The sequence below is a fragment of the Ochotona curzoniae genome, unplaced genomic scaffold, assembly GCF_017591425.1.
Source record: "Ochotona curzoniae isolate NIBS_2020 unplaced genomic scaffold, NIBS_Ocur_1.0 contig_66, whole genome shotgun sequence".
Classification (NCBI taxonomy): domain Eukaryota; kingdom Metazoa; phylum Chordata; class Mammalia; order Lagomorpha; family Ochotonidae; genus Ochotona; species Ochotona curzoniae.
This window is the reverse complement of record NW_024466512.1, coordinates 6,648,060-6,792,238: the sequence shown is the minus strand read 5'-3', so window position 1 is coordinate 6,792,238 and position 144,179 is coordinate 6,648,060. Positions and strand designations below refer to the sequence as shown.

At 48.0% G+C, this 144,179-nt stretch overlaps 1 protein-coding gene and 1 long non-coding RNA gene across 5 annotated transcripts; both read right to left on the bottom strand.

The window, feature by feature from the left end:
- Positions 1-27,692: 27,692 nt before the first annotated feature.
- ATE1 (arginyltransferase 1) lies at positions 27,693-143,110 on the bottom strand. Of its 4 annotated transcripts, none has more exons than XM_040991997.1 (12): positions 142,811-143,110; positions 140,644-140,707; positions 140,037-140,099; positions 136,383-136,486; positions 131,946-132,191; positions 127,356-127,564; positions 125,092-125,220; positions 106,582-106,614; positions 90,884-91,065; positions 88,964-89,063; positions 52,938-53,058; positions 27,693-29,041 (listed from the first exon to the last, which is right to left on the bottom strand). In XM_040991997.1, exons 1-12 carry the CDS (start codon positions 142,893-142,895, stop codon positions 28,863-28,865), a joined length of 1,515 nt encoding a protein of 504 aa, XP_040847931.1. In that variant the 5' UTR covers positions 142,896-143,110; the 3' UTR covers positions 27,693-28,862. The 4 variants fall into 4 exon arrangements, with proteins under 4 accessions (XP_040847931.1, XP_040847930.1, XP_040847928.1 ...); XM_040991996.1 differs by lacking the exon at positions 125,092-125,220 and adding an exon at positions 124,189-124,317 and having other exon boundaries at positions 27,694-29,041; XM_040991994.1 differs by lacking the exon at positions 142,811-143,110 and adding an exon at positions 142,299-142,592 and having other exon boundaries at positions 27,694-29,041.
- LOC121164094 lies at positions 75,601-76,879 on the bottom strand. The gene is made up of 2 exons (XR_005885012.1): positions 76,727-76,879; positions 75,601-76,372 (listed from the first exon to the last, which is right to left on the bottom strand). It is a non-coding gene; the product is annotated as an uncharacterized LOC121164094 (long non-coding RNA).
- Positions 143,111-144,179: the final 1,069 nt, after the last annotated feature.

Below are 144,179 nucleotides of genomic sequence, written 5' to 3'. Positions count from 1 at the left end.
GAGGTGGGGTGAGGCTGGCTGAGTGTCACCTAGGCAGGTAGAAAATGAGAATGAAAAGATAAGTCTGTTTTTCTGTCTCCATCCCCCAGATTGTGAAACCGTGCATATAAGAGCTCTTTGGAAAATTCATAGAAAAAAACGTGTATTGTGAAAATACTGCACGGCTCTCAATTGTTTGGCACCAAAATAAACTGACCCTTGCATTCTTTCCCAGAGACTTTCTGAAGCAGCCTCATCCCACCTGGTTGTGTTCCTGGGCCCTGAGCCACCAGGATCCTAAGAATCCTCGTGCTTACCTGGTCCTATTTAGCATAGTTTCTGTGAGTGAGTGTACGCCCCATGCAACATGCTGGCAATGCACAGCGTGGGGGAATGTGGCGTGGATGGAGACGGGTGTGGATGCCCTCGGCTCAGGGCCGTGTTGCAGATTTTTCTTGGGAGGGAGAGATAGTGGCATGTGTCCTACAGTGTCTTTCCAAGGCCTTCCTAAGCTGTCTGCACCTTCAGAGCAGCTTGCCGGGGCTGCCGGAAACTTTACATGCATGCGTCCCAGCTGGCTCCACAGGCAGGGCAGGCTTCTCCTCACGTCTCCGTCCTGGGCTTGCACGCGACTGCTCCTTACAGCTCCTCTCGTTGTCTCTGGAAGGGTCCAGGCCTCCTCTCCCCTAGGACAGCACGGAGCCCAGGCTAAGATTCATCTACTCTGCCAGCTTCTTCCTTCCAACATCAGTACCTCCTTAAGGCTCTGTGCACAAATACAGCCTCAACCTGAGGACAAAGGCTTGAACTTCTGAACTTGGGTAGGGACGCACGGTTGAGCCTTGGACATGGTCCCTAGCCCGAGCTGGCCGTAAGGGGCATGCAGACCAGGAGACAAGACATCTGTCCCAGTATCCCTCTTTCTCCACCAGAACTTGGTGCTCAGAAAAACGCTGCCCTGGTGTCTGCACCCCACCACGGGGCTGTGAGCCCTGGGGCCTGTCTCTAGGATACCCAGTGTCTGCCTGCTCCCAGCCCGTGTAATTCATTCTCTACGCTGACAGCACACCCTGGTGTCAGTTCCCACCCCTCCTCTGGTGCTTGGAGGGCCCAGGGAAGAGGCAGGGCGATGCCGACAGGCGATGATGCACGACCATGGGTTCAGAATTCAGAATGAAGCCATCCCAGACCTCGGCTCCGACTCCTGACCCTGCTGCAGCCCCAGTGGAAGCCTTGGGCCACGCCGCCTAAGAGATGAATACAGCAGCCTGGAGTTTTCCCACAGCGTTTAGCCCCCACCACAGCCTAATCCCAGGGGGATGCTGACGGCTGCCCAGCAGAAGCTGGCAGGGGCCGCCCCCCTCACTGTGCCTGATGCACCAAGCCCAGCTGCCTGTTGCTATGGCAATTTGGTTACGGAAGGCCAGAGTCAGCCACCTCACCCGAGTGCTTTTGAACCAAACCACATGCTTATTAAAAGCAAAGGAGAATGTTTCCATTAAAATATCTGGGCTGATTACATTTGGAAACTTAATAACATGTGTTGACTCAAATAACTCCCATTGAGCCGAACCCCCGGTAGGGCTCCGAGTTCATGGGGAACAAATATCTCTGATGAAGCTTGGCATCTTAACCCTGTTTAACATTTTAATTAAGAAGGGGAAAATTCGGTGTCATTTGCTTTTCTGCGGTCTCCAGGAGCAGCAGGGGACACGCAGGAGAATTCCTCCAGGAGCACAGCTGAGAAAAATGCATTAGCTAATTAGGGGTGCGGCAAAACAGCCATACACCAGATACATCCGCCTGGGGCCGAGTGTGTGTTAGGAACGCGCGCTCTCTCTGTGCCAAGTGCTGTGTTAAGAGTACACCTTGCGCTCGCTCTCTTTCTCTCTCTGTCTGTCTCTCTCTCTCTCTCTCTCTCGTTTGCTGCCTAGATGTGCCCCCGACACACACAGAAAGAAGAAGGTAAGGAAAGAGGAAGACACGAAGTTATCCAGTCCCACGCTAAGGAGAGGTCTGGACTTGAACAACTTCAGAAAACTTGTCCCCAAGTCCTCATTTCATAACCATAGGAATCCAGCAGTTGGTTAGCATTTCCTGTCTCTAGCTCGGTTTTGCCAATGAGCTGGTGACAGGGAGTTAGGAATAGCAGCGGGAAGGGGGCAGGCTCTGGAACCAGGCTCAGCCCAGGCTGCACCCACTGCTGAGTCTATCCCTGGACACCAAAACAGCAGTCCACAGTAAAGAATAGGAGCAGTGGAAAAGCCAACTTTGCCAGAGGACTGGCACAGCACGTTGGTCTACTAACCTGGGTGGTTCCCCAAGTATGCTTCCTTCTGCTTTGCAACCTACCACAGCCGCCCTGTGCCCTCTGCCCATTCCGAGTCCAGCCGCTCTGGGCCCCCAGCGTGCACTGACTGATGACTTCCTGGGATCCCCTCTTGTCCCAGCTGGCCTGCTGTCCCCTGGGAAGTTGGGGGGAGTCAGGGAAAAAGCCACACTGCACCACCTCCTTCCGTCTGTGGACCCCAGAGAGACAGGGAACCACTGAACTATGTGTTAATTGCGTTAAGGCGCTTTCTGTAATGAAATAGTGGCCTTCTCCATAGCAACGGTGATTAGAAGATGTAGAATGGCAGGTCCTCCGGGGGCCCCTCTGTCTGGGCCGTGATTGCCACTTTGCAGAACAATTCAGTCCAGAGAGAAGTTCATTGTGTACACCCTGCCTAAGCTGACTGCTCAGGTCGCACGGCCCGGCCCCGAGCCTCTTTCTCTCCCTCTGAGAACTGTTTTTCAGGCTGAGGTAGGGAGGGGGAAGGGAAGAAGGAGAGGGAGAGGTGGGGGAGGGAAAAGCAAGAGGGGGACGAGTTAATAGGGGCAGAGGGAACACTCCCAAAACCTGTGGCTTGAAGTAAGTTAATTCCGGGAGCCTGGACTTCATTGGGTTCCCTTGAAAACCTTCCCTGGGATGCTGTAGCCCCCTCTTTGTTCTTGAGCATCTTACAGTGTCCTCTCCCACGCACTGTGGGCCTGGCAATTTCCAAAGTCCAAGGGAGGGGACGCCAACATGCCCTGGACCAGGACATGCGTGCAGTGGCGGGAGCACAGGGGCTCAGCTGGCTTCTCCCGTTATGCCCACGTATCCCATCATCTCTTGCGGTCTGGTTTACCCGCAGAGGTGCAGCTGGGCTGGCATCTGCAGACCTGGTTCCCGACCTGGCTAGATGTCATGTGACCTCAAGGAAGTGACGAAATTCCCAACCTTAGCTTCTCTGCTTGTAAGCTGGCAGCAAGAAGATGATTCAGAGAATTAAAGCAAGGAGTTAGGTAGTGCCTTCGATCCAGGCATAAAGGGCTCAGGAATCGTAATTATCAGTTCTTATTTGTGGTCATTCAGAGTTGTGCTCTGTGTCTGGCACACACCTTGCCTTACTCCCCCTCTTCTCTTCTTCCCAACAGCCCTTAGCTGGTCAGACAAGCTTTAGGTGGAAACTCCTCCAGGGAGATCTGAGCCATTTCTCCAGGAACTGTCATGCAAGGCAAAATAATAATAATACTAAATTTAAAAATTACACACCAGAAACCTAGATAATCAAACTCCAAATTCCAGCCCTGTGGACTGGGTATATTCAAGGTGGTGGTCACGGGAGTGACCCAGCTGAGACACTCCTGCATCCTGTGGCTGCCCGTTCAAGAGGTCAAGGCCCCGGGGGACTCCTGGGCGGAGGGTGGCGGTGCTACCTCGGGCCCCAGGAGACTGGTAAGTGTCCCAGAAATGCTTACTGCTGTTTTGATGAACAAAATGGAAAACATAGCAGGCTTAAAGAGGCCCAGAGTTTTTAGATTTTGTTAGGAAATAAAAATGCGATTTACACTGGCACAAAGTATAATTTTTCACACTTTGGAAAGTGTGGGAGGAAACTTGGAGGCGGGCCACAAAGCCCAGGATTCGTAGTGCCAGCACAAAGCCCAGGATTCGTAGTGCCAGCACTTTGTGAGATGCTAGGATCTGCTTCTACGTTAGCAGATCATTCATTTTTAGTTTCATTAGGCTGGTAATTCCTTTTTTTTATTATTAATTTATTATTTTTGACAATCTTGACATAATTAGAGTAAAAAGGTTCAAGCACTACAGGAAGATGGGTAAGACTATCAGTTCCATATTGTTTCATTAATATATCTGATGTAAAAGGAGATTTTAAGGGAGAAGCCCCACTCGGTCTCCCACCCACCCCAGGTCCCAGATGTGGGGCATGCTCCGAGGGTCTTGCTCAAGTGGTTCTGATAATTCAACAGTTCTGAATTGCTGCCACTCTCACCCCTCCAAGCACGATGCAGTTGTTGGAGATTCTACTGATCGACATAGTCCATCATAGCGTCTGCGTTTGCCCAGTATTTTCATTGATCAGGCTGGTAATTCTATGACAAAATTTTCTAAGCTCAGTAGAATTCCAAATTCTAAACAAAGGCAAATATAAACATTACTTTGGGCAAAGAGCCTTTAATTGCACCTTGCACGCTGACCCACTGACTGGGGATTCATGGGAAGACGCATCATCCTCTCCCAGATTTGCTCTGCAGGGAGCTGCTGAGCAACCAGGACAGAGTAGGGAGGCATGTGGTAGCATCCCTGGCTGGGCTGCCTAAGCAGACGGTCCCTCCCAAGCAACCACTCGGTAGACAAGTGCAGCCCAAGACCCAACAGCATCCTCTTTAAGCAGGACTTTCTAGGTCTGCAAGATTTTGATACCCACACCCACCCACCCAGGCCTATGCAATCAAAATCTTTGCTTTGCCAGACCCCAAGTGATGTATCTACATCTGCACACAACCCAGTGGCAGGCTGCCCTTGCCAGGCTCCCTTGCAGCTAGGTGTGATCAGGGTGTCTAAGTTGTGGCCACAGATAGGGAGTAGGAGAGACCTGTGCAAGTTCCAGCTGTTGCTCTTAAAGGGAAGGAGGTTGCTTTTCACCCTCTCTTCCTCCTCCTCTTTTTTGCTGGCTGGATCAGAGCCTGGCACATTGAGTATGTTTAAGTCCATGGGCTCATCTGCACACACACACATGCACATACATACTTGGAGAAGTTGATGAAAATTGAATTAAAGATTTATTTTGGAGCAAACAACTGTTGGAGTCTTCTGTATTTGCATATGTGTGTAGGCATGCGTGCTTGTGTGGGCACCTCGACCATCACATTCAGAGGACAAGGAGGAAGTCCAGTGCCACAGCACCTCGGGAGAGGAGGGCACTGAACCTTTTTCTTCGTTTGCTACACGACCTATCAGATAAGTGGATCAGGAGGAGCACTCTTGGATATCATTTCAACTACCAAATACCAGCATGTCACCATTTTGCAGCCCTTTCCCCAGTCAGTGCATGGGGTCCTGGCACTGAGCTTCGAGTCTACTCACATGACCAAAAAAGAGACAAGACATTACCTGTCACCTGGAGTCTGGCAACAGGGCTGGAGTTCAAGCCTGGCTCAGCCCCTGAAGGCACAGATGCATGCTGAATGGCATCACACTCGTGTCATGGGCAAAGACTGACCAGGGGAGCCTCTGACACCTGCCCAGCCCCTGAGATGGCTCCAAGACAAGGAACGTGTGGGGTAGTTGCTGGCTGTAGGAGGTTTTTCGGGGCAGGGGTTGTGGTGGGACTGGGCAAGATTCCCATCTGAGGCAGAACAGTGCTGACCTCTGAGAGAGGAAGAGGCCTATGGCAGGGACAGGCAGCTCACCCAGCTCTGCTTCCTGACCTTGCCTTCTCAGAGTTGACTCAGCATCGCCTTCATATTGGGGTGTCAGGGCTGTAGTCCTGTGACTTGGCTGCTTTGGGAAGAACATTGAGTTGGCCATGTCCCATTGGCCAGTTGAGACCCAGAATCAGGAAGAACTCTTAGGGTCTGGATGGATCTAGAGCAACCCCATCATTCTACAGGTAGTAGCACTCATGAGTCCAGAACATTCTCTACTGAACCAAACTTCATTCCTGTCCCTCACTTCCTGTTCCACACATGTACGTTTGCTCCCAGAGTTCACCCTCGATGGTCACATTGAGTCACTGTGAGAAATGAATGTCCAAATCAGTGGCTCCTCCTGCTGCCTTCAGCCCCTTGGGCCCCAAGTCGGGCTGACGACACCAGGACACTGGCTCATGATCAGATGACTTGGTTCAAGATTTTGGTAAGATGATGTTTACTGATTACTTGCTCTGGGAAAGGAAGGCTATGACGTTCTTTGAAAAAGAATTCAAACAAGGTTAATTCTTTCACATGATGAAAAACACAAACAGGAAGTAGATACATGCAAGATGAAAGCCGAAGTCTTCACTCCAAAAGCAGCTCCAGGGCCGTTCTTTCAGCACACATTTGCATAATCCTTAAAATTACTTTTATGCAAATTGTGCATGGTCTGCAGTCTGACATTTACTTCATTTTTTTTTTTTTTTTACTTCTTCATATATTTTGGGTAAATTTCTTATTTCAGTATAGGTAGCTTTCTTTTAATGGTTGAATAATATCCAACTAAATATCTACACCATAACTTATTTAGTTAGAGCTTCATTGATTTCCATTTGGGTCCTTGGGATTTTGTGCTTCATAAACACACAGAAGCAAGCAACCTAACTTAGATGTCTTTGTAAAACTTTGGCAGCATATTCACACGGTAGGTTTCTTAGCAATGGAATCATTAGGTCAAAGTGTTTGTGCGTCTCAAATTCTGAAAAATATCGCCAAGAGACTCTCTACCTTTTCATGCTGTGTTAGGCTCCTGCAAGAAAGCTGTCCATGCTTCCCAGAATGTGTGGGAAATTCTGTAGCACTTGCAATACTTCCATGGTGAGCGAAGTGGCTTAGCTTTTCATGTGCTTATTGGTCATTTTAATTGGCTTTTGACGTCCAAAACGCTTCGTGTTGATTTTCTTCCCCTTGCATTTTCATTCCTTCCTGAACGAATCAGACTTCCTGCTCTGACTCAGACCCCTTCCCAAGGAGGAAGCCCCCAGGTATCCGTTTCTAGAGCGTGTGACTTGATCAGTCTCACCGTGTGCACCATGTGGCAGATAACCTGCAAGACAACCAGTCACTGAACTCCCACCCATTTCCGCAGTAATTTCTGACAACTGTTAGCCATGAGGAAAAAACACCTCATTGTCATTCTGCTGATTATCAGGATTTAAAATTTCCAAGTCCAGCAAGAGTTGACAAGTGAACAATTTCCTATCACTTTACACATGCAATTAACACACACCCCTCTGAGGCCCAGCTCCCCTTCCTATAAAATGGATGCTTCCTGATTTTACATTTCCTTTTAGATCCCATAGCTCATGAAGCTGTGTCTACAGACTGGGAGTCCATGGAGAGTTGGTTTCTGAACTTTTAGACCTAAGAAACAGCCAGGCTGCCTGAAAAGGCAACAGTCTGAACTTGAACATCTGCCAACAGGAACCAGAGATTCTAAAAGATTGGGACAGACATGGAAGGACACTTGCAGGCCTGCCCCCTCTGGACCCCACAGCTTCTGCTCTGTGACCATGGCCAAGCCTACCTCATTTTCTGGTTTGCCAAACCCCAAGTGATATCTGCATTGCTGTGCCTGAGCGGCTGCCTCAGATACCAGCCAGGAGCCCCAGGGACTTCAACAAGTCTCCCTGTGGGGTGGAGTTCTGAAAAAACAGAATGACTGTTTTCTGCAAAGATGTTGCTGGTGATAGCGCTGTTATTTTGAGGCTGTTGTTTGTGCGCTGTGAGATCAAGCCACAGAGTAATTATGTTGGGGTCTCTGGGGACTGGAATTTTTCAGCATGGAGCAAAAAGTGCAGGTGCCAATGGACTCCTAAGAACCCTAGAATCCTGAAATCTGCAAGGGGTTAAAGCCCACCAACCAGGATTAACCTCGATTAAGAAGAAATCCATCAGTTACCTTTGGGATATGCTTGGAAGCCAACTCCTTATTTTGAAAATTACTTAACAGAAATAGTTTTTCTGGGTGAACTGTCTTTAGTGACAGAGTTGATGAAGGTTAGGTTATCTTTATTGATAACAAGTGAAGACAGACCAATAAGATTAAAATGTCAAAAAAAAATTAAAATGTCACCAACTTCAACTGTCGATTAAATAATGGATCCAGGTAGTAACCACTAACAACCACTAACATAGAAAAAGAAAGAACTAGAAAATTTTAAATCCATGTTGGAAGAACACACCATCACTTATAAAGGAGTCTTATTAAAAAAAAAAAAAACTTGATCCTGGATTTAATTATGCCTTGAGATCTTTTTTTAATGATTTATTTATCTGAAAAGCAGAATTATGGGAGGTAAGAGGGGCAGAGACACAGAGAGTTGTCCACCGTCTGCTTTGCTTCCCAGGTGCCCACAATGGCCGGGGCTGAGTCAGACCAAAGCCTGGGGTGGGGACTCCTCCATCCAACTCTACATAACCCTGTACAATGATGCACAGGGTCCAGACACTTGGGCCTTCTTCTGCTTTCCCAGGCACGTTAGTGGAGAGCTGGGACAGAAATAGAATAGTTAGGACTCAAATCGGCACCTATGGGATGCCAGGGAAACAGGTGGTAGTTTTACACCTGCTACGCCACAATACTGGCCCAAAGCCTTGAGATTTAAGCAAAAAATTTACAGATAGTGTTGGGGAAAGAGGAACACATTAGACAATAACAAGGGGACAATCAGACTTTCAGAACCATGCCAACACATTTCCATAAGTAATGGAAGAGGGGGGCAGGCGGGGACATAAAGAGTAACACAAATCTGAGGCACAATAATTGATGAAAACGCACGGCTGTAACTGGGATCCAGACTTGAACCGTTTGCAAACAAACTTACCAGACAACTGAGGAAATGTGAGCACTGAACATTCACAAACACGAAAGCATCATTGGTAGTTACAAGGATGGAGGTGTGATGAGGGGTGCTGGTGTCCCGCGGCTGATTCTATGAGCATCAAGGACTCTTCCGAGCTACATACCGTGGTATGTAGTGATAATATGACCTGCTAGCAGCGAAATAACCTAATCCCAACCCCTCAGGAAGGGCACAGGGAGCTGGTGTGATGGTGCTTGAGGCTGTGTGATGGGACCTGGGCTTTAAGCTGCAGATTTACCATTTTTTAGAATAAAGAGTGGCTTTCCTTTTAGAAGACTAGCCAGCAGTGCCAACGGTTCTAGTCTCTGCTTCCTGAAGTGGTGCTGGGCCTCAGATGACCCCGTTGTCACCACTCTACAATGCCCAGACATTAGTCATGGTGGGCAGTTCCAGTCTCAGCTCTCAAGATGCTGATACCCCAACACCGCAAAGAACTACCACCACTTCCTAACACACAAAAGGCTCTTTGACCTAACGGACATAGCTGAAGATACGAGGGTGCCAGGAGAAGGGCATTGCCGTGATGACAACTAGGAAAACCCAGCACCCTCCTTTTTACCTTCAATCTCTGAAAGCTCACATAAGGACTGGTGTTGTGGTACAGTGAGTTAAGCTACTGAACACAATGCCAACATCTCATATGAGAGCAAGTTTGACTCCTGGCTGCTCCACTTCTGATCTAACTCCCTGCCAATGTGCTTAGGAAAGCAACAGAAGATGGCCCAAGGCCTTGGGTCTCTGTACCTGTGTGGGAGTCCAAGATGGAGTTCCAAGCTCCTGTCTTTGGGCTGTGCCTAGACTGGGATTTTATGGGGAGTGAGCCAGTGAACTGAAGATTGTTTTCTTGCCCCTAGCTCTCCCCCTCTCTCTCTGCCTTTCAAATTAACTAATCCTTTCTGACAAAAAAGCCTTGTTTTAGGAGTCTTCGCTTCAGGAGGATCAAAGGTATGTTCCAGAGAAGAACAGCACAGATAATATTTTCACAAAGTTGAATCCAACCTTGAACTTGGATGTGGCCGATAAAACACAGGGGAAACCTGCAGGATTAAGGTCTTTCTTCCACCCTTAGCCTGTGAAATGACCATTTTTTTCTATTTTCTGTTTCTATGATCAGGTTTCTTGTGGATTGTTGGGTCAAGCTTACTGACGGTAGTGATGCAACAGTAATTTTAGCCTACAAACAGACACTGTCCACCTGTCACAGTGTTGGCTTCCTGACCTCCCTCCGGCCTGCTGCAGACACACGCCTTCCGAGTGACTGTCCCCGTGAAGCTGCACAGTAAAGGAAGGGCAACATGGAATCGAATGGACATTTCCTTCTCCCTTTGTGTACATTCAATTATTGCAAGGTCTGGACAGATAATATGAAGTCGTATACAGATTCACTTTATTTTATTTAAAATGTATATTTATTTTCAGTTTTTTTGAAAAGCAGAAAGAAAAAGGAAAAAGGAGAGAGAAAGGGAGGGGAAGGGGAAGGTGGGGGCAGGAGGAAGGGAGAGCTCTTCCAGTCCTTAGTTCACTTTCCAGTTGCTCACAGCAGCCAGGACTGGGCCAGGCCGCAGCCAGGAGCCTGGGACTCAGTAGAGATCGCCCACCTGGATGGCAGGAACTCAGGGGCTTGATATGCCGCCTGCTGTTTGCTAAGGTGCAGAGTGGGAAGCCAGAATCCAAGGTAGAGCCAGCTCCAGCCTTGGCACTCTGACTCCGCAGCAGGTGTCCCGAGAGGCCTGCCCCACCATCTTGTTTTAAAGGCTAAGCAGCAATGGACTCAGACTGGCAAAAGGTTACTTACATCCCCAGTTCCTTCTCATCACCAACACAACTGGTCTACAAGAGGTGGGAAGGGTGGGAACAGTGGTCAAAGATGGAGGGGTTCACACCACCTGTCTTCAGTGGGGGTCCCACACTGGACAAAATGCCTGCAGAAGACACTATTGGGCAATCGGTAAATTATAGCTCCTAGACAGTTCTGCCATGCCAAGCTCTACTTGCTGCTTTTGATTGTTCAGTGGTTTTAATGAGAGGGAATGGCAGAGGACACACAGTGACAATCGATGAGCCTGAGAACAGGACTAGAGGGTCAAGATGCTGCTGATGGGTCCCTGTCCCTCCTGTGGGAGTGCTGGCCTGTGCTCTCGGCTTAGGCCCGTGCCAGCCCCTGGACACAGCAGGCACCAGGAAGTAAAGCAGCCAGTGGGAGTGCTTTGTGTCTGTGCTTCTCAGGTAAATACATCGCAAAAGAAATTCAGCTACACAATGTTTCTTTATACTGTTCTTGCAAGTTGTCCAGACGTTTGGAATTATTTAAATCTTAACAAGTGAACCTGAGCACCAGGCCCTGCTTGCCCAGGAAACCAGTCCTTCCACATGCTGCCGGCACCCCGCGGTGGGTCGGCCCAGGACAGTGCATGTCGCTGTCCCCAGCCATGCAGAGGAGCACACTGGGCAGCCAAAGAAGTGATCCGTGTCAGGGCGGGCGGCGTCCCAGGCTGGAGTTACCAGCACTCGTAGGTCACAGGCCTCAAGACCTGCATTGGCCCATCAGAGTAACAGCCATCAGAATAAAGCGAACACTCTGCACAGTTCCATTTTATTTGCACAAGGCTTAGCAGGAGCCGTCTGGCCTAGGACAATAGGACTCTGAGGGGACGTTTTCCTGGACACTGGCTCTCCTTATTCTTTCTCTCCCTTTGCAGTAGGAGCAACAGGTGACCCGAAAGGGCAGAGGTAGGGTCTAGATTCTGGCAACTGTCACATCCCTTTGAGCTCCAGCAACAAAACGCACCCATGAAATGTGGCTTGTGGAATCTTGGGTCTCAGCCTCCTGAACTTGCTGAGCAAGCTGGGCTGAGCTGTTCGTGGGATGCTTTCAGCTGGGGAAATTCCATGTACAGGGATCTCAGCAGAACGACGCGTTTACTGCCTGCGACAGGAGTCATCCGCCTTAGATGGCAGGTGCGGCTCGTCCTCGGAGGGCATTCCTCGTTCCTTCATAAGTTCCAGTTTCAACATTCTCTTCTCCTGCAGAACACTGAACTTCATCCCCAGGAAGCAGTCCAAAGACAACCAGGCTGCGATAGCCTGATGTTAACTTACTTAAAGTTTTAAAAAATAAAATTTGTCATTGTCATAAAATCCACATAACATAAAATGAATCTCCTAATCTGTTTTTTTTAAAGTCTTTATGTATTTGAAAGACAGAGTTAGAGAGACAAAGAATGAATGAATCTTCCATACTTTGGTCACTGTTCAGTCCCCCAGTGTTCACAATAGTCAGAGCTGGGCCAGGCCAGAGCCAGGAGCTCCATCCAGGTCTCCCACACAGCTGGTGAGAGCCCAGCGCCTGGGACATCGTCTCTTCCCTCCTGCCGAGGTGCGTTAGCAGAAAGCTGGATCAACAACACAGCAGCCAGGACTCGAACCGGGCTCTCTGATCTGGGATGTGTTTACCCCCAACGGCAGCTTAGCCCACTCTGCCACAGTGCCTGTCACCCAATCGTTTTGCAGAGTGAGGCATAGTCACATTGTTCAATGACTACCACCACTGTTGGTAGAGCTGCCTGAAGACTAGAAACTTTCTATCTTCTAAACATCAGCTCTTCTCATCCTCTCCCTCCAGCCCTCTGCTGTCCCCCACTCCCCCCAGCTCCATATCCCATAAGCTAGTGACTGCCTTTTTCTGACTGGCTTATTTCTCACATTATGGTCGCATCAAGGCTCATCCATATCGTAGCAGATGGCTGAATTTCTTTCCCTTTCAGAGCTGAATAATATTCTGCTGGGCACAGATCCACAACCTGGTCACCCATTCTCATGTCCCCGGAGAGCTGGACTGCCACTACATGCTGTTGAGAATGATACCGCCACAGCTGTGGGTACACAGGGTACATTCAAGTCCCTGCTCTCAGTTCGTTGGGCTCCGCAGTGCACCGACAGAGGAAGCCCCCACATCACACTGCAGCTGTGTTCCTCATAGTTCCAGCAGTTGCCATAGTGGCTGCATCATTACATATCCCCACTAATAAGGCACAAGGAAGCTGAATTCTTCTTACCAACACTTGGTATTTTCCAGGGTTTTGATACTAACCAACCTCATGGGTCTGAGATTAAAGACCTAAGCTTAGAGTTTAGCTGTAGAAAAAAGGCTGACACAGTCCTGGAATCAATGAGAAGGTAGGGAAAGCATGATGTGACATGATCCTAGGAAGAAGTGACAAGACACCAGCGAGCCTGGAGAGAAAGCACGGATGCCAGAGGGACGAGCAAGTAGCCCCCTGCACCTGGCAGGCGGAGAGCAAATGGGCAGTCAGACTCAGGTGGTGATGTGAGGTGCACGTTGCTAGGGTTACACTGCACACTGCAGGTGCAAACCACAGGGCATGTTGGGTAATTGTTTAGACACAAAAGAGAACATCCAAGGGCTTCTCCGAGGTGGCAAATGTGGACAATGAGAGAACTGCTATGCCATGCCTGGGATAGGAGGGAAGGAGCAGGTGCTGGTGCAGGGGAACACGGTAGAGTGAAGGTGTGGCAGGAGCAGAGGTGAGGGGGAGGGAAGGCTAGTGGTTGGCTTGGCGAGCATGGATAGCATGGTTCAAGAGGCTCAGTAAGCAGGAGCCATGGCTAGAGAAAAGGGATATGCATTCAGCTGCCCACGCAGGCTCTGGCTGATATTGCCCCTTGAGCAGAGCCAAAACACTCCCCAACCTCACCTGTGACTTGGCTCAAGTGGAGCACAGGCTGGCCATGAGCAGCATGCAGGGCCCTGGCCACGAGCAGCACGCAGGGCCCTGGCCACAAGCAGCACGCAGGGCCCTGGCCATGAGCAGCACGCAGGGCTCTGGCCATGAGCAGCACGCAGGGCTCTGGCCATGAGCAGCACGCAGGGCTCTGGCCACGAGCAGCATGCAGGGCCCTGGCCACGAGCAGCACGCAGGGCCCTGGCCTCGAGCAGCACGCAGGGCCCTGGCCATGAGCAGCACACAGGGCCCTGTCCACAGCTGCTGGGGGGCTCTCGGCTCATCTTCTGCAGGATGAATCCCCTTTTTGCACGCGGCTCCTGCTGCCTGCTGACCGGCCAACTGCACCTTCTTACCGCCCTGTATGTGCCCTGGCTGTGCAGCAATGGAGGTGAAGTCTAAGCTATTTTGATAGTTTATTTTATTTTACATTTATTTATTTGAAATGCAGAGTGGTAGACAGGGCGTGGGTAGAGAAGGAAGGAAGGAGAGACAGATTTTCCATGCATTGGTTCACCGTCCTAAATGACTGCCACAGCCAGGTCTGGGCCAGGACCAAATCAAGAGGCAGAAATTCTATCCACGTCTCCCACCTTGGCAGCAGGGACCCAAACACTTGGGCCATCCTGTGGAATGCTGGCGTAACAAGCAGCACCTTCCCCAAATCTAAGACATTCTGAAGTATACTTTCAAAGGCATACACATTCCGTCTACTGAGCATGAATCAGCTGACCCCCTGCAGGACCCTGCCCGGTGATAAAACCAAAGCGTTTCCATCACTGCATGCAGGAAAAGACCATGATGCTCAAAGATGACTCAAGACTCACCACCAGGTTGTCAGTTACACAACCACCCCGATCTAGCCCACGTGACCAACACCTCCAAAGCAGTGAGGATGGTATTTGTGTGTGCGCAGCGCATGCTGATGTGTTAGGCGCTGATCCTCTAGGCCCACACTCTCATACATTCCCTGCCCGTGATGCATACTGCACGCGGCCCACGTGGCTGCAAACCCAGCACGTGGTTTCCCTCACATGTCTTTCACAGAAGTTAGTGCCACGGAAAGCCTCGGTACGTGTGGTCCCATAACTACTGAGGAAACGGGGTGCTGGCCCCAGATTTGCAAATAATGGCAACATTTCACAAGTGGTCTCGTTCTGCACCAGGTGGGAGCCCTAAGTTGGTCACTTACTGGGCCATCCACCCCCACGAGCTCTCACCTGCTACAGGGAGCTTGATTCGAAGCAAAGCACCTGGAACTTAAACCAGGCACCTTGATCCAGGATGTGCTGTTCCAAGCAGCGACGGAGCTGCTGTGCCAAACGCCCACTGCCCCGTCGATATTCCCTAAGACAAAGCTGGAACGGCCCCGGTTGAGAATGCCTACGTTATAAAGGCCGGACACATGTCACATTTAAGAGCGTTCTTAGTCTTTCGTTCTTCTCTCCTCTCATTTCCTCTTTTCTATTTCTTTTCTTCCTTTGGAAAACTGCTCCAGAATCCTTCAGAGAGTGTTCGAGAGCCCCCTGGCTAGGTGCTGTCAAGCCCAGTGAGAGGGCCAGGCCAGGCCGGAGAGGTCTTTTCTCTCACAGAGCTCACTGGCCACAAACAAGACAAATGGTCTACAGAGAACAGGGCCGCGCCGAGAATTCAAACAACGTCCTAATTGTTGGGTTGAAAGAGAGTGGTCGGTGGCCCATTTCAATAGGGTGGACAGAGGCTTCTCTGAGGAAAAGCCAGCGAAGGCAGGGCCAGGAGGAGGGCGCTGCGGGCGGGATGGACCGGGAAGTCGGAGCCAGGAGCAAGGCATTCTGGGTAGGGTGGACAGCAAAGCTGGAGCCAGCAGGAGGGCGCTGCAGGCGGGATGGACCGGGAAGTCGGAGCCAAGAACAGGGCATTCTGGGTAGGGTGGACAGCAACATGTTTTTTCCTCTTGGTCTAGGAGAGCCCCGTGCTTGTCCAGTCCCACAGCTTTTTGGTGACAACCTAGACGAGAAGCAGGCCTTCCCCTCTCTGCCTTCCCACTGGCTGTGGGTGGCTGTGTGTGCGTGCAGTTCCTTTCAATTGTCAATTTCCTTTGCTTTGTCTTTCATTTTAGCTCCTATAAGGTTCCTTTCCTTTCAATCTTTCCAGATGAACTGTTCTATCACAGTCAGCATTTCCTGTTACAGGCAAAACGCAGCTCACAGGAGTGCGCACCCAGGGACAGATGAACCATCCAGGGCATGGGCACAGGGGCAGGCAGGGGCTGCGGCCCCGCGAAGAGGAGACTCATCTTGGCCTGGGGCACGCCCCGTGGCAGCCACACAGTCAGACCCTCAGCGGGCCTGTCCACCTGTGTCCTGTTCCTCTGCAAATGTTCCAGCGGCCTTTCTGGAAATGAGAGCAGAAGCAAGTGTCTGGAGTGGAGTGGCCATCCAGCTCCTCCCCTCCCTCACAAGCTGGCTGCTGTGCTGCTGTGCTGCTGTGCTGCTGTGCTGCTGTGCTGCTGTGCTGCTGTGCTGCTGTGCTGCTAGTGCACCTGCTTTATCCCCATTCCACTCCACTGCCACGCGCACAGCTCAGAACTGAGGGAGGAGCTGGAGGAGGGCGGAGAGGGTGGGGGACTCCCTTAAGGGCACAAAGCAAGTGAATGGCCCAACCCTGCCCTGTTCGCAGGAGGTTAACAGCATGGCCTGCCTTCTTTTTTTTTTTTTTTTCTTAATGTTCATGTACTGATCTGATAGGGCACAAGGAGGAGACATCTGAGATGGGGTGGAGGAGAAAATCTTCCCACTGCTGCTGACCTTATCACCTGCCTGCAAGAGCCAGGGGAGGGCCACAGCAAAACCAGACAACCATCCGGGTCTCCCACCTGGGGGTCATTATCCCAGGATGTGTATCAATTGGTAGGATGCTGGACCGGAATCAGAGGCAGGACTCAAACTGTGGCACTTTGATATCTAAACTCTAACAGCAGCTTGACACTGCTGCGTCGCAACACGTGCCTCCATACATAGAGCTGCACGGCCTGTCGCAAGGCCGAGGCTTGGGGTCGCACAGGCCCCTGGTGGTCGGCTGCAGGACCTCTTCCTGCTCCCCCACCACGCCTCGAGCACGCCTGTGTGTGAAGGCCCTTCCGTGCCTGCATCTGCCTCCTGGCACCCATACCCAGGAGGCAGCATTCCAGGAGCGAGCGCCGGCTTCTGAAGGGCGCATTGTGGCCCTCGGCGGCTCTCACGTGGCACAAAGAGGGGGCTTGTTCCCAGGGCTTGGAGGGCACACTTGTGGCAGCCACCTGACTGTGGCAAGAACGTGGGAGAATCTGCCAGGATGAGCGCTGCCAGAGGCGCAGGGAGGTTTCCAGGGCTTTTCTCACGGCTGTTGCTGCCACCATCACTCCGTGATGAGCCAGCTCCGTGGGTTCCTGGGCCACTGGCGTCGGCCTCTCCACGGGCCCCTCCGAACCTGGGGAGACATTGTCATTGCACCTGTACCTCCCGCTGAGGGGGGAGAAGTCTGCTTTCCTGTCTGTCAGTCATCTCCCCATTCTGGATGCCCCCTCTGAGCAGGGGCCGGGATTGCCCACCTCCTGCCGAGGCCTCTGGATGACAGTGACTGACCAGCACGGCTGAGGTGAGAGAGCCAGCTCGAAGCCCTCACCAGGCCAGCTGTGCCCCGTTTCTGCCTGGGAGGGTCCTGCTGGCCTCCTGTCCTTCCTGGCAGGGAAGTCCCGGACCCCTCAGGGCTCACCAAGACTTCCGGCTCTGGCTGTTCCCCACGGCCGCGGACAGTTGCACAAGCTGCCAGGACACCCCAGGAGCCTGGGGTTGAGGGGTGAAGGTGGGCAGGGAGTGGGCACAGCACAAGGCAACAGCAAATCCACACCAACAGCCCTGACTGCTGCCAAGAGCACTCACTTAGAAACCCAGACCTGAAAAAGCATCAAGCGATGGGGTTCAGCTAACAGGCCTCCTATCACAAACGGTGGCCCAGTGATGTGCAGCTAAGCATTCAGTCAGAACTTCTAAGTAGAACAGAAAACCAAACCATAAACAAAGCAAAACGCAACCGGCTAGAAGCTTCGTCTGCCCCCTGCTGGCTCCAGGGAAAATTTCACTGTGAGGGCAGAAAGCTGAAGACCAAAGTCTTCCCATTGTCCCCAGAGGTCCCTGAGCAAGGGGAGAACATTCCAGAGGGCGCCCTCCCTGCTGTGGCTCCTGGCCCGTCCGGGTCAGGCCTCCCTGTGTCTGGCAGGTTGAGTTGGAGCCACGGCTTGGGACTCCCGGCTGGGATGTCATGGGGTGCCCACGGTGAGGTTCTGGGAGCTCTGGGTCCCACCGTACCACACGCGACCCTCAGCCACAGTGAGCAGGCGGCTCTGGGGCCTGGGGGAGGGGAGGTGTGCTCCTGGGGGGCCTTGCAGAGTCTTTGGTAAGAACTGAAGAGTACGTTGCTCAGGGTGTGAATATTGTTGGGAACTCCTAACAGCCAATTTCCTTGACCTTTTGGAGACCCCTGGTATGCGTGGATTTCAAAACACCAAAATCAACCCCCGTTAACTCTATTTCGCGTGCACTTGTTTCTCTTATAGAACCGCTCCCCTTGCTCCTTTTTGAGGGGAGCTGCAGATCTGGATCTGAGCATTCACCTCCATCCTCCCGCTGCTCCACTCTCAGGCCTCTGAAACGTCTCCCGTTCCACAAGCATGTGTGTCGGACTTCCTGGTGCTAGCGCTAAAGCTTTCAGCTGACCTGGGAGGCTGTGTGAAAACCCTGTCCTGAGAGGCTCCTCCAGCCCTGGCCACGCTGAGGAAGAGGAGGAAGAAAAGGCAGCCAGTTGGGGGCAGGATGCAAACAGCCTGAGCATTCTCCGCCATCCGCCACTGGGCTGGGCTACCTGCTGAGCGCAGCAATCGGCGGAGGCTGCTGGCCCTTGCTGGCCCTCCAGATAGCTCGTCGTCTGGTTTTGTCTCCACCAAAACAAACAAAAACCGCACGACTGCGCCGAGGCCTCCAACCTGCTTCTTGGCCCGTTACAGAAGGGGCTCCTGAATGGGGGCGCCACTGGAGTGAAGCGCTGTGGGAGTGCCTGTGGATACTGTTTATCCACACTCTGCTGGTGAAGCTGCCAGGAGAGGGGTCTGCCCCTGCAGCTCGGGGGCGACTGGAACCACCAGGGACTCGCCTGCTGCCTGGAAGACACGTTTAGCATTGTGGATTCTGCAGGTCCCCACTATGCATCCTGAACCGCTCCATTGGTTTAGAATTGCACTATAATTTCATCTAATGCGTAACACGACATGGGCTTTAGCCCGTTTCTGGACAGTCTGCAGCACAGCCACTGCCAGCACTAGCTTGGCGACCACATGCCTGAGCCGGCTGTGTGCACAGGGGCAGGAGCTGGGGCCTTGGGGGACAGGCTTGACTCTCTCCTGTGACCTTTCCTTCTGATGGACACCTACTTTGAGTAAGGTAACACGGATGGAGACGGCAGAGCAGCAGGGCTGAGGGCATCCCTGCCACACCAATAGAGCAAACGGCGTGTACATGACATGTGCCAGCAGCCCACCTGCCCCCATCGCCTCTACTTCCCCGGAAGCTGAGGTACCCCCTCAGTCACACACTGAGTCTACATTCCTCTGGGGACTCGAATCCTGTCTGCTTCACTTTTTGAGTCCCAGTCTCCCCCCCCTCAAAATTCCCTATTCTCAACTACCCAAGGTCGGAGACTGTGGTGTCTGTGGGCTGCGGCCAGGTAACTGCAGTTCTGACGCCTGGATTCTGTATCGTCAGGAGCCCCAAGGCCAGTGGGTGGTGCTGAGAGATACTGGCTGGGCTGTGCACCTTCTGATTATTGCAGTACTTCCAGTACATTCTATCATTCTGCCATTCCCCTCTGCCTTCAGGGATGCAAGCCCCCAGGCCCAGGCTCCCTTTGCTTGGCACACAGCCCCAGGGATCCCAGGACTGAGGCGTGAGCCTGCTTCCTCTCAGCTGCCCCATCCAAGCTGCTCCACCCAAGGGGTTGGGTGAGCCACGTGCAATAAGGGGGCCCTGAATTCATAACACCCCAATGACATGCGCGCACACAACAGCTTCAGTGACTTCACACGGGCAGTCAGCAGCCACACAAGTACCAGGAAGTTGGACTGTCCTCCGGACCTTCCCTCTTGACTTGGGTCCTTCATCTCAAGACGTTCCCGGTGCTCACGGGTGACACGATCAGAAATCTTAGAGACATCGGTCACAGCCGCTCGCTGCCGCATGAGCGAAAGACTGAACCGTGCCATCGGCCACATGCGTGTTCAGTTCCTGGCCTTCCTAGGGAAGTGACTAAGGGTGGTGCACACGCATGCGCACGTAGCACCCCTGCCCAGGGAGGCTGGGGGGCAGAGGGCGTCCGTGGGTCCTCCCGGGACCGGAGTGGCAGCCCCACTGCGACTCCACGGAGTTCTGCACCAAGGATACAGATGCACCGTTTGGGTTAGAAGTTGTGCCAGGGAGAAAACTAGCAGGCCAAATCAGCCTGAAATATACATCAAAGGGATTTTAATAATCCTTAGGCAGAGTCAATCAATCTGTTTGCTGGGCTGCCTCACTGCTGAGCTACACATAAACTGTAAAACAGCAGAACAGGGTCCGGCGGCATGGCCTAGTGGCTAACGTCCTCGCTTTGCACACGCTGGGATCCCATATAGGTTCACTGGTTCTAATCCCGGCAGCCCTGTTTCCCATCCAGCTCCCTGCTTGTGGCCTGGGAAAGCAGTTGAGGACGGCCCACAGCCTCCGGACCCTGCACCCGCGTGGGAGACTCGGAAGAAGCTCCTAGCTTTGGATTGGCTCAGCTCTGGCCATTGCAGTCACTTGGGGAGCGAAACAGCAGACAGAAGATGTTCCTCTGTCTCTCCTCTATCTAACTGTCCAATATAAATAAATAAATACATATTTAAAAACTATGGCAATAAACTATGAGTGGGTGTAAATATTTCTGCTTTACTCTTCCAGGAATTCCAGTGGTTCTTCAGGGAAGCGCTGTGTCTGCACGCAGCTTAAGCCCAAATGCTGACCGCACGGCAGATCAGTAAAGAAACAACCACACTCCCATGGAAATGCCTGAGTCACACGCACGCACAACTGTACTGACAGCTGTAAAATGTGAGCAGAGTACATAATGAGCATTACACACCAGGAGGAAACATAAGGTGTCAACAGTTCCATGGGTGCTCACGACTCAGGAGCCTACGGGAATCAGCAGAGGGCACTGCCTGTGGGGGTGGAAAGGGTCCGGTGTGGGAGCTGGTGGCACGCTGAACTGTCTGTCCCCTTCCTGGTCCCTCACCTGCTAACATAACCTTGGTTGCACTTGGAGTCTATGCATGGGGCTAAAGGGGGCTGTGAATTTAGTGTGGCTGGTGTCCATAGTTACAGGATGTGAGGATCACACACACACACACACACACACACACACACACACACACACAGAGCCAGCCCTGCAAGGGATGTGCATCAGAGATGGATGGCCACAAGCACAAGAGCTGGGAGAGGCAGCCATGACTCCTCCGGGGGTCCTTCCAGATGGTTCTGACCCTGGGCTTGCAGGCCTGTGGACTCCAGGACAGGGAGAGGATCCACTCCCGCTGTTCTGAGCTGTCGCAGCAGCTCCCGGAAATGTGGGGACCGAATCCTGATGTTTCCTTTGACACCTAGGGCTCCTGTAGCTTTGTCAGTCTGTGAGACTGGTGGAGTGGATTCTTTGCATCAGAACTGAGGCTGCAACATATTAATAAAAGATCCAAGCGCACAGCCTCTTTCTGGGTTCTCCCATGTTCCCACTGCCCACTTTAAAGAACAGCAAGAGGCTGTTAGCTTCTGAATGGCAGTCTGGTCCTCTCACTGTGTAAGTCATGCTGACTGCCGGCATCCAACTGAACCAGGAGCCTTCAGCTCGGGGCTCACAAACCTACAAGAAAAAAACCTATTGTTTTTCTTGTTTTGTGATCAAAAAGCTCCACTAGTTGAGAGATGTTTCAGACCGGCTGAGTACTGAATTAACAAAGTGTGATGAATGGAGCCTCATGCAGTATGCATGAGCTCTCATTTGACGCTAATCAAATAAAGAAATGAAAGGGAACACCCCGGCACAGGCTGGCGAGCAGTAAGAGCTCAGGCTCGGACCGAGATTCCCCCCAAATCACACAAGTGAGGGAGGAGTACAACACTTCTATCTTGTTTCCTGTAACAGTTCAAACCCGAAACACCAAGACGGTCTCAACAGCCATCTTTACCTTGCATATTTAATGACTGAAGACACACAGTATTTGTCTCAGACTCTATTAATGTGCTGTTGGCACACGAGCCAAGTGCGGAGTATGCCCCAGCCCCAGGAAGCCCACTCACCGTGTCCGCACAGGTGCCGCCCAGAACCCGAGGTGGTACCTCCCTCTTTGCATCACAGTCACTTCTTCAAGTGGCAGACTAGTAGATGTCATGGCCTAACCAAGCCACACACACCACAGCCCTGAAAGGCTGAAGCCCTGAAGCCCTGAAAAGAATATAAACTTAGAAGCAACTATATTCAGGAACTTTAATTCTTAATTTCATTTGACACAGCTCATGGGACAATTTTGTGTTATGAACTACTGACATGAAAATTCTAGCCATTTTGAGCATGAGAGCTGGGCAAGGCTAGAACACCTGTTGGTCTGCATGTGAGCTGGGTTAGGGGGAGAGCCAGGCTGTGCTAACAGAATACCCACTGGTGCATGCATAAGCCAGAGTTGGTGTAGGTTGGCCAGGCTTTGCCGCAGCATCAGCTCGCAAGTGACGGGACGGGGGCAAATCCTGTCAAGCCAGGCTGCAGAACCACCTAGAGAGTATAACATCTGGGACTGGGCCCAGTAGGTAGACTGTGGGCACCTCTCTGATGGGTTGCAACTCCCACTGGTGAGCATGAGAGCCAGGGCTGGGGACAGGCCTGGCTAGGCAGGCGGTGGCACCCGCTGACATGAGTGCTGGCTGGATAGTGGGGTCAGGAGGAAGCTTCAAGGCCTATTGAGGTATACAAGAGCTAAATGGGATGTAGGGCAAGCAAAGGAGCCAGGGCTGGGGGCAGGCCTAGTGGGGGTTATTGCGGGCCACTCCAACTAGGCTGCAGCTCCAGGTGGTGTATCTGAGGGCCAAGTGTGTGGCGCGCAGAGTCAGGCTGGGCTGTAGCACCCAATTGGCTTACGCAACAGATGGGGCTGGAGACAGAACTGACCCAGTAATTGCAACTATCAATGTGTGCATAGGTTGATGTGGGTGATGGACTGAGCCAGACTCCTTACAGGCAGGCACACACAAGTCAGGTCTGGGATCACTTCAAATATGGTTTCTTTGAGGATTTCACCAAACGAACTACTGTTCTCAGAACTCCAACCACGGGGAGACTCGCAGGATCTGTGGCCTGAGGAGCACATGTTTAGCTGGGCCTCCTCATCGGCTTAGACAGAGCAGTGATGGTACATGCAGATGCCCATGGAGGACACGGTAGTCCATTGGAGCCTGTAGACAACGCCTGGTATTATAGCAGAGGAAGCAGGGCAGAACAAACTGATCAGACAGCCCAGCCAAACACTGGCAGCAGATATCTGGGCGAATGGTAAATCGGACTGTCAGCCAATGGACCTTTGAAGGATTTCCTCATCCTGGAATGGTGAGACGGACAGTATCTCAGAACTATTGAAACCACTTAGCAGAACCCTCAGAGCGTGCTCCACACCAGGGACCCTGGAATGACATCAGGAGGCGGCCTCCCGTCCCCAGGCACTGAGGCGGCTCGGGGGGCCAGCTGTGGCTTCTCCCTATCTCCCCCCTCCCCCAGATACAGGAAGAAGAAAAAGAAAACGTGAAAACAATGGTCTTACCCACTTTCCCCTTCACCCTTCCAACCCTAATCTCTTATGTAAACATCCTAAAAAATAAAATTGAAAAAGTAAAATATGTAGCAAATCACAGGGTTTGGTTACCATATACTTCCTGATAAACCCATTTTATTTGATTTTTAAAGATTTAGTTATTTTTATTGGATAGTCAGATATATAGAGAAAGGAGGAGAGACGGAGAGGAAGACCTTCCGTCTGCTCTTTTATTCTCCAGGTGGCTGCAATCGCTGCAGCTGAGCTGATCTGAAGCTAGGAGCCAGGAGCTTCTTCTGGGTTTCCCACAGGCATATAGGGTCCCAAGGCTTTGGGCCGTCCTCGACTGCTTTTCCAGGACACAAGCAGGGAGCTGGATGGGAAGCGGAGTTGCCAGGATCAGAACAGCAGGGCCTGTATGGGATCCCGGCACGTGCAAAGCGAGGACTTTAGCCACCAGACTACTGCGCCTGGCCCAACAAATCCATTTTAAACACTGGCTCCCTAAAGAATCATTGCATCAGCACCTTAGTTTGTTTTCAACCACCTTATGCTTTTAAATAATACATTTCACTGGAAAGTTTAGAGGTATGCAAGCTGTAGAAACAGGTCTCCTGTCAAATATGCATGCATTGGAGACGGAGAGGCACTTTTAGAAGCCACACGTTTTCTGAAACTGAATTCAGGTAAGCAAATTCCTACTGGCCAGTGAAAGACACAGGGAATGGAGAAATGAGGGCCAGAAATGGTACAAGCATCCATGTGTTAGCGTGCTGTGACATCACACGTTGGGCAGGGCGGTGGTCCAGCCAGGGCCCACTCTCTGGTTCACCGGTGGGGCCTCCGAGCTGCAGTTCACAGGTAGAACAAGGCAGCGCCCCCAAACCTCCTCCATAATCCCCAGGGGCCCCATCTTTAACACCATCACTGTGGGGGTGATTTCAGCATATGAGGCTGGACGGGGGAACTCAGACATCCACCTGCAGCACCAGGTGCAGCCAAGCAGGGAAGCAAGAGGGGCGGCCGAAGCTTGCTGTCCTCTTTCCTTAAGTTACACTCAGAGTGGAGTGCCATGCAGGCAGCAGAATGGTTTTAGGTTTTCTCCTCCATTTTCAGGTTCACAGTATATTAAGATATTCACAATATACTAAATTGAGGACAGAACAGGCATGGTATATTTCCATTTTTCTTTAAAGCAAGACACATACATATTGGTAAGAACAGTTTGAAAGCACCAATACCACGATGTGTGGCATCACCAGGAGGTTAGCAGGCGCTGGGTCTCAGAGTATCAAGTTCTCTTTTCTCTGTGGTCTAAATGTTTTCTGATGAGCACTATTTCAAATAAGAAAATTCAGAAATGCTGTGGAAATTACAATATTTAAATCACTGAAAAATCGGATTCCTTTTATCACCTACTGGGAACCTCTTTCTTGTAAAAAGACAAAACACTAGTTGGCATTCTACACACACTGTGGAGTATTATGAACAATTAAGGTCCAGTTTTGCTGTATGTGCATATATGTATTTAAAGATCTAGTTTATGTGGGCCCAGTATGGTAGACTAGCAGCTAAAGTCCTCCCCTTGAATGTGCCGGGATCCCTTATGGGCACCGGTTCTAATCCTGGCAACTCCACTTTCCATCCAACTCCCTGCCTATGACCTGGGAAAGCAGCTGAGGACGACCCAAAGCCTTGGGACCCTGCACCCACGTGGGAGACCTGGAAGAGCTCCTGGCTTCATACAGAAGATCTCTCTCTCCTCCTCTCTGTATATCTGACTTTCCAATTAAAAGAAATATCTACCTGACGTGTCTGAAAGGGGAAAAGAAAAGGCAATGAGAGAAGAGTTAGTGGGGAGAAGGGCGGGGATTTTCCAACCAGCGGCTCACTCCCCAAATGGTACAGCAGCTTGCGGCTGGGGCAGGAAAAACCAGGAGCAAGGATTCCCAGGCGGGTCTCCCACGCTGGTGCCTCCTCAGGTGCCATCAGCAAGGAGATGGGCTGGAAGAGCGGAGCAGCCAGGACCCCAACCAGTGCACACGCTGGTTGCCGGTCACACCACAATGTCAGGTCTACTTATTTTGAAATTTCCCTGTAAACTGAATCATTAAGAAAAATTATATTTCATTTAGCTACTTAAGTTCTACGCTTGAATCCTTAATGTAAAAAAAAAAATCTATTCCTTAGTTTGTCTTGTGAAACACCTAGATTTTTTTTTTTTTTTTTGCCTAAAGTGAGGTTTATCTTACTCAATTCTGAGGGCGCAAAAAAGGCTCTCCACTCAGGGAGGCGAGGGGCCTGCCCTTCAACGGCACACCTCACGCAGCCGGAGTTTTACTGCTGTGTTTTTGAGATGTACTAGTAAGTGAACCGTCTGCAGGAATCTCCATGATGAACTGTTTCTGAAGCAGTAACTGGCAACAGCCATGGCAGACAGAAACACTTTATTTACGCTCAAGCTTTGTCAAACAGGTCGCTCAGAAGCATACACAGGAGCAAAAATAACCCCCACAGCCAAGCCTGAATTGGCAAACATTTTCCCCCAGAAAACAGCACACACTTGAACAACTGTCAACTCAAACACTCCCGATGGTCTGTACTTATTTCCTCCTTTGAGGAGCAACAACAGGTACCCGCTGCTTAATTGCACAGCATCTTACTCCTCGTTTTATTCACAGAAGTAATGCCTACAGAATAAATCATACACCAATCAGAAATCTCAAAAAGTTTGTTTTCATGGCAGATTCTGCTATGTATAACACAACACAACCGACACCCGACAAAAGGCAAAACCCAAACCAGGAAGGCTGTCTGAAGGCAAACATAAACGGCAACTCCTTATTTTAGATAAGTTTAATCAAATGAATAATATACTCATCTGATCGTAGCTTCTATCTCTTACAATATAAAAAAGTGCACAGGTTACATTTAATCAAAAATAATGAAAATCTCACCAAGCAACAACAGTTTAGGTACAGAGCAGCAGGAGGAAGCCAACGCACGCCGCTACCCGAGACACAGGGCTAGGTGCGAGTCCCGGAGCTCAGAAGCCTCTTCCAGCAGGACTGCCAGCGCAGACCTGCCACCTGAGCCATGCTGCAAGGGTCCCCTGCGCCTTAAGATGAAAGCCATTGACCCAAAACCCGTTCTCAGCTGGACTTCTGGTCAACCAACCACATCGGGTCCCTCGATCAACCCACCGTGGGAGTGGGGCTCCGTGACGCTGGGGATCGACACGCTGCACACTCCACAGTGGACGAGTGGTGCCCCGTGGCAGAGCACGGGCCCCAGGGATTTCGGGGGACCATCCGAGGTCGCCACCCTCAGACCCACAGACCACAGGGCTGCGGGGCTACTGGCCTCTGAAGAAGCTCCAAACTACACTCTGCAGGCAGACCCGGGGTGCGGGCAGGTGTCATCTTTCCGGTCCTGCTTGACACGCTGCCCAGGGGAGCACGTAGACCGTGACATCACGCATTGGCTGCCAGCACTGGGGGTCCCCGGACGAGGCTACCCCACTCTAACACCGAGAAAGCCGATTCCAGAACGTTTCCCAGCTGCCGGTGTAGTCCTAATTTACTGCTGAGGAGCAAAACACAACTCCACTTCGGATACAACTGTGCGTGCGTACACAGGCGTGTTCCCTTCCCTGGGTGATGGAGACAGGTCAGCTTTGACTTATTTATAACCTTTAACTATTTGATAGTAACATTTTTACAATGATAAATTATGAAATAAAGCTATTTCCATTTTTGATGGAAAAAGAAAATATGTTCTATTAATTCTGAGGGCAGTTCCAATCAGTCTCCCAAACGGTCTGGAAGACTGTCTGAAGATCAGAAGCTGAAGGCAGCTGTGAGCCCGCACGGCCGGGGAGCACGGCTCCGGTAACACGCCCGGTCAGCCACGGCCCCGGAAGGAGCCACCTCGCGATTCCCAACCCCACGCAACACACAGAAAAAAGCAAGGGGTGTACTCGGATGCTGCATTCGTAGACATATGATTTTCTTTGTTTTTAATTTATTTATTCTTATTGGAAAGTCAGATATACAAAGAGGAGAGACTGAGCTGAGCCAATCTGAGGCAAGGAGTCAGAAGCTCTTCTTGGTCTACCGTGAGGCTCTGGGCCGTCCTGGATTGTTTTCACAAGCCACAGGCACGGAGCTGGTTGGGAAAGTGGAGTGCCAGGACATGAACCAGTGCCCACATGCGATGCTGGCGTGTTCAAGGTGAGGACTTTAGCTGCTAGGCTACTGCAGCGGGCCCAGACATATAGTTTTCAAAATCATTATGATGTTCAAAATCACCCTTCCCTTATCACAGCTGCATGTCATTTTCCACTGTTTCACCAAAATTTGGTACATTTTGGAGAAAAGCTTAAAATGAGTAGTGCAGTTCAAATCGTTAAGTTTGAAAAAGATCAGTCAATGAGAAACAGAAAAATGGACACAAGAGAGACTGCAGAGGGCGTGGCGGCCGAACGGGGGCAGCAGAAGAGTGACCAGCTGAGGAGGAGCCCTTGGCTGGGCACCTCCTGCTGCCAGCAGCACGTGACGGTGAGCCAGGCTGAACAGGCAAGGGCGCCACAACACAGAGCCGGGGGCAAGGAAGCGGCTGGCCACTCGCCATCACCAAGGGAAGCATTGGTTTTGCCTCGTCTCCTGGAACATGGAGGCTGCGTGACCCCCCACTTCCTGACCTGGGAGCCAGTGACCAAGCTGGGTGCCCTGAGCCCCGCTGGGGCTTAGGACAAGGTGGGAACCAACATTTTTCTGTACAAATCCCATTTCTTAGAGTTTAAGAAACAGGAAATAATAGAACACTGGGGAATTCCAGAATCTAGTGTCCAAACTGGGAAGCAGTTGTGGCAGGGACCACTCCAGACAGCCGGGCTCCCGGGACTAACTCCGACCTTCCTGAACGCCTGCTGAACTGTGGTCGGACCCAGCAGCCACTCCACACTGCCCGGGGGGCACCTCCTTCCCCACACTGCCCGGGGGGCACCTCCTTCCCCACACTGCCCGGGGGGCACCTCCTTCCCCACACTGCCCGGGGGGCACCTCCTTCCCCACACTGGAGGTTTCCCAGCATGAACTGCTGCTTGAAAGGCATGGAGGACAGCCTGGCTTAACTTCACGGAAAAGAATCAATAATGATAAGTATGATTACATTACTCAGATTCACATCTTGATTTTACTTTCCAAAATGTCAATGAGAGAAGTTTAGCATTTCTTGCTCTAGAAACAAACTTATAAAATGATAAACCCTGATTATAAGGCTACATCATAACACATTTTAAAAATCCTTATGTTAGCCATGAGATTCTCACAAATTCAATGCCACGGAATCTTCTAGAAAAGCCAAGAGACGGTGCTAATTTCTGAACAACAGCATCCGCTCGGAGCATGCCTGGCCCACCAGGCTCGCGTACTGCAGCACGGCCGCCTCCTCGCTCGGGTCTTTCTGGTGCTTCCGGTAAACCCCGTAAGGCATGACGGTCTTCTTGTAAAACACCTGCAGGCGGTCAGCGTCCTTGCTGCGACCTTCATCCTCTGCAAGGACAAAAAGCCGGCTGAGTTACAATACGCTACGCAACCACGACGCTTCATGCTTAAAGTAAAACAACACTTCATTGGAAATAGAAATTTGTGAATGGAGATGTCCTGGCTGAACACTGCATTCAAGTCAGCTGGAGCTGTGCGGCACTGAGCGACCTGGACCCAGACAGCAACCTTGGTGAGGCATTAAGTCACAGCGCCCCACACTTGGGAGCGCAGGGAACTGCGTGCTCCAAGCGTCTCCCACACCTGGATGCGTCTCTGGTTTGGGCCACACTCCCTGTGCTCCTCAGCCTGGCCCACGTCTCCTTGGCCCCTCTGGGGGTCCATACACTCCCTGAAGCACTAACATAAGCTCTGGCCGACTCAGGTGTGGCGAGGACCTGGGTCTGGGCAACAGGTACTCTGATACTTACCGTATTCCACAGCATCAATACTAAACCCAGTGTAAAGCCTAAACAAACTCAAAAAGACCCTAGCAGATTTAAAACACTGAAAACAAATCATTATTCACTAAAGCAAAAAAAAAAAAAAAAAAAAAACAAAAAACCCCAAACAACTTAAGTTAAAAAAAAAACCAAACAAACAAAAAACACAACAAAACGCAATTGCTTTAGAACCGTGTTGCGCAGCCTCCCTGCTAGTGGCCATCATGGAGGCAGGCGGCAAGAATCCACATCATGGCACCCACAGCGCGCTTGCTGAGAGACCATCTGCTCGTGCAGAGAAGCCCCCAGCAGAGGCCCGGGAACGCGTCCCGAGAGCGAGCTCCGTGTCCCACACCTCTGCATCACCGTTTAACTTCAAGCACTGGAAGCCACAGGCATCCCAGGGCACCGAGACCACGCTGGGTCCCTGGTGACGCGAGCTTGCTGTCCACTCTTCCAGGGACGCTTGCTGGGAGGGGCGTCCTCCCCCCACTGCTGTTGCACCACGAGCCGCTCAGCACAGGTGCTTTCAAAGGAAGGGTCTGGACATCAAAGCCTGGCTTCTACTTTGGGGGATTTAACTCATCTGTTATTCTTAAAGAGACTTCCTAACTTCTCGGCTCTTCAAAAAATGATGAAACAATCTATTTTCCTAACTACATTATTTATTGCTACAGCTTTATTACATGAACATGAAGACAAGTTATGAACTTCAGTTTCTCATAAACGGCAGACACAGCCACACAGTCAGGCCAATCTGTATGCTGAGATTCAAAATTTTCCTACACAAAAAACCTGAAATGCTGAACAATGCATAATAGAGGTCGAGAAATGCCCCCAAAAATCAACTCTGGCAGCTTCAAGAATACAACAGAGCCTGCATTGCATTGACGGAGATGGGGAAGGTGCGGACAGGGAAGGATGCCGTGATGTGGCATGGGAGGCAGGGAACGCGGTTAGGACACACACCGCTCAGGCTGCTTGCCAGCCCGCAGTGGTGGAGGTTCAGAAATTACCCCAGGGATCCACCACGGAGAATCAGACTTTTATGTTTTAAAAAATGATTTATTTATTTAAAAGTCATAGAGAAGGGGCCCCGCACAATGGCCTAGTGGCTAAGTCTTCACCTTGCAATTGCCAGGATCCCATATGAGTGCAGGTTTGTGTCCCGGCTGCTCCACTTCCCATCCAGCTCCCTGCTTGTGGCCTGGGAAAGCAGCAGAGGACAGCCTAAAGCTTTGGAATCCTGTACCCACGAGATAAACCTGGAAGAAGTTCCTGGCTCCTGACTTCGGATCAGCTCAGCTTTGGCCATTGCAGCATGAACCAGCAGATAGAAGATATTTCTCTCTGTATCTGCTCTGTAAATCTGGCTTTCCAATTAAAAAAAAAAAATAGTCATAGGAAGAGAGGGGGAGGGGGAGGGTTCACAGAGGGAGAGACTTGGCGAGAGGAAGACTGGCTCACCCCCGAATGGCTGCAGCGGCCCAGGCTGAGCTGGGCTGCAGGCCAGGCGGAGCTAGGCAGGTGGCCCCCGCGGGTGGCAGGAGGCCAAGCCCTTGAGCCAGCTGCTGCTGCTTTTCCCAGGCCATTCACAGGGAGGCAAGTCAGAAGCGGAGCAGCTGGGACACAGACTGCTACCACGTGGGATGTCAGTGTCACAGGTGCCACATGCCAGCCCTGCAAATCACACATTCTCATCATGCTGAAAGAATTCTGCTTTTAGTATCTAGTATTTTCATCCAGAATATTTTTTTGGCAATAACAGAAACTAAGAAAAAACTAGACTTTGCTTATTTGTAAAAAGCTAGTGAATGTGGGGACTGAACCAAATGATGGCTGGTCTCTCTGAGTGAGCTTTCCCTTCCAAATAGTTTTTAAAAAAAAAAAAAGAATCTAAGGTTTTGTTCTGCACTAATAAATTTAACCCTACTAATTCTATTTTCAAATTATTTATTTATTTATTTTTAAAGATTTACTTATTTTTATTACAAAGTCAGATATTCAGAGAAGAAGAGAGAGAGAGAGGAAGATCTCTGTCCGATGATTCACTCTCCAAGTGAGCGCGATGGTCGGTCTGCGCCAATCCAGAGCTAGGAGCCAGGAACATCCTCCAGGTCTCCCACATGAGTGCAGGGTCCCAAGGCTTTGGGCCATCCTCGACTGCTTTCCCAAGCCACAAGCAAGGAGCTGGATGGAAAGCAGAGCTGCCGGGATTAGAACCAGCACCCATGTGGGATCCCGGTGTGTTCAAGGCAAGGACTTTAACCGCTAGGCCACGGCACTGGGCCCACCAATTCTATTCTTTCTGATGTTACTATAAGTGAAACGGTTTGCTTGGTTTTATTTGCTCACTGCAAATATACATGAATAAAACTGAATTTTATATATTCTTTCACCCAGCAATGCTGTTCAACTTTTATTCTATTTGAATAGCTTTTTAAATTCTCCAGGATTTCCTAGTACAAGAGCACGTCATTTATGCTCAGAATCAGGTTGACCACTTCCATTTTGGCCTGAACTTTTTTTCTTTTTTAATAATGGCTGCAGAAGTGAAATGTTTCTTCTGATTGTAATAAAAAGACTTTCACATGTCTATTCTGTATATTTTTGAGCTCTAATACTCTATCTTAAATATTTATTCTGGCATCAATCTCTCACCTTACCCTAAATGCTGCATTTAAAAATGGATTGCACTTTCCAGGCCTGGTGCGATGGCTCAGTGGCTAAATCCTCGCCTTGCATGTCTCAGGATTCCTTATTGGCGCTGGTTTGTGTCCCAGCTGCTCCACTTAGCACCCAGCTCCCTGCTTGTGCCCTGAGAAACGGTGAAGGACAGCCCAAAGCCTTGGGACTCTGCACTTGTGTGGGAGACCAGGAAGAAGCTCCTGGTTCCTGGTTTCGGATCGGTTCAGCTCAGGCCGTTGCACTCACTAGAGGAGTGAACCAGCAGAAACGGAAGATCTTTCTCTTTGTCTCTCTGTAAATCCGTTTTTCCAATAAAATAAATAAATCTTTAAGAATGCACTTGCTAATGAATGTTAGAAATCAGGCATGTCAAACAGTCTGACAAAGGGGAGTCCGGTTTGCACCTGTGCTGGTGTGGGCCTGAGGTCAGCAGGACCAGGCCACTTTCAGCTCATGTGCCCGGAGTTCAGTTCCTACAAAACAAGTGACCATGTAACTAGATGAACTGAGTAACGGGAGCCACAGTCCTCCATCAGGGAAGAGAGGCATGGACAGGAAAAGCAAAACCAACTCTACCACTGGGTTGGCACCGGAGCGCTGATGCCAGCTTAGATGCACGCAGTGCCTGCCTGCGTACGGACCCGTTATTCCTTACTATTGCCTGCTGAGGAGCCTCGCAAGCAATGAAGCTCTTACAGCAATGACGATGCATACTGCTCACATCTGACTTCCAAGTATCTTTCCCCGCTCGAAGGAACCAGGATTCTTTGCACAAGTGCCTAATGAAAGCGCTGAGTTATGGAGAATGCAGGCTGAGCTCGGAAGCACTGAGAACGACAGGGACGTATGCAACTCACGCAGGAGTCATCTCTAAGAGTCTGGACATCATGGACATTCAGAACACAGAGGAGCGGTTTCACGGCACAGACTAACACAGGCTTCCTTGAGAACACATCATGGAGAAGACACCGTTCCACGACAGCCAACTAGTAAGAACGGAAGGACTGGCAAGGCGGTGCAGCAGGCCGTCAGTACTTGCATGGCCAGCATCCCAGGAGCCCCGATTCATGTCCTTGTTACTCCGTGTCTGACCCAGCTGCCAGGCAAGGCAACAGCACGTGCCCCGAATGCGTGGGCCCTGGGCTCCCTGGGCGGTGACCTGGAGGGAGTTCCAGGTTTCAGGCTTCAGTCTGGTCACTGAGGCTTTTTGGGGAGCAAACCAGCAAATGGAAGATCTTTTGACCTCTCTCCAACTCTATTTTTTAGATAAACAAATGAATCAATAAGAAGAGGAGGAAGAAGAAACAATGTCATCTGGCAGTCATCTGAGCAAGAAAGAACTCAGGAAAGAACCGTGCACAGACATGAGATGCAACAGCCCCACGACCGACAAACAGGGTGTTCACATTAATCCAAGATATATTCCTATATGAATTACTGACATGTAAGAAAGACTTAATGACTTCACAGACGACAGGTCACTGGTGAGATGAACTGACGCTGTGTGCCTCCTGCTGTAACACACACAGCCTTGGGGCAGGGCCTGGTCCTGCCCTGTGTGCCGCTGCCCTCTCACCACCAGAGCGCTTCGGTCTGAGCCGCAGTCCTGCTTCTGCGTCCAATTTCCTGCCTCGGCAGGCTTTAGGAAGCCACAGATGGCGGCCCAAGACGCTGGGTGCCTGCCACCCTTCCGGGAGACAGTGACTGAGCTCCCAGCTCTAGCTTCAGTCTGGTCCAGTCCCAGACCATGTGTGCTGTCTCTTTAAACAAAACAGTAACAACAAACACCACAAGGCAGGCCCATGGTACAGTGGTTATGTTACCCCTTGGACACTGACATCAAGCACGTGGGTCCCTGCTACACACACACACACACACACACACACACACACACACACACACACACACACACACACACACACGAGACCCAGACTGGGTTCCTGGCTCCTGGTTTTGGCCCGGACAAGCCCTCACTATTGTCGGTATATTTTGTGAACTAGTAGAAACGATCTCTTAAAAAGCAAAAGCAAATACGAATCCCAGGCACGATGGCTTACCTGGCTAACACTCTGCTTTTAAGTCCAGCATCCTGTACGGGTGCTGGTTTGTATCCCAGCTGCTCCAGTTCCCTGCCTGTGGCCTGGGAAAGCACAGGAGACTGGACCAAAGCCCTGGGACCCTGCACCCTCCTCTCACTGGTGGGACACTCCCATCACTGCTGAGAGAATGGAAGAGGCTCCAAGCTCCTGGTTCCTGTCTTTGAAATGGTTAGCTCAGGTCATCGAAGCCATTTGGGGAGTGAACCAGCAGAGGGAAGATCTTTCTCTGTAAATCTGTTTTTCCAATAAAAATAAACCTTTAATTTAAAAAGTTAATGAAAGAGTACTCTGAAAAAAATTCATGTGTATGTTTTTCAGAATTGTTAAGTATGTGTTAACTGCTTTCCTAAAGTTACAGAATATCCCCAAATAGCTCAGAAAAAAAAAAAAAGTGAAAAGAGGAAGCAAGGCAAGTATGTTAACAATTGGGAAATCTGGGTAATGGGCATGCATAAATCATGCTAGTTTTGTAATTTATTTTATAAATCTGAAATTATCTCAAAATTAAAAATTTTAAAAGTTACACTAAACTGTGTCCTTCAGCCTCTCACCCTTGTGTGTATTCTGCACTTTCTCCATCGCGGAGTGTGGTCTGCCCACACCACCATCCAGCCTGCGGGGCACCTGGACACCCCGGGCTCTCACTGGGACCTGTTAGAGATCCTACAGCTCCACGGCTTCTGGAAACGCAGCTATCAAGGGAACAACCAGGGAACTCAAAAACAAGGCCATGATAATACTACCCCCTATTCGACATAAGTGAATAAAGAGGTAATGTAATAATTAGTTGTCAGACACATTGAGTCAGCTCCTTGTACGTTGTTTGACATTCAGCTGGTCCGACAGATGATTTTTTTCCTTGTTTTAAATCAATAACTTTAAATTCTACATTATCTGCCAAGTCACAAAAGCTGATATAAGATGATAAGATAATCTTTGGGTAACAAAGTCAAATTCCCACTTACACTGAGAGTTATAGCGCTGAATTACAAACAGCAAGCATCTGCATTTCTGGTCACCCCAGAAAATGCAGAACTGTTTGCATAGCAGCCAAAAGTATCTTCAAGCAGCATATTATCAAGTATTTCCTGGGGCAAAACATCAAATCAGAAATGTAAATATAAACCTCAGTGGCAAGGACAACCTTCCTGTTGACAGCGACACTGTCCGATGGAGCTGGGAGCAGGTGGCATCAGGGCACCGGCTGCACCGGGCAGGGAATTTTGCACATTCGCATCTCTCACGAGGCCTTCTCTAACCTCCCAGATCCTTCCAGAGCCTCCAACCCGGAAAGCGACGCTCTTCTCCATCCTTGGCTCCCACCCTACGGGCCCCTGTAATCAATTTTCCTCTACTAATTTCTCTTCGCGTTTACACAAGCTTAAAACTCTACAACCTGGCACAAACTAACCAATTTCTGTGACCACTCCCCTTTTCAGCCCAGTTACCCTGCTCTACTTTTCTTTGCTGTATTAATAGTATTATTTATTTAAGGGCCATTTCCTTACCTCCCACTCACTCCACAATCTATTTCTATGTGTATTTTGGCCCAGTCACTTTCTCTGTACTCACTGAGGTCAAAGGGTCCCCTTGTTCTTGAATACAATGGAAATGTTTCAGCATTCACCAGCCTTAGGAAAATGTACACTCAGAGGACCACTTCCTGCTCCTTGAAATCCACATTGCTCCTGGCTTTCCTGACGCCAAATCCTGGTTTTCCTCTCCCCTCCAGGGCCACGCGTGTTCCATGAGCTGACTTCTCTGTTTCACCTGGCCGTTTTGTGCTGGGAGCCTCTCGGGGCTGGTTCTGTGTGTCTCCTCTTTCCTACTTTGCTTTCTCCTAGGAAATGTCACCTACAGTCATGGGGTCACACAGCAGCTCTCAGTCTAGCCACCAAGCCTCCGGTCTGGCCCAGGTGTCCCTGCATGAGTCTAAGGGCAGAATGCTATACCGTACATTAGCAGGCAAAGTATGTTACAGAATTTTGGTAATAGCAAAAACAAACCAACAGAAAACCCCGAAAAGCCTTTATCTACCAATATGAACAGTAGACTCATTATCACTGAATTTATCGTGGTATGCAACCATTAAAAATGTCATGCCAGTGTCGTGCCCGCTGGACTTCTTGGTACCGCATCACTGAGCACTGGTGTCCACCAGGTGACTCACTCATTGCACAAGCACCACAACGTGCAGTTACGTTCACCTAGACTTGACAGTCTATCACACACCCAGGCTCTGTGGAATTATACAGATGTTGTATAAGCACATGCTTCTAGTGCCACAACGAGCAAATCAGCAAGATTAAATCAGATGCAAGAAACAGGAAACAGCGCTGATCACATGGTACACAGAAAGCCAGCAGCATCACACAGCAGTTGTACAACCAACTTTTTTTGGTGTGTGTGTGGGTGGGGGGAGATATATTTATTTTTATTGGAAAGGCAGATATACAGAGAAAAGGAGAGGCAAAGAGCAAGATTTTCTATCAGCTGGTTCACTCTCAAGTGGTCACAATTGCCAGAGCAGAGCTTGATCCAAAGCCAGGAGCTTCTTCCGGGTCTCCCACATGGGTACAGGGTCCCAAGGCTCTGGGCCGTCCTCGACTGCTTTCCCAGGCCACAGGCAGGGAGCTGGATGGCAGGTGGAGCAGCTGCAACACAAGCCAGTGCCCATATGGGAGCTGGGCACAACTTCATTTTTACTAAACAGAAGAAGTACACACTTAGATAACGATAAAATACCATGGTAAATACATAAGTGGGTAACTTCTACCATCATGACTGAGATCGACGCTCTGCACCTAACTGTATGTGCTGCACTGCTGCTCCGTGGGGAGCACAGCCAGTCTGCCACTGGGAGCATCGCCACATTCATGTGAGTAATGTGTGTGCTGGAAATCAGGGCCCTTGAGGCCACAGGAACGTCTCAGATACACCATACACCAAGGGGAATCACACAATTTTCTATTCATTGTCTGAATATTCTTATGTGGTATGTGACTGCATTAATAAGTAAAACCAATGAAAATTTATGTTGACAAAAATCTGCAAATTCTTACAGCAGCTTTGTTCCACAGATGACAGCATGTGGAAGCCACCGAGATGTCCTCCTATAGAACAGATTAAGGACACAGCCTATGATGGCTCCTATGCAGGAATGAAAAGTAAAACGACGGATCACACGGAAGAATTTTAACACATAGTGCTAAGTGAAAAGGCCATAAACCATTTGTTTCCAAATCTGTCATTCAGAAAACAGGCAAAGCTAAGTAGACCGTGAACCAATCAGCAGTTGCCAGGGGGTGGAGCCTGGAAGGAGGCTGTCGTGGAACAGGGACATTTACAGGGACTCTACCCCGCATGACTTCTGTCACCACCTGCGAGCCCACACCCACAGAATGCTCTCTAAGAGAAACCATGGACTCCAGGGAGTATCGACGGAGGCGAATGTTACACTGTCAACTGTCACAGCAGTGCCACACCTTACCAACAGGGAACACAGCAGTGCCACACCTTACCAACAGGGAACACAGCAGTGCCACACCTTACCAACAGGAGGAACACAGCAGCCCCCTGTACTCTGCTTCATTTTTCTGTGAACCTAAAACCGCTCAAAAACAAAACAAAACTAAGACCACTGGAAAAGAATGACGACGGCACACCTCCCCGCCAAGGGGGACGCCGGCTGTGGCGTGCACGAACTCTCCCACCTTCTCAGCAGCTTTGCTCTAAGTCAATATTGCTTGAAAATACATTTTAAAGCAATTGATTCTTTATATAATAACAGGAAGTGATTTTCAAGATATCATCATTTTATAGTAAAAAAACAAGCCACTGAATATTCTTTGTGTAGTTTAGCCTATTCCCTAAGTTACGTGTTGACGTAAACAACGCACTGCTGTGCCCCAGGACAGAGGGGCTGCTGTGCGCTGCCTGCTGCGTGCTCTGGCTCACGTCCTGCTCCAGCACAGGGACCTTCAGCAGGAGCCAAGCCCCCGGGGATGGCAGTGCGGCCGAGCCTGGACCTGCCTCAATGAGAAGTCACCTCTGTGGCCTCATCTTCCCTTCAGCACACACGGGTGAGAGAACCTTCTGCCAGACTCTCAAGAGGATGAGTACCAAACAAAGCAAGCTCACTCTAGTCGCAGTGGATGCTGACCTAGCCCGGGCACACAATCACTAGGAAGCTTTAAAACAATGCGCATGCCCGGGAAACCCGGCAGAGCTATCAGCCCATTAAGAGCAGAGCCCTTAGATAATGACGTGGGAAAATTCACAAAATCCATTGCAACCATAAACAAACATCCGCTCAGGACTCCGAGGGTGTGTTGTATGTTAATGTTACCATTTATTTTTCAAAATAATGTTCTACTCAACACAGGCTGGCAATGGCCTTCAGAGGGCCCTGAGGACCAGAGAAGTCTCCGACCTTTACCGTTTAAGACGGTGTGCGTTGGGGGTTGTACTGTTGCTTCAAATCTGGCTGCTCTGCTCTGCTCCTGATCCATGCTACAGCAGCAGGTGGCCCCAGTGCATGGGCCCCTCCACGCACGCGGGAGACAAGGCTGCAGTTCCAGGTTAGCGGCTTCACGTGGCACAGCCTTGGCTGTTGTAGGTATTGGAGGAGTGAATCAACAGAGAAAGATCTATCTCTGCCACTCTGCTTTTCAAATAAATAAGTTAATTAACTTTACAAAATGGACGAATCAATAATGCTACAGGATCAAGAATTATTGAATATCAAGACATAACAGGAAGAGAGGGGAGGAGAGTGGTGCTGTGGTAGAGCACAGTAAGCCTCCCCCTGCAGCGTCAGCATCCCACATGGCTACTGGCTTGAGTCCTGGCTACTCCACTTCCAATGCAGCTTTCTGTTCATGTGCCTGGGAGGCAGTGAAGGACAGCCCAGGTGCTTGGACCCCTGCATCCATGTGGGAGACCTGGGGATGCCCTTGGTTCCTGGCTTCAGCTCAGCTCAGCTCTGGCTACTGCAGCTATTAGGGGAGTGAACCAGCAGATAGAAGATCTCTCTGTAACTCTGCCTTTCAAATTAATAAAATAAATAATCTTTAAACAACAGTGTTTTGACTATTTTTATATTAGAAGTTAGCAAGCTTCCATTTAATCTGCAGTTTGACAAAGTCATTCAGTGGAAATTAACTGAGTAGAAAAGAGAAAGCAGGCAGACACCACTGCTCCCTCAAAGCTCAAAGCCTCAGGGGCGCGGGCTCCTGGGGGAACTGCAGAAGGGCTGCGTCTCTCAAAAGCTGGTCTTATGAATGTGCAAACTCCAAGCTGGCTGCTGCAATCTCTCTGGAAGTTACTACAGTAAAGTAACATTACGGCGACACCGATCTTCTACACAAGTGATTCTATGAGGTCTGATTTCTGCCGGGCAGTAAATGAACCTTGGGTGTTCTCAAGGACTTTCTGATCACACAGGCAACAGGTAGGATGGTGGACATTCAAGGCACACAGTGGCACACAGCTGAAGCACTGCTGGTTCACACACTCTCAGCCACGAAAAATGAGTATTTTGGAATTTCGTGGGTTTTTAAATATTTATTTTTTTAATTGGAAAGGCAGATATATAGAGAGAAGGTGACAGAGAAAGATCCTCTGATCCACTTTCCAAGTGGCTGCAAGGCCAGAGCATTGCTGATCTGAAGCCAGGAGCTTCTTTTGGGTCTACAACGTGGGCGCAGGGTCCCAAGGCTTTGGGCAATCCTCAGCTGCTTTCCCAGGCCACAGGGACAGAGCTGGATGGGAAGTGGAGCAGCCGGGACAAGAACTGGCAGGTGCAAGGCAAGGATTTAGACACTAGGCTATCATACCAGGCCCTGTTTGTTTATTTTTACGAAACCCTAAGACAGGTGGGTCTCTGCTTATGGGAAGGAAAATGAAGGAGATCTGCTTTCTGTCGCCTCTACAAGAAAAACTGCCAACCCTGGATGCTATACATTGAACAAATGAACAAGGCTCCATGCACTGACAGAAAGGGCAGCCGTGCCAGTGCGTCTGACCCACGAGGCAACACAACAGTCAACTCTGGCTTTTCTTTCTGCTTCAAAGTTCCACTCGAGACAGAGAATGATGGCTGCCGCAGGTGCAGGAGCTGGGCTACGCTTCTTTCAGACCTGACACATCACTCCAGCCTCAGCCCCAAACCAGACACATCATGGGACCAGCTAATGAAGAGCCTAGGTTGATATTCCTTACCTAATTAGGACTTAATCAGAGCCTGTGCCAGCTTCCCTCATGCCCCTCTGCCCGCCTTCGTTCCCTTACAGCTTCCCAGATCCTTCTCTCTCCCTTCTCTTTCTGCTGCGAGAGGCAAAGACCAAGGGTGGATCTCAAGTAAGGCCTCTGGGCATCATTTTGTACAATCTGCTGGTGTCCCATTTTCACAGGTGGTCGGCAAATCTAACAGAGAGGCCGGGACCACAAAAAGCAATCCCCTGGACCAGGAGAGTACCCCAGGAAAAGGGCCAAAGGGACATACAACTAAAAAAAAATTTATACAATAGCCTTCAAAAGCACAAATTTTGGGTCCATGGCTACAGTGCTATACCACAGTCGGTTAGGTTAAGCCATGGCTGCAGCACCAGCATCCCATATGGGGTACTGGTTTGAGTCCTGGCTGCTCCACTTCTAATCCAACTCCCTGCTAATACAAATGGAAAAAACGGGGGAAGACAGCCCTAGTGTTTGGGCCCCTGCTTCCATGTGGGAGACTCTGAGGAGATCCACGCTTCTGGTTTCAGACTAGCCTAGTTCAGGTCAATTTAGCTATTTGGGGAGTGAACCAGTGGATGAAAACTCCTTATCTCTGCCTCTCCCTTTCTCTGCAATGTTGCCTTTCAAATAAGTAAGTCAATCTTTCAAAAATATTAAATAGGAACAACTGAAACCAAGGTTTTCAGGAAAAAAAAAATTCAAGACATCAAATTAGGATCCCTGAAAAGGTATCACAAAAAACAGATGTTAAGCCACTGCTACAAGCAAATTTCCATCATTACTATAAGTTGTTAATTTCTGATGCCCAAATGACAGCCACTGGCTGGTATAAATGATAGAATCGTGCCTACAGTAAGAGGTATGCTCCGCTTAGCAAGCTGGGGCCCCACGCTTCCAACTAGAGATCCACCAGCCACAACCAGAGCTCTCCACACTTGAAACTGAAACATATTGCGGGCTTTGTTTTAATCCCAAACAACAAGGGTACGACGACCAATGAACAGTTAATGTTTCTATATCTTTTAAGCAAACAAATTAGAGAAAATGCCACTCTTAGGTCTTCTGTAGAAATGCAAATATTGTACATATCTATCAATGTTACCGTCTTTCACAATTTAAAGACTAAAACTGAATCAGCTAAAATAAAAAAAAAAAAATAGCTCACCATTTGAGAAAAATTAGCACCAAAGAAAATACACTCCACACTCATTTTACACATTTTTGGTCAATATCACAGAAACAGTTCAGTATCTCAGCAACTTCATTTCTGTAAGCTCCATCACTGGTAACTGAGTCTCGATTAGAGCAGGCACTGTGGCACAGCCATCAGGATGCCGTCTGGGATTCCTGCACCCCAAGCCGGCATGCCTGGGGCCAAGTCCTAGCTCAGCTCCAACCCAGCTCCCTGTTAATCTATCCAAGTTCCTGTCATCAAGAGAGGTTTCAGGATGGAGTTGCCTTGCTGTTTTGACCTAACCCAGTTCCAGCTGTTGAAGGCATAACCCATCTTTCAAGTGGATGGAAGATCTCTCTCCTTGTCAAATAAATAATTTACACAAATCAGAGTGACGCTGTGAATAGAGGAACCCCTGCTCTGTCTAATACTCTGCCTGCTCTTAATCCTGCCACACACGGGCGGCCTTCCCAACCTGGAGGATGGGAGTAGCACTTCATCCTGGCGCTCCTGGTGCTCAGTCATTGTCCTACACGTCCAGCACATGCAGGTGCTTGGGAATAGGACCAAGCCACTGTGCCATTGGCATTGTGGCTCATGGGGACCGTCTGATTCTCCCGATCTCCAGACAAGCTGACATCGCCGGGCCAGCCACCAGCTTGCATCACCCTTCGTGTTAAGGAGAGCCCCAGGTTCGTTACTCACTGAATTCTCAAATCATTCTTGGTTTACTTTCTTTCCTTTTTGAATGCATTGTAAAGCTGACATGTCAAATGAAATAGCTTTAAAGTCTGCTGAGTTGATTCATTTTAGACATAAAATTGTATTATCTCAAATCTCTATAAAAGCAAAGGCCTGTCTCACGCGGCACACCCTGCACTGGCCTAGTCCAGAGGCAGACAGATGCTCCCAGCTCCACCTCTGTGTTCCAGACCTTTCACTAACTGGTACAGGTCAGGCGATGATTTGTATAAAGAGAGAGGTGTGGGCCCAAGCTTGATGCCAAGACAATTGCTTGAGTACAGTTTTTTAAAAAAGACTTACTTATTTTTATTGGAAAGTGAGATATACAGAGAGAAGAGAGAGGGGAAGATCTTTCATCCATTGATTCACTCCCCAAGCGGCCGCACTGGCCAGAGCTGAGCCAATTCAAAGCCAGGAGCCAGGAGCTTCTTTCAGGTTTCCTATGCTGGTCCAAGGCTTTGGGCCATCCTCCACTGCTTTCCCAGGCCACAAGCAGGGAGCTGGATGGGAAATGGGGCTGTATTAGAACCGGTGCCCATATGGTTTCCCGGTGCATTCAAGGCGAGGACTTTAGCCACTAGGCCACCATGCTGGGCCTTGCTTTAGTACAACTTATAGATACATAGGATACAACCATTAACTAACCACTAACTGATGCGATGCTGCTTAAGGGCCAGCACAGTGGCTCAATTGGGTTAATCCCATAGGGGCATTGGTTTGTGTCGCAGCCACTCCACTTTCAACTTAGCTCCCTTGCTTGTGGCCTGGGAAAGCAGTGGAGAATGGCACAAGTCCTTCAGACTCTGCACCCATGTGGGAGACCTGGAGGAGGCTCATGGCTTCTGATAGCCTCAGCTCCAGTCATTGCAGGCCTTTGGGGAGTGAATCAGTGGATGGAAAATCTTTCTTTCTATCTCTCCTTCTCTCTATAAATCTGTATTTCCAATGATAATAATTAAATCTTCAACAAGTTCAGTGCTGACAGTCAACTTTTTGATTATGCCACTTTTGGATGCTTTATGAAACCTCCAACTGACTTCCCCCAACATACTAGAGAGCACGCCTTGCCCTGGACACAGGAGAAAGACGCCCCACACGGCCGGCTCAGGTGGAGCTCCTGTGCTTCCGTATGCATCAAGCCCGCCCACTCCCCGTTTTGCAGCACCCGGTACTGCCGAGCTGCACCTGCGCTTTCATTACTTCCTATGTGCTTATGAAGGACTGCTCCGTTCCAGGCCAATTCAGATCCCGCCTCATCATCTAGTGCCCTCCGCTTTGTGTTTTCATTTCACTCCACTGCACCTGCCACGTTGTTCCAAAGCAGATCTTTGACAAGCCAACACTGTAGGGGCACTACCATAAGAACATAAAACTTCGATGTCATTTAAAAAGCAAGCCAACCAGCACCCGAGTCAAGTGAGGCAAAATTTTGTAACCAATACGGAGAACTGCTGGACAGGAACAGCATAAAAGAACTGGGGAATCACTGCAGGCCAGTCCCGGGGCTCTGCCCCGTGTCCCACTATCAGTTCCAACAGTGACCCAGAATCTTCCTCCATCCCAACACTTGTTCCTAAGCTACGGGCTGTTTCACAAACAGCAGCAACACAGAACTGCAGGTCCTAGACCCTAATGGCAGTGCCACTCAGTCTTTGCAATCCACACAAGTCTGCGACTGAAGAGAAAGCCGTGCTACAAAGCACTGTTTTCCATCAATGCACACTCCATCTCTAAAATTCTAACGCTCTACTCAGTTCCAAAGACGATTCCAAAAGTGTACAGTTACCAAAATACTGCTATTGTTTTTAGTTTAAACATCAAGGCTGTGCTCAAAAGCAACCTCTAGTACCACTGGCAAACAGGAAGGAGCACAGAGGCGCTGGTGTGCGGGCCTAGTGGGTGTGATGCTGGCATCCCACATGGGTGCTGGTTGGATTCCCGGCTGCTCCACTCATCCAGCCCCGTTACTGCCTGGGGAAAACGGCTCACAATGGCCCAAGTGCTTGGCCTCTGCACCCTTAGGACAGACCCACAAAAAGCTCTGGCTCCTGGCTTTGGTCCGGATGGTCACTGTGGCCATTTGGAGAATGTTCCAGTGGATGGAAGGTATCTCGCCCTTTCTCTCCCCACTCCCTCCTTCCCTTTCTCTAACTCTTACAAATAAATAAGTGTAAAAAAAAAAAAAAGCAGCAATGAACGACATGGTTGTTTTCACTCTTTTTAGCTTTCTTGAAAAGCCCAAGTGCTTTAACTATGTTCAACAACCCTAATTTAGGAAATGACAATGTAACACAGGGGCTGATTAGTCCTACTACAAAAGAGACTTTGTTTCATCAAAGAATTCACAATCATGGAATGAACCACAGGATGTTTTGACAAAGAGACAAGAAAAACAGCTCCATTTATACTCACTGCAGTGCAGGCAACTTTTAGCAAATCAGTTCCAATAAACTTAATTATGCTTAGTGTTATCAGAGTATTCAGCCTACTTCCCCTAATGTATTTTATTTATTTGCAAAGGTTAAGGTTAGAATATCAGGCAATGCTCATTAACCTGGAAGTGTTGTTTAATTTGGAGATTTGAAGAACTGCACTGCATTAATTTACAATAAAAAGTTCCCACAGGAGTGATGCCTGGCTCCGGCACTGGGATGCTGGCACACATGGCACCCCAACGGGCACATGTGTTACTATGGGGTGCAGGAGCACCCCCAGGGGCTGCCTCCTCAGCCAACTGCCACACTCTCTGGGACAGACAGGAAGTCTGTCCTTGACCCCCATCTGAAAGGGGAGCCGAGATGAAGCTCTCGCCAGCAAGGCTGGAGTACCAAAGAAAATACCTACGTGCAAGGCAAGGGTTTAGTCAAGCGCACCGCACTGACCCATAACATAAATGTTAACATTTTTAAATGGCAGCAAGAAATGAAAATCTCAGGGATGGCGGAGGGATGATCCTGTAGTAAGCCATGATGCGGCGGCAGGGAGGCGGCCACGCCCGGATCATACAATCAACTTCCGGGGCAAGCCTCCCAGATATCATCATTAGATCAACCCTCCGCCACTGATCTAGTCAGCCGTTAATTCATCAGTGTAAGACTTTGGTGTCTAAGCAGTGGCATGAATTTGGGGAGTCCCAGTCAAACTGTAGCAGACGCCATTCTCACACTTGAACCATTTCTTTACCAAAACCTTGACACTATTGCCTGACAAAGTCCCAATCCCAGAATACGGCCAGAGCAGCTAGGCTGCAGCAGCAGCAGCAGCAGCAGCATACCCACCTGAAGAACTCTCCAGCAGCCTTAGCCAGGCCTGGCAATCAGCTCCACCTCTCATTTTGCTCAACAGTGGCTATAACTCACCTGACCCTGCAACCTCCCTCTTTGCCGGCACCCACTTCAATGGGAAGAGCAAAGCCATAGGTGAGAAAGTTCTCCACTCATCACGCTGGCCCTTTCGATGCATTTATCTTCGGTGAGCATTTCCTCCTGAGCTCAGCTAACCTGATCCCTGCTTCTGATCTTTCTCGTGCTCCACCCCTTCATTAGGAAGTGCGGCCGAAGTGACAAACTCCTTCTAACTCCTCCTCGTGGCTGGCCTCCCACCACTGGACATTTGGGCTGTGCTCTTTGCCACCAGGTCTTGTCAATGTGCTCCTCTCTCGGCCTGCAGCACCTGCCTGGGCCCTCCTGCTTCTATCTAAACTATGATCACGTCGGCCAAGGAGTTTCCCCTGACCTCTCCACCTCATCCAAACCCGGGTGGAGGGCTCCGCTAAGTGCCACAACAGGAGACTGATCACACAAACCCTGCGAACAGCAATCTGCCTCCTGCACCAGGTTTGCCGAGTGCTGACACGGCCACTGGAAGCACCATCTCTGCTCAGTAAACACAGCTGAGGAGCTGTGCTGAGGAGTTCTGTAAATCTCTGCTTCCAATTCCTGCTGGGCTCCTCTTAGTTTCTGGTTTGTGTTTTGAGTCTAGCACTGTCATGTTTTGGGTCTTGCGCTCTCCCCATACTAGACTGCAGGGGACCCGCTGGGTGAACGGTGCTGAGTAGGCTGAGCAGGCAGGGCCAACCGCTCCCACTCACTGCCTGATCCACAGTCTGACTTGCAGGCTGGAACCTGTTCTGAATTTCTGCAAGTCCCGACCACACAGGACAACCATCAGCCAACGACAAATGAAAGCGAGCTGCCGAGTGACTCCTTTTCTTTGTGCCTCAGACACACCAGGGGTGCCTGGATACAACTGCATTCGTCTTCGAGCAGCAGGCCTGCAACAGCACACGCTGCCTTCCCCTTAGTCACGTGACCCAGGCTCTGCTCCCGCCCCTCAACAACATCTCCCAAATAAAGCATGCCAACAGGTTTTTTTTTTCTTTTTTTAAAGATTTATTTTATTTTATTTTTATTGGAAAGGCAGATATACATGCCCGGGATCCCATATGGGCACCGGTTCTAGTCCCGGCAGCTCCACTTCCCATCCAGCTCCCTGCTTGTGGCCTAGGAAAGCAGTCAAGGACGGCCCAAAGCTTTGGGTCCCTGCACCCGTGTGGGAGACTCAGAAGAAGTTCCTGGATCCTGGCTTCAGATCGGCATAGCATCAGCCGTTCTGCTCACTTGGGGAGTGAATCATCGGATGGAAGATCTTTGTCTCTCCTCCTCTCTGTATATTTGACTTTCCAATAAATAAATAAATCTTTAAAAAAAAAATAAACCAAACATTTGCTAGCATCACACAAAGGAACACAATTGTTAACACAGGTGTTTTTCCAACTTTCATGTTAGAGTTCGCTTATTTTTTTGCAAAGAAGTTGAGTTTAACAGCCACAAAAGAGAATCTAAACAATTTCAGAATGCCTTGTGGAACAAAGTTTGAGGCTCTCTTACACTGAAACTGGATAGCTGTATCTGTCAGCCCCTCCCACTACTGGCGGATCATGCACCGAGTACTGCAGGCTCCAAAACACACTGTATCAGGTAAGCTCCACGAATGTGTCTTAGTTAAGAGCATCGTTCATATTCTCTTGCAGTAGATGACATTCCAGCACACCATCTGTTTGTTTCCTTTGTTATTTCATGACTCCACTGACTGCCAGATATCACAGCTTAGCACTTTCAAATTCTCTACATTTACTGTTGCCTTACAAAAGCTGTGGTAGGTGCTATGTCGGAGTGGCGTGAAGCCACGGCTCAGGATGACCAAAGCGCCCCAGCTATTCCGCTGCTCACCAACATGCAGCAAGGCAGCAGAGCGCAGCTGATGCCCATGTAGGATACTCAGGCTGCGTTCTGAGCTCCTGACTCCAGCCTAGCCCGGCCCCAAGTTCTGTATGCATTTTGGTACTAAACCAGCAGATGGAAAATCTCTGTCATCCTGCCTTTCAAATATATAAGCAAACAAACCCTTTTAAAACCTCAGATTTTAAAAACACCTCACATGGAGAACATAAATGTTTACATTAGTGGGGCAATCAGTTTTTACTTTCACTACAATCCAATATCACTATGAAGCTGACATGAGCTTCTCAAATTTCTTTTTAAATTTAGAGACCAACGCTGTGTTGTAGCAAGCCAAGCTTCAGCCTTTGGTGTCGGTATACCCTAAGGGAGTTGGTTCATGTCCCAGCTGCTCCTTTTCGGATCTAGCTCCCTAGTTACGGACTGGGAAAGCAGTGGGGGACAGCACAAAGCCTTTGGACCCTGCACCTGTGTAGGAGACACACAGCACGCTCCTGGCTCCCGGCTTCAGACAGGTTCAGCTGCGGCTGTTACAGGCCTCTGGGGAATGAAGCAGATGAAGATCTTCCTTTCTGTTGCTCCTCTTCCTTTCAAATAAAAATAAATAAACCCTTACATTTTTTTTAACTTTAAATTTTTGGTAGGCTCATGTATGTATTTATTCTGTCTGCTAGTTCACTTCCCAGGCAGCTGCAATAGCCAGTCCAGGGCCAGGATGAAATCAGGTGCTTCGGGGCCCAGGCACTTGGTTAATCTGCTGGTGCTTTTTTCAGGTCAGGTGTAGGGAGCTGTAGCAGCTGGGACACAAACTGACATCCATGAGGGATGCTGGTGTCACAGCTGGTGGCATTGCCTGCTATGCCATAACACTGGCCTTTAAAATTCTGTTTTGATGTCCACTTCCTTTATGATGTGCAGTAGAACACAAAAGATTGCAGATCCAGCTGGACACGGCCACACAGCACCATCCTCACTCTCCACAAAGAACGCGTGGTTAGCAAGTGTACATCAAGTAATACCATTCATTTTTCAGCTTCAAGAGGGTAGCCAATCTGAAATGTACATTTGAAAACAATTCTACCCTCAGAATTATTGATGGATAACAGCTAAATTCTGAATCTGAAATAATTAGAAGCAATAATGCCCACTTGGTCCTAAGTCATCACTGCAACAAGGAATTCACTGAGTTCTGGAATTGGCTTTCTCATTAGGCACTGCTTCCCAGTGATTAAGACAACATGATGGCTGGGGGAAGTCCTTCCACGTGACCACACATTCGGGATTTAGGAAGGGCTGGCTGGGATAATCAGGCAGGTGAACATAGAACAGAAGGTTTTCTGAATCTGTAATAAGGACAGGGTTGGGCTTGCTCCTGATGTGGGCATGTGCCAGACTCACACAGAAATGCAGAAGAAACGCCAAGGAGCCAGGCTGGCAAGAGCAGAGAGCAGAGTCTCTACAAACCAACAGATTAGAGCTTCAGAGTTTCAGGGGATCAAACACGGAAAAACCATCTTTATTTAGACTTTCAGCAACCTCTAGAAAGAGTTAAAGTATCCTAAAAATGACCTATCCCAGACGAATGCATAAAACACTAGGCCAAAATCACACACTGCTGTTGGTAAATCAAATTTAAGTTTGGTACTGCTACCAACAATGTTTAACTCTGTTATGTTAGAGACAAATTTCTTGCAAATACTGCAAAGTTTGTGCAAAGGAGAACAAAATCTAATCTATAACAGTATATTCCTATAAGCCAAAATAAAAATTGTTCCAATTAAGTACAGCAGTTATAAAAATCTGCAGCAGTACATGAATTAAAATTGCCCTTTATCGTTGTTGAGGATAAAATGAGCAGGGGCCAATTCTCTGGAAACTGCGCATGCACCATAGTTCTATTTCTTGTACATCTGGAACCAAGGATTTTAGTAGCATATAACGTTTCTCCAACATTTAAAGTCAAATAAAATCACAAATCAAAAGCTTATCATGACACTAAAACTAAACCCACACTGCGTGGGCTTCCGTTTGAGCCATGATTAGTGCCTTCACACCAAGCTATGGGTTGGTAACCTTGTGTTGAGTCATGGTTTCCTGCAGTTGGGCACGTTTTCTATGCAAGTACCATTACTTTTTTTTTTTTTTTTTAAATTTAAACAAAGGCCTGGGTGTGTTGCGGTGATGACCCCTGAGATGTGAGCCTCTCACATGGGTACCAGTTCATGTTCCAGCTGCTCCACTTCCTATACAGCTTCCTGCTCCTGGTCTGGAAAAAGCAGCGGAAGATGGTCCAAGTCCTTGAGCCCCTATGCCCATGTAGGAGACCCAGACAAAACCCCTTGTCCCTAGCTTCAGCCTGGCCTATCCCTGGTCATCGTGGCTATCTGTGGGGAGAGAGAGGAGGGAAGATGAGAAGGAGACGGGGGAAGAGGGGAAAGTCTTCCAAACTGGTTCACTTCCCAGATGGCCAGAGGTGGGCCATTTCAAGTGAATGCAGGGGCCCAAGCACTTGTTTTATACACATCGTGGTGCTTTCCTAGGCCATTAGCAGGGATCTGGGTGGGAAGCTGAGCAGCCAGAACTCACACCAGAGTCCACATGGAATACTGGTATTGCCCCTGTGCTTGGTTTTACAGAGGCCAATGGAATTTGGCTGTGCCTTCTGCAGGTAATTTAACAGGAAAATAAGATTTAGTGAAGAAAGCACTATGGCTACTAAAACGACCGCTCACAGAGCGATCTGCTCTGTGGTGGGAGAGAAGTGTCACGGTTGGCCAGGTTGCCCAGCAGCCCCAGGCAACGCTTGGCAGAAACTGTGCTTCAATTTTCCCAAACTACAGGGGTAGGCCTGATGTCAAACAATGTCTGGACTGTGACATCCAACACTGATAAAATGGCAAGGTATGCTCCTCAAAGCTCCAAAGAGTCAAATGATGGACAAGGTCCTTCATTTGCTTCCACTATTCTCAATTATTATTATTATTATTATTTTGCAATTTGTAACCAACGAGTATTAAAAGCTAAAGCTACTGCCACAAGAAATGCGAGTTACTAGTCCACAGGAATAGAACACATGCTCTGGGACACCGCATGTTCTCAGCAAACAGGGCAATGTGAGAGCTTAGCTCTTTGGTCTGAAATGCTCTCAGTGCTTAATTTAGAATAAAGAAATGCAATAACAAGACTATTTAATGTCCATTCAATATATGAAAACTACTGTTAACCACCTCAATTTCATGAAACAAGGAGAACTTGTAACTTTTTAATCACCAAGTATTATAGAAGAGAACTTTGAAAACAGATCAAAAAAGCAAAGGAGAAAGTGAAATTGTACTAAGTTGGGAGTTAGAGAAAAAGTTAAGACCATAGCATGATTCAACTGTAAAGAACTTATAAACTTTTGTGTGTAAATATGAAGTATTTCAATTAAGCTGCTCAGCAGTTTTCATTAAGGGACTGGTTTCTGGTCTAACCTTGGGACGCTGAACAGAGAGGGGTTTGGAAGGAACGAGGAGTGGGGGCGAGTGTGTGTGCTCCACTTTCACACTGTTGACCTTGGCTTTGAGCCTGACTCCAAAGCTGATTGATCAACGAAATGTTTGTTTTCAAGCAATATATCTGTTTGATTAATGAGGTGTAACTTTACTTAGAATAAAATGAATCAATCTGATGAACAAGTTCAAGTGTAGGAACTATAAAGCCCTGCTTGTAACTCCGAAACATGAGGCCAAGCTCAGTGCGCTGAGCACCTGGGCCGGCAGGGCCACGTGGCCTCTTGGCATCTGATTTTCAAGTATCATCCCGTGTGAGAAGGTGTTGCTCTTGACTCTGTGGCAGCTTTTCAAGAAGGTAGCAAAATATAACATGGTATGAATTTGAGAAAAGAACATCCACATCCTGGAACGGAACACCTCACTGCACTCCTCTCCTCGATTCCTATTGATCTCCACTTCTCTCACTCCCCGCCCCGTCTCCCATTTCTCCTTCCTTCTTTCTTCTTATACTTGGACCCACAGCAGCTGGTATAAAAATGACTATATTCCTAAAATCATTGTAACGCATATTCTGTGCTGGCTTCTGGGATGATTCAAATTCAACTAAGCACAATGTGGAAACAGCAAGAACTTCAGTAGAAGGCAGGGATCTCGGATAAAATGAAAGCATGCCTACTTCCACTCACTGGTTCACTCTTCAAGTGCCCACAACAGCTGGGGAGGCACCTGGGCCACAGCTAGGAGTCAGAACTCAACACATGGTTCTGACCTGGGTGGCAGTACCCATCACCTGCACATCACCACCACTTCTAGGGGCTGCGCTGACGGCAAGCTGCAGTCTGGACTTGAACTCATGCATTTCGACGTGGGACGCAGGCATCTCAACCACTAGGCTGAAACAGAAACTCAGGATTTCTCCATGGCCGAAGGGGACACTGTTAGCTGACCAGGGAGCCTGTACATACTACGGTACACAGGATATCCACAGGTGAATATGGGGAATGCAGCAGGGTGGTGCTGCTCTGGGCAGGAGAAAAGAGAGAAAACAGAAAAGACGACATACTAGAGAAGGCGGAAGTCATGAAAGGACTGTTACAGGAGCCGGCACGGTGACGCAGAGGCCAAGAGGAAGCCTGGGGTGCCACTCTCCCAGGAGCGCTCCACTTCCAATCCAGCTCCCGCTAAGGTGCCTGAGGCCTGCCACCAACATGGGTTACAGGGTTGAGTTCTAGGTCCTGGGCTCAGCCAAGCCCACTCTGTCCTTTGAGGAATGACCTTGGTGGATAGGAGGCCTCCCCACATCCCTCAACTCTGCCATTTAACTAAACAAACAAACCTACAAAGCAAAGAAACTGTCATGGAACCAACAGCATCTAGGTGCCTCCAAGAACCACTCTACAGTTTTTATTCCATCTGCTCAAAATGTCTATCTTCTTCAGCCAAATTACCAATCTGGCAAATATATTTTATGCACTGGCCACTTATAAAAGAAATAGTAATGGTACTAGTCCTTGAAGTATGTAAAAACCAACCTAACAGAGGAAGCAGCTCAGGAAGCAGCACAAACACAGTTCTTGCCAAACTGTGTGAGTGTGTGCGCGTGCCTTACTTAATTTCACATACATGAGCACACGCGCGCGCGCACACACACACGCACTCACACAAACACGTACTCACATGTACACTACGAATTGGGAAAAGCTATCAGGATGACACTAGGATCCACAGCCCACGCACTGTAAACACAGATGATGCTTTCCAGCAGAGCCCTGCCCCCACACACCTGCTTCAGGGTCCTGGTTGAATCGGCAGTACTTGGCGCGGTCCAGGGAAGGCAGGCACTGCTCTATGGGCACCCAGACGTACGTCTCCGGACACAGCAAGTCAGAAGGTCTGTACTGACCCTGCAGAGAAGGGAAAACAACAGACAGAGGCATGACGAATGTAACATGGAAACTCCCAGAGAGACAGGCTTCAGGGAAGTCTTGAATGGCATGTGCAAGCCAAGCGGTCCGGGCACAGCGTCCCCAAGGGCATGAGGCAGCCTGGCCAGGGATCATTCGCCATCATCCCCCAAGGCTGAGTGCAGGCCCGGTCCTGGCAGAAACGGGTGGAGGATGAGGCCGCCTGTGTGCAGGCCGCAGCTCCAAGCAGTCACTCTCTCTGAAGAAATACTTAAGGTGGCTCTTGCTGAGCAGATTGCAAAAATTAGCCAGTTTCAAATTCAAGTTGCTTTTGTAAATGCTAGTGAATAACAGACTGAAATTGTTTTTCATAAAATTGAATTTTACTAATGTTAATCATAACTTTTAAAATGTACTCCAATATTTATTTCAGTCTAATATACTAAAAGCATTCTTATTAATATACTTAAAATATGAAATTTTGACAAATATACAATAAAGAGAAATTTTAGAAACAGAAAAAAACTTCAGAAACTAATTGTTTAAACTTTCTTTTAAAACTGCTTTAGAAAAATGGCCTCTATTTTGTATTTCTGAAGCCATTGTACACCTAAATTTGAAACAATGGTATGCAACAGTAGGAATGGTGGCTCAATGGATAATTCCCCACCTCCAAGTACCACCATCCCAGAGGTATGCTGGTTCGTGTCCTGGCTGTTCCACTTCTGACCCAGCTCCTGCTTGTGGCCTGAGAACGCACCGGATGATGGCTCAAAGCCTTGGGACCCTGCACCTGCATGGAGACCTGAAGGAGGCGGCTTGGCTTAGTGTTGGTGGTTGGGGCCATTTGGGGAAAGAATCAGTGGGTGGCCATGACAGGATTATTTAATAAAAAGTCTATGATTTACTTAGGAAGTAAATAAAGGCAGATACTCCAGGGCTATCTGCCTTCTCACCAGCAAGACCACGGGGCCAAAACAGTGTCGAATCATAGTAAGCCTCCACCCACAGCAAGAGCATCCCGATGAGTCTCAGCTGCTCCCCTTCCTACCCTGCTCCCTGCTATGTCCTGGGAAAGCAGAGGAGACTGGCTCAAGCCCTTGGATCCCTGAACCCATGTGGGAGACCTGGAAGAAGCTCCCGGCCTCTGGTCCGGTTCAGCTTAGCTCTGGCCACTGGAGCCATTTGGGGACGAATAGATGAATTTCTGTCTCCCTTTCTCTCGCTGTATCGCTGCCTTTGCAATAAAAATAAATAAATCTTAAAAAAAAAAAAAGCAATGTCCTTATCTTCATTAATAGAGAATTTGTTTTTCGGGGGAAAGGGACCACAAATAACACTATATATATTATTAACAAATATGAAAAACCATACAGCAGCCTACATAGACCATTGTGAAAATCTGCATTTAAAGATATAATTTCGAAGGCTAAACAAATAGAATTTCCAAGAAGCACTAATTCTTCTTGACTTAGAAATATTCAAAGATTTTTTTTTTTTGGTACATAAAAAGCACCAACCATAAAAAAAAAAAAGATGACATTAAGTTCATTCAAATTACAGCATTCAAAACAAATTAATAAAGTTAAATAGGCAAGTCAAAGGTAGGGAGAGAATATTTATAATTACTACAGAGACTTGTATCCAAATATATAAAGAATCTTTTTTTTTTTTTTAAAGATTTATTTTTATTATTTTGTTATTGGAAAGGCAGATATACAGAGAGGAGAGACAGAGAGGAAGATCTTCCATCCGATGATTCACTCCCCAAGTGAGCGCAACGGGTCGATACTACGCCAATCCGAAGCCAGGAGCCTCTTCCGGGTCTCCCACGCGGGTGCAGGTTCCCAAAGCTTTGGGCCGTCCTCGACTGCTTTCCCAGGCCACAAGCAGGGAGCTGGAAGGGAAGCGGGGCTGCCGGGATTAGAACTGGCACCCATATGGGATCCCGGGCGTGCAAGGCGAGGACCTTTAACCACTTGCGCCACCGCGCCGGGCCATATATAAAGAATCTTAACAACACAAACAACCCATTTTAAAAACCAGATAAATGTCTTAGACACATTGTCTTAGTAATACAAATGCCTAGTAAGCATATCAAAAGATGTCTAACACCATCAGTTACCAGAAATGCAAATGAAAACCATAACTAGCAACCACTGTATATCCACTACAATGGCCAGAATTTTAAAATGGTGAAGAAAAGCAAGTCTGGCAAGGATTTGTACTAATTTAAATACTGTTGTTTTTTTTATATTAATTTTTATTGCAAAAGCAGATATACAGAGGAGACAGAAGGATCTTACATCTGCTGGTGCACTATCCGAATAGCCACAAGAGCCAGGAGCTTCTTTCAGATCTCCCATGTGGGTGCAGGGTCCTAGGCTTTGGGTCACCCTTCGCTGCTTTCCCAAGCCATAAGCAGGGAGTTGAAGGGAAGTGGAGCAGACGGACAGGACCCAGAACCCAAATGGGATGCTGGTGCTGGAAGGTGGAAGATGAGCCAACTGAGTCATAGCACCAGCCCCAATACTGTTGGTTTAAAATGGTATAATAACTTGATAAAATATAAATACTCTTATACATCTGTCATCTGAGAACATATCCAACATAAATTTTTTGAATTGGCAATGGTGGCTAAGAGGATTTTAACTTCTCTAATGTCAAACATACAAGTTGCACCATTTTACATTTCATTAGCAAAGCATTACCTGCCCAAGTATTAATTTTCCTTCATTTTTACAAGACAGTTAAGTGTATGCCAATATGAAAAAAAGGCATGTTGTGGTTTTAATTTGCATCACGTATATTTTCCACACATGTGGAAAGGAATATCTTTTCTCACATATGTGGAAAGGAATGAATATTTTCTTTTCCATATTTTTCATAGACTTTGGTCCACTTTTGTTAGCCTGCTAATATTTCTTTATTTACTGAAGGAACTCTTTATATATCAAGGAGATTAACCCTTAGTTTATAAAATATACTGCGCTTTCCTGGTTGTCTTCTGACTTTGAATACCAAATGCATTTGCAATGTGGAAATTATGGACAAATTCATAAAGTTTTAGAATGGCATATGAATTTTGTGAGATAATTAAAAAGGCCGCCCTCACACTAAGATTATAAAAACACTTTCATGTCTTTTCTAATACTTTTATGGCTTCATAATCTCACATTTACATTTATGCTCCATCTGGAATTTATTTTGGAATAGGGAATAATGACCCAACCTAATTTCTTTCAGATGTTTATCCAGGCGCCTTAGCATCACTTGGTGAGCAATCCTCATTTCACTTACTGATTTAAAGCGCCCCTTTACAGCTTTCTAACTCACAGCGTACACTGCCACCTGGACTCTCTGCTTTTCTGCGAATACTGACCTGTCTGTAGACTCATCTGTCAGTGCCACACAGTTTGAACTACTAAAGCTTTACACAATATTTTTGTAATCTGGTATATCTAGTCTCTCTTCAACGTTCATTTCCAGAATTTTCTGACCCTTTTTGCCTCGTTATTCTAAGACTTGGTATCAGTGCAAAATACTCCCACCATAAGAAAACAGTAACAAAGCCAGAATGGCACATCTTGATTACCATGATGGCAGACTACACAGGAGAATCCTAAAACTGTCTAGTAAATAAGAATGGAATGTTGCAGGCAAAGTTTGGGTGCTGGTTCGTGCCCCAGCTGCTCCACTTCCAATCCAGCTCCCCGTTAATGACCTGGGAAAAGAGTGGAAAATGGCCCAAGTGTTGGGCTCCTGCACACAAGTGAGACCAGGATGAAGCTCTTGGCTCCTCACTTTGTGCTGGTCCAGCCCTGACCACTGCAGTGGATTATAGATTTCTGTGCTGCTCCTCTTTCTACGTTTCCCAAATGAATCAATAAATCTTTTTATTTTTAAGAGTCTCATGCTCTACCGACTGAGCTAGTTGGGCACCTATTTTCAATAGCCCCATTATATAACTTCACGTTGTCTGGCTAACATTCAAAGGTCAAAGACTGCGGGAAGAAGGATCAGGCCACAACCTAAGAAAACTCCAGGCTAAGACACACCCAGCTTTCTTTACGAACACTTTCCACACAGACAGGCTTTCACCAACAGCCACCTCAACAACGATGAGAGTGAACACCCAATGAATGCCTACTGTGTCACAGACACTAGCACATGGGAACAAAAAGATGAAGAAACATGCCTCAAAGAAAAGAAAAGTCACAATGCACTGGGTCTGGCAGTTGTACAGAAAGTAGACATAAAAACCTACTGAGGTAGAAGTCACTGAGTACTTTAACTCCTGAAATGCTCAGCTTAGCTCACTGACCATCCATGTACAGGTTCCAATTTTGGTTCCTCTGAAATTAGATTTTTAGCTTAGATCACCATTCTTCTCTTAAGTCTAAGTTTTTCTTTCCTTTTTAAAGATTTATTTTATTTTCATTGGAAAGGCAGATTTATAGAGAGAAGGAGAAACAGAAAGATCTTCCCTCCGCTGGTTCACTTCCCAAATGACTGCAATGGTCACAGCTGAACTGATCTGAAGCCAGGAGCCAGGAACCTCTTCCAGATCTCCCATGCAGGTGCAGAGTCCCAAGGCTTTTGGCTTTCTTCTGCTGCTTTCCCAGGCCATAAGCAGGGAGCTGGAAGGGAAGTGGGGCAGCTGGGACAGGATCTGGTGCCCATAAGGGATCCCGGCGCATGCAAGGCAAGGACTCAGTCACTAGGATATTGTGCCAGGCCCAAGTATAAGTTAATTTAGTGCTTCAACTATTTTCCCAAGTCATCAAAGACTGCAGAGTTTTATGAAATAAACTACTCTGAAATGTTGTACTTTCTCAAATAAATGTCTTGAGGGTTAAGAGAACTCAGTGCTTAAGCCTGACTTAAAGTTCCATCAATACAAATGAAAATGCAGGGGTTTCAAAGCTGCCCTGTCTTTCAGCTCCTGTAAGAAAATAATAAATAATTGTATTAAGAATGTAATTACTTAAGGATTTGGGCATACTTTTCTCTGGTAAGAAAATATTTAATCAACCTCTAAGTACACTCATTCAGATGAGAACAATGAGGTAAAAACAGATGAATTCTTTGCTTAGGCTGAGTTTTTTAAGTAAAAAGGAATCCAGGTTATCCCAGATTTCTAAAGTACTCCCCATTTTGAAAACGCCATGCTGTGATGGGGTGCTGGCCTTCGCTGCTGCGTTCTCTCACTGGGATCACAATTTTAGGACAGGAGTTCTAGACTTCCTCTGCAGCAACTTTTAAAAACGCAGAGGGCAAGAACCACACACACCCCCCATGCATCCCACCCAGGGCCACCTCTCCCCAGGCGGAAGGCGACTTGGAGGGCAATGCAGGCCAGGATGTCCAAAGAGGACAAAAACAAACTGGAAAAAAATCCTACAGGCAGAGGAAAGAATGCTTAGTTCTCATTATTAATTAAACATTTTTGGCGCAGGCTAACTACTCCATTCAAAGTGCTCAAAGTGAAGTGAGCTCCAAATCCTAGGATTTAAAATTTCACCAAAATGTCCCCTTTGCAACTCTTCAACTGTTCACTGTTTAGAAACGAAAAGCAAGACAAAGGAAAGTAAAGTCAGGGCATCCCTATTTTGAGTCTCCGAGAGTTAATAATGTTTGCTCACCAGCAAGGGCGTAAGAGTTCATGGATTTGTTGCTAATGAAGATACTTAGACTATCTGCAAAATCCAAACTGCATCCATCAGCCCTCCTCCCATCAGAGAGAGAGGGAGAGAAAGGGACAAAGAGAGAGATTAAATAGCAACATAAATATCTCAATCAATGTTACTAGGTTGTCATATAATCAAAGTCTAGGAAATTCCAAAGCTAAATCTAAAGCACTGAAAAAAAAAAAGATCCCTTAGTGAAACACACTTCCTGCCCTATCTCTGTTACAAAAGACTGTCTTCTGGAAGAGAGATCATACAACTCCACTTCTGGTCAATGGAATGAACGAAGGCAGTCTCAACGGCACGCTTCAGACCACAACTTGAACAAACACTATCAAACTGATCTAATGTTCTATCCCACAGAAGAATCACAAGACAAATCACATGGGAAGTATCTGAATTCAACAAGTATCTGACATCACAGGAGACACTCGTTTTGAGAGCTGGATATTAAAACCAGCTCATCGTCATCTTATACTAAACACCAATGAACACAGGTTTATATCCCAGAGCATAAAAGGGCAATGTGAGAACAACTGACTTCTCCGAGATGTAGCAAATTACTTAAAAATAAACAATAGTGACAGGATAGCAAACACTAACACACTATGCCTCATTTAAGGTACAACTAGTTAGAACTCTTTAATTTCAAGAGTGGCCATGTGCTACAGCAAGTTAGGCGGAAATGCTGACTTCCCATGCTAGCCTCAGTGAGTCCCAGCTGCTCCACTTCCCATCCAGCTCCCTGCTAATGCACCCGGGAAAGCAGCAAAGATGGCCCAAGAGTTGGGACTCTGTCACCCACAAGGGAGAAATGGCTATAGCTCCTGGCTTTGGCCTGGTTCTTGTGTCCATTTGGGGAAGTGAACCAACAGATAGAAGATTGAGCTCTCTCAAAAACATAAATCAATATTTTTTTTAACCAAAAAAAAAAAATCACCACTCATGTCCAGAGGACTCTGCTTGAGATGCAAGATGAGCCCTGTAAGGTGTTCACTCATCTCCTGCAGGGACGTGGAGCAGAGGAGGCCCCGCGCTGTACGGCTTTCCCAGCCAGGGGTCAGCCCCAAAGGATGACTGGGGAGCCACAGCGATCGGGCACAAAGGGAAGGAGCTTCCTCAGGAAAGGCCTTTCTAACTGTGTGTCTGAGAAGTGAGGGCCTCCTCTTTGGCAAAGACTGAGCCCAAGGCCTGCCCAGGAGACCCCTTCCTGAGCCCCCTCATGCACTGTCCACCAGGATGCTGCCAAGTAGGAGACGAGAAACAACGGATTCTCTTTACAGTTAGTATGTGGTCCTGCCTCTACAGTGTGGGCAAGTTTCAAAAATACATCCATCTGCAGCTTTACATGCAAAATGCTGGTGTAAGGTTAGCTGTAAAGAGACTTCAGTGCCTTTCTGAACAAACGCCAATTTCATAAATTCAAATTTATTACCAATATCTTTTCTCTTAATTCAGACTGACGTATTCCAAGCAATTTTCAAGTTCAGTTCATGAATGTATAACCTGGTTTTAATCTGCAGAAATCATGAAACTTATGGCTTTTCAATTATTTTTCATTATGATTTCTAGTCTTACTACATTGTCCTAGATATCCAAAAAAATGCTTTTCACACAAATGTACACTTGATAAGAAATATTTTAAAAACCCAACACACTGTTTACATTATCCTGGAAAATTCCCTAAAACAACAACCCTGCAGAGCACTTACTAACTACCTCTTTTCAAACAAACAACCGTGTTACAAGACCCACCCTGATTACAGTAAATTCAGAAATACAGGATTTTAATTTTCAGAAATACCATAATGTCCTTTAAAGAGCTTTCTTCTTCTTTGGGCTCCCAGAAGAAGGAAGCTACTTGTGGACACCGATGCATTTGGGTCTGTACATGTTTGCAAAGCTGACACAGATGGATGCACTTTGAATATTACAATCCCTTTGAATACTGCATTTTTCTGTGTATAAGTTTAAACATGTGAATGCGAAGTTGTTTAATTAAAGTTAAAAGATTTGAGACTTTTTGTCTAAGAAAAAAAAAATCAGAGAAAAGAAATGCTTTCATATGATTTTCATCCAAGTTAGCATTCCTGACTTTTAATTGAAAACATGTGGGGATGGGCTTGGCCGATTGCAATAAAACTGAAGTTACTAATTCACACCCTGCCATTTTGAGGCTATTTTGTTTTTACAGTTCTCAAATCAAAACCAAACGGACTTTCCTTTGAACTCTGGTCCCAAATCAAAGGCCTTTAAGAGATTTCACTCTAAAGAATACTCTATAAATACTTTGTATAAAAGGGAGGATTTCACAAGCAGTTTGAGAGGCTAAACCAGCAGAGTTTGTTTTGGAAATTCAAGTTAAATTAAAATTTAAGTACACCAAGCAGACAAAATTAAACACACACATTAAACACACACTCAATGAACGCCAGTAGCACTGAACAGAAAGATTAACTAGACATTTAAGTCTTTGAGCAGGTAAAGTCAGCTTCAGCATCCCATTTTCCACAATAAGCCTATTGATTTTACTAAAACTGATTGCTTAAAGGGAAGCTCTAACACTACATCAACAAAAACAGTTCAAAATAATCCGCTGGAGTGGTTGCAGCCCTGGAGACAGCGGGTAAGAACAAGGGCTTATTAAATCCAGTCTTCCCCCTGAAAGACAACACCAATGGAATCCCGTGGCAAAGCACTCCGGCAGCCCCTCGCTGCCCGATTTCATTACACAAACAGAGATTGACTTATCAGCCCCCAAGAGAGTGCTTTAGAAGTAACCTTAGCTGCTCTGTTTTCAAAAACTGTATTTGGACTGTGCCACGCTCAGCTGGCGAGGTGAGCCAAGAGCAGGGGAGACAAAGGGCCCAAACATCTGAATCCATTTGTGTTCCCCAAATTCTGAATGCCAACATATGCACTCCATGTGCTGCTGGCTAAGCTTTGAAAATTTAAAAATACATATTTTTTTTCCACCAACAGAATGTGATGGTATTCTGTGTTTCTTTAATTAAAATCCAAGGGTTCTCAAAGGCTCTGGGACTTATTTTAAAGCTCCTTTAAGACTGGGCTATTTATTTTACTATTAGCAAATAATAGAGAATAAGGATTCTAATTCAGTTTTAATCAGAATCTGTGCGTTTATTTTGGAAACCCGGGGTTAATCTTTCTTTCTTCTAGAAAATACAAAGAAGGCTTGTGAAGAAGAGATTCAGGGAGTCCACTTACGGCCCAAATTTAATTTCAAACTGAAGGGTCACAAGTTGAAAAGAATAAAACAGAAGAAGAAGAAACAGAATGAAAGATGAAGATAAAGAAAATACTGAAAACAGAAAAAGGAAATGCAAAGTTGAAAACGTCTTTGATTCCTGCTAAAGGGTAAAGATTAAGTGACCATAAGAATATGCAGGTATGCATATGCACAGGCATCTGGCAGTCACCATCTGGCAGTCCAGGCACCTGAGAGCCCCTGGTGCTGCCAGTGGCACCGCTGGGCACCGCTGAGGACTGGCTGTGAGCATCTGTTTAACCAGCTCTCCAACATGCATGCTAAGTCAAGTTTCACAGGCCTTTTTCTGACAGTGTTGCGACTTAAGTTAGATGAGCCAAACACCGTCAGAAATGCATTCACGCTTTTATGTGGGTCCGGACTGCCGTACCCACTCGTACTTCGTCAGGCGCTAGTGAGGTGCACGTGTGGGTTCACACAGATCTCTTGCCAAGGCTGCGCGTCCTCGAGGTGCCAGGATGCACCCAGCTCCTGGCCCAGGGTCTGCTTTCCTCAGTGTCTTGCTCTGAACACGACCACCCTGGGGCACCCACAGCCAGGTGCCGTGTGGACTAAACACTGACTGCACGGTTAGAGCAGACACTGCCTGCCCTCTCATCACACGTTTTTTGGACTCTGGTTCACCCACACTAACTACTGCTGCTGCAGGCTGCGTCATTCCCTGTGCAGTCAACTCTTACTGCTGGCTGGATCCTCACTAAACGCCTGCTTTGTGCCAAGGCCTGGTACACAGCACTGCCAGTCAGTTCTCAGGGACCATTAATGCTACAGGAGAGTTTAAGGAAGTAACTGTATAGAAGCAAGTGAAAACTGCTGAAAAGAAAAGGATTGGGCTCGGTGCGGTGGCCTAGCAGCTGAAGTCCTCACCTTGAACGCACTGGGATCCCATATGGGCTCACTGGTTCTAATCCCGGCAGCTCCACTTCCCATCCAGCTCCCTGCTGGTGGCCTGGGAAAGCAATCAAGGACGGCCCAAAGCCTTGGGACCCTGCACCCACGTGGGAGACCCAGAAGAGGCTCCGGGCTCCTGGCTCTGGATTGGCTCAGATCCAGCCCACTGGGGCTGCTTGGGGAGTGAATCATCAGAAGGAAAGTCTTTCTGTCTGTCTCTCTTCCTCTCTGCATATCTGACTTTGAAATAAAAATAAAGAAATTTAAAAAAAAAAAAAAAAAGAAAAGCTCATCAGTATAACAGAGACTGAACAGAAAAGCATGCAGAGGTACCAAAACTGGCACCTTCAGAGACGGGACTTCCTCATGGAGTCTACCCTGGAAATACACCCACCGGGGCTGCTTGCAATATGCCCCATTGCTCTTCGGTAACACTCCCCACGCCAATTTGGGAGTTTCCTGAGGGCTGAGGTTGGGAGGAGGGACACACATGAGTTCTCTGTCCCCAGACTGAATTACATGCAGTTCTTAAGAACAACTTAATGAATATTCTGGATTGTATCAAAGTGCTTTAGTAGAGAATCTTAAAAGTAAGAGATCTTCCTGGCTAGTACCCATGCTCATTTTAACATTGTTTAAAAGGAAGAAGGGAGAAGCAGAAAAGTTAAGTGACCTGACCAACACTAATTACAAAGAAAAGATGAGTACACCAATCCTACTATTCTTTTTCTGAGAAATTTCCCAAGCTAAAATCAGATGTGAAGTGGGGCTGGCCCTGTTACAAAGCAAGTTAAGCTGCCGCCTGCAGTGCCAGCTTTCTATAAGGAGCCAGTTCAAGTTCCAGCTGCTCCACTTAGAATGCAGCTCCCGATAACGGCCCAGGAAAGCAGTGAAAGATGCCCCAGGTGCCTGGTGCATTCACGTGGGAGACCTAGAAGAAGTTTCAGGCTTGGCGCAGTCCAGCCATTACGGCTGCTTGGGGAATGACCCAAAGGATGCACAAGTCCTTGGCCTCCCCTCTCTCTGGAACTCTTGGTTTTAAATAAACAAAAATAAATACAGTAAAAAAAGTCAGATATAAAAGGGAATACTTAAATTATGTCAGCAATGTCCTCCAGTTCACCTACATTGAATAATTCTGTACCTTTTCTCTTAGAAACATATATTATTGGCTTTACTTTTCAATATGTTTTAAAAACTGATATGCCTCGAGTCAAACAAATGCTGAAAAACAATTGCCAACAGACAGCTCGAACAGTCAGTAGCTGTCTCTGACTTACCATATCTTCAACTGGAATTACTACTTTTTTTTCAGGACATGAATGTGGTAAATATTTTTCAATGCCTGAAAACTTTAATCATAAAGGTCTGTTTAATCACACCCCGGAGGGAAATGAGAAGTTACTATAACCTCTGATTCATCCCAGGAGTGTGATCTACAGCAGCCATTCTCTTGGTCGTACCTGATGGAAAACTCATCATCAGTGACTTCACCACTTCAAGGTTAAGGAGAGCCTGCCTTTCCTCCCTCCTCTGTGCAGCAGCAGGGATTCTAGAATTTACACCAGATCCCCTCAGACATGGCCAGTACTGTGTGTTTCTGCAAGAAGGACTTTGCTAGAGCTACTGCAACAGCTTTTCAGGGGTGTCTAAATTTCAGCAAATTCACAAGACTCCTAAGAAATTATTCCCCCCCTTTTAAAATTATTTTAGCTAATAACATAATGACTTTAAACAGTTACTCATGGAGCGAATAAACCAAGTCCACTATTGCTTGCAAGAACATGTCCTACTTAATGAAAAAAGTGGAGCAGTGGACACTTGGCCCTGCTGTAAAAGAAGAATGTAACAGCACATTTGATGCTGTAGCAGAACAGATTTAACTGGACAACTACCCCAAACAAACGATGACAGCAAAAAATCCCTGTGAATAGAGCCAATGGACGTGGGAGGGTGACATCATCCTCGGATAGCGAAATCGGCAGCGTTTCAGAACTATCCACACCACTCGGACAGAACCCTCGGAGCATGGACTCCTGCAGACTCTGGGTTGATATGAGGTGGCAGGTCCTCACCCAGGGGTACTGGGACGAGTAGAAAGGCATGAGTGGTTTCCCTCTTTGTCTCTCCCCTTTTCCCAGGAAGAACAAGAAGAAACAGCAAATTTGGAAGCAATGAATTTACCCAATTTTCCCTAAACCTCAATCCTTCCCACCCTGATGAACCATGTAAACATTAAAAATAAATAAATAAAGTCCACTTAATAAAATTTCAGCTAAATTATTCTAAGAACTAAATTGTCATAAAAACCAAATATTTTAGCTAACTCCCTGAGAAAATTCAGTACTTAATTACTTCTAAGACATCCAGGTTAAAACATATTCACCCAAACTCAGTTACACATGAGTAGTACAGACAGAATGTAGTTATAAGATCCTCCAGATCGCAGCAGTCATTAATGTCTCCGTAAACCAGAGTCTGCTGGCTCCGTGTAAAAGCTTCAGTGCGTCATCAGGCTTCAGAGAGGTCTCTGAGGCAGTGCTGTGGCTCAGTGTGTTAGTAAACAGCTGCTTGAGATGCCAGCATCCCAAGGCGGAGCACTTGTTCCCATCTCAGCTGCTCCACTTGCAATGGGCTTTGCAGATAATGGCCATGTGGAGGTGGCAGATGACCGCCCACGTGCCTGCATCCCAGCCTCCCTGTGAAGCACACAGTGCAGTTCTTGGCTTGGATCCTATGCCTGGCCTGGCCCTGGCTGCTTTGGCTGTTTGGGTACTGAACCAGCAGATAGAAGACCAATCTTTCCCTATTGCTTTGCCTTTCAAAATAAAAAAATACGTGAAAAAAATTGTTAAGATGTAAGAATTTCTAATAACCTGACATATATTTCAAAAGTCAGATCCCAGATGCATAGACAGGAAGGACAAAATTAAAACAAATGGGATTACATCAAGCTACAAAGCTTCTGCACAACAGAGGAAACGCTCAACAACGAACAGGCAATAGACAGAATGGGGGAAAATATTTGAAAATTATACAGCTGATGAAGGATTAATATTCAGGATGTATAAGGAATTCAAGAAATTCAACAACAACCAATCTAGGTAAGAAATAAGCAAAGGACATGCAGGCAGGCAAATTCAGAGGAGGAAGTGCCCATGGCCAACGGACGCACGAGACGATGCTCAGGCTCATTGGCCATCAGGAAAATGCGAGTAAAACCACAGCAGGCTTCAGCTCTTCCCAGTTAGAACGGCCATCAGGCAGAAATCATGTCATCACAAATGTGGGCAAGGCAGTAGGGGAAGTACGTCGATCCACTGTGGGTGGAAATGTAAACTAGTACAAGTACCATGGAAGACAGCGGGGCTGCCTGAGAAGCTGCAAACGTCCTACCACGGGACCCAGCCATTCCGTGTGTGTTTCACACACAGGAAAGAGGTCTCTGCATTCCCAAGTCAGAGGCCACCATGGCTGAGAGAGACGGAGTCACCCCAAAGGCCAGCCACTGATGGCTGAACAAAGAAACTGTGGTATATACACACGATGGAATATCACTCAGCCATAAAATGAACAAAATCATGACACTTGCAAAAAAAAAAAAAAATTGGATGCAATTGCAGAGCATTAGTGAAATAAGCTGGTCCCCAAAAGACAAACATGCATCCCCTGATTTGTGGTAATAACCAGAGTACAGAAAGAATGCAGTGTGCGCAAACAAAACTGAGCTGTTTGATTCTTTCTAGCCCTCATCTATACTACTCTCGAACAGCAATTTTTCTACCTACTACTTGTTGAATTCTGCATTTAGCAGAGGATTAAGCTTTTAATTATAAGGAAAAGCAAAATGTGTCTCTACAAAAATTAAGGACAATTTAAAAAGGAAGAGGAAGTAGTATAGGGTGGAAAGTAGCACTATGCTTATAAAACATACATATGAAATACATGAAATTTGTTCCCCTTTATGTAGATAAAATAAAGGACTTCACTCTAAAACATGCATGTGAAGAGAATACTTCCAGCAGTTACATCATGAAAAGAACTTATTCTGTTACAGCACAGATTTTGGACTTCATACTAAAAAAGTGCATTTTCTTAAAATTTTAAAGAGTAATCATCACCTTTCCATCCAGTAACAATCCGGATAAATCAAAGAGCATGACTGTCAGTTGATCACATGAGAACTCTTTGGAAATACCATAAATAAAACTGAAGCTGAGCTCTACGACTTCCAATGAGGGAAAGTAAAATTTTGACAAGTTACGCTGATAAAGAACCTGAAATCACAGTGTTGGTCAGAGAGAGACGTGTGCAAGTCGGGGTGCTGGGCGTGCTGACGCTGTGGCCGCCCGGGCCATGTGTCCCCACGGCGGGGCACACAGCACACACTCCCAGCACACACACACTTCCTGTGCAGCTCTACGAACACACAGGCTGCAAGGTATCTAACAGATTTCAACCCATTGCAGTGATCCTTCCTGCAGCCCACTGCACACAGCTGGCCACTGGGAGTCTGTTGCAACTGTCTCTTGCACGCTTCCGCACAGCCCAGCGGCCCAAGACAGAGACCACGTGCCAGAGGAGTTGTAACTACCCTCAGATGCTGCTGTGTATTTGTGAGCAATGGAGTTGAAAATTACTAAGTAAACCAAACTTGCACCATGGCATTGAACTTGGGTGGGTCACAGGGACACGCAATGTGATGAGGGAGAGTCTGGTGGTTTTTTCCTTCCCTGTGCTAACAGCAAGCAGCACTCACCCCAGAGAGGCAAAGACTCCCACGAGACAGAATTCCACAGGTGCTTCCCAAACCACTTGGCACTATTCCTAGCCTGAACTGAGGGCATATAAAAGTAGCTTAAGGGCCCGGCGCGGTGGCGCAAGTGGTTAAGGTCCTCGCCTAGCACGCCCGGGATCCCATATGGGCGCTGGTTCTAATCCCGGCAGCCCCGCTTCCCTTCCAGCTCCCTGCCTGTGGCCCGGGAAAGCAGTCGAGGACGGCCCAAGGCTTTGGGACCCTGCACCTGCGTGGGAGACCCGGAAGAGGCTCCTGGCTTCGGATCGGCATAGTATCGGCCCGTTGCGCTCACTTGGGGAGTGAATCATCGGATGGAAGATCTTCCTCTCTGTCTCTCCTCTCTGTATATCCGCCTTTCCAATGAGAAAATAATAAAAATAAATCTTTAAAAAAAAAAAAAAAAGTAGCTTAAACATTAAGTAAATGCACGGTGAGCATTAAATTAGAATAAAAATGAAAAATAGTTTTCCTTTCTATAACTTGAACTTACAAATTTCATATAGATCTGAGTTGCTGGGAGCCAAGTACCCCACTAACTACCTTACCTCATTAACCTCCACAATTATAAAGCATAAGGAGTTTCACCTTCATTTTATATTTAAAGATTACTGAAGAATATCAAGAATGTACATATAATGACGTCAGAAATCAATTGTGATTTCAGCTCTTTCATCTTTGGGAACTAGGTCTTTCTTCTGGTAAATGACAACTTAAACTGTTCAAACACTATAAGGAAATGTATTTAAAATTCACAGCTTTTCATGAAGAAGATGCTTGCTTATTTGCATTTGAGCTGTTTGAAAGGAATCGCAGAGTCAAGCTTTCCACATTTCTTGTTTGTTGGTGCCGGGGCAGGCTTTTGGTGCAGTACTTTGCCAACCCAAGCTGGACTCCCCAGTTCCAGCTCACTGCCAGTGCACACTCTTCGAGGCAGCAGTGTCACTGTCCTGCAGCGATGGACTTGGTGCACGGAGGATAATAACGCACAAGGACTACACTGATGATCAATAGCCCAAGTTTATTAGTGGCAACAGACTTAATACACTGAGGGTTTTATGGGATAAGGGTGGAGGTATTTAGCTCATCAACAAACCCATCAACTGTTTCTATGCTTTTGTTTGGAAGTCCTTTTGTCTTGTATATTCCACCAAGTGTTCTCATACAAATACTTTCCACTCAACTGTTCTCATACAAATGATATCCCATCACGTATACAAAAGGTAGCCATTCGGTTGTTCTCATGCAAAGGATATCCAATCAGTCACACAAAAGGCACCCATTCAGTTGTTTATCCTACAAATATTGTCCAATCAACTGTAATCCTGTGCTCCCTGACCTTGTAGGGTTACAATGTCCTCCTAAGCAGCTGTTGGGTGATGGGGGTATATCCTTGGCACTCAAGAGGCCAGGACTGAGTCTGTGGTTCCTGGTTTTATTCTGGTCCAGCCCAGGCTGTGACAGGAATTCAGAGAGTGAACCAGTACATGGGAGATTTGTCCATCACTGACTTAAATATCCACTCATGAGGCACAGTAGCACAGCAAGCTCATCCTCAGCCTGCAGGGTCCCACTTGGACACTGGTTTGTGTTTGTACTGCTCACTTCCAATGTACCCCGCTTGTTGCGTGGGAAAGCAATGGAAGGTGGCTCAAGTTCTGGGGTCCCTGCACCCTCATGGGAGGGGAGTCCAGCTTGGGTTGGCAGGAAGAAGCTTCTGGCTTCGGACCAGCTCAGCTCTGGAGACTGCACCCAACTGAGGAGCGAACTAACAAACTGAAGATCGATTGCTCTCACACCATCTCTCTGTAAATCTGCCTTTCAAATCAAAATAACTACAGCTTTAAAAAAATCCATTCACGGACAACTTGCCTTTGCAAAGGAAAACAAAGCAGTTTTATAAGGGAGAATCTGGTAGAGGCCACTTTACCAAATGAGCAAGTTGAATACCGCTCCAATACTGCAACAAAACGGCACTAGGAGACCTGCAATCACGGCACGATAGTAATGGCCTTTGGGTCCAATATCATCATCTACAGAAGGTCTAAAACCAACAATGGTGGAAAAGAAAATATTTTATGACAGATTATAAACCGTGCAAACTCCTAGTCAATGCAATCCCGCTGGAATCTAGCCATGCCCCCTGGGGACACTGGCAGCTCTGCTACACTGGCAACCACATGGCATGCGGGGTCTGAAGTGTGCCATGCCTGATCCTGTTCAGACTGCCAGGATAGAAACTGCCACGTTCAAAGACAACGGAGCTGCAGTGCATTTACCTAGTGACATTAAGGACCATGCACACGCCCACAGCACACCTCAAAGGGCCTCTGGGGATGACACCACGGGCGCGCGCGGATTCACCTCCCAGCTGTTCCACTTCTGGTCTGCATCTTTGTTAGCGACCTTGGAAAAGCAGCAGATGGCCCAAACGTTCGCACACCTGTCACTCAGGTAGAACAGCTGGATGAAGCTCTGGGCTCCTGCTTGGCCCAGCCTTGACTGTTGCAGTTACTTTGGGAATCAATCATGGATGAAGATTGGTCTTTCCCTCTAACGTTGACTTTCAAACAAGCAAACCAACCTGGGGCCGGGGGACTCTAACTATCGGGAAGGGGCAGTGGGGAGGGCGGAAAGGGAAATCTCTGTGCCTATAGAACTGTTATTTTGAAAAATAAAAATTAGGGTCCGGCAGTGTGGCCTAGCAGCTAGAGTCCTTGCCTTGAATGCGCCAGGATCCCATATGGGCGCCGGTTCTAATCCCAGCAGCTCCACTTCCCTTCCAGCTCCCTGCTTGTGGCCTGGGAAAGCAGCCGAGGACGGCACAAAGCCTTGGGACCCTGCACCGTGTGGGAGACCTGGAGGACGTTCCTGGCTCCAGGCTTCAGATCGGCACAGTGCCGGCCGTTGCGGTCACTTGGGGAGTGAACCATCGGACGGAAGATCTTTCTATCTCCTCCTCTCTGGATATCTGACTTTGTAATAAGAATAAATAAATCTTTCAAAAAAAAAAAAAAGAAAAAGAAAAAGGAAAATTAAAAAAAATAATAAAATCACACAAAAATTCTTACCATTCCTAATTTAAGGATATTACAATATTTATCATGTTTACCAAACTAAATGTGTAAAATGATCATTTTTTTACAGCTGCTGCCAGAAATGGCAACTTCATCTATCAATCAGGGCAAGTCATTTAGAGGAACTTGTGGAAAACACATGCATGCGGTCCAGGCAAGGTCAGAACTCAGCCCATCGGACACGGCGTGGGACTGGGCAACGGCCACACTGCCAGATCCAGCAGTGCTGGAGAGAGGACATTACCCAGGCTTGCTGGCTGGCACTGAAGGGGCGACTGCGCAGGTGTCACCGCACGCGGCTTTCCCCAGGAAACTCTTAGATCCCACTGGCATGCAGACACGGAAGCCTTCCAGTCATCTAACCTCTTTCATCACAGCTAGCCTGTGCTTCTCTGCAAACAGTACCAGAGGTGCTGCGTTAACACAATGTGTGGGAAGACACACATCCTACATGCGTCCAGTCACAACAGAGCCACACCTGAACTGTCTGGGCTCGGCTTGAGGACCAGGCTTGCTCTGGAGGCTCACATCACTGGGACTTTTAGTGCACTGAGACCTTGGACACTTGGGAATATTCATAAGCACTGGACATTTTTACTGATTTTTAAACCCAAAACTCTTTTAGCTATCTTGTCTACAACTAATTCAGTAATAATTACTTTATAACTCATCCAGCTCCCTGGTTAAGGCTGAGGAAGCAGCGGAGGCTGCACTGGCACCTTGGAACCCTGCACACCTGTATGGGAGACCTGAAGAAGCTCCTGGCTTTGCATCAGCTCAGCTCCAGCCATTGAAGCCACTTGGGGAGTGAACCAGTGGATGGAAAATCTTTCTCCATATCTCCTTCTCTTTCTAAATCTTTCCAATAAAAACAAGTAACTCTTAAAAACACACACACACACAGATGAAAACAGGTATACAGATGCACTAAAAGGCAGGCGACCAGCCACAAGGCTCAGTATTCAGACTGCCATGCCTGACCCAGGGTGCGGTTTATGGACCGGAAGACTCCAGAGGTGAACCTGGAGGCTCCAGGCACCAGGACCAGAGGCACAACCACCACACGGTGCTCAAGGCCTCACGTCTCAGGCAGAGAGCCAGAGCAGCAAGGGCACGCTGTAGAAGCATTAGGTGACCCCACGAGGCACACACGGGATAAAGTCAGGTCAGAGCCATGAGCTTTAGTGTAGACGTCTGAGAGAAAATAAAGCTGAGGCAAGCAAAAACATTCATTTTGATACGATTGTGGGTATTTCTCCTCCTTCTTGCCAAGCTGTCTTAAGAAGACTAGCCCTTTTCACTCCCCTCCCTTGCCCTTGTTACAAAGGGGCTGAGGTTTGCAACTTCCCTTACAATCCTCCTGAGAACATGCCAACTGAGCTTGGGAAATACTGAGAGAACAAAAGTGACCTTTTAGCTCTCAACCGAAATTAAAGTGGCCACCAGCCACGGGCAGTGCTGGTGCTGAGCCTCCCAGAACCTTAGTTAGGACACAAAAAATACACTTCTATCAGTATACAAAAAGGACAGAAGGCAGTTAAGGTAAGAGATTTTTCAATATAAAAACATTTAAGAGAAACATTAAAATGAAAACTGGAAATCAACTGCTTATCTTTTCCAAACGGGAAGTACTCTTGTTTTGTGCTGGTGTATTTGCCAGTTTGTATTTTGCCAGTTTAATTTTATGTTGCTTTAGTTTGGGATTTCTCTCCAATCTCCTGGGAAGAAAATTTCCCACGTAAAAAAGAACATTCTTTACATTTCATGTGAATGTATAAATTACAAAAGAACCAATTTTACGTAATGTCTCAGAAATAAATACAAAAAGATTCTTGTCACATTATTGAAATAAAATAGTACAATGCCCTTAATTGTGATACTTCCTTAGGTTAGAACATTTACAATCTTTTGAAATCACATGTATACAACAGATTTCAGAAAACACACGGCAGAGGTAGGAAAGAATCTTATGACTATAGTGAACATGACACGATGGTCACCACATTGACAAAACCTGTGGAGTTACAACGAAAATCAACAGGATGAGCCTTGGGTGGGAGCACCACAGGCAGTTTTAATTCCTAATATCATTTAATTTACCACCTAATTCTAGAAAAGAAATTACACTTGAATCTTTTTAAAATGGCAAATAGAGGGCCCAGTGCAGCAGTAGTAGCTGAGATCCTTGCGGTGCACATGTCAGGATCCCATGTAAGCGCTGTTTCGAGTCCTGGCGGCCCCACTTCCCATCCAGCTCCCTGCATGTGACCTGGGAAAGTAGTGGAGGAGAGCCCAAAGCCTTGGGACCCTGAACCTGCATGGGAGACCTGGAGGAAGCTCCTGGCTCCTTGGCTTCCAATTGGCTCAGCTCCAGCCATTGCGGCCACTGGAGGAGTAACCAGTGGACAGAAGATCTTTCTCTTTGACTCTTCCTCTCTGTAAATCTGACTTTCAAGCTTAAAAAAAAAAAAAAAAGGCAAACAAAAGAAATAATTGTTTCAAAGAAGGTAATTCTCTATTTGTACAAGTTACTCCTCTCATGAACTTCAATAATCCTCAGAAACAGCACAATTTCTACTAGTAGAAGGAATTTTAGAAGAAGTTTCACTGACATATTCTACTTGGGAAAACAGCACTGTCTGGTCTTCGAGCAAGTAACACACTCCACAGCCGCTCCACGGGGGCCTCGGAGCAGCGAGCCCAGGACAGCAGCCACTCCTGGCGGAAAACGGAAAACACAGATGCTCACACAGACTCCGGGGTCGCCACCGAGGGATCAGGTTGTTTTGGTCATCCAAGAACACCCCTAGAAACAACGTCTGCATACAGGGATGCAATGGGGAAACAAAATATGTCACACACCACTGGAATGCCACACGGAGTGTAAGAGAAGAATCTACAAACCCATAGGCATGATACGAACGAATAAGGGAGATGAGAGGCGTATTGTCCATTTAAAGGTGGATACTCACTTCCTAAGAGGCAGAGCTGCACATCCCACCACTGGATGGAGGATGGACTGAGCCAAGTGACATGCACTCAAAGAGCAGAGCATGCAAAGAAGCTACCAGTAACTTTGTAGTGGAGAAACTGGTAAGCAAAACTTAACCCACGCATGCTTACCACTGGTCGTGACATCATGTGGCACCCGTGTGGGTTTTGAAAGGATGCTGGAAGGGGGGCATGTCACACCACGACTGTATTATTAAAAAAAAAACCCATACAATAGTCTAGCCATGAGAAAAAAAAAAATCTGAAGACCCCAGAAAGGGCTACAGTCTGTCATGTAAAACAACAGAACAAAGAAAGCCTGAGAAAATGCCAGAGATGAGGGAGACAGGACAACTACACACAACGAAGGGTCCTGGATAGGGCCAAGAAACACACAGGACATGAATGGAAAAGTCTGTGAAACCCGAGCAGTCTGGCGCTGAGCAAGCAGTCACACACCAATGTGCCAGTGAAGGACAACATGCCAACCCTCGGGGCATCCACAGCTGGGCTGAGGGGCGTCACTAAGAAGCATCCGCACTGTCTCTCTAACTTTCCTGGAGATCCAAAATTATAACAAACAAAAGTTTGTTTTAATAAACTCAACCTTGGTACCAAACTAAAAACTTCTGAGTCAAGGAATTAAGAAACTTTCTCTTTTACTGTCTGGCCCAGTAGAGGATGGGGGGCTCTTTCATTTGCTTTTGTGTGTAATCTGTTACCACGCAAGGTTTCAGCTGACCGTAGGAAGAAAATTAGGTTTCATACAGATGGTTAGAAAACGGAGGACTTTAATAGCCTTTCATATAACTTCAAAGATTCTACTTCTATACAAATCTGAATTCCCACAAGTAGTTTCTTAAAGATTGTTCACAACGTGGAATTTGAAGTTATATGATTTTCTACTATATAGTACATTCAGCAAAATATTTTGCTATATCTTGCATTTTGAGTTAATTTGTCAATCCCTTATGAGCTGTAGCATTGTATGTTAACTTCATGCCATTGTACATTTCTACTTTTCTTCCTGTTGCTGATTTTGTGTTGTGGCTTTTAAGGGGATGTATAGTAACTGTGTAATGGAGACTATCATATCGAGATGTGAGGATACAATACGGTATGCATCTCTACTTCCACATCAAAGATGGATTCTCAATGAAGCTGTTTACTGTATCTTGCAAATAGGATGCTGGACTCCGCCATTGTCCATGACCACAATGATGGACACACAAATGTTCAACGAAGAACTAAACTATAGTAATAATATAGGGGAATCAGTGACAGGGAGGGGATCGGAGAGGGGTAAAAAAATCTCAGAGAACCGTATTATAAAAAGATATTATTATCATCACGTATGTCAGTTTTTCCAAGTAAAAAAAAAAAGCATCAAATGCAAAGGGCAGCTGGCGCAGCCCCACCCGCACACGCGTGCAATGGGCAGAGTGGCCAGCAGCCCTGCCCGCACACACATGCAGCAGGAAGAGCGGCTGGCGCAGCCCCGCCTGCACACACATGCAATGGGCAGAGTGGCCAGCAGCCCCGCCCGCACACACACACGTGCAATGGGCAGAGCTGCTGGCACAGCCCCGCCCGCACACACGTGCAGCAGGAAGAGCGGCTGGCACAGCCCCGCCTGCACACACGTGCAATGGGCAGAGTGGCCAGCAGCCCCGCCTGCACACACGTGCAATGGGCAGAGTGGCCAGCAGCCCCGCCCGCACACACGTGCAGCAGGAAGAGCGGCTGGCACAGCCCCGCCCGCACACATGCTTCTCCAGGTCAGTCCACAGAAGAAGCACTCCATTCAAACTATGAAATTCATCATAGAAAATGGATAAAATCCACACATGCTTTAAATAAAACGATTTTGCTGCTTCATCAAGGACATTCTGAAGTAAAAGTGGTCTTTTATCCCTCGTAGTACCTGCAGCCATTGTGTCAGCAGTTTTCCACCCTAATCCTTTCATATAATCATTCACAAACAGCAGTTGTGAAAAGAGCAAATAACATCTTAGCATTATTGTCAGGAAGATAATTTTGACCTCCAGGGTTTTTACTGAGAAAGGGAGACTGAAAGAGGCGGAAAGGGTCTAGGACAGGCCGTCCACAGCCAGCAGAGGGCTGTGGAGATGAGAGAGGGTGGCTGCAGGGAGAGAACGCACCACAGGCCAGTGACCAGCTGGGAGGCCAGCAAAGCTCCACACTGGCCAGTCTCCCCTGCACGCACTGGGAGGACAGTCCAAGCCCAGGGAAGCAGCAAAGCCCACAGAACGAGCTCTGCACATTCCCGACAGGACAGCTCTGTCCCAGGTGTGTGCTCGGGCAGAACACTCACCTACAGAGGAGTCCGAGTTACTCTGAAGCTCCTTTCTCTTTCCTTGACAAGCAATCGTGAAGTTGAAATCCAAGTTCTCAACTGTTGGGGGTAACTTACATGATCCCCCAAGAGCAAGCTCTTCTGGAATATTAAAGAAGATGAGGAGAACTGAAGCACCAATATCATCTTCCTCCCTGAATCAAAATCTCTTCACATTCGGTGGTTAACTCCAAGTTTTGAAATGTATTTTAAAAGAAAACCCACCTGGGCCCGGCGCGGTGGCGCAAGTGGTTAAAGGTCCTCGCCTAGCACGCCCGGGATCCCATATGGGCGCCAGTTCTATCCCGGCAGCCCCGCTTCCCTTCCAGCTCCCTGCCTGTGGTCCGGGAAAGCAGTCGAGGACGGCCTAAGGCTTTGGGAACCTGCACCCGCGTGGGAGACCCGGAAGAGGCTCCTGGCTTTGGATCGGCATAGTATCGGCCCGTTGCGCTCACTTGGGGAGTGAATCATCGGACGGAAGATCTTCCTCTCTGTCTCTCCTCTCTGTATATCCGCCTTTCCAATGAAAAAATAATAAAAATAAATCTTTAAAAAAAAAAAAAAAAAAAGAAAACCCACCACTAGCTGTTACAGACACTGTGGTTCAAATGAGAAAACTAGAGCACAGCCAGGAGATGAAAGCACCGAAACTAAATCTACAGGAACGGTAACTGCAACGCGCTTCCTAATAGAATACCTGCATGTGTGACAAGTACAAAGTGTTCTGGAATAAAGACCGCTGTACACTCAGCTCACTTCCAAATGATTCAAAAACTACTGTGCATTTACACGTACACATCCATGTAATATGTATAAACATATGCATACCTATTTATATAAACAGCCAAGGTGGAGGGAGAATCAACAAGAAACACAGCAAATGCGGTAAAATGTCACCAAAAGGTGGCTCTGAGAAAAGGGTATTCAGGCATTTTTTGGTACCATTTTTATTCTTGCAACTCTTCCAAAAGCTTGAAAGTATTTCCAAGTAAATAAAAGAAGGGCTACCACATGAGTATTTGCAATGGAGCCCTAGTTGAAGGCTTTGGGCGGTGTGTGGAACGAGCCAGCTTTCCCACGAGGAGCTAGGTTAATACAGCATGAATTAATCCCACACTCAACAAACAGCCGTAACTGCTTATCAGACTCCTGTGCAAGACCCAGCGATCTAAGCTGACCCCCAAAAAGAGTTCAACCAAGCCCCTGCTCATAATCTATTACAGTTAATCTGAATTAAGGCAATAAAAATATCACGTAGACTCTTCCGAGGTTTTAGGTCCATTGCCCTGTTTTCCTTGTGAAACCAGAGCAGCTCAGTCCTGCAGTGCTGCAGGGGACTGGGCGAGCAGGGCACAGGGAGAGCAGAGAGCTCCTCTCCACAGCCCTCGCTCCGAGCCCACCGTGGGACCACAGGGGACGGGGCTCCAGGCCGACAGCAGAGGCGACAGGCGCCAGAGAAACGGCTCTGCAATTTCTCCTCAGTTTACCCAAAACACAAGGGAAGGGCAGGAGCAAAGCAAAGGCTAATCAACAAGGGGAAGCAACAAACCTAACAGCTCCAACCACACTGGCCTCAGTCCTCCCAGACTGAGGCTCTGAGGCTCGGACGGCCAGCCTCGTTCTCGACAAGCAACATCCTGCCTGTCACTGATTTTGCTTTTCAAAATCCTTGGGAGAACATAATCTTCAACTTGAATCATCTGTTTCAAAATTTCAAACAATATTCTCTAACATCTGTTCACATCAGTTTCACTTTGTTGTATTAATGTAGCATTTACCTCCCTCAATATGTAATCAAGCCTGGACACAAACTGGCCCACCAACCTCTCTCTGCAATCCTACATTACCACACAACATCTCTATAAAAACAGAAGATAAAATGTTTTAGTGTTTGGGAAAAATGAACAAGTAGCAGTTCCTTTCGCTCCGGACTATTTTACCAGTCTTTATCTCATTCACCAGCATGTTGCCACAGAATCCCGAGCACAACTGTTCCTCTCCTTAACAGACAAGGATACTGCTAGGCCATGTTATTAGAGTGATTCTCTGAGACACAGAAGTGTACATAGGCGATCCCTCATGCTAACAGCAGAGGTGAACAGGACATGGTAGGGGTCGTAAGGAAACGAGGGGCAACCGGCCCAGACAGAGCCTTGTGGATAAGCCACCAGCATGAAGACCCAGCCAGCAGGTGTGATGGAGACTGTGTGTGCACTCCAGCAGGAAGCCAGTCTGTTTCATCTGCTCCTCACTCTGCTTCCGCTCCTGCTACCAGCTTACTGCTCTCTCATCCTATTACCTTTTGATTCACAGAACCTCTGAAATCAGATGAAAGAAGCTTGTGGATTCTGTCCCCAAGATAAACCTGCTTATACTCAAAAGTGTGTGAGCAACTGCAAACTTGATGCATCCATGTTTATGAAGCCCAGGCCCTTTCTTTATTTATTTCAAGATTTATTTTCATTTTTTATTGGAAAGTCACATATACAGAGAGGAAGAAAGACAGAGAGGAAGATCTTCCATCTGACCATTCACTTCCCAAGTGGCCACAATGGCCAGTGCTGTGCCAATCTGAAGCTGGGAGCCTGGATCATCTTCTGGGTCTCCCACACAGATGCAGGGTCCCAATGCTTTGGGCCATCTTCAACTGCTTTCCCAGGCCACAAGCAGGGAGCTGGATGGGAGGTGGCATAGCTGGGCTATGAACCGGCGCCCATATGGGGTCTTGGCGCATGCAAGGTGAGGACTGTAACCACTACACCACCAGGCCAGGCCTGCCCAGGCCCCTTCTTACTGCTCCTGTGGGCAGCTCTCTGAATGAACACATAGACCACTGCGCCTCCCCACATACTCAATCCCCTTAAAACGATACCCAAACTCCCTTAAGAGAGGCAGTCCAGTTGGTTTGGTCACCCTTTTTCACTGGGCAAAGCTTCAATTAGGAGCATGGAAGGCTGTTGATCTATCCCAGACTCACTGGTCTCTGGGTCAGACACAGGTCCCTGGAGAAGTACAAGCATGCCGACCTAAACTCATTTTCTTCACCAGGGGAACAGTGATTTCCCTCAAACAGGGATGTGGGCATGGCAGACAGGGACTGCCCATAGAGGGCAAACATGACACAAAGAAATGGAAGGACTGCTGTAAACCACGCTGTAGGCTGCAGATTAATTTCAAGTTACAAACCCACTAGGCACACACTCAAACACACACACTGGCTGAAAGGATGTCGAAAACACTGACAAAAGTGAGTCAGATGGAACAGTGCGGTCCAGCGGTGAGGAACAGAGGCACAGATGGCAGGAGGTGCCCACCAGGAAAGAGGAGCATCGAAGGGCAGCGAAGGCACCAGGACAACCCTCACTGCGGAAACGGCCCCGGATGCTGCTGCAGGATGAGAGCAGCGCTGGGGGCTGCAGGTCACCTGGCAGCGGAGGCTGGGCTGCCCGCCCACCTCTCAGCTCCGTTGGCCAGGCCCACGAGGCTCCCTAACGCTACAAATTTAGACAGGTGCTTCAAAGCAGTCAGCTTGCAATGATCACACAGCTGTTTACTTTTCACAGAAAAGGATGAAGATGTTATAACAGAGAAATGTAGATGCAAGATGGAGAAAAGAACTCAGCTGTGGTGGTGTGTCCTGAGCCGGGGGCCAGGGAGAACTACAGACAACATCACAGCCAATACTGAGTGAGAGCAAACGGAAGTGGAACACTGCACTTCTCTAGCACAACTCAGACCTCCCCACACTTGGCAGGGACATGAGAGCATGTGGGTGAAGCTCGAGTGACACAGCTTCCCGTCCTAAAACGCATGTGCCAGCACGGAGCTCTGTGCTGGAAACAATGGACTGAATCTGGGTGCGAGTGAAATTAGTCCAAAGCATTTAGATACTGAGATGCTGCCAAATTTTTTTTTTTTAATATCACACGGAAAATTATGATTTAGAACATATCTTGGGAATTCTAACCTTTGCTGTTACGGCTGCTGCTTTGGAAAAACATCCAGAAGTGTGGATATATCTCACTCTACCGAAACATGAAGTGCCTTTAAGCTAACAAGCTGGGATTTCACACCAAAGAAAATCTAAGGCAGCCTTACAGGCATCAATGAGTTGATGGCTGCCTGGGGTCATGCGTTACTGACAAGAAACTGGTCTCTAGTGGGCCGTACAGGACAATTTATTTAAAGGTTGTTACTGTGAGCTCAAAATTCATCTTCCTGTGAATTCCTTTTTGACAGGAAGACTCAAATTAACCAGAGCAGCTCTGTGACAGGAAAGCCCCACAGATGCCCACAGCAGGTCTGGAAGTCCTGAAGCAGCATCTCCAAACATCAACCCAGCTGCCATTTGAGCCAGACACATCCTGGGCACTGCAAGCTGCTGGGCAGAATCCCTGCCCTCTGTCCAAGACGCCAGTAACACACACACTCCAGGGCCAGTGCCCCAGTCACAGCAAATCAAACTACCTCTGGATCCAGGGGGAGGAGAGCAGCACTGTGCCCAACTGAGAACCAAGGAGGAGTGGCCTGCTCTCTCATCTCCCTGCCATCCAGCAGGCTAACCTGTTGGCTCAGAAAACAAATCATTGGCATTTTGTTAGCATGGCGATTAGGTATGCAAGTTGACATTAGCTGGTTATTCAAGTTTTATCACGACTCCGTAGAAAAGGTCTGACATAAAATGGCCCTTACTTAATTTGATGCTCTGAGCCCCAGGACAGCCTCAAAGCTACCCCTCACTGTGGTACCCTCCCAGGAGCCTATCAGGGCCCTCCAAGGACTCTTGCAGCACATGAGACACTTGTTCCCGCGGCCCTTACACTCTATGAGGACACAGTGTACAAGGCACCATCTCGGAAGCAGAAAGCCAAATCTGCAGGTACGGGGAACTTGGACCTGTCAGTCTCCAGGACTGGGACCAGGTAGTGTCTCTCGTTTATAAATTACTCAGTCATATTTTGTCATAGGAGCACAAAATGCACTGACAGGAATAATTCAAAATTTACCTACTTACATGTAAACTTTTAATTTAGATGCAAGTCACAGATATGTTATAGAGTGTTACTTCTGAATGACAAATGTTCTACGTCAACTATTCACAATGCTTAAAAAGGAACTGAAGAAAAATGCAACAGCAAGAGTATTTCCACTGTTCATCTTTCTGACAATTCAAATACTATGGCTTTCTCATTACTTTAAAAAGAAACAGTCCTTTAATAATCCTGTATTTTACCATTACTGCCAAAACTATGAAAGATTTATTCTGTAGAAATGCCAAATAATGTCACTTTATTTGACAAAGATACACACTTCCCCCTAATTGGTGGCCAAATGATTCATAACCCTGCTACTCATATCTGCCCATCCCGAGAGATATTGAACATTCACTATAAAGCCAAGGATTGCTGCTGTGAGCTCAAATTCTATTGTTTTAGAATCTAACAAAACAGGTGGCAGCCCTGTGGAAACTACACTGCAGCATCCCATATTAGAGGTCCAGGACAAGTCCAGGCTACTCCACTTCCAACCCAGTTTCCTGCTGATGTGCCAGAGAAGGCAGCAGAGGATGGTCCAAGCATCTGGGCCCCTGACCCGCATGTAGAAGTGGATGAAGTCCCATGGCCCCGGCGTTGACCTGGCCCAGACCTGGCTGCTGCAGCCATTTGGAAAGGGAAGCCAATGCGAGAGCGAGTCTCTTTCTCTTCACTATGCCTTTCAAACAATTTTTTAAAAAACAAAACAAAACAAAACAAAACAAAAAACAGTCTAATAAGACAGATAAACGCTGATGTCCGCACATAAGTTGCAATGGAGACAATCTGTCAAGGAGAGTCAGGCAAGATTTAAGGGAAAACAAAGTAAGATCAGTCTTGCAAACTGAAAAGAAGTGGTGGAAAAGAAAGAGAACCGGGCCTGGCACGGTGACCTAGCAGCTAAAGTCCTTGCCTTGCACGCACCAGGATCCCATATAGGTGCCAGTTCTAATCCCGACAGCTCTAAGTTCACACCACAAAACTCAATTTCAGATGGACTATTGAATGGTAAAGGGTAAAACCATAAAATGCCTAAAAGAAAATAGAAGAGGAAATTTCCATGGCTGTAGGGCAGGCAAAAATTTCTTGGCAAAGAAACAAAAGGTCTCATAAAATACCACTAAATGAGACTACACTAAAATTTGGAATTTGTTCATCAAAAGACACCCTTAAGAGAATTAAAAGTGTAAATCCGTTCAACCACTTTGAAATTTTTATTGCTTTATCTATTTTCACTTTACTTGAAAGGCAGAGATAGAAATTTTACATCCTCTGGTCATTCTACAAATGCCCCAAATAGCAGGGGGTTGGCAAGGCCGGCCTTCGGAGGCAGCAGCGCCATCCCCGTCTCCCAGATGTGTGGCAGGATGCCAAGTGCTGCAGCTATCCACCCCTTCCCAGAACATACGTTAGCAGGAAGACACACTGCAAGTGAAACAGCGTCTCAAACTGCATATTCTGGAATTTCCAAGCAGCCATGTGGGCACTCTCTGCGGCACCCTCAGCACTGAGTCAAACACTTGCCCCTCAATCTTTAAAAAAAATATATGGGAATTAAACCTGCTTGTTTCCTATGAACTGGCAGTGCACACCAAAGCTTATACTCATTGAAGAGATGGATGTTGGTCTGCTCATCAAAGACAGAAAATACTTACTTACATCAGCAAAATCCTGGAACACCATCTGTGGTAGAATGGCCACGTGAAATGTGGCATATTCATTATATACGGTATCACACTGGGCAGTGAGAATGAAACACAACCACTGCTACACGTACCACAGGGTAAGTGCCACAATACAGAAGTGCAGTGCTAAGTGAAATACAAGCAGCAGGCAAGCTACAAGTGTTACAAGTCACAATTTGGAATCTGCTAGGAATCAAAGGAGGTGGGAGGATCTTGTGGGGCACTTTGCCACATTACTTTTGATATATTAAGTTATATAAAATTGAGTATACTATCTTGTTCTTATAAATTGATTTAGTAGGTTTAATTTTTAAAAAATGCAGATATATGGCACAGCGAATTCATGGGGACTACAAGCTATTCTGCCATGACGGAACTTCAAAGGTTTTCCAAGCACACTTTCAAACAGTGCTGTCAGCTCTGTGCACTCACCACTCTGCCTCCACGGGCAGTGCACGTCCATGAAGTCACGGAGCAGCTGCCCTCTGTCCCTTAGCCTGCTGGGCACCAAGGGCAGCGACAGATCATGCACGGTTGGCTCAGGGAGACAGGCAGGAACCAGTCTCATCACTCTTGTGTTTCGGGTCCAGCACAATATACATAGTAGGCCCGCCACAAACACTAACAACACACAGCTACATCCAGTGGACCACGCAGGGCTGCAAAGGCACGGCCTAACAGTGAGGAGCTCCCAAACACAGTAAAACTAACTCCAGGCTCGGGTGGGAGGTCAGAGATGGTGGACAGGAACCAGCTATAAAGGACAGATACGACGCAGGACTCCACAGGGGACTGGTGCATAAGCTTGGTCTGGAAAAGAAACCCCAACTTGTTCACACACATCCAGTGCCTGGATGCCACAGCGTGGGCTTACATAACAATGAAGCAAGCTTCCTTTCTCTCAGTGGGTCTGCAGAGAGCTCAGACATTAGTATTTTCCAAAGGTTAGGAATCATGCTCCATTACCAGGCTTTCTATTTCAACTGGAGAGACACATGAGGAAAACGAATGGGGAAAACGTGGCATATATTTGAGAAGTGTACCTTTAGTCTCTGGTTAACATTTACCATTAATTCATGTGCCAAGCCTTTCAGGACAGTCTAACATTATCAGAGAGTGGATAAACAATGCCATTAGCGGGGATGTCGGCTCTTAAATGCCTTCAGTGTTGTTGAAGTTAAAGTGGGAGTTAACACACAGTCTAGGCAGGTGAAGCAGCTCAAACTGGTCCTTTGGGCTGAGGAGCTGCAAGAGACGGCTCTCACGGACCTGGACTGGACTCCAACGTATGTGGAATAACATGTGATTACTCTAGACACAACTGTTGAGCATGAGAATCCTTTTACTTCCCAGGAGGCACTAAGAATCACCCATGAACAAAACCCTTACCTCTCATTAAAATTACTCTGTGGTAACTGGAACTCTGACATCAAGAAAACAGATGCTGAATCAAAACACCCAGCGCTCTGTTCCGTGCTGTGGGGAGCTCATGAGACCATCTGTATCCCCTCTGGTCCGGCAGTAGCAAAGCCCCCACCGCAGGCACCCACAGCACTACCCTGGGCTTGGAGAAGGTAGTAAAATCACACTGGCTAATTTAGTTTGGCCAGGAACTGAAAGCTTGGATGCTGGGAGCTTCCAGCAGCACCCAGCTTCGCAGAAGCAGCTCCGTCAACTACAGGTTTTGGTTCTGTTTTTTTTTTTTTTTTAAGATTTATTTTTTATTATTTTTTATTGGAAAGATGGATAGACAGAGAGGAGAGACAGAGAGGAAGATCTTCCGTCCGATGAGTCACTCCCCAAGTGAGTGCAACGGCCGATGCTATGCCGATCCGAAGCCAGGAGCCTCTTCCGGGTCTCCCACACGGATGCAGGGTCCCAAAGCTTTGGGCCGTCCTCAACTGCTTTCCCGGGCCACAAGCAGGGAGCTGGATGGGAAGCGGGACTGCTGGGATTAGAACCGGTGCCCATATGGGGTCTCGGCGCGTGCAAGGCGAGGACCTTAACCACTGCGCCACCGTGCCGGGCCCGGTTCTGTTTTTAATTTTTTCCTGTGGGTGCTTCTCTAACAGTGATGCCAAGTACCTTCCCATGGCGAATGCCTGCAGAATTCCCAGGGTGCCCTGAGCATAATCACACAGAGGAGTTTCGACTCATCAAGATGAATCAGCCCTTTGTTACTTTCCTGACATCTCAGAAACTATCTGATGTCTGGCCGTGCCACGCCATCAGGCAGACAGCCTGAAATTGCTGTTTGCTTTGGCCTGAATGCAAGTCTGGAGGCGGAACTGAGTCAAAGTGCCTCGTTCAGATCACAAAATAGCCTTACAGCGATAATGGGAGAGACAAGCCAGTGGGGAGAATTTTAACACTACATCTAAATGCCATGTGTGCATATTTCATTTCCACATGTAATCAGTCTTAGAATATATGGGAAGGGGTCTAAAATGCAAATAATAAACTCAGCACAGGAAAACACATTTTCCAAAAAAAATCTACTAAATTAAAAGTTTGAAGGTTTTTAAAAAGATCAAATTAAATTTTCTAAAAAGCTTACACAACTTAGGTGCCACTAATTCAAAAAAACTAAAATAATAAATGCTTCAAATGTGAACTTTCCAACAAGACTTATTTTTTTGTTGTTGGAAAAGCAGAACACATCTACAGAGGGCCAGAGAAAGATCTCTGTCCACTGCTCCAGGCTGGAGCTGAGGTATCCCACGCGAGTACAAACATTTCAGATATAGAATACACAATTTGTAAATAAAATTCTGAGATACAAAATTAACTAAATACAGGAATGATTTTAGAAGGAAAAGCATACCAACAATAGAACAGAAAATAAATTAAAATGATATAGATAGCATGAATATCACTATGCACGGAACTAAACCTTGATTAAAGCTGAAAAAATATTTCCTAAAAAAACTGTGATGCAGATTATAAACAAAATATATAAAGTCAAATATATGTAAACCAACATCTAGTTTTAAAAATAAAAAACACATAATTATATGCATGTTATACATATTAGAAAAATCAATCTCCCAGTTTAATATTGGCTGTTGGGCGCGGTCCCCAACCTAAAACCCTCACCTCACATGCACTGGGATTCCACATGGGCACAGGTTTGTGCCCCAGCTGCTCCACTTCCCATCCAGCTTGTGGCCTGGGAAAGCAGTCGAGGATGGCCCAAAGCCTTGGGACCCTGCACCCACATGGGAGACTCAGAAGAAGCTCCTTGCTCCTGATTCAGATTGACTCAGCTTTGGCCATTGAGGTAGGGGAGTGAACCAGGGGACAGAGGATCTCTCTCCACTTCTCTGTGGATTTGACTTTCCAATAAAAATAAACAAATCTTAAAAAAAAATACTAGCTGTACTTCTCCCACAGGGGTTCAGGGTCCCAAGGCTTTGGGCCATCCTCCACTGCTTTCCCTGGCTACAAGCAGGAAGCTGGACAGGAAGTGGAGCAACTGGGACACTAACTAGCACCAATATGGGATCCCAGTGCGTGGGAGGTGAGGATTTTGGCCACTGAGCCATGGTGCCAGGCTCAACTTGTTACACACACCTAGGTTACCACGTCCCTTCTACTGGAGCATGTGTAAATACCATGGAATACCCATCACAGAATCACGGCATTTACATCATATTCTGGCACATCCATGTGCCACCTACATGGGAGATGTGGAAGAAGTGCCTGGCTTTGGCCTGGTTCAGCCCTTGCTGCTGCAGCTCTCTGCGGAGCGAACCAGAAGATGGAGATATTTTGTGTGTGTGTGTGTGTGTGTGTGTGTGTGTCAGAGAGAGAGAGAGAGATTCTCTGTTAACTCATTGAAATAAAGCAAATAAATCCTGGGAAAAAAAAAAAAGGAAAGCATTCTGTTTTCCTATGTCTCATTCTAAAACCTGCCACTAGTGGATTTGTTGCTCCAACCTTCACCTACACATTCATCCTGAGAGTCCACGTCACGGAGCCTTACCCCTGCATCACCGGTCTCCTTTCTTTCTCGTTAGGTTCTCCACTAGAAAGGCAATTCCAGGACGTTTACTAATGTTATCTCCAATAGCAATGCAGCTGTTATCTTATGGATGAAGGAGTGCCAAGCGAGAATGGGGCTACTTCTCATGCAGACAGAATTAACAGAACAACCCCCAGGAGCCACAGTTCAGCTGCATTTAGGTTGGGTATGACTAAGCCAGGCTATAAGGCACAGGGAGCCTTTGTAAAGCCCTCAACTACACATGGGCTGATGACAATTTCCAAGCAGAACTCTATCAAGGAAGTCACTATATAAAACACTTCGCCTGGACCAGAGTTAGCAAAGGTGTGACGTAACAGTCTCCGTGCGGCTGAAGTGACGATGAAACTACAGTCAACACTGCCACTAAGGAAAAGCAAACAAACATGAAACGGCCAATCCAGAGAGCAATTCAGAGCTTAGCTTAGGCAAAAAACAGCCGGGAACAATGCCGTGACAGTGGACTCGCCAAGTGAGGCAACTGGTTACAGCAGTCCAGGTACCACATCCACAAGGATTAGCAGGTAGGGTAGGCAGCTTCCTTTGCTTTTCAGGTTCGTTAAAGGGAGCCAGAGGTTGAGACAGCTCTCCCATCTGATGGTTCATTTCCTAAATGCGCACACAACAGAAGGTCCTGGTCAGCATAACCCAGGAGCCAGGAGCTCAACCTCGCTTCCCACATGGGTGGCAGGAACCCCGACACTTGAGCCCCCACTAGCCGCACCCCAGTGTGCAGAAACAGGACTTAAGCCAGCTACAGTGCCAGGCAGCGCCTGCCAGCTGGGCTGTACGACTGTCCCAGAGTGCTCCCTGAGCATCGAACACTAAAACGCCTGCATATCTGAGCTTTGTATCTTGAAGTTTAGAATTCAATTTACATTTGTACTAAATTACAAAAAATGAGCTAGGAAAAGAAAATGTTAGTCAATAGTACCAAGTACGTATTTTAGGGCAAAATGAAATTTGAGCATGCCCTTACTTGTGCATAGAATGCATGTCTATCAAGTCAATTAATAACAATGGCATAAAGGAAATTTCTGAAGACAACTAAGTTTAGTAGTTATCTGTGTAAAAAGATTTAAATATAAGATAAAAACAACTTTCACCAATGTTAGGGATGATACACTACTGAAGTTTCAATGATCTGTAATGACTTCTAGATTTTTACTAAGATTTACCAACTCTCATGAAGCTACTTGGTGATGGTAATTAAAAAAAAAAAAAAAAACTAAAAAGCCCTCTTTAATGTCAGCAGGACATCACACTTTCCGAACTATCAACACAAAAGCACCAAGGGCCTGTATTCTCACCCTCCTGCAGAACCAACCCTGCCTTCAGAAGCCTCATCTCTGACCACGGAGCCATCACCTCCCCAGCCACGCAGCCTGAACCTTGAGAATCTGCAACCATGATGAGTTTCACAGTCAGTCCAATAGCCAAGTTCTCTGTGTTATTCCTCTGCAAACAAGGGGGTGAGGAGGGGAGATTTGCGAACTCAAGATTTCTGAGACATGTCAACTCAAAATAACGTATCAACCTAGTTTAGGTCTTAAATTAAACAAAGTAACTGTAAAAAACACAAAATAATTAGAGAAATATAAGCATAAACTAGCTCTAGGATATTGGGATTTTAGTACTTTTTAGGTATGGAGGCGAAACTACAGTTGTTTTGCAAGTGTCCTCATCTTTACATAAAATTATATCCTCAATTTGTCCCAAACTACTCAAAGGGGTGGAGGTGGCATCGGGTGCAACAATAGCTGAATACAGCACACGCAGTAAGCAACTCAACGTACCTGCGGAGGGACTGGGCACGGGAACACTGCCTGCCCTTTGTACAGCCAATGCTTTGACAACAGAGACGTTCATTCTGGAGAGTCACACAACCTTTCTTGAAAAGGGAAATTCTGAAATCTGCTTAAGACTCACAATACAACAGACTGCCAAGGAGAGGCTGCAGGCGGCAGGGACTTCCCCGTTAGCCCACGCAACCTTCCTTCCAAACTGCCACACAGTAAAAACAGCTGCAAATATTTTCATATAGTGAAACAGACACTGTGGAAACCAATGTTACCTTGTACTTCATCTTGGGACAGGAATGGATGTAGAAGCCCATGTAGTAATAGCTGAGCTGGGCTGTCTTCTCATGCAGTTTCCTGGTGAGAGCCACCTCTCTGCCGAAAGAGCACACGGAGGCACAGCTGAGGCCGGCCCCGACGGCCACACAGGCCACGGGACGGCAAATGTTTATACAGTCCCATATCAAACCACCCAAACACCAATAAAAGAAAACCCAGTTAGGTGAGAAAATGCACCTGACTCCAGGTTTCACACTTTACTGGGCAAAGTAACTGCTCTGAAATTCAAAGCGCTTAGAGTTAACCAGATCCAAAAGGGCCTTCTTACTACTCACTAGGCCCATGAGTTCTCAGAGTGTCTGCGTTTTACAACAGATCTCACAAACTCAAGTCAAGCAAGCCAAGGAACAAAGATGCTGCTGTGATCCCTGACCTGCAGCTCCTTTGCGTCCCTAGATGTGCCCCCAACACGCATTGTCCTAACAGCTGGAGGGCAACCCCGCCATCTGCTACCACTTCTCTGCCAGCATACTGACGGCCCACATCTATGTGCAAAGTGGTTTTAACTTGTCCGTGGGTAAATCCTGGCACACTTCATCCTACTTGCCCAGCTGAACGGGAGCACTGGACACTGAGGCCAACCTTGACCTCGGTCTGAGAGCAGGAAGAGGCTGTCCTGCATTCTGGTTGCTTCCTGAAGGCTGGCTTTCCCCTTTTGCCCCTTGCATTAGCAATGAATGTTTGAAATGCAGAAAAAAAAAATTTATTCCAAAACTGATTAATCCATGCATTTTTTTCCACTCAGATTTAAACTTCTTAAAGTTTGTTACCCTAAAAATTATTCTTTACACTTCACATATATTTAAATTCAGGCAGAGTAAGTCAACCCTGAGACCATCCCATTCCAACGTGGTCCCCCAGCCACAGCGGACTCTCACCTGGTCTGCCCAGGCCCAAACCTGCGAGTCAGCCTTGCTTCCTTTCTTCTCAACTCTCACGCCCAATCCCCCAGCAAGTCCTTCAGGTCCAAAGCCCTTGCCAGACAGTCCGGTTCAGAACACAGTACGGTTCCCTAGACACAGAATAGCCTCCCAACTGATTTTTCTATCTTTGCTTCTCCACAGTCCCCACAGACTGTTAAAAGCAATATTTCTAAACTTCTAAATTAATTTTGTTTGAAAAGCAGAGAGAGATCTTCCATCTGCTGGCGCCCTTACCAAATGTTTTCAACAACTAGGGGCTGGCCAGAACTAGGGTCTGACAGAACTCAAAACTCTGCCGGGGCCGTCAGCAGAGGTCCTCCCCCCAGAGTATGTGTCAGACAGAAGCTGAGACTGGGGTAGAGTCAGGATTCGAACCCAGACACCTCTTACGGGATGTGGGTGTCCCTACCAGTAGCTTAGCCACTTAGCCCCTGCGAGCTGAGCCATCCTTCACGTTAATCAAATCACGCCCAAGTATACTTTCTGACGATCACACTGTGAAATCACCTAACAGTCCTCAGAACATACCCCATCACTAAGTGATGTATGATTTGTTGTATTTCTTCTAGCAGACACATACTTCCATTCATTCCTACCACATTAACTTAATCAACAGTGAAAAATATGTATGAAAGAAATGACAAGAATATAAATAATACAACACTTAGGAACATAAACAGTTCTAATGGGAGCTTAAATAAATGTACAAGCTAAACAACAAAAGCATTTTACGAATATAATTATTTGCTACATCCCAGGGTACTTAGAAATCTTAAAAGCTGGAGATTTACCATCGTGCACTTGTACTTCTACAGGACAGTATGTAACTAAGAGACTGAGAGCAACAAATCACTGCATCATACTACCAGATCAGATGAGCATGTCACCCGCTGAAATGCAGCCAAGCCCCAGGACCACAAGCAGCCATCTTACCGCAGTGCCGAGTAGACACCCAGGGACAGGAAGGAGTACTCGGGGTCGTAGTACAAATACACGGACGAGACGCAGGAGGGGAGGATGTCGATCACGCCCACGGCAATGATCTTGCCATCCAGCCAGTACTGCTGGTGGAAGGAGCCATACCCGCACTCAGGTCCACCCGGGGCGGTCTCTGCCTAGGAAGGAGGAGACACACAAACATGACCAGACTGAACACTTCTTTATGAAGCTCATATGGATTAATCTACTGTGCTCTCATTCTGCTCAGGCTGCAAGTCCTGAACCATTGTCTTCACTGCTATTGTCTTCATATGCTAAGCTTTTCCTATGTAAAACACTTTACTCATAACCACACAAAAGAAACAGAGAAATCAACTTAAGACCTTCTCAACTTATTTGAGGACTGATTTATTTGGAAAGAGTTACAAAGAGGGAGAGACAGATCTTCCACCTGTTGATTCACCCTCCAGCACTGATGTAAGAACTTCTTAGGACATCCCATGGGGACAGGCCCTTGGCACAGGCATTTATGATGTTGCTTGTGGGGCCAGCACAGTGGCTCAGGTAATTCCTCACCTTCGAGTGCTGACATCCAATGTGGGCACCGGTTCATATGCTGGATGCATCACTTCCCATCCAGCTTCCTGTTCCAGCCCAGGAAGGCAATGGAGGATGCCCCAAGTCCTTGGGACCCTGCAGCACCCAAGTAGGAAACCCAGAGGAGGCTCCTGGCTTTGGACTGGATTTGAGATGGATAACTGAAAAATGTGAATTTGAGCCCCACCTCCAGTGCGTGTTGATTGAGCAACACAATGACTACACTTGCAGAAGTTCCACGCTCTGTGCTGTTCACAGGCTGCTCACCCTCTGAGACTAGCTGTTCACATTGTGCAGCGAAGTTTCCACTTTTCATTTTAAGGGATTGCACAAGCACAGCCTAAAAGACTCGGTCTGAAAATTACACTTGTGGGTCTTTTAACAGCAGTCATTTAAACTATCGTTAATTTCCATATAAGCAAGCAGTGTCACGATTAGTAAAGTTTGACAGCTTATCTCCAGCGTCTGAAAGTTTGCAAAGTTTTAGAAATGTCAGAGCTAATTAGCCAAGTTATTTTTCAGAAGTTCTGCAATTTCAGGGATTCAGTGGATAGCAGGATAAAAAGAACACAAGTAAGTTCACGTCTAAGCTGCTGAGGACGGTGGGAAGGACGGCCTGCCCTGTGACTAACAAGGCCCGCGCAGCGGCAGCAGAGGCACTGCGCCACGGGCTGCCTCTGCGCGCGAGCATCCTCCCCTCCCACCACACTGCTGCCAAGGGGGGGCACAACCCACCCTGCCAAGGCGCCTCTACCTGTCGTCTCACCTCCTGCCTCCGCGTACCTGTTACACCCGTAACGGACATCTTAGAGGCTCAAGAGAACACCAAGGAGGTGGAATCCCCTCCCAGGTGTCAGGGCCAGTGTCCGGGGCGATCGCACAGGGGATTCAGAGAGAGAAGAGCGAGTCTGTGAGGCTTCAGAGCAGCAGAGCCCCAGTCCTCCTCCTCAGGCAGCTCAAACTCTTCTCCCAAATCGTATGCTAAAATCTGTCTTCACACAAGATCCTACATTTTTGGGAAACAATTAATACAGACTCTCAAATGCAATTATTCCAACACTTGACAAAAAGTCTGCATTGTTTTAAAAACCGTTTTTCATTTGATTAAGTTTTATGCAACTGCACCAAGGCATGGATGCATTTCACAAACAAAGGAGTGTCGAGTTTTTGTAGTGCCAAAATCTACAGGATTTCTCAAAAACCTGAAAACCCAAACCTGAAAACCCCAAATAAGTCTACAAAAAATAAAAAAATAGATTTAATTTAGAAGTTGTAAATGGTAATATTCATGGTTAGTGTATCACACCATTTTGTAACTGGTGATTTATAAACTAAATGCAGGCTCTGGAGCCATGGCTCAGTGGCTAAGTACTCGCCTTGCAAGCACTGGGATCCCATATGGGAGCTGGTTTGTGTCCCAGCGGTTCCACTTCCCATCCAGCTCCCTGCCTGTGGCCTGGGAAAGCAGTCCAGGATGGCCTAAAGCCTTGGGACCCTGCACTCATGTGGGAGACCCAGAAGCAGCTCCTGGCTCCTGGATTCAGATCAGGCTCAGCTCCAGCTGCTGTGGCCACTTGGGGAGTGAACCAGTGGATGGAAGATCTTCCTCTCTCTTTGTCTCTATAAATCTGACTATATCCAGTAAAAATAAATCTTTAAAAAAAAAAATGCTGATATAAGGCAATCTTCATGTAAAATATAACATCTAGCAGCCCTTTCAATACTGTTTGTGCTATATCTCAGGGGGTTGATAATTTGGTTTTATTCATTCAAAAGAATTTTTTTTTCTTAATTTCTTCCCTGACTCATGGGTCACACAGTAGCACTGTTCACTTCAGGAAAGTTTTCGATTTTCTTTTTCATTTCTTCAGCAACACATTGGTCATTCAGCAGCATGTTGTTGTTAATTTCTGCGGAGTCTCCCCGAAAGATTCCTCCAGTACCCCGTTGTCGGATGGGGTGAGCCTGCTGCCCGCCAGCCAGCCTCCCGGTGCGCGAGAAACAAACAGAGGAACAGGGGTTCTGTCTATGCAGTTTTGGTTTATTTGGGAAATTCAGTTTCTTATACAGGGTAGCGAATAGCCTCAGGCCAGGAATCCCAGAATTCCTGGAGAGGAGAAACTAGGAGCCAATCACTAGGAGCGCCACTGTGGAGGCCAGCTCCCATAGGCCAGGGGCAGGTGAGCGAACGGCCCTGGCCAATCAGCCTTTCTTTGAAACGACTTGACCCCTGCCCTGGTTCCCACCCAGCGCTCTGTCCTTGGCGGCCATCTTGCTCAGGACATGTAACCCAGAGACCCTGACAGTTAGTTGCTATCTTATTGACTTAGTGACCTCTTTGCCCCTGAGTCCCACAAACTTTCCTTTCTTTTCCTCCAGCTGTTAATTTGTTTAATGGTTTTTCATTTAAGGGGATGTATAGCAACCGTGTAATAGAGACTACCATTTCCAGATGTGAAGATACAGTGCAGCATGCATCTCTACTTCTCAATCGAAGATGGACTCCCAATAAAACTGTAAAATGTATCTTGAAACTAGAATACTGGTCTCTCTGCCACTGTCCATACCTACAATGTCAGGATACACTTAAGTAGCAGAATGATGGACTAATGATTGCTTATGAAGGACTATAGTACTGTAATGATACAGGGGATGTCAGAGAGGGAGGGGTTTGGGGAGGGGGGAAGTGAAATTCCAGAGTCTATGAAATTGTACCATAAAATAATAAAATAAAATATATTCAATTTAAAAAATAAAAATATAAATGCAGCTGATTCCAAAAATCCAGATAATATATTAAAGATGAGGAAACACACCCAATATTATCACAAGAGATTCTTAATCCTTTCTCCAATCAATTTTTAAATCAACATGTGTTAATGTTATGATCAGTTTTAATAAGCAAGGCTGAGGGGCTAGCACAGTGGCACCTAACCCTCTGCCTGTTCGAGCTAGCATCCCATGTGGGCGTCCTTCACGCCCAGCTGTTCACCCTCCGATCCAGCTCTCTGCTAGTAGCCTGGGGCAGCAGCAGAGGACGGCCCAAGGCCTTTGGCCCCGGTAACCGGTAACCACGTGGGAGACTGGGAGGAAGCTCCTGGCTCTCGCTTGGATCAGCTCATTTCTGGCAGTTGTGACCACTTGGGGAATAAACCAGCAGTTGGAAGACCGCTCTCTCTGTCTCTCCTTCTCTCCCCATAGAATCTTTCTTTGAATAAAAATAAACAAATCTTTTGGTTGAATAATTACTAGTGATTACTGAAAGCAATTACTAGTGTCGGCATCTGCGCATGCAGTGGCTAGGCAAGGCCCCCAGGCGGCAGCCTGGGAGGTCCCAGAGCAAGGCACAGCAGGTGTGGTCAGCCAGGGCCTCATGGACCGTGCTCTCTCCTGCTCACAGATCAGGGGCAGGCAGGGGAGGCTGAAGGTTCCCTTCAAATCCTCCTCTAGGGGCACAAACCCCATTCAGAAGGGCAGGCCCTCAGGACCCCATCAGTTCCCTAAAGGTCCCATCTTTAAAAGTGGGTATTAGGCTCCAACAAACAAAGCCTGGAAGCTGCCAAGCCTCGGCCTCTGGCACCGGGTGCTTGCTCAGCGCAGTCCTCGGCTTGCTATTCTACTGACTGCGTGACTTTGCAGCTCTGCAGGGGCAGAGGCCAGCCTGAAGACTTGTACCCAGGGGGAAGAACCAACCCAAAGGTTACCATTTACACCACTCTAACATAATCTGTTGTTTTATCTACCTAGCAATCTCATCTCTCTGTTTTAGATTTGTTTTTATTAGCAAATCAGATTTACAAAGAGAAACAAAAATCTTCCATCCGTTGATTCACTCTCCAAGTGGCAGCAACAGCTGGAGCTAAGCCAACCCAAAGCCAGGAGCCTCTTCTGGGTCTCCCATGCAGGTGCAGGGTCCCAAGGCTTCGGCCATCCTGGACTGCTTTCCCAGGCCACAAGCAGGGAGCTGGATGGGAAGTGGAGCAGCTGGGACACAAAACAATGCCCATATGCGATCCCAACACATGGAAGGTGAAGACTTTAGCCACTACGCTACTGTGTTTGGCCCTCGTGTATCTCATTTTATAGAACTGTTTAGCTGTGTCAATGTCTCTATATTCTCAAATGGTTTTTGTGCCTGTCAATGTGTGGAAGGTTTTGGCATTAAGTAATGAGTCAAAGAAAACTTGGCATGTGTCCATACTCTATTTGCATGAAGTCATGATTTTATCCTTTGGAAAACTACATTTAAAAATTCTGGCAGCATCTCCAGGGGAGCTAAAGCGGACTCGCTTAGTGGAAAAAAACAAGGGAACACTTCACTCGGCCTGCCTTCCGTGGCTTGTCAAGTCCTTGTTCTCAAAGAGCTTCCCACGCAGCAGCAGGGCTCCTCCGGCCACTCCGCCCTTTCTCCCTTTCTCTAGGCGTGGCGGCCTCTGCTTAGCTCCTGACCAGTGCACCATGCCCACTGCGCTGGACACGAGGGAGCCCTCTGCCAGGTGACACCTGCAGATGCGGACGGCACCTGCTGTTTTCTTCTGACCCCTGGCTGAAGTTGTGGAACTGAAGAGTTCTCTCTGCGTTTGGGCAGAACATGTTTCTACTTCGGGAGGATATTAATAAATTACACCAGCATCATTCGTACATAAGGCTCTGCAAAACCAACTTATGAATAAGTAGCAATAAATTTTAAGATTCTCCAAATTCAGAAACTGTAAATTCAAAATCATTTCTAAGAATCCAAATCCACTGAACCAAGGTGGAACTTTGGATAAATCATAACGGCTTAAGGAAGAAACCAACAGCGGCCGGCCGAGTCCTGGCTGCTGCCCTCTGGCCCGGCCCCTGCTGGTGGAGAGGGAGCCAGTCCTGGTCTCTGCTCCCGCGTGGGGGAGACCCTGAGGGGGCGCCTGGCTTCAGGCCTGCCCAGCGGACACAAGACCTCGCCCCATCTCTAGCTGCAGTCCTGCTTCTCAAATAGTAAAAATATATGTTTTCTTAAAAAAAGATTTACTCTTAAGGAAAATATGTGACTATTCTGAAACGGCAGCTTGTTCACAATATGAAAGAACATTCATTATCAAAGGTAAAACTTGAGGGAAGACAGTAAATTACAAATGGGAAAAGTGGCTGTGACTTCCCTCGTTTGAGAATGACAGAGTGAGTTCATCATCCTGGCTAAATTCACTCCCTTCCGCGGGAGCTCTTCCTCCAGGGCACGCTCGCCCAGATGTGCAAACGGAAGGGGCAGAGTGATTAAAGGAGCTTGCCCTAGGTCACCAAGCCAACGCACGGGAATGCAACTGCCAACCCCGAGTAAAGCTTGTCTCTCATGGGACATGTCAGGCCGCCACCCCATCACGGTGTGTTAGCTACTCCACAATGGATGAAGATATTTCAGCAAACTACTGAACTCAGAGGACAAACAAAGAAATGTTATACATCAATGACATAACTCTCAGGAATTTAAACCTTTCCAGGGAAGCAAGGTTTATCCTAACACAGTAAACAGGAAGCACTGCAAAGGAGCAAAGGATCCAAGATTAACACTAAATATTTTCAATGAATGTGACTGGAACAAGAGTTGACTCACACAGAAAACAGAATCCCTAACTTCTCCACTGTACAGAGCGGTCAGCATTCACTGAGCGCCGTGACACACACCTCAGAAGCCACTTCCTACCCTCTGCGAGCCTTGCTTTAATGTCACTTCAACTCCAGACACACGCTCCTCCAGCCTTCTGGTGGGAGAAACACAGGCTGAGAACTCAGTGAGCGCGGACACCAGCCAACAAGCACGTCCCCATGGAAACTAATCCACCCAAGGTTTACTATTCGGACTCTTTCTGAACCGTTCATGCACAGCTAATGGGGCGATGGAAACCGTCTAGGCAGATGACCTTCGTTTCCAGCCCAGCCGAGAGGCCCCTCAGTGCTGAGGATCTCCACTCGCTAAAAGGAGACAAGAAGAGCAGACATCCAGAAAGGACTTGGCTTTTAGGATGCCGAACTAAGCCACATTCCTTGCGAGACAAGCTTCAACAGGAAATTCACGGACCCTCTTCAGTCTGGTTTCCTATTGCACGTGTGCTGTCCTGCCCTCTGCAGAGGTACCTGGGCACGGTTACCAACTGAGGGCAGTCTCCACTTGGTCTCGGGATTCAAGCTACAGTTGGTTCAACTCCCCAGTGACTTGGAAGTGACTCCTCCACGTACCCAACACCCACTGAGTCCCTACAATCCCGGAGGAAACAGGCAGAGCACGCCCAGGAACCTGCCACAGGCCTTGCTGGCAGCCCTGCTCCCCACAGCCTCGCCCAGGAGCCCCGACTGAGCCGAGGGCGCACAGCCATGGCGATGCCAAGGGATTCTCCCCCAGAACTCCAAGTGACAGCTCTGCTCCGACCCCAGAGCACCGGCCTCAGTCTGAACCTGACAGCCACGTGTCAAGGGACATTCTAGCTTTCCATTTCTTTCTTTCTTTCTTTTTAAAGATTTATTTATTTTGATTGGAAGGACAGATATACAGAGAGAAGGAGAGGGAGAGGAAGATCTTCCATCCACTGATTCACTCCCCAAGTGGCCAGAGCTGAGCCAATCTGAAGCTGGGAGCCTGGAGCCTCTTCCGGGTCTCCCACACAGGTGCAGGGTCCCAAGGCTTTGGGCTGTCCTCCACTGCTTTCCCAGGTCACAAGCAGCGAGGTGGATGGGAAGTGGGGCTGCTGGGATTAGAACCTGTGCCTATATGGAATCCCAGTGAGTGCAATGTGAGGACTTTAGCTGCTAGGCTACTGCACTGGGCCCCTAGTTTTCTATTTCTTACCTTCCTGCCAGTGACAGACTGTCAGCCATCCTGAGGCTATGCAGCCTCCCTCAGTTTGCTCTCAGTGGTCCTGCCTCTTTAAGCAAAGCTGGGTCTCCTATGTTTGAAGCCAGGAAGCAGACAGAAGCCTCTGCTGACTCAAAGGGCAACCTTCTGTCCAGGCTCATTTCCACGTGTCTCACCACACCTGACGCTCAGCAGCCTTGCGATGGAAACTGCCTGAACTCCCTGAGCCAGCTGATAACCCTACTTCCAGCTCATCCCCTCTCCCACGGCTGCCTCTGTAAGCTCATCTCATCTCTGCAGGACCCAGGGGGTGGCAGGAGCCAACCCTTCTTCCAAATTCCGGCCAGCAGGGAGTCTCCTGTACCACACAACCACAGCAAGCAACGGTGTTTCACATTCTGGCAGACTCCAGCTGTGAGCTAGGCTGCCAGGGTCACTCAGCTTCAGCCTCACGATATAACAAATACCATCCAGCTACGAAGACGAGCTGCCCACCCCTGGCACCTGCAGCTCAGGCGAACACAACCAATTCCACACACCCTCTCCCAGGAGATCGAGAGCTCCAGGTCAGAAGACGAGCACTTCTCATCTCAAGAACAAGCTTGGGGGCCCAGCGGCATGGCCTGGCAGCTAAAGTCCTCGCCTTACTCGTGCCGGGATCCCATATGGGTACCGGTTCTAGTCCCGGCAGCTCCACTTCCCATCCAGCTCCCTGCTTGTGGCCTGGGAAAGCAGTCAAGGACGGCCCAAGGCTTTGGGACCCTGCACCTGCGTGGGAGACCTGGAAGAGGTTCCTGGCTCCTGGCTTCAGATCAGCACAGCTCCAGCTGTTGTGGTCACTTTGGGAGTGAATCATCGGATGGAAGATCTTCCTCTCTGTCTCTCCTTCTCTCTGTATATCTGACTTTCCAATAAATAAATAAATCTTAAAAAAAAAAAAGAACAAGCTTGGGAAAACAGCTTCATGAGCTATCAAATTATTAACACAGACACTATTTAATGCTGAGTATGTGTCAAATAGCTAACATGATTAGTCATATCTCAACACACAGAACTATCTTGCTAAACACTAAGGCTGTGTAACGTTCACACTAGGAACAAGGATATGGAATACGGGCAGGACATCCACTGAGTCAGACCTTTACTACAACATTACGAAAAAAAAATTTCAATGACATACTTCTTCATGTAGCTTGAGATACACTTTATGTATCAAAAAATGTCTTCATTTTAAAGACAGGGTTCTAGGACCTCGAGAAACTCGGCAGGACTATGACACTATCTGGTCATAGCACCACCTGGTGCTGCCTTAGTTCCTGAGGCCGCTGGATGCTTGCTGAGCCCGGGCCGCCTGTGTGCGGGACTCCGAGCCCCGGCCGCCTGTGTGCGGGACCCCGAGCCCGGGGCGCCTGTGTGCGGGACCACGAGCCCGGGCCACCTGTGTGCGGGACCCCGAGCCCAGGCAGCCTGTGTGCGGGACCCCGAGCCCCGGCAGCCTGTGTGCGGGACCCCGAGCCCCGGCAGCCTGTGTGCGGGACCCCGAGCCCCGGCCGCCTGTGTGCGGGACCCCGAGCCCAGGCAGCTGCTACTCTATTGTCTCGCACAGAACTCTCCTGTATCTGGCTTTGTTCACCAGTATAATGCCTAAGCTTCATTTGTCTGCAACAAGTGTTGGCAGTTTATTCCTTTTTATTTCGTAGTATCCCATTGTAGAGACAGACTATGCATTTTGTTTAACCATTTACCACCTGAGGGCAATATAAGTTCTTACCAGCTTTTGACCATTTTAATTAATGCTGCTATGACATTCACACAGAAACCTGTGTATCAGTGTAAATGTTCATTTCAGGTGTAGTGCTACACTCCTAGTAGTACAAATGTCTGGATCAAATAGCAAGTTTATATTTAATATTTTTGGGAAGCTGTCAGGCTGCGGCTGTCTGCTTTGCCACCATCGAGGCAGGAGGCTCACCCGCTCTCCCCGTGTTGCCAGCACGTGTGTACGGCTCCATCCTGCCCCTTCAGGGGGCTTACGGTTGGACCCCATTAGTACTGTCCTGACGAATGCCAAGCATTTTCATGTGCTCATCTGTCACGTGTGTGTCCTCTTTGGATAAATGCATAAGTCCTGTGACTACTTATTTTTATTCACTAGATTCGCCAAGAGCCAGAGTTCTTCCATTGGTTCACTCCCACATCCGGGTCAGGCCAAAGCCAGAAGCTTGGTGGCGTCCCGTGTCCCAGCTCTCAGCGCAGGGGCCACACTGCCACCTCCTGGGGCTCCCCGAGGAAGCTGGAAGAGGCAGGACCGGCCGCAGACTCCCCGTCCCAGCACCGGGCCCACGGCAAACGTGCCGCCCCCTCTGTGACCAGCACGCTCGGGGAGATGCTGCTGTTAGTACTATGTCTCAAAGTTACTTCAAACACTGCGTGGGGGATTTAAAGAACTGCGGTGCAAAACCTTTTACGTCCACGCACATTTTCCTTCCCAACATGCACTCCATGAGCTTTTTTCAAGACCCCCTTTGGAAGAGCTTGGTTTGTTACTGATGCTAAATTCCATTTTGAAGAGATGACTTCCATCCTCTGCAAAGGGCTGAGATCTGCCGACAGTCCAGAATAATCTGTCCTGGTAAATATCCTGTTCCAGGGCCCGGCGCGGTGGCGCAAGTGGTTAAAGGTCCTCGCCTTGCACGCCCGGGATCCCATATGGGCGCCAGTTCTAATCCCGGCAGCCCTGCTTCCCTTCCAGCTCCCTGCCTGTGGCCCGGGAAAGCAGCAGAGGACGGCCCAAAGCTTTGGGAACCTGCACCCGCGTGGGAGACCCAGAAGAGGCTCCTGGCTTCGGATCGGCATAGTATCGACCCGTTGCGCTCACTTGGGGAGTGAATCATCGGACGGAAGATCTTCCTCTCTGTCTCTCCTCTCTGTATATCCGCCTTTCCAATAAAACAATAATAAAAATAAATCTTTAAAAAAAAAAAATATCCTGTTCCAGCATTTCACAGACGTCAGCTGGTGGTCAAATATTCTAATGACATTACTTGGACTGGTCTCGATGTTCTAAAAGTTACTAAGTAAGTGATCTAAAAGGCTTAACCTCAACTGTAACTTTGAATATTCTGCCTTCAGTTGTATCAGTCTTATCCCATGCGTTTAAAGGCCTGTTACTCGGGGGTCATATTTCACACGGTGTGTTGTTTACAGGACTGTAAGTCTCCGTACTGACATCTGCCCTGGTGTGAAAATTAGAAACTTTGTTATGATTAGTATTTACACGGCAATATCTTATTCTAAACTATCCATTTCTTCATATTTCAGGCAGATCTTAGAAACAGCAAGGTGGACCTTCTCTTGGCCTGACCACCTCTGATTTTTGAGTATTCAGATCTACTCTGTTGAACTGACTGTATAGTCAGTCACTGCCTACACATGGCTATCAAAATTCAACTAAGATTTCAAAAGTTTAATTTGAAATTTTAAGTTCGGGCCTAGACAGCTCTCCATAGCCAAGTATGAGCACTGGCTATTGTTTTGAATAGCAAAACACAGAACGGTTCCACACAGCAGAGCTTCCGTTCCTACCACGACCCTGAAGCCTCCTTGGACCCCACGTGGGTGCAGAGACCCAAGAACTGCAGCCACCCTCCTCTGTGTTTCCAGGCAGTAAGCAGGGAGATGGATCAGAAGTGGAGCAACTGGCACTTGAAGCAGTGCCCACCGTATGCCAGCACCACAGGTGGAAGCTTAGCCTACTGCACACAGCTCTGGGCCCGTCTACCATTAACGTAAACATCTAAATGGTTTAAGTAGATCATCTTGCTATGGTTTTATATTTATTCTACCTGGATTTTACCCACTTTTCCTTTTTTGGTATGCCTCTTATTAGACTTAAAACATTTTGATGCATTTACATTTGATCTTCACTAGTGGCTTCTAACCTGTCATTTTGATCAACAAAGGCTGCTCTAGGGTAGCCTGTGGTTTTCTACTGGGAGATATTTAGCCAACTGTAGATGCTTGGCAAAGATCGGGCACACTTTGTGCCAACCTGTGGGGCACGGGGGTGAGGCCAGAGGCCAGAGATGCTGCCCAGCAGCCTACAACGTCCAGGACTCCTCCTCCCGACAGCCAGGCTGGGCTCTCCGCTCTGGAGCTCACCGCGTGGGTCTGTGACCTACCCCAACACCAACAGGATCACATCACACAAGATAAGCATTGTAGTAGCGCTCCCTTCCCTCCTCCCAGCGTCCTCAGTGCTGCGAGGCTGAGTCTGCAGCAACCTAACCAAGACAACACAGTGTCAGGATTAATGTAACAGATGCCAAGCTCGGAACCTGAACACTACAGGCGCTAACTTCTCAGCAGGTCACTACCCTAACCACGAACACCAAAGATTTCAACTCATCTGGAAAAGCAGCGGAAAGACGGACCTGAAGAGGACACCAGTGCCCACACTTGGTTCAACTCTGCTCCAGCTCTCCTCCCCCAAGCGGGAGGGCGAGACTGCCCCCTGCTGGACTAGTTGGTAAAACAGGACTCGGCAGAGAATTTCAAGAATCCTGTGGCCTCTGATATATAATCCCTTTTATTTACCTCCACTTAATTGAAGACATCTGTAAGTGGTGCCACACAGAATGTAATTCAGACTTGGAAATGTCAATAAAAACGTCTTTAAGGCAGAGGTCCGATGTAAACCTAGCAGGGGAGGGCACGGCAGCAGCTAGAGCCCAGGACGCCGGGAGTAGAATGGAACTGCGTGGCCCAGCCTGACGAGGTGATAAAAGCTCTTTTCCCATAAAGCTTAATGAGCTCTATTAGTCTTCAGCTTACAGGAATGTAAAAGGGTCAGCCCCACAGAGGGGAGCCACGATTCCCCACACATGGTCCATTCAAATACAACGTATCAAATTACTGATGTAATTACTATAACCTGACAATTTCATTAGATTCATGTGGCAGTTAACTGTTTAGGACTTAGAACAAAGGAACGTGATTCATTCATAGCAGCTTAATTTCAGCTGCGAGTCTCGTGTATTTCACTGTCTCCGCCAGAATTACTTTTCTTTTATTCAAATTAGAAAAGGTGTTGGCTGCTGACCATATTTGTAATTTTCCTTCGCCCACCAAGCCATAAGCTTCCTGTGGCAATGGAACACAGAGCCAGGGGCCCTCTGCCTGCTCTGCACTCTGGCTGGCGGGGATGCGGCGCAGAGCCTCCGGAGACGGGGTCTGCCAGGGCAGTGCGCCCCAAGACACTCCCAGCAAGAACGACAGCAACCGAAAAGCATCAAGGAAAATGACAATATTCACCTTGGATTTCAGTCATCTTCCTCCCCCGTGTCTATTAGGAGAACAAAAAGCATCAACTTAGCCAAGTAGCCATCAGAGGCCACTTCACTCCAAATTATTACATGAGATTAAGTCAGACAAAAAGTAACAGAAATTATCACTTAACTTTGATCACCACTCTTACTCTTCAACTTTTTACCAAAGACAAAGCTTTTACACCATATTCTCGGTGTAATACACTGCATTACATACTGTATAATATATGGACCAGAATGGTATTTAAAAATCAATATATTTGGTTCAAGGTGGGTGGAGCTGGGACAGGTCCCAAGCCTCGGTCCCACCAACTTGCTCATTAACTTCTTCATTCATTCATTAAACAAGTCTTTGCTATGTCGCAGCATCCACTACAGGCGACCAGTATATACCCAGAATAGCAAGTCAAGGAGCCGAGAACCCCACAGCGAGGGTTCGGTGGCACTGAGTGCCAATCGCCAGCACCCTAGGAGACAGCAGGTGCGGCAGGCTACGCCGCTGCTGAGCCTGACTGCAGTTAAGCCCACTCCTCATTTCCGGCATTTCAATCTGACTGCATCAGGACACAGCTCCCCGCGGGAGTCAAACAGCACCAGGATGTTTTAATTATAAAAGACCATTTTATTAAGTATAATAATCTTTTTGTCAAACTATATATTTTCCCAAACTATATTTTGTTGCTCAGCAGCAAGAAAAGGTCAGACGATCACGACAAGCCTGGCAGGCCCGGCCTGCGGTCACGAACTTGGAGCTCATGAGTATCTGCTATGTCACAAGATAAAAGGACGCCGACTTCAGTTCAAAGAGTGCTTACACACACAGAACTTTACCTACCAATTTAGTATTCTCACCCTCTCTCTGTGATATTTCCCAGTTCTGCTGTGGACAGAACACACTTCCTTAACTAAAGAGCAAGTTACAGGGACTGGCACTGTGGCACAGTGGATTAAACTGCTGTGCAGGCCCGCATCCCAGGCAGGCACTGGTTCAAGCCCCAGCTGCTTCACTTCTCACCCAGCCTCTTGCTAATATGTCTGGAAAACTAGCACAGTTCAGCCCAGGCCCCTGAGCCCTGGAAGCCCTGGAGGAGACCCTCAGTCTCTCCCCGCAGCCTCTCCCTGCAGGCCGATCCGCACCCAGCCCGAGCCAGCCAACGCGGACGCTGGGGAACGGACCGCAGGACAGAAATCAATCAATCACTCTTTCTGAATGTCCACCTGCCTTTCAAATAAATAAATAAATAAATAAATAAATAAATAAATAAATCTTGGGGGAAAGCAAAAGATTCTTAGACTCATGTCATCTGCAAGTTTCTTACAGTTTAGTTTTTCCCTTATATCTAACTCTTATTCAAAATTCTATGTGTCAGGCATTGGGATTCATGTCTGCCACAAATCATTCCACCTCAATAAGTCTTTAGGTATTATTATCTCCATTTTTAGATTAGAAACCAGCAGCACAGAAGGATGACATGACATGCGCACGACGAGCATGTCTCCAGCAGTGGCTCCACGACGGACCGGATCAGGCCGGCACCAGGCGCTCTGCTCTGGGCAGCTCCACCTACGAGCGTGCAATGTGCCAGGACAGGCCAAGCCACAGAACAAGCGGTGTGGGAGATGCAGGACAGGGACTGGCAGCGTTCTGGAGAGATCAAAGACCATCTCACAGAGGGTGCTGCAACCGAGGCTGGCCCGGAGCAGGACACGGCCAGCACGGACATGGAGAGCTGGACAAAGGGAAAGACAGGCAAGATGCGAGGAGCAAGTCTAGACGTGCAGCCCAAACCAGCGGACGGAAGATCTCTCTCCTTCTCTCCACAAATCTGCCTTTTCAATAAAAATACATCTTCAAAAAAACAAAGTGCAACCCAAGAGAACACCCAGGACCACCAGCATTAAACATCACAGCTTCTAACTATTTCCATTCACGCTTGTCCCATCTGTAAAGTAAAAAGTATTACTGCACAAGGAAAGTGACTTGCCCAGCTTCCTGGGGAGGGGGCGGTGGCTCGGGGAAGATGGATGCCGGCATTCACGCCCATTCCCAGCACAGCCTCCGCCTGCACACACGTGACCTCCACCTTCACACACGCCACCTTCACACGCAGCCTCCACCTTCACACACGCAGCCTCCACCTTCACACACGCAGCCTCCGCCTTCACACACGCAGCCTCCGCCTTCACACAGCCTCCGCCTTCACACATATGACCTCTGCCTTCACACACACAGCCTCCACCTTCACACACACCACCTTCACACGCAGCCTCTGCCTTCACACACGTGACCTCCACCTTCACACACATGACCTCTGCCTTCACACACACCACCTTCACACATGTGGCCTCCAGCTTCACACTCACGCAGCCTCTGCCTTCACACACACCACCTCGCCTTCTCTCCAAGTAACCTTGGGAGTTTCTGTTACACCTTACACTGATACCTGATTCTCCAATGTCTTGAAGTTCTTATTTTTCTCACAACTTTATTACTAGATTTCAACTTGTCCAGTCAGCAAACAGAGCATCTAAAATACAAGCTCAGCCAGGCCACACTCACGGCTCTGCTCTGAGTGGGCCACAGTCTCTCTCTGGAACCAGCACAAGTTTCCTCGCCTATAATCTCTCAGTTCCCCTTTAATTCTGGACAATTGACAGAAAATCAGGGGATCTCAAATGAATACCTGAGGGAGTAACAGAGATGTGACAAGTTTGATTTTATTCTAGTTAGTGGAGAAAAAGGGGGGACAACATCAGGTACGTGTGTTTATACCCTGACCTTGTAGGAAAGTGCCCCCCAGATGTATTCATCCATTAGTTATTAAAGAAGATTGTTAAGCCAAACTGACCACCACTAAGTTAGCAAATAAATGCTGAAAGACACCAACAGTGAGGTTCAGTTAGTAAAATCCCAGGGTCAAGGTCAATGAACAAACTCTTACCTCCAACGGTGAACTGCAAAGGAACCTCGTGAACTGCGAGTCAAATGGGAAGTCAGTCATCCGACAAACAGGTAGCAAGAGAGAACACACAGAAAAAGAATAATCATTACATAATCTTCCAATAAGAACATCGAAAACAAATCCAAAGATCTATCCAAAGTTAAGGATTTCACATATTGTAAAATTTATCCAGATTACAGAAAGGTTCAAGTTAATCCACAGTAGATACTGTATTTCAATTTGTTTAAATAAACATTCTTTCACACTCTTTCCTAAAAACAAAGAAACAGCTCATCTAGATTTCAGTATTATTTCATAACTCCTAAATAAGAAAAATACCATCTAAGGAAGGAATGCTCAGCCTTCTTGGCCCCATGCGCCAGGAACACAGTTTACCAAATACTGAAAGACAACAGCACAAAACAGGGCAGAACCAAGGACAGAGTCACAGGGGGAAGGGAGGGGGCGGGGAGAGCGAGAAGGGACGCAACAGCCCCCCAGTGCGGCCCCCAACCCCCCAGCAGTCACAGGGGGAAGGGAGGGGGCGGGGAGAGCGAGAAGGGATGCAACAGCCCCCACGCCCGCCCCCGCCAGCAGTGGCAGCCTGGTGCCGTCACTCTCTCCCCTCCCTCTCCTTTACTGTCCTGGGCTGTCTGACACGGAGGTTTGGCATGACCCTGAAGTTAACGGTGCCAAGCCTGCCTCGCAGCAGCTACCCAGCGAAGCCACCAGGAGGGTGTAAGTAAATGACAACTCAGGGTGTGGGTGAGCTCTGCAACGAGCAAGCAGACACTTCGTTCACACACCAAGATGGCAGCTCCAGACGGTTCCACACGTGGCATTTACAGGAGCAACTTTCTAATAATCTAATAATTAAATATCCAAGAATATAAATTCCTGATCTTTCTTAATGCAAACTATTTACAATAAAATGCAAACATCGCTATCTCCAAGCACTAACCTCTCTACAAAGCTTGCCGGAAGGGCACAAATAATCTACATTGTCTCTCTCAGACATACACATTGTCTCTCTCAGGCATACACATTGTCTCTCTCAGGCATACACTTACACAAATGAAATTGTGATATCTGAAATTTCCTTGCAGATTAACACAGTGACGGGGCGAGGGGACTGTGAGAGGAGCGTCTAGAAACAAAGTTTAGTCATGATATTTGATGAGAACACAAGAATTCACCACATGACTGCTTTGTAAGGGTTTTTAAAAACTCTTTACATTCACAAATTTGAGAGAAATCTAAGTTTTCTAAAAAAAAAAGTTAAAGACACGAAGTGAACCAGAGTGAGCCATGCGTATCAGCGCGTGCAACAGCTGTGCCCAGACCACAGGACACACTACAGACCACACAGACTTTAAAATTCAAATATCAATATGAAATTTAATTATATTCATTGTTAACAGAACTTTCTGAAAGTGCAAGATACGATAAAATATTTTTATGATGTTGACATGAACCAAACAAGTTTACTGAAACCGCCATCCGCGTCCCGGGTCTCCGACCTGGCATGCGGTGGCATCCCCTGGAGTCGGGACCAGCCGCTGGCAGACCGGCCGAGTCCAGAGCACGAAAACCAGGCGCTAGGTCAGATTCTGACCTTCTGCAGGCTTCTGCAATTTCACCGCAAGTGCATGCCGACTATTACACAAATCTGTAAGTGACTCAGAATCTGTAGTAATAAATGCATTACTTAGGATATAGGATACTGTAAATAAGTAAACAAAAAATGGCAGCACTTCAGGAAAACGCATAAAAAAAAAACTATTAAAAGAAAAGCTTATTTTGGAACAAAAAAACATCTTGAAATCCATGTGATAAATCACTCACTGGTCAGAAGACTACCCTTGTCCTGAAGCTGCCATGCTTCACACCTTGGTGTGTGGGCGTGTAACACGCCTGTGCGCTCCCTGGTGTGTGGGCGTGTAACACGCCTGTGCGCTCCCTGGTGTGTGGGCGTGTAACACGCCTGTGCGCTCATTGGTGTGTGGGTGTGTAACACGCCTGTGCGCTCCCTGGTGTGTGGGCGTGTAACACGCCTGTGCGCTCCCTGGTGTGTGGGCGTGTAACACGCCTGTGCGCTCCCTGGTGTGTGGGCGTGTAACACGCCTGTGCGCTCCCTGGTGTGTGGGCGTGTAACACGCCTGTGCGCTCATTGGTGTGTGGGTGTGTAACACGCCTGTGCGCTCCCTGGTGTGTGGGCGTGTAACACGCCTGTGCGCTCCCTGGTGTGTGGGCGTGTAACACGCCTGTGCGCTCCCTGGTGTGTGGGCGTGTAACACGCCTGTGCGCTCATTGGTGTGTGGGTGTGTAACACGCCTGTGCGCTCCCTGGTGTGTGGGCGTGTAACACGCCTGTGCGCTCATTGGTGTGTGGGCGTGTAACACGCCTGTGCACTCATTGGTGTGTTGGTGTGTAACACACACACTCCCTGGTGTGTGCACATGTAACATGTCACAGCATTTCAAGACAGACCTAAACCACTGCCGTTCCCTTTGACTGCCAAAGGGGAAAACGGTCTTTTTTTGTTTTCCAAAGCAATAAAATAATAAAGTTAGAAGACACAATCACATTGCTATCACCACCAAAACTGTTCATGTTCCAATTCACTAATCACTTAATAAATCTTCCCTAATGAAATTAACAAATACCATCATGGTATCTGAGTAGTGTAAGGAAAACTTATGGTTCAGTTTAGTTGTGACGTATACTACTACTAAAATAAAGTCATTTTTTTTATAAAAAGAAACACTACAGCAACAGCCAGAGCCACTATTAATATCTTAATATCATTTTTCCAACAACACTATAGAATAAATGCGTGTGTGGGGCATTTGTGCTGGTGGTTTAAAGGCCACATCTCCTGTCTGGGAGCCTGGGTCAGTGTGCATCTCTGGGTCCAGGAGGCACTTCCCTGTCAATGCAGATGGCAGCAAGCATGAGTGATGACTCAGCGACCACAGGGGAGGCGTGGGGCAAGACCCCGGATGGCCTCACTGTGACCTCAGCTACCCCTCTGCTGACCTCACTGTGACATCACTACTGACCTGTGATCTCACTGTCAGCGTCACTGCTGACCTCACCATGACCTCACCATGACCTCACAGCTGACCTCTACTAGGGGTCACAGGGGCATCTGGGGAGTGATCGAGCTGATGGAGGCTCACTCTTTGTCTCTCAAACGAATTCAAAGAAATAATTATCACAGTTAATGATTAAGAGTCTAGTCTAGATATCCAGATAAAATGTTGTTGAGAAAACAGACTAATACTGCACCAAAAACTTTACAACTTAACAGACAAGAAAGTCATGCATAAGATTAGTTTTAGGAAGTTTGTTTTTTTTAGACTTATTTATTTATTGGAAAATCAGATATACAGAGAGAAGGAGAGACAGAGATGAAGATCCTCCATCCGAACACCCACCCCCCAAATTAGCGCAATGGCCGATGCTATGCCAATCCGAAGCCAGGATCCAGGAACCTCTCCCAGGTCTCCCACACAGGTGCAGGGCCCCAAAGCTTTTGGGCCATCCTCGACTGCTTTCCCAGGCCACAAGCAGGGAGCTGGATGGGAAGTGGAGCCGCCGGGACCTGAACCGGCGCCCACATGGGATCCCGGCGTGTCCAAGGTGAGAACCCCAGCCGCTAGGCCCGCGTTTGATTCACCATCATTGAAAACAGGAGCAACCTGCCTGGCATTACTAACATGAAACTTACATATTTAACATTATCATTTGATACTCTTGACAAAATATTCATAAAAACTGTCAACTATTATGTTTGTAATACATCTAAGGTTTATGTAGTTATCTGAAAAGGAGAGAGTAACAAGAAAGAGCATGAGTGAGCTTCAAGTAGCCGGCTAACTGCCCACAGCTCCTGGGCGCGGGCCAGCTCGGGCAGGTCAGGAACTCCAGCCTCTCACCAGGGTGCAAGGACCCCTGTGCTCAGGCCAACACCCTACCTGCCCAGGATGAGAAGTCAACGGAGACCAACCGGAATCACAGGCAGGACCACTCAGTCCCGTGGACTTCAACACAAGATGGTGGTGTCCCAAGTCTTGAAGTTTTTTTTGTTTTTTTTTTGTTTGTTTTTCTTTCTCTGAGCACAAGAAGTCTGCTCTATATTTAGAACCAAGGCATAAAAGGCATCAGGGTCTCTTGTTAAAATCCTGAATCTCGGGCCTGGCGAGATAGCGCAGTGGTTAAGGTCCTTGCCTTGCATGCCCGGGATCCCATATGGGTGCTGCTTCTAATCCCAGCAGCCCCGCTTCCCATCCAGCTCCCTGCCTGTGGCCCGGGAAAACCCTGCACCCACGTGGGAGATGTGGAAGAGGCTCGTGGCTTCGGATCAGCATAGCATCGGCCGTTGTGCTCACTTGGGGAGTGAATCATCGGACAGAAGATCTTCCTCTCTGTCTCTCCTGTGTATCTGCCTTTCCAATAAAAATAAAATAAATCTTTAAAAAAAAATCCTGAGTCTCACAGAAATACACGTGGGTGTGTGCTTGTGCTGCTCACCTTCTGACTGGCCCTGCTGCTTCCACTTTTTCCCCCATTCAAAATTAGCTTAACGAACTACGCGCGCACAAAAGGGACTCGGGCCCGGCGCTGTAGCACAGCCAGTTAAGCCATGACCTGTGCACCAGCATGTCTTTTGCGTGTCGGTTCAAGCCTAGCCACTCCACATCCCATTCGGCTCTCGGATATGAGCCTGGGAAAGCAGCTTACCCAGATCCGTAAGTCACTGCACCCCCCATGGGATTCCCAGAAGAAGCTGCCTCCTGGCTTCGATCGGGCCCAGCCCGGCTGCTGTAAGCCACTTGGGAAGGAAACTATTGGACAGAAGTGCTCTGTTTTCTCTCTCTCTCTTTCTCTAACTTGCCTTTGAAAGAAAAAAAGAAAACAAGGGAAGGAAAAAAAGAGAAAAGGACTAGGAGAATTGCTGGGGCAGCACATGGCTCAACTGGTTAATCTCCAACCTACAAGTACCAACATCCCACATCAGCACTGGCTCATGTCCTGGCTGCCCCACTTCCCATCCAGCTCCCTGCTTGTGGCCTGGGAGCAGTGCAATATGGCCCGAAGCCTTGGGACCCTGGATCCTCATGGCCGACCCAAAGAGTTTCCTGGTCCCTGGCTTCAGATCAGCTCAGCTCTACACAATGCAACCATTTGGGGAGTGAACCAGCAAATGCAAGACCTCTCTCTCACACGCTCTCTAAATCTGCCTTTGAAATAAAAATTAACAAGTTGTTAAAAACTGCTAGTGTTCACCATTTCCAACAGCAACCAAACACCATAAACAGAGTACATACCAAAATACAAAGAGGAGGAGGTTAGTTACAAAGTCATCACAGGCCCAGCCCCTCAGCAGCAGCGCGGCAGACTACTCTGAGCAGAGACGCAAGCTCCACAGGCTCCTGACCACACGAAGACCTGGTTAGCATCAGGAAGTACTACCACTAAGGCCCAACACCTGAGAAGGGTGGAAATCGTTAGTGTTTCAGAGAAAAACACCCTGAACTCCTAAGTCAACACTAGCATCAAAATTTCTTTTGAAAAAAAAAGTGTTACAATCACTCGCTGCCTGAACTGCAATTTGAGAGTTCAAAAGCGCCTGAGAGTTTAACGTTTTTCAAAATAACATTCTTTCCCAAGTTGTGTTTTTCTGGGTATGGAGGAGTTACTCCCAGATTAAGGGCACACATACAGCGCAGACAACAGGACTCATACCCCGAGACCAGAGGGCTCTGTAACAGCCCTGAGGACGCCAGTTCTTAAAGGCAACGGACAAAACCCAGATACGTACTTAACAACAGCAAGGCTATTCCATTGGTCGATTATTTATCTATTGTATTATTTAGTTATCAATAAATAGCAAATCAAAATTGCGATGTAATATTGCTACATACATAGCAAAGGTCTAAAACTAAAGTTTCAACAATACCAAGTGCTGAGCCACTGGGACACTGAACATATATGTTCATGCAGCAGCGCTAAGGCAAGCTGGCCCTACTTAGAAAACATACATTTACTCCATGATTGAACAATGTAGCTCCTAGGCCAATACACAAGGGAAAAAAGTGGTATGTTCATCAAAAGACACCTGCAAGAATACTCACAGGAGCTTGATTCCTAACAGGACAAAACCGGAACTGGCTATACGCCCGCCACTACAGGGTGGGCACATGGCCCTCTACCCACACTGAAAGAAAACCCACCAGTTGTACAGGCACTGTGGATGGATCTCATGGCCATGGTGCTACACAGTGGAGTAAGCCCTAGGACACAGAGGCCAGCTCCTCTTGCAGCCTGGCACCCCTTCTGGCTCAGCGCTGCCCACTGCCCACAAGCCAGCCGGCCTCATGGCACACACCTCTCCCACGCTATGCGGCAACAACCTCGTTTTCACCTGGCCACTGCAGCCATTCGGACAGTGAACCAGCAGACAGCAGATTCTTGATTTCTGCCTTTCAAAAATTAACTAGTCGAAGTGAAAGACTTCGCCTTAGGTATCTGTTCATGCCTCTATCATATCCTGACTGTGACATGCCAGGAATTAAACGTTTATGATTGATTAAATTAAAGCCACAATCCTTCACAGCCAGAAGAAATGTGACATTCATCCAAAACACAAATACAAAATGACAGTTTCAAGAATGACTCTTCCATAAAAATCAGCAAATATTTAATCAATATTTACAAATCTACACAAATATACTTTCTATTTTTATACAAGTTAAGAGAATCATGCACTGGATAAATAATTTCCATTTTTTAATACTTTCACTGAGAAGAAAAAATTGACTGTTTTTTGCTCATGCATTATCTAAAATCGTTTGGTGATTAAAATGAATTACCACACAAAACCACAAACTTCTAGTCCTCCACAGGTAGTACTGCTCACTTGTCAAATGTTACCAGGAGGTCATAAAACTTGACACCATTCAGACTTAACGGAGAAAACAGACCTAGCATGCAAATGCTGAAGACGAACGGGACGCACAGCAGTACCCCCCGATCACACAAGCTCTGCACTCACTCCAATGCGCTCAGCTCGGTGTAGGCACAAGGAAATTAAAAGCAGCCTCCACTTGCTGTTAGGCAGGTGGTCAGGAGCTTTGGACAGCACCTAAACCGCCCTTTTTGCTTCGCGTCTGCACGTGCTTTTCACGTGGCTCCTCTGCATTCTCCCTTAGCCCCTTCCTTCTGAATGCTCCCCGGCACTCCCCACGCTCCCAGCGGGCATGGAGTTCTGACCCCATTCCCAGCCCTCTCTGTGGGGCAGCGGGCATGGCTCCAGATCCTGGCATAGCATTTGCATAGATTTGTGTAACAAGTACAAAATATGCTATCCGTTCAGTTCCCCAAATAGCTAATTTATCAAAAGAAGAAATACACTCCAAGTATAAGCAAGAAGTTCCACTTCCACAGTCAGAAAGCAAACAACTGCTCGCTCTGCACTTCTAAACACAGCAACGCGCACATCAATCCTCACCAAGTAACGCCTGCGCATGTTTTATGTGGTGCAGTAAGATTAACCAAGGCCTATTAAAAATTCTTCCTTTGAAGGCTAAAATCATATGCTGATGAGTCAAACTGAGTGGTTCTGAATATAACTTTTATCCCTCTGTAAGACTGATTCTAATTTAATATTGAGATTTAAAACATATGCAGTCTTTTGATTCCAATGAATTTGTGAATTAAAATGGAAAAACAAAACAAGGAGAAGTACCCTTGCATGTGCAGATGCTGCCTGCGTGTCCCAAAGCCCGCGGCCTCAATGTGTCTGCCGATTCCCAGCAGCGCATAGCGTCCAGAGTCTGGAACCGTCTGTCAAGCAGGGTCACGACTATGATCTTAACAATCTTACTTAATCCTCACAAGAGACCTTTCTATAGTATCTTCCTCCCATATTTACAAATAAGAAACCAAGAGCCTGACGTGATGGCAAAATGCCTCCCCTTGCAGGTACCAGCATCCCATATGGGTACCAGATCATATCCTGGCCGTTCTACTTCCCATCCAGCTCCCTGCTTGTGGCCTGGGAAAGCAGTGAAAGTTGGCCCTGATCCTTGGGGCCCTGTACCCACACGGGATCCCAGAAGCTCCTCGCTTCGGATCAGCTCTGCTCCAGCCACTGCAGCCACCTGGGGAGTCAATCAACAATGGATGGAAGGTCTTTCTCTATATATCTGCTCTATTCTCTCTGTCTGCCTTTCCAAACTTAAAATAGAAAAAACAGAAAGAAAAGAACCTTTTTCATTCATATAAATAATTGCCTAAGTTCTCTACTTTGTTCCAGTAAATTAGCTCTTGCCCTAAAAATATTTCTAAAGACTTCAAAATGCCCAAATTTCAAATTCTGTTAATTATATGCCAGGGTTAAATATTTATAAAATAGTACATGCCTCTGGTCTCTGCATAATTAAGGGAGGGTGTCAATTCTCTGATACACTGAACAATTATTCCAACATAAAGCTTTGCTATTTTCATATACAGAGTATGGAGAGGAGAAAAAAATGAAGCCAAAAGCCTCTGAAGTTAAGACTAGAAGGTATTTAAATCCTTTAACCAACAAAGAATCACTTGTAATTATCACTTCAATGCCTCATTGCAATTACTTCTCAGGCCTGGCAGAAGGGAAGCATTCATCCCTGTGCCCCAGCTGCCCCCAGCTGCCCCCAGCTGCCCACAGCTGCCCCCCACTGCCCACACAGTGACTGGACCAGGAACAAAGGCACAGGCGCCCTCTAGTGGGTGCACCGAGACGGCAGGTGTGGACTCCATCCCTTCAAGGTCTCCGTGAGGTCACTGTGTACCAACTATCAGGACTTTGTCCCCTTGGCTCTCCTACACTGTCAAATCATAGATGCCCAAATAAAAGTCAACTTTCCCAAAACAAGAACTTGCAGAAGTGGGTGTCTCCTAACATTTCAGTCTCTCAGAAGTTTTCCAAACTAAGCTGAAGTGTTTCCCAGGAAAGCATAGTAGGTAGCCTGAAACAACCTCATCATTAACAAGGATGGAGCCCACAGCAAGGAGGTGGTGATGGCGAGGATGCACGGACTCAACAAGGAGTGAGGTAGGCACTCCACCTGGCCTAGATAGGGCCGCTCTGGAAGCCCAACCATGGCCAAGGAGGGCTTCGCCACTCTGTGACCTCCACCCCGGAGACCCGACAGCCTGACCTGAAAGCTCCTGTGTAGGTTAAACTATGCAATCCAGATTTACTTACTAACCCCAGGGACATAACTTTAAAACAGAAACAAAAAAGCACTTTTTAAACATATAACTGTTCTGACAAAGTTTATCAGTCTTTTCTTTAAAACATTCCTTAAAACACATACAGAGGGGGTCATTGCCACCATCAAGACCTTCCTTCAATGAACACTCACTCCACAAGCGTCCACATGGGGAACCGCGTGCTCACCAGCTGCACTTCCAATAGATTCAAGATCTTTCTCTCACTCCTTCTCTTTGTAAATCTGATCTGCTTTTCCAATAAACAAATCTTAAAAAAAAAAAAAAACCCCACCCAAAGGCCCAGCAGCAGCAGCAGCTCCGTGGAGGCCCTGCTAGACACAGGTCCTGCAGTGACTGGCAGGCTGGGGCAGGGCAGGGCAGGGCAGGGCAGGGCTGGGCTGGGGCTGGGCTAGGGCAGGGGCAGGGCAGGGCTGGGCTGGGCTGGGGCTGGGCTGGGGCAGGGCAGGGCTGTGCTGGGGCTGGGCTGGGCTGTGCTGGGCTGGGGCAGGGCAGGGCAGGGCTGGGCTGGGGCAGGGCTGGGCAGGGCAGGGCAGGGCAGGGCTGGGGCAGGGCAGGGCAGGGCTGTGCTGGGCTGGGGCAAGGCAGGGCTGGGGCAGGGCTGTGCTGGGCTGGGGCAGGGCAGGGCTGGGGCGGGGCAGGGCAGGGCAGGGCAGGGCAGGGCTGGGGCTGTGCTGGGGCTGGCCTGTCACACCTCAGGAAAGCTGGTGATTCAGTTTTCAGGAATTTTGTTGCAACTCAGATGTTATACAGAGCCATTTTAATTAGTGCAGATTTCTATAATTACATCACAAGGATAATAATGAAACAGAAGAAGGCGGGCACCTAGGGGCAGAAGATGAGCTCCATGTTGTGAAACTTCTGGAAAAGAAAAGGAAGAGGCCGGGCTCGCCTCGGGAGGCCGAGGCCCGGAGTGTGTTCTCTAGGAAGCCAGCAGAGCGCCCCCTGCGGCCAGTGCTGAGCCGCGCCCTTCTCCACACAAGGGTCACTGAGGTACGCTAATCACACGGCACATAATGAAGTGGACACCGAGTCAAACCTTCCAGGTGTGCAGTTCAAGAGCTTTGTACAGTCAGAGTTACGCAACCAACGTCACCAGCTAACAGAATGTTTCCATCAGCCCGGACAGCTGCCTCCGGAGCTGCCTGCCGCGGACATTGCAGGGGAACGGAGTCCTGCAGTCCTGCGGCCTTCCGTGCTGGGCACGGACTTGAGCACGTCCTTTCTTCTAAAGATCGAAAATCTTCTAAAATTTTTGTTGCAAAGGCAGAATTACGCAGCCAAGGACAGACAGAAGGATCTTCTATCCGTTGGTTCACTCCCCAAATGGCTGTAAAGGGAAGAGCTGAGCTGATCCAAAGCCAGGAACCAGGAGCTTCCAGACTTTGGGCTGTCATCTACTGCTTTCCCAGACCACAAGCAGGGGGCAGGATGGGAAGCGGGGCAGCCAGGACACACACTGGTGCCCACATGGGATGCTGGCACTTGCAGGTGGAAGATTGACCAGTGGAGCCCCTGAGCATGTTGTTTCCAAGTCATGCATGTTGTAGCATGTATTACTAATGTTGTAGCAGTATCACTATCATTTCTTTCTACAGCTGAACAGGAGCTCACTGCATCACAGACCTTACCGTACAAATCTGCAGGTGGCTTTCTGTCTTTCCCCTGAATGTTTTCCTACGTGTGGAATCGCCGTGGTGCATGGTAACGCTGTTTTTCCTTCTGAGGAACTGCCAGATGTTCTCGAAGCACTGCACCGTTTAGAATGGCCGGAGCACATGAGCGGCCTACGTTCCTTTCACTTCTCATATTTTATTTTTTATTTGTCTGCTAGAGTGCACGCCCCTCTTCCGTCCACTCCCTACCGCTCCCAATGGCCAGGAGGGACAGTGCGGGCCAGGTGTCCCTTGTAGGCAACAGGAAGTTTCGGGGTGGCACCACTGGCTCCCGGGGTCTGCACGGTCGGTGCGCACGAGGCTGGAACGGCTCCGGGCACTCTATGTGGACAGCGAGCAGCTCGGCCGCGTGGCGTAACACGTTTCCAATTAATCCACACTGAGTGTTGTTATTCAATAACAGGATTTATACCTTCCATTTTACTTCCGGCCCCCAAACATGTCCATGTCTTTTTTTCCATTAAATATTTTTTACTGTAACATTTTAATTCCCTTGGTGATTTTTTTGCACTATGTTTTTAATGGTGGCTGCTCCAGGGCTTACCATTTCTGTTTTGGTTTAAACCTACCTCATTTCCACAAGGAGACGGGACAGTGTCACATTGCTATAGTTCTAGTCCCTCTTCCCTTTCTAGTACTCTTTTTGTTGTTGTTAATTGGAAAGGCAGATACAGAGCAGAGGAAAGACAGAGAGGAAGATCTTCTGTCCGATGATTCACTCCCACGTGACCACAACAGCTGGAGCCGAGACAATCTGAAGCCAAGAGTCAGGAGCCTCCTCCGGTCTACCAAGGCTTTGGGCTGTCCTCGACTGCTTTCCCAGGCCACAAGCAGGGAGCTGGATGGGAAGTGGGGCTGCCAGGATTAGAACCGGTGCTCATTTGGGATCCTGGTGTGTGCAAGGTGAAGACTTTAGCCACTAGGCTACCGCACCAGGCCTTTCTTATTAAAGATTTGGTTAAGCGAGGGACAGTCAAAGGCAGAGAATCAGAAGTCTTCCATCCCCTCCTTCACTCCTCCAGTGGCTGCGAAGGCCAGGGCTGGCCCAAGCAGATCGGGCTTCTTCCAGGTCTTGCACACGGATGATGCAGGGGCACGGAGCACCTGAGCCACCCTTTGCTGCCGTCCCAAGCACACAAGCAGTGGGCTGCATCAGAAGCCGAGCAGCCAGGGCTTGAAGCGGTGCCCGTGTGGGACACCGATGTCACAGGGAGCAGCTTAACCTGCTACACCACAGTACTAGCCCACTGGCACAATTACTGATGCACAGGTTGCATACATACATAAACATATAGATACACACACGTATATAAAATGTTAAAATGCAATCTTGCATTGTTGCAAGAGAAAACAGCAGTCATAATCATTTATGTGTTCATCTTCTTGTTTGCATTTTTTTGGCAGTCTTCCTTTTTGGTAAATTCAAGTTACCTTCTAACTTCCTTTCTGTAGGACAGCTTCTTCATAGTGTTGAATCCAAATATGTTCATTTTTATGTTTCATTGCCCCAAAGACACATTCTTGCTCTTAAACTGCTTTGGAAACCAGGGGAGGGAAGCAGGGAGGGCTGCACCAGTGAACGAGGAGGTGCCGATGTCTCTCGGAGCCTCGGGGTGGCTGTCACCCAGGAGGAGAGGGGCTGGCTGTCACCCAGGAGGAGAGGGGCTGGCTGTCACCCAGGAGGAGAGGGGCTGGCTGTCACCCCGGAGGAGAGCGGCTTGGTGCGGTGCTTGGCACCCCCGGGCTGAGACCTCTGCCTCTGCTGATCGCCCTCTGGCTACCCCAGCGCTTGGGGGCATCCACTACTAATTTAGGAACAGCTGGGTTGAATTCAGTGGGACCCCCAGGAAGGGCCCGTGGGTGGCCCCTGCAGGTTCTCTCTGCCTGGTCAGCTGGCGCACTGCACAGCCCCCTGCTCGGGTGGAGTTACGGAGGGCTGCTCAGCTGCTTGCCACAGAACATCTCTGCTGTTCTCACCTCTCCTACATTCTGTTCCAGATAGCTCCTTTGGGAGTGGGGAGAGCTGAAGACTCTTCTCATCCCATGGAATGCAAGCTTTTTCCCTTGAGGGACCCTCCCACTGTTCAGGGCCAGTACTTCCAGTCTCCATCAGGCATGGGAGCCCATTAGCAGGGAATTTTAGGACTTGGAAGCTGCCCGGGGATCGTCCCATAGGAGGGCCGTGCACGCCATGTCCCTCTCCTGGAAGTCCTCCCTCTGCGGGCCACCCCGTGCTTACACACTGAGCTAGCCTTCCGTCCCGAGGGCTGGTAACCAGACTCACAGACCACTCTCTTCCTCCAGCTTCCAGCAACAGAGTTTAGGGAGCTGGGACGGTTTCTGATCTGGGCAGGGCAGTATTCATTTTCTTCAAGAATGAATGATCGGGCCCGGCGCAGTGGCGCAGTGGTTAAGGTCCTCGCCTTGCCCACCCGGGATCCCATATGGGCGCCGGTTCTAATCCCAGCGGCCCCGCTTCCCATCCGGCTCCCTGCCTGTGGCCCGGGAAAGCAGTCTGGGACAGCCCATGGCTTTGGGACCCTGCACCCGCGTGGGAGACCCGGAAGAGGCCGTTACGCTCACTTGGGGACGTGGGGGGGGGGGGTTCCTCAAAGGTGCAGAAAGGGAGAGAAGCCAACACTGCCCACCTCCGGGGGGAGGGCTCAGCACACGTGGGGAGGCAGCTGAGCTGCAGATGGTCACTCCTCTCTGCCCTGAGGGAGGGAGCAGGTGCCTTTCAGAGCTGGGCCCCCGGAGGAATTCAGGAGTCACCTCAGGAGAGAGGAGGAATCTGGCAGGGGACACAGATCCAGGATGAAGACCTGAGGGCAGAACTCTGAACTGGGTTCTAGGTGACACAGAAAGGTGCAGTTGCAAGGCCATGGAGAACATTCCTTAGGGCAGGGAGGGACCACTGCCCTGTGCAGGCCACCCCTGGGCCCCAGGCAGGACCAGGACAGGACAGGAGGGACCACTGCCCTGCGCAGGCCCCTGGGCCCCAGGCAGGGCCGGGACAGGACAGGAGGGACCGCTGCTGTTAAAAGCTTGTCGCGTGCCACTCAAGCCACGGGCACCCCAGATGCCCTCAGCTGCCTGCAGGCTCCGCTCCAGGCAGGGTTATTTCTCTGTTCTTTTTCTTTAATTTTCCCTTCTGCTACTTTGTTTCTCTAACAGCCAAGTACAAATCACCTTCTTGGGCTGAAGACTACACATCTCTCCTCCACGTTTATGCCCAGTCGTCTCATCTACCACAGTTGTGACTTCTGTATCCATCAAGCCGTGTACACTTTGCCTTCTGTTGAGGGGTTCCGTCTGCAGGTCTGGGCTCTGGCTGCTAAGTGACCGCCAGCTCAGTGCCCACATTTCTTACCTCAGATAATGTCACCACAGCAATCAGAAACTGGCTGTGCTGTGGGGGAGGTGGGTGCTGGAGGCCAATCCGGACTCTCTGCTCCTGGCCACTCCCAACTCCACATTCTTCAAGTCCACTGCCAAAGCCACAGGAATCCCAGCGCCTGGTCATCCAGGGTTTCCCACCAGCCTCTTCCTGCTGCTCACTTCAAGTCCAGTCACGTCCGACCAGGAGTCGGCCTCAGGCTTTTCCCGACCCGGGCTACCCAGCCTTATCATGGGACCCGCCCCAACAGCCTCTTTACAGTAAGCGGTTCCTCCACTTCCTTCTCCCCGGTGGGCCGAGTCAGTCAGACTGTCCCAGTGATAAGGCCACATCTCCAGCTGGAACAAGCAGAACCTTCGTCAGGACTGCTGCTGACGTCACCGGGCGGGAAGCCAGTGGTGCCGGGTGCTGACGTCACTGCTGGGAGGATGAGGTACACTGCACTGATAGCATCCATCTCTACACCACAGGCCTGAGATGAGACGACCACCGGGAAACAGGGAGGGGCAGACCAAGGATGATTCCTGCCTCAGACACAAACACAACCCCCTCTGAAATCAATCCAGCTTGGGTTTGTTGTCTATTAAGTCCTGATCCACCATTTCTCAACTGAAGTGAATTCTCCAAACTCTACTTCTGCAAGTTCTTACACAATTCCCCACTTCATTAAGGTGACAGTTCAAGGGTCTGAGCACAGAACCCTATGGAATCTGCTCCTTGGTTCCTTGACGGCATAAAAACACTGCTGAGTCAAAACACAATCAGCAAAATAAAAAGACAAATCAAACCAGAAAATGATCACAGCGTTCATCAGAGCCAAAACGCATGCATGTTAAGAGTTTCTAAGAAGTGAAACAAAAAACAGAACATCCTTCCAAAAACAATAGCTATGATAAAATAGCTTGCAGAAGAAAAAAAATGTAAACAGCCTTTAAACCTAATATGCACAAACTCACTTATAAAAGGAATGAAAATTAAAACCACAGAAAACATATTTCTATTCACATACAACAAAACCATAAATTCTTATAAAACATTCTGTGGCCAGAGAATTATCCTCAAAACTGCTGGCTATAAGAAACGTGGCACAAGCCTTATGGAGAGGAATTTACTTTTAACCCAGCACTCTGCCAACCTGCAACAAAACACACTGACCAAAATCAAAACTGCAACGTCTAAGCATACTCACTGACTGTAACCGCGAAGCCCAGGCTGCCCAGTGTCCGCCAGCAACGATCTGAGCAAGAGGAATGCTGAGCCCCTCTCCAAACGTTGCTAAGGAGTGGCCTCCAGCTTATAAACAGTAAACATGGGAAACTGCGGCAGATCCCCTACATCAGAAAGCAAGCGGGCATGCGTGTATTGCCACGTGTGGTATCAACATGCGTTTCTGGAAATGCATACACACATCCCCTAACAGTTCACACACAGGCACATCCACAAACAAAACGCACAGCATGTCCGTTTACACTTTCAAAAAGAATCAACAAAGAGAAGTTAAGAGACAGAAAGCCGGGGCGGGGGACAGTTCTTCTATCTGCTGGTTCATTTCCCAAATGCTGCAACAGACGGCTGGGAGTGGGCAGGGGCCAAGCCAGGACCTGGAATGTAATTCAGGCTTCACACATTAAGTGGCCCAAGCACTTGATTACCACTCACCCAGGCTTCCTGCAGCAGGCAATTCCAATGAGGAACCACAACCAGAATCCAGACACTCCGCCATGGGATGCAGGGACTTTAACCAGGGCATCACTGGGAGACCAAAACTCACCCCAGGAAGCAAAACATAAACGACCTAGCTTCTTCAACAAAATCTCAGAGGCCATAAATTTGTTACAAATTAAGGTGCATGAAAGAATGTAATAAAATGTGAAGGTAGTACACCCTTTATGGATTCTAGTTCAAACATACCAAAGATAAAAAAGGATGTTTTTGAGACAACCAGATAAAAACATACATATACGGGGCATGAGATGACATACTTATTATGCATTTTGATGAGTATGATAGTGAGGTTACGTAATTTATTTATTTATTTTCAGATTTATTTGAAAGGCAGAGTTACACAGAGAGGGAGAGAGAAAGCATCTTCCATCCACTGGTTCACTCCCTAAATGGACAGAATGGTCAGGTGTGGTCCAGTCTGAAGCCGGCAGCCAGGACTCCCTCCAAGTCTCCCATGCTGGGCAGCAGGGGCACAAGCGCTCAGGCCATCTCTCCATGCTCTACCAGCTACATGAGCAGACAACTGGATCAAAAGTGCGGTCTCGGGCCAGGCACGGTGGCCTAGTAGCTAAAGTCCTTGCCCCGCACGTGCCGGGACCCCGTATGGGTGCCAGTTCTAATCCTGGTGGTCCTGCTTCCCATCCAGCTCCCTGCTTGTGGCCTGGGAAAGCAGTCGAGGATGGCCAAAGCCTTGGGACCCTGTGCCCACATGGGAGACCCAGAAGAAAGTCCTGGCTTTAGACTGGCTCAGCTCCGGCTGTTGTGGCCACTTGGGGAGTGAATCATTGGATGCAAGAGCTTCCTCTCTGTCTGCAGTCTTGGGGACAGCACGATGTACCAACTGGCTCATTCTCCACCTGCAGGCACCAGCATCTCCACCTGCTGCCACCAGTTCAGGTCCCAGCTGCTCTATTTCCCAGCCAGCTCTCTGCTTATCACCTGGGAAAGAAACAGCAGATGGGCAGAAGCCACGGGATTCCGTACCCACATGGAAGACACGGAAGGCTCCTGGCTCCAGAAGGCTCGGCTCTGGCTGCTGCTGCCTGCGGGGGAACTTCACCAGCGGATGATCCTGCCCTTCTCCCTGTGCATTCTCTGTGAATCTGCCCCTCAAGTAAAAAGTTTTTGGTGCAAACATTTTTGGAACCCATGCAATTTCTTCACTGTACTCATTTTCCATGACCTTTCTGAAGGCCCAGAGTACCGGCTGGCTAGAAGTTTCCTCAAGCCAAGGGCTTCACTTGCTCGGCAGGCTGAGCTCAGTGACGGACTCAGCGGAGGCCTGGTGCAGGAACTGGCTCCATCTAGGTCGCTGAGCGGCTCACACGAGGCCTGCATCCACAACCCTGTCCCTGGCAGGCTTATTAACATGCCGGGCCTGGCCAGTCAGACTCATTTTCACAGTTGAGTAATCCACTCTGCAACGATCAGCGCTTCCATTTCTGGAACAGCAAAGGGAGGCGACATACCCACCACACTCCTTCAGACAGCCCCATCAACACAGGAGAAAGAGTTAACCAACGGTACCTCCGTCTTCCCACACTCCTCGGGCGGATCCTGGTGTATGCTCATTTGATACTTGGCATATAAAGAAAAGGACTGGCTGAAGGACGACTTGAATTCTGGGTCCTCAAAGGAGACAGGTACTAACCTCACCTTCAGAGCAAGGAAACAGAAGCAGACGCTGTTGAAAGCCCTTCACCGACGGCATGCTTCTGAAGGTGAGGCTAGAGCAGAACCTCCACAAATCCGAAGCTCAGCAGCGGAATCCGTCACTAACGTGGAAACCAGGGGCAGGCTGGCACAGTCACATGGACGCTCACCGAGAGCCAAGGCCATCTGGGTTAGCCACCGACTGTGGCTGTGTGCGCTCCCTAGAGTCGACATCGCTGCTGGGATCACAGCCACTGCTTTCACCTCTGTACTGGCTGCCTGAATCTGAACTTTTCTTCCCTTTTGGGTTTTCTCTGGGTCATATGATTTATAAAATTACAAGCATACAAGGAAGACTTGCGTTGAAGCATTCCACCATCTAGCTTTCCTGCCCCCTCAGCTGTGCCCAGACTGAGTTTAGCTCTCACCACCTTCTTCAACACGTGACTCTCTGACACCAGTAAAACACGCTAACCGTGTGGACAAAGTAAAGACGGCACAGCCTGAGGCTCTTTTCATTATCTTCAGATAAACGTACGCCAACAGTTACTCTTAATAAAGGCAATTTCACGTGACACTTTGTCCACGCTGGAATGATGTATGACTACTCAAAGTGGCACTTTCAGAAAGCTCATGTATTCAGCCCTATCTTTTCGCAGATATGCCTCAAACTGAACATAAGTAATACGTATCACAAGGAAACCAGGATTTCATACAAAGACACCAAATGGAGGGAAGGCTTTGTTTACCCAGAAAAATTACACTTGGCATGCTGACCTGGCTCACAGTTGGTTTGTCAGGTGGGTCCTTGTGCACAACCATCTGGTAACGTTTATAGAGTTGGTAAGACTCCTGAAATGTGGCTTTGAACTGAGAACTTGGGGGAGATGATCTCACCACCCTCACCTTCAGAAGGAGTTAAAAAACAACGTTTGGTAAGTTACTCATTCATTCATTCCACAGTGTATGCATTAATGGCAACTCCCACCATCAAAGCAAGTTTCAATACAAAATTAAACACAACATTTTAACCTTTAAAAAAATCAACAATGAGCAGAATAGATACACTGCCACCCTGAGACTCACTGGAGCCTCTGGATTCTGGCAGCTGCCATGCCTGCAGGCTGGCAGGTGCCACACCCCGGCACTCACACACAACCCTACCTCTAAGCTTTCGTTACATCAAATCCACTCTCAGAAACTGAAAACTGAACATTTTCTGGAACTCTTTCATTCCCCGCACCAGCATGCCCATACCACAGCATGGTAAAGGAAGGCTGGGAAGTCAAATTTCCTTACAATGTCATCCTACTGACCACGCCCATTAATTCTCTTTGACTTACTTTGGTTGCATGTAAGATGAAGACAAATTAAAACCAATAATTATATGTTGCAATGGCTAGAATTTATTTTGGCATTATCTGCTAACCCGTTGATGAGCTAGCAAAGCAGAATAGTGGGACAAAAAAATCAAATGCAACAGCACAGAAACCTAACTGGAAATTTTGTGTACCGTTAACACTCTCCTCCATGGAGGAAGAGTGACACCCAGTGGACAGGGAGTCTCTACACACCCTCCCTGAGCGTCAACATACTGAAACAAAGGGTGGTTGTGTTGTACTGTGCTGTGTGTTGTGTAAGATTGATTTATTTCTCTGATAGTCACAGGAAGAGCTCTTCCATCCAGTGGCTCACTCCCCAGCCTGGCCCAACTACAGGAATTGGAGCTTCACTCAGGTCTCCCACGCAGGCAGGACAGGAAGTGGAGCAGCCAGAACTCAGACCAGCGCCCATATGGAAAGCCAGCATGAGAGGTGGCTTAACCACGCCAAGCTCAGCCCCAGCTGGCTTCTGGAGAGTTCTTATGTGCACTGGGTTCCAGGACAGATTACCATCCAGGATAAAAAGAAGAGCCTTCATGAAATATTCTAATTAAAAATATTTTATGCAGTATGTTCATCTCTTTATAAGTACGGCAGGAGGAAGCTCAGTAATACAATCCGAGCAGCCCACACTGGTAAAGCAGAGCTGAGGCAGCATTTCGGCTGAGCAGCCAGGACGCCGCGTCCCCCAGCGGGGCACCTGGCCTTGACTCGGCACAGTCGTGGGAGTCGGAACAGGGTTCAAGATCCCCGACGGGACACCCTGACGGAGCTCTTGGCTCGGCCTGGCCCAGTGTTGACCACTGCAGGCATGTGCCAAGAGAACCAGCAGAGATTCTCAGCCTCTAGGTAAAAAGCTAGGTCTAACAAACTATGCATATTGTCCTAACATTGAGGACACATTCAAGTTCATTTTTATTACCAGCTCTTTAGTTATAAGTGTTTTAGACGACATTAAATTATAAAATCAAGTGCTGACATTGCTAATCAGGTATAAAAATTCAATAAAATCATACGGCTAATGTTTTAGGCTGGAAGTCTATATTTTCTACAACCTAATACTGAAAATCTGAATTTGATCCAGGAATATAAATCAAGGTGAGTGGAGTTTAGTTCCAAAGCATCCACGGTGCTTGGACGGTTCGGGGCCACTCCTGAGAGAGGACTGCAGGAGCAATGTGCATTTACTTTCGAACTCCTGGCTTCCCTGTGTGACGTGTGCCTGTCCTGGATGACAATGAATAAACATCTGCCAACTGGGACTGTTCTGTTTTACTGTTAAAATGATCTTTTTACTATCCAAATTTCAAAAATAAAATTTTAAGCAGTATTTTTCATTTCAAGCATTAAAGATCAACCAAGGGACACAAAAAGCCAGAGCATCCAGTTAAGCAACACGTCAAGCCTGCCACTGCTTTCACAACTTCAGCAGCCAACTATTCAGTAGCCTATATAGTCTTAGAAATGTTCTAAATAAAAAATGATTTCTTCCAAAATAGCAGTGGGTTTGGGAAATACAAATCCTTCTCTAACTCAGATCTCTTCGGTTTCTTATTATTCAGATAAAGAATCATTAACTGATCACGGTAACTTCAACTGAAACCATGTAACAACAACAACAAAAAGAAAACAAACAGTGACAAACAAAAAGCAAAGTACCTCTAACTTGTGTGATGCATTCTCCGGCAAAGATTCAAAGATGAGCTCTTCAAGGGACTTGGGCTGGTTGGACTTGGCCTTGGGCGGCTGACCGTGGGCCTGGAAGCCCTCTGCGCACGGGCCTCGCTGCAGCAGTTTTAACCTTTTCCTTTCTTTCCGGATTTCCTTCGCTTTTCGACATGGAGGCTTACTCAAATCAGCCCCTCTGCCTGAAAAGGATTTTACCACATTAATCCAACCACGTTTCATTTTAGACTTATTTTCTCAAAAGCCCCGAGCTTCTACACAATGAATGCCGAGTCCCAACAGTGCATCGAGCTTGGGGGGAGGGACGGGGGCTGTTTCAACACAATAAAGCATTAGAATTTCACCGTCAGAGATGTGCCTGCACGGTGGTGCAGCACACTAATTCTTCACCTGTGAGCCTCAGCAGCCCATTCGGCGCCGGTTCATATCCCAGCTGCTCCACTTCCCATCCAGCTCCCTATCTGTGGCCTGAGAAAGCAGTAAAGGACGGTCCAAAGCCTCAGGACTGGAAAAGGCTCCTGGTTTCAGACCGGCTCAGCTCCGGCCACTTGGTGATGAACCAGCAGATGGAAGATCTTTCTGTCTCTCCTTCTCTCCATAAAAATATATCTTTCCAATAAAAATCATCTTTTTAAAAAAATTTATTACAAAAAAATCTGAATTCCAAGCATAGTTTCCTTACAATAGGCACCGCCCACAATATTTTATGAGAGCCCCCTTATATGCACACATTTCAAAATTTTTCACATAAAAAAATCTCTTAATTCCACTTTTCTCCAAACTTTGTGAAGTACTTTGCAAACAGCAAGATACGTAGGCACACTCCAGGGAGGTACTGATGGTGTGGCACTCTCCTACAGCTCAGCAAACACTACTCTAAATTCTTTATAAAGTTAGTTTTTTTTTTTTTAATTATTTTTTAAAGTTAGTTTTTAAGCTCCCAAAACACACTATTCACAAGTCATATAAAACTCAGCAGTAGGAAAGTCAAGTTGGTTTTATAGAGAAGAAAATGAGGGTCTAGAGTGACTTGCCAGAAATCAAGGGAGGTGAAGCGTATGAAAAAGCAGTGACTTCACCAACAACGAGACCACACTGTAACTTCACTAAGCAAACTTTCTAACGGAAACAAAGCTCACCTGTCAAAAAGAGTTTTGGGCTAAGTCTGAACCAGCCAGGAGAAACCAGTTCTGCAACTGACCCTTATTCTATTGCCTCACCAGGCTAGGGACCCTCTCTCTTCTGCAGTCCGTCCCAAAGCATGCTGCCAGAGATCCTGGAGCAGCTCCAGCCCGCAGGTGGATCACCCACGGAGCTTCCAGGTGTGCAGGAGAGGGACAAGCATCAGGCCTATCCATGGACTTGCTGTGGGGTTTGGTGTGTTAACGCTTGCGCAGCTGTAACGTAGCTGCGACCACACAATTCAAGTTATCTATTGTTACTACCTATTATATGCATCACCAACATCCAGAACAAACCTTTACCTACACAGGCATCCCGTAAGGAATAATGGAAAACACAACCCCTAAAATTTCCAAACATGGAAAACTTGAAAATGAAATGGAGTGACCTGAGACACACGAGTCACAGGACATTCTGAAAGGCCACTTCAGTTGTCTCCACACTAGAGAACTCACTCGAGGGAGCACTCACTGTCACAGTTATCCCCGCATCACTGCCGGACTACCGACCACGACGGACTCCCATCCGTTGGTAAGATCTCAGCTTGCTTAGGGCCTGCAGATTCTGCAGAGCCATACATTCCTTTGGCTGGACAAAACGAGACCATGGCTACAGAATCAGCCTGCCACACCAAGCCCCTGCCTGGAAGTTCCAAAGAAATCAGCAGTTCTAGATTAGCCCCTAATTGGAATAGACACAGACAGACCTGCTATTTTCTATTATATTTTCTAAGATGATTGAAAGCAAAATGGAAATGCAGGTCTCAAAAAAGGAAAAATTCTTGGGATTTAAAACAATCCTACATTCCCAATGAGAGATACAATAAGGGAAAAAAACTGCCCAGAAAAAAAAAATTTTTAAAGTTTCAGTAATTATACTGCTAGCAGTAAGATTTTCCTCTAAATATGCTGTGTGAGATAATACAAATAGGTACTTATGTAATATAATAATTTCAGTCAACATCCCCCAATGTCTTCAACAACGTTTCTCAATGCAAAAGGCAAAAACAAAAACAAGAAAATAAATGGACTAGATCTGAAATTGGAATGGAGGTAGCAGTATCAACTTAGTACTTAAGTCTGTTCACCAAAATAACCGAGAGAACAAGCAGCAAAAGCACTTGTTCACACATCAGCCTGTCTTCTCTAAATCCATGTCCCACCGGGAGGAACCACAGAGCCCTGAAGAAACGTCACAACGAGACGAACCCCACCAGCATACCCGATGGCAAGGAAGCTGGCAGACTATTGGGAACACACCAACAGACCCAGACGCCACCTTGAAGCAGCTTCTACAGGTGCAATGGGCTGCAACCCAGCAAACAGAGACAGCAAACCAACCCAACTGGCGCTTTCAACTGTTATTTTGAGAAACAGCAAATAGAACAGAAAATACAGGAGTTTATTGTGCCTTTTCTGTTTTAATGAAGACAAACAAATGAAGGGAACTTTCCCTTTTTGGAAGTATCCCAGGGAATGACTGAATAATGAGTGACAGCATAAGAACAGGCAAGGAAGACCGCTCACACACTGAGAATCAGTGAGCAACCCACACAGAAACAACAGCCAGGCAGTGTGTCCCCAGAAAAGCAGGCGCTCACACAAGCGACCTCCACTCTTCAAGGAATCATTCAAACCTGAATCTGATTAAGATTCGCCTCCCTCAAACACAAAAGAAAGTTTAGGCTTCAATCTGATGGAGACTGTAAACTACAACATCAATTTACAGCCTGGAGGGGGAACAGGCTAACCTACAACTGCAGACACAATCAGGCAGCCACAGGAAGCAAAAGGACAACTCACTTCTCTAACAAGCAAATGGCAAATAAAATAAAAAAGGAGTAAGAGGAGTGAGAGACATGGAGCCAATGCAAGAGATGGACAAAATCTAGTTTCTCACATAAACAAATGCTGAAAAGTCAGTAGGTGAACACTGAATATTCAATGATATTAAGCAATTTTATTTAGGTAATAATAGTAGTGTGTGTGTGTGTGTGTGTGTGTGTGTGTTTTAACATACTTTTAAGAGACAACATCTCGGGGGATGGCATTGTACAGTAGCAGCGGAGCTGCTACCTGGGCCGCCAGCATTCCACATGGACGCCGGTTCAAGTCCCGGCTGCTCCCCTTCCAATCTAGCTACTGCTACTGCACATGGGGAAGCAATGGAAGATGGTCGAAGTGCTTGGAACCCTGCCACCCCCAAGGGAGACCCAGAGAAGCCCCCAGCTCCTGCCTTTGGCCTCGCCAGCCCCTACTACTGTGGCTATGTGGGGAGTAAACCAGCAATAATCTCTCTCCCCTCTCTCTGTAACTCAGATTTTCAAATAGATAAATCTTCAAAAAATGTATACGTATTCTGAAGCACAGGATGGCATAGCACTTGCACTTGCACTTTGCTCCCGTCACACAGGGGAATTAGCACAGGCACAGGTGATACAAGAGCTGTCATCATTGGTCAGTAACTGCTTCAAATGAAGAAAGCGCACATGGAAGATAACTACACTCTGAATCTAACTTAAATATGTTTAAAATGTTCCATAATAAAAATTTCTTTACAAATAAAAAATTTTCTAATAAAAATTTTAAAGATTGAATCCCATTACCAAAGAAGGCTTAAAGATTAATTCAAAACATTTTATTGGACAATTCTTACTAACGAGGATAAAAATCTCCTATCATCAATTTAAAAATCATTGAAAATCTTATTTAAAAATTCAAAGAGAAATGGCAAATTGTCTGTGCTTTAGCTTGCATGGCTTCATTTGGACATGGACACCACACTTGTACTAAATCCTTTGGGTCATTCCAAGCAAGTAAAACTGAAAGCTAGTCAAGATCTGAGGAATGCTGACTGTCCCCAGGGGTCAGATGATCCCCAGGGCGTAACAAGCCTGCCGAGTGACAGCTACGTTTTTGTCTCATTCTTTTGTGAGAATACAGAAAAAGTTCCCTTGTCGAGGAAAAATGAGAACAAAATCTGCATCCCTTTCCATCCTTACAACTCTATAAAGAAATCCTTACAACTCTATAAAGAAATGATAATCTGAAAAATTTTATAATTGCTATATTTAGACATAATATATATAATTTATTTTGTCTCAATACTGAAAATTAAAGTGTTTATCAACCTATTTTTTCACTGACCAAAAGCTGACAGAGGTCTATGGCAGTAAAGCAATGGAATTACTGTGATATCTGTGTTTGGGGCGATGACAAGGCTACAGCTCCAGTCTCCCCAAGCAGAGCAGGTTGCAAAGAGCCGAGCCATCCATGCAGGCAGTAAGCTGTGTCACACAGGCTTGCCAAAGGCAGGGCCCAGGCAGGGCATGCTGAGCAGGGAGGTAATCGTGTCACTGAGCTGACCGCACACCCTCCTCACCTGGCTTAGGAGCCATGTGAACTTTCCCTAGATGGGACGGTTCACCTGAGCCCAACTTCTCCTCGATGTCCTGTGGCTGAATTAATTCATTGGAGTCTTCTTTCTTGGCACTTTTTCCCTTCTCTTCACTCTCTAGGCTCTGTCTGAAGTCATCAGTAATTGTTCTGTCACACTTTATATCCAATTTGTTGATTAATGCAAAGTCACCAGCAACAGCATCCTCCATTGTAGAATCCATGGGCTCGTCTGCAAGTCAGAACAAAGTCCATCAGCAAAGTGGTTTGACACAGTTAAGACAAACACAGGAGCAGCCCAGAATGCAGCACCTACCAGCGAATGCAGAGGCGGGACAGGCCATGCCAGACTGGGCAACAGCATCCATTGGCATATACAAGACCCAAGGCCAGGAGAAAATCTGGTTGGGGCTGTGGAGGCTCTCCTACTTAGCCACTGCTCACACTGCTCACACTGAGAGCTGGGATTGGGGCAGACTGTGTTGGACAGAGCAGCAACAACCATCAGCCTACATGTGACCTAAGTCTGGGGGAAGACCAGGCTAGGCTAGGCTACTGCTATCACTGGTACATGCAAGGGCCAGGATAAATGCCAACGGGGTGCCAAGACAGGGTGCCAAGTCATGTCAGACTGACTGTAGTACCCCCTGGAAAATGTAAGATCTGGGACTGGAAATGGGCCTACTGGAGAAACAGTGGGCACTCCCTTGCTGGGCTGCAGTTCCTTCTGGTGTGCATGAGAGCCAGGTCTGGGGATGGGCAGACTGGACGAGGCAGCAGCATTGGCCAACACATGTGTGGATTGGGTCACGGAGTGGCCTTAGCTCCCCTGAACTAAGCTGCAACACCCACAGGTATATATGAGCCCAACTGGGATGTGGCACAGACTGAACAGTCTAATTTGCTACAAATATTGTCATGCACAAGAAATGGGGCTGGGGGGAGGCCTGGTGGGGATTATTGGGGGCCACCTCCACTAGGCTGCAGTTCCCGCTGGTGTGCACAAGGGCCAGGTCTATGGCAAGTTGAGCTGGGCTTGGCCCCCAGCTTGCTGGGCTGGGCTGGGGAAGGAACTGCCCAAGCCACTATGATCACCAGTTTGTGCAGAGGTTGATGCAGGTGACAGACCGAACCGGACCCTGCAGTCCTGGCACATATGAGTCAGGTCTAGGGTCATTCCAGGTAAGATTTTTTTAGGGGACTTCAACTGGACCACTGGATTCAAAACTCAGGCCACAGGAAAAAAATCATAGGATTTGTGGTCTGACCTTGGAGACTGAGTCTCCTCGATTGCTGATGTCTATGCAGTGGAGGCACGCCCAGGTGCACAGGAGGACACGATGGCCAGCCCATTTAGGCCCTCAGAGACTGCCGAGTGCCATGTAAGAAAGAGAGCAGAAAGGTTGGGCGACTTTTCCTGGCAAAGCTCTGCCAGCAAGTGCCTAGGTAAGTGGATGCACTGGGATGGACTCAGTCAGCCAATGGACCCTGCAAGGATTTTTCAACCTTGAAGTAATGAAACCAACTGCATTTCAGAACTGCCAAAACCACTCAGCAACACCCTCAGAACATTCCCATCCACATGAGGGTTTCTAAGAAGACATCAAGTGGACATCCCATCCCCTGGAACTGGTGTAGTTTGGCACAATCCCCTTAGAACAATCCCCTCCCTCTTCTCTTGTCCCCCTCCAACCTCCAATATAGAGAAAAGAAAGAAAAGAAAAACTGGTAGCACTGGTCCCAACCTCCTTCCCCCCATCTCTACCCTTCCATCCTAATCAGTGGTCTTCACGCGTATGTATTCTTGTCAACTATGGAAATAACATCAAAAATAAAGTAAAAGTTTAAAAAGACAAGCAGAAGAACACACTGGCCCCCTTATCCACTGTGGCAGGAACTACTGTGTGTTCACCAAGTCTGCCATCTCATCTCCCAGCCAGAGCTGCACTTAAAGAGCGCTGAGACATCGCCTACTCTGCACTCCCCTTGGCTGTGTGCCTCCTGTCCACTCTAACAGAGTCTCCTGTCTCTCTCTCTAACAGAGTACACGCCGTCCACACCAGAGGGTCTTGGGCAGGGCTGCCAGCATAGAGCCAGGATGACCGGTCCTCTGGACCACACTGAACAATCTCTCCGCACACCACAGGACAGAGACTAAGACGAGAGCACCCATTAGCAGCTCTGCCCATGGGTCAGCTCTGAGGAAACACAGGGATATCTTTCATCTGCACTCATGCTAGCCCCACTAGTTCATGGGTGACTTCTTCTCTTGAGTGGAGAATGTTAAAGTTGCTAGGTAGACATGAGCCTATGTGTGTGTGAGGGGCAGAAAAATAATGGCCAGTTCTGTGCGCCGGAAGAAGGAAGCGAGCCTCAGGAGCAAAGCAGCATTTACATCGCAAAGACTTGCCACTGTCAAAAAGCCTAGGTAAGGGAGAGGTCACAGCCCTCTCCTGCGGGCAGCACTGGGGTGTCGCAGCTGCCCTCAACCAAGCAAGATTCCACACAGAAAGTTCTCCATCCAGCAATGTTCCGGAAAGGGCAAAGGGGAAGGAGAGAAGCTCCACACCCAACACCCACAGCAATGCCTCTCTGAACGCACTGGACTCTCCGTGCTCCAAGACACCAGTATGCTCTGGCAGGTACACTCCTTGTCAGTTCCTGTCATCATCATGAGTTTAAATAAGCAACAGTAACAAACAAACAAAAAGGCATGCCGGTGGTTCTCTCAGAGGAATCAGATCACCAAACACCAGTGAACTGACTAAACTCTGCTAATGGAATATGACAGTCAGTAAGTCCAATGTGCTTCACTTACTGGAAATCCACGACCCTAAACTACCACTCTGATCCCACTGGCTGGCTCTGGAAGCATCAAGAGCGAACCTGGACAATACATGATAAAATAAAGTCCCAGGGCGAGAGATATGGCGCAGTGCCAGCATCGCATGAGAGTACAAGTTCAAGTCCCGGTTGTTGCACTTCCCATCCAGCTCCAATCTAATGGCCCGGGAAAGTAGCAGGCAATGATCCAAGTCCTTGGACCCCTGCACCCACGTGGAGACCTGGATGAAGCTCTAGGCTCCGCTCCAGCCACTGCAATCATTTTGGGAGTGAACCAGTGGATGGAAGTTTCTCTCACCTGCACGATCTCTCTCTCTCTAACTTTGCCTTTCAAAAGAAGAGTTTCCCAGTTGCTGTGGGGAGCATGGCGAGCACAGCTGTGCACCAGTGTAGAACCGACTCCCTGGACTGTCCTGCAATGATGGAAACTGACTCCCATCCAGTGTCAGGTGTCATAGTCTGGTGTCTGTCACAGCCATTTAGTGAGCACAACACTCCTACGGATTCCAGACACTTGCCACACATGGGACAAAGAGCCAACTCTAAGAGCTATATAAAAAGACAGGTAACAGTCAATTTACAAATAAGCGGCAACCTCACAGATTTATCTGCATATTAATTTTCAAAACTCAGAACATGACCGCAGGATACCAGGAAAAAACTTCATCCTGGTGAGCTAAGCTACTTATTCTCTAAGATTACAGACGCATAATGCTACCCCAGAGCTGCACCAAAATGCTAGCGCTTCCAGGGCATGCAGTGGCCCTTCGTTCCAACCCTGAATGCTGCCAAATCTGCCCCTACTCTTCCTGCACCCTGGTTCACTCAGGCTCTAGGCCAGGGTCAAGAGCTTGGCTGTCCTGCAGACTCTGTCCAGCGTTTCAAACTGGAACTTGCAGGATTCAACTCCACCTTTGGAATCACATGAGGAGCTGAGACTGGCTGGCAGGTTTCCCAGAGGAAGCATTTCCTGCTGCAGCGGTGACAGAGTTCCAAGAACACTCATGCTCGTGTGGCAGGCACCTGCCTTGAGCAAAACTTTCAGAAAACACAAAAGTGAAAAAACTACCAAAACTGAAAAAGTAATGCATCTGTAACCAGGGCAAGTAAAGGCTACTCATTATCGTTCAGCAAAGTTACCCACAATTCAAACAAATAAATTCAGAGTATATAATTTACTGAAGCAAAGCCTGACTCAAACAGTGAAAAGCTGACTCTACTGACTTTTCTGAATGACTTACAAGCTCTAGAGGCAATCCCACTTGCTCTTTAACGTACAAGCACAACAGGAGCTGGTGCACCGAGCTGTTGGCGAGTCCTGAGCACCAAACAGGAAGTGAATGTGACTTTACAATCACCCTCCACTTCTGTTCAAGCTGGACTGTCTCAGCACACATTCTCCACAGCAGGGACGCCATGGCTGGCAGCAGCAGCAATGGCAATGCCAGCCACTGTCGCCTTTGTCACAGCAATGCCTGGTGGACGAACCCCTCCGGCTTGGCGCTTTGGATATTTGAAGGTGGGAACGCTCACAAGAGACATCAACTTGAAACACTGTTTGGGCCAGGATTCCACTCACCCTCGCAGTTTCCTCTGGAAATCTCCCCTTTCGCCAGGAATTTCAACATTTTTTTCAAAACCTTCTTGTGAGATTTTGATGGCTGAAACTGCAAAGGCCGGCACCTACGGAAGCAAAATAAATATTTCAAGAGTGAACTCCAAGTGTGAGGAAACAGAGCCCGCTCTGGACAGTGTCTGCTGCCCAGCAGCGACCCTCGCGCCGGCATCTCTGGCAAAGACACGACTTAAAGCAACTTCTGCTTCCACTCCAAATCCCATTAAAATGACGGGGAATTTTTTTTTAAAAGAAAAACACACAAATCATAGGAAAAGGAGAGAAACGTCAGTAGCTGGAAATGTATGTACAACTGGTAACGGACTTGGCGGCTCCAACAAAGCTGAATCCTAGGCTGAAAGCATGTCCAGGGCTCTCTCCATCAGCCCCAAGTCCAGGGACTGGGACTACCAGGACTCCTCCAAAGTCTGTGTTCAAAGGAGTTAGTTCAGATTCCCCTCTCTGCTCTGCAGAAATGCCTCCCTATGAGCTTAGCTTTGTGGGAAAAGCAAGCAACAGGGTCTCTTCCACGGCCGCAGTAGAGCTGATGAACACAGGACACACACAGCGGAAGTCTGCACACTGAACGTGAAGACCTCCAACCTGCTTCCCCAATCCAGCCCAAACACACCACAGCACACGATTCTGCTTTTCTCCAGAGCTTCATCAGACCCCAAAACACAGTAGGGACTCCCCAACAAAACCACCTCACTAGATAACTCCACCTAAAGCCTCAGCAAAGAACCCAGTAAGGGCTGGTGTCGCAGAGCAGTAAGCCTCCACCTGCAGTGCCAGTATTCTCATATGCGTGCCAGGTCAAGTCCCAGCTGCTCTACTTCTGATCCAGCTCCCTACCAATGTGCCTGGGAAGGCAGAAGACAGCCCAAGTCCCCAGGACCCTGTACCCACAGGGGAGACCAGAAGATGCTCCAGGCTCCTAGCTTCAGACTGGACCAGCTCTGGCCATTGCAGACATTTAGGGAGTGAATCAACAGATGTAAGACGTTATTATTGTAAATCTGCCTTTCAAATAAAAACAAATCTTTTAAAAAGCAAGAGAAGTGAGCACACAGGACTTGCAGACATTTGAAGAAGGCCCTTCAAGCTAACATGAGCACTAAACAGACCAGAGAAATAACCTGCGAACACACAGGCTGTGCAGAAAGAACATGACCTTAAAAAACATTCTCACATGGGAACCGGCACCGTGGCCTAGCAGCTAAAGTCCTCCCCTTGAACGCGCCGGGATCCTATATGGGCGCCGGTTCTAATCCCGGCAGCCCCACTTCCCTTCCAGCTCCCTGCCTGTGGCCTGGGAAAGCAGTCGAGGACGGCCCAAAGCTTTGGGACCCTGCAGCTGTGTGGGAGACCCGGAAGAAGTTCCTGGCTCCTGGCTTCGGACCAGCATAGCATCGGCCGTTGCGGTCACTTGGGGAGTGACTCATCGGACAGAAGATCTTTCTCTCTGTCTTTCCTCCTCTCTGTATATCTGACTTTCCAATAAATAAATAAATCTTATAAAAAATTCTCACAGCAATTTTTAAATTAATACACTCATAAAATAGAAGTTATCCAAAAAAAAGTCCAAGAACAAAATGCCTCACAATTAAAAACTAGAAGAAGAAATAAAGATTTGGACAATGAAATTAACAAAATCTCCAAGAATACTCAGTGAAAAGAGAAAACTGAAAAGAAAAAAAGTAGGGACTGGTGCATTGTTTCAACCGGCTGATCTTCCACGTCTAAACACTGAGATCCCATTCGGGCGCTGGTTCATGTCCCAGATGTTCCACTTCCCATCCTTATGGCTTGGATGTTCCCAGCTCCCTCCTTATGGCCTGGGAAAGCAGTGGAGGGCTGCCCATGGTCTTGGGGATCCTGCACCCGTGTAGGAGACCTGAACCTGGAAGAAGCTCCTGGCCTTCAGCTCTGACCAGTAGAGCTCCAACCGCTGTGGCCATTTGGGGAGTGAACCAGCAGATGGAAGATCTTTCTCTGTCTCTCCTTCTCTCTGAGAGTCTGCCTTTCCAATAAAAACAAATGACATTTTAAAAAAAAAATCGAAAAAAGCAGAGGACCAGTCTATTTTCGCTGAATTAGAACATTCTCAGAGGTTGGCGTTGCGGCACAGAGGGCTGGTCAACGCTTAGCATCCTGTATCCGTGTGCCAGCTCAAGGCCCAGCTACACTGCTTCCACTTCCTCATGGCCTACGCCTGTCACCCACATGGGAGACCAGAACACGTGCCTGGCTCCTGGATTCAGACTGTCCCAGCCCCGATGACTGCAGGCATGTGGGAAGTGAACTAGCAAATGGAAGGTCTCTATGTCTCTTCCTTTTCATCATTTGGCCTTTCAAATACATAAATAGATCTTCCTAAAAAAAATCCAGATGTGCAAAATTTCAAAACCATTTGTTCATGTATTTTTTCTCAGAAAGCTACTAGAAGATGTGCTTCACTGGAACAGAGAAGAGTAAGAAGGAAGGTACCAGTGGACAGGATTCAAGAGATGAGCCAAAGAGAACGCCAAGGATGCGGGCCACAGAGACCCCAGGACGACGGGCTGCATCAGGTGGGGTGCAGGTCGGAAGGTGTCGGGGAGTTTTCTAACAGTCCTGACACATCTAAACCATTCAGAGCCAACCAACCAGTGAACTCAACTGTGTGCAGAACTTAGACTCAGCTATCTGCATACACCTGCACTGAAGACAGACACGCACGTTAAAGCACTCCCCACATTTTCTGCCAACCGCCACACACACACAAACAAGGAAAGATGATCTTTATAATCTGAAAAAGAGGGGAAAATTCTATGCTATGGTCTGCCAAGAGGTACAAAGTCCTATAGATTACAAAAAACCAAGCAAAACTTTGTCGAAATACAGACTTTTTGGGTTAAATTTTCCAGCTCAGAAAAGCAGGTTTGTGGCAGATGCAGTCTTTGCCTCCCTCCCATGGAGTGCTCTAAGCGGCCCTGAGCATTCCTTGAATACTAAACTGTGCCAAGTGCTAATGCTGATTGCCAAAAGCAACTTGAAAGATCACCAATGTTCACAGCATCTCCCTGACCAAACTGCTAAGTCAGTGTTTTTATATATTCAAATTACAACCAACAATGTATTTTTTAACGATTTATTCAATGAAAGGCAGAATTACACTGAGAGGGACAGAGATCTTCCCCCACTGGGTCATTCTCTAAGTGACCTCAACGGCAGGAGCTGGGCCCATCTGAAGCCCAGAGCCTGGAGCTTCTTCTGGGTCTTCCACGTGGGAACAGCAGCCCAAGGTCTTGAGCCATTTACCACTGTTTTTCCAGGCCATTCGGAGAGAGCTGAATGGGAAGTGGAGCAGCCAGGACTCGAACTGGTGCCCATATGGAATGCGTACAATGTTATAACGCTGGCCCCAGAACCAACAATATTATTAAAACTATTCATCAGTATGGAACACGATACTGATACACAGAAACGACAATCCTTGATTTTCCTTAAAGAAAGGCTACCTAAAGTATAAATTAGCATTTTCTAAAAATGCTTAACAGCCTACTACTAACATACTTGCATAGTCTCTTGGCATTATAGATCTTATTGCTAGGATCTAGGATCTAAAATTCTTACCTTATTGTGTACTGAGGACAACAGGTTTGATTCATGACAGGTTTGTACACATATTTCCCACTTCTGAAAGTATAAAACAGGTGGTTAATTTCTTTCACATTTTTTACATGTACCAACATAGATATGTACAGGAATGTTAAGATTAAAATAAATAAATACTATCATGTACTGCATTTCGGTTTAATTGCTCTTCTCAATTAGATAATCTTGTAAGTGGGCACACCAGGACCAGTGCTTTGTTCCCAAACCCCTTATAGGATGAATCCTTCAGATCTGCATGCTCTCTGTGGCTCCACTGCTCCCAACACAGGGGCAGGTCCCCACCCGCAGGCATACTGACACGCCACCTGTAACAACCTACAGATGGGATCTGGAGTGGGCAGGACAAGCGGCCAAAGAGACCGGCCGGCTGAGTAACCACTGCAGCACAGCCCTCATGAAACTCCCCATCTCTGCACATATTTCAAACTTTCCTCCGAAATAATTTTGAAAAGAGAATGAAATCACTACACACGAATGATTGTCGCAGAGCTGTCCTGCATCCTCTTTGCAACCCTCTCCTCCGGCAGACAGAGCCGGCAGTGTCCTGCACAGGAGCTTGGCCTACCTGCGCCATCCTCGGTCTATGAGGTCCTGGTAGTCCTGCACAGTCAGGGAGTGCGCCCACATGCCTGCAAAACAAGGCACCTGTGAGGCACGGCCACTGGCACCCTCCTCCTTCAACATCACAGCATCATCTTTCAAGCATGCTCCCATGACATTCACAGCAGAAACACAAAGACACAGCATACACTTCACACAACACACATCAAAACGTCACCTGCGAGAGAGGGAGAGGGTTCTCAAATGCCTGCCACGGCAGAACGTGGGCCAAGGCCAAGCCAGGAAGGCCACCCACTTGTCCCAGTGCAGCAGCAGGAACCAACCACCTGGTCCCCAGCACTGACTCTGGCTGTGCCCTGGCAGAAGTGGGGTTCAGGAGCCAAAGATAAGTGATGCAAGGTGTTCCAACAAGGATGCTAACGCTCAATGTCCTGTCCCAACATCAGTTACGTTCAACTGAAGATTAACCAGGAGTCTCCGTGATATTACAAATGGAGGTCCTCCCCACAACTGGATGGCACCACACCTCCAAACTTTAATATCTCCTGTGGTTTAACACATCAAGAAGTTATTACATAAATAGTCAAGCCCACCCACTCACAAATGCATGCTGTGCAGTAAATCCAAGTAAAACAGCAATGGACAGGACTGCCCAGCAGCAGGATTCAGAAAAGGAGCAGGAAGGGGCAGTAGTTGGACAAGCCCTGTCCTGCCCTCTTCCTGGGGGACCGGCAGTGGTGTCCATTACGCCACCTGCATCCTGTTCACCTTCTCCACCCAACCCTACCGGCAGTGGCTTTCTACTTGGCTGACCCCAATAACTGTCCCTTCTACCGAAAGCCTGCTGTCCAATCAAGACACCTGCTTACAGGAAGCCCGCAACATACTGTGGCTAGGCAGACACATCATCAATGACCAAGCCATTCCCCATGTAAACCTTCTTTTAAAGTGGAAAAACACCTCCATTCATACCCTCATGGTCAGCGTGCTTTCCACAACGCTGGCTTAACGCTGTGGCATAGCCAGGTTAGGCTGCTGCCTGAGGGACACGTGTCCAAATGAAGGGCCAGTCCCCGCGCTGCTCCCCTTGCCAGCTGTCGTGCAACCTGGGGGACAGATCAGGGCCAAGGTCTTGGGGACCTGGCACCCGAGTGCGAGACCCAGCTGGGGATCTGTTCTCCGTGCCTTCTCCTGGCCTGGCCCTGCCTGCTGTCGCCATTCAGGAACACCTGTCACTCTGCCTTTCAAATCAACAAACTCTCGGAAAGAAAGTTTACAAATAGGTGTTTATATTAGTGCATGACACAGCAGGAAACGAACACAGTGTTTTATACACAAAACACACGATCTACCCCACTCCACCCACTCCCCAAAAGAAACCTTGTTCATGACAGAAATAAAACCGCGGGCTAGCCCCGCCGCCCTAGCAGTCCGGGGGGAAACGATCCTAAGCTGGCGTCTGGCACAGGGGCGCGCCCCCAGCGACCCTGGCCCGCACTTCACTGGGCGCATCCGGACACCCGCGAGGAAGGGTTGGGGGGTCTCCTGAGGAACGAGACCCTGAGTCCGCGCCGGCCCGCCGGGAACCCGGGGCCAGCCAGCGGCTCCCTCCGGCCGGTCCACCCGGGCCGCCCACGCCCGCAGACCCGGCTCGCTCACCATGGGAGCGACTACCCGACTCGTTCTTGCAATAACCGCAGCGGTAGAAGTCCTCGCCCTCGAAATACTCCACGATACTGGGAGACACCGCCGCACAGGAAGCCATGGTGCCGGTGCGGAGGACGCCCCGCAGCCGGGATCAGCAGCGCCGCCGCCACCCCACAAGGCAGCGCGCCGTCCGGAAGCCTCCGGGGCTCGCGCGAAGCCGCTAGGACGCCCGCGGGCCCGGCTCGGCCCAGCGCCTTTCGCAACTGACGCCGCCGGCGCCATCTTGACCCAGGGCAGCCTCCCGCTATTTCCGTTCCCTCGTTGTGGGGGGCCGCCATCGTCAGTAAGGGTAAGGCGGAGAAAAGGGACGGGAAGGGACACGGGCTGAACGGGGTCGAGTTGCAAGGAGCGGAGAGCGAGGAGGCCGGGCTCACTCGCTCTTCCGTCCGAGCCGGCCTGGGCCGCGGAGGACGTCCGCGGGCGAGGGGCGACGGACGACAGGCCCCGCCGCTCGGGACACTTACCGCAGGACGCCTTGCCCTCCTCCGAGCCACAGTAGCCGCAGTGGTAGCCGGCCTTGAGGCCCTTGTATTCCACCACCGAGGCCATGGCCGCCAGGGTCCACGCGGGCCGGCCACGCCTCTCGGCGTGCGGGGCGACCTCGGCCGAGAGCGAGGGGCGGGCGGACGACGAGATGCCCCGGGGGGTCCCCGCTGTCGCGCCCCGAGCCCGCGTGGGGGCCGGCCGCCGCCACGGCCGCGCGGGCTTAGCCCCATTTCACGGACGAGACGACTGAGACTCGCGGGTTGTGAATTCCCCTGGTGAGTTCGTGCAGGTCTCGCCTTGAGATGGCCCCTCCGGGCCATCTTGTGGGTAACTAGACCTCACTTAACTCCCCGGGGTAACCAGTGCGGAGGCAGGCCTCCCATGACTGCTGAGTTAGCGCCTTGCTTTAAAAGAAATACCATCAGGACCCTAGCAGCCTTCCTCACGGCTTTTAAAGAGAAGCTGCAAATCCTGAATGTGAGAATATTTAATATTATACCAAAATGTTTTTTTTTTTTTCTCCCTGTACCAAACAAACAGTATGTATGAACGTATGTTTGCAGCCACTGTTTTAGAGGCTTGTCTTTTTTTCTTTCTTTTTAATAAAGGCAGATTTACAGAGTAGGAGAGACAAAGATCTTCCATCCACCGTTCGCTCCTCAGATCGCTGCAATGACCAAAACTGAGCTGATTCTGAAGCCAGGAGCTTCTTCGTGGTTTCCCACATGGGTGCAGTTCCCCAAGCAGGGAGCTGGATGGGAAGTGGGGCAGCCAGTACACAAAGCAGTGCTTATAGGGAATGCCAACGCTTGGAGATGGGAGATTAGCCAGTTGAGCCAGTGCACCAGCCCCAGAAGGTATTCCTTAGGAGAATCAGATAAAAAGTATAAAATCGAGGAGCACTGCCAGCAGCGTCATTCATTAACATTTTTTCTTTTTAAAGATTTTTTTAAATTTATTTGAGAGTTACAGAGGTGTGGGTGGAGAGAAACAAAGATCTTGGGCGTTTGTTGCTTCACTTCCCAGATGACTGCCAAACAGCCAGGGCTGGGCCAGGCGGAAGCCACAAGCCAGGATCCTCTTCTGGGTCTCCCACATGGGTGGGGGGATTCAAACACTTGGACCATCTTCTGCGTTTTTTAGGTCATGAGCAGAGAACTGGGTGTGAAGAGAAGCAGCCAGGACTCTGCCTGTATGCAGTGCAGGCCCCGAAGGCAGATTTCCCTGCTGCATCACAGGGCCAGCCCCTCACTTACCCTTCCTAACAGGCTGCGGTATATGAGCCGGGCTGTCATTTTCCCAGTAAGTGACCGCAGTAATAGAAACAAACTTTGGGGTGTGTATGTG

Bases quoted from the DNA above. Each gene is read 5' to 3' on its own strand.
- ATE1 (XM_040991994.1), bottom strand. From the start codon at position 142,404: ATGGCTTCCTGTGCGGCGGTGTCTCCCAGTATCGTGGAGTATTTCGAG. The intron at 136,487-140,036 runs GTAAGAATTTTA...TTGCTTCCGTAG, and splicing joins TGTCCTCAGTACACAATAAG to GTGCCGGCCTTTGCAGTTTC. The intron at 91,066-106,581 runs GTAAGAGTTTGT...CCTCCTTCCTAG, and splicing joins TTTGCAGTTCACCGTTGGAG to GCAGAGACCGCCCCGGGTGG.